Below are 113,333 nucleotides of genomic sequence, written 5' to 3' on the forward strand. Positions count from 1 at the left end.
ATTTTTTCACTGGAGCATAGGAGGTCAGAGTTGATCTTATAGAGGTTTAGACCATAAGAGCATGACATAAGAGTGGAGGTAAGGCCATTCGGCCCATTAAGTCTACTCCGCCATTCAATCATGGCAGATGGGCATTTCAACGCCACTTACCCATGCTCTCCCCGTATCCCTTAAAAAAATCTGATAAGGTGAATGGCAGATGTCTTTCTCCTAGGGTGAGGTGTTTCAAGACTAAGAGGCCTAATTTTAAGGTGAGAGGAGAGAGTTTTAGAAAATAAATAGGGGACAAATATTTTACACAGAGGGTGGTTCACATGTGGAATGAACCTCCTGAGAAAGTGGTGGATATGGGTGCAATTACAGCATTTAAAAGACATTTGGATAAGTACATGAATAGGAAAGGTTTGGAGGGAAAGGGGCCAGGAGCAGGCCTTTGGGACTAGTTTAGTTTGAGATTATGTTCAGCATGGACTGGTTGGACTGAATGATGTATTTCCGTGCTGTATGACTCTATGATTCTAACTCGTCCTGCCACTCGTTAAATGCACAAAAGTTTCAATGGGTTGCTCCTGGCATCAAGATAGGTCCCCATCTGGTGCAATGGTAGTATTCCTACACCTGGACCAGGAGGCCTGGGTTCAAATCCCACCTGCTCCAGAGGTGTGTAATGATATCTCTGAACAGATTGATTAGAAAAATAGATTAAATGAAAGAAAGGTAGGTCCGCCAGATTTGCATAATGCTTCCACAAATCCTGCTTTAGCACATGGCATTTAGAGCTCCTATAATATTCCACCCAATGACTGACTCCACCACGCTCTAAGAAAGAGAGTTCCACAGACCCAAGAACCTCAGAGAAACATGATCTCAATCACCATCTTAAATGGGAGAGCCCTGATTTTTAGTTCCATTCTGTCCTACAAGGGGAAACATCCTTTCAAATCGACTCTGTCAAGTCCACTCAAGACATAGAAACTAGGAGCTGGAGTAGGCCATTTGGCTCTTTGAATGTGCTCTGCCATTCAATATGCAGCTGATCCTCTATCTGAGCACCATACTTCTGCATTCTCTCCATGTGCTTTGATGTCTTTAATATCTAAAACATTTTGAATATACTCAATCACCCCCTGTCCTCCACAGCCTTTTGTGGTATTGTGTAACACAGATTGACAGGCTCTGAGTGAAGAAATGTTTCCTCATATCAGTCCAAAATTGTCTATTCCATGTCCTGAGACTGTGACCCTGGTTCAAGACACCTTAATGAAAAAACATCTTCTCTGCATCTAATTTTTCTCATGCTATTAGAATTCTACACATTTCAATGAGGTCTCCCCTCATTCTTCTAAACTCTAGTGAATACAGGTCCAGTCGAACTGATCCCTCCTGATAACACAGTCCTGCCATTCCCTGGTATCAGCTTGGTGAACCTCTGCTGCATTCCCTCTATGGCAAGTATATCCTTTCTTAAGTAGTGAGACCAAAACTACATGCAATACTCCAGATGCAAGCTCTGTATAACTGAAATAACACATGTCTGTTTCTGAACTCAAATCATCCTGAAGTGAAGGTCAACAAACAGCTTGTCGTCTTAATTACTTGCTGCACCTGCTGATCTAATTTCATTGACTAGTGAGTAAGGACACTCTGATCTCTTTGTACGTCCACACATCCCAATATATCACCATTTAAATAATACTCAGTGTTCTGTTTTTCTCACCAAAGTGTATAATATCACACTTATCCATGTTATACTGCATCTGCCATGTGTGTCTAAATACTCAATTTGTCTCAATTGCCCTGAAGCCTCCTTGCATCCTCCTCACAACCTTAAAATCCTACCTAGTTTACGGTGTCAGCAAACTTGTAAATACTGTATTTGGTTCCCTCAACTAAGTCATTTATATATATTATAAATAGCATGGGCCCAAGCACTAGTCATTGCCTGCTACCTGGCAGAAGACCCATTTATTCCCATTCTCTGTTTCCACTCTGTCAACCAATTTTCAATCCATGCCTGTGTAAAACCCCAATTGTTTGTTTTAATTTTGCCCACTAACTTCTTATATTTGACATTATCAAAAGCTTTCTTGAAATCTAAATATGCCACATCCACTAGTTCTTCCTTATCAATTCTACTTGTTGCATCTTCAGAAAAATTCCAGTAAATTAGTTAAGCAAGATTTCCCTTTCATAAACTTGGCTTTGTCCAATCCTGTTAATGTGTCCAATTGTTCTGTTATCATTTCTCTTACAGTAAACTCTAGATTAGCAACAAACCAGTCAACTATAAATACTGTGGACATGGGGGATTATAACTGAGGGTAGGGATTTCAGGTCATTATTGCCACTGAATTGCAACTTGACAATGTCAAATTAACATGATTGGTCTAGATTTGTCCTAAAGTGAAATTTTCAAAGGAAGCTGTACACAAATCTTTTATGGTTTGAATCCATCTAAGATATTGCTCCCAGAAAGAGATGAGTATGTGGAATATACTGTTATGTAAAGAGGTTTAAGCTCTGTTGAGGCAACTGGAGGGAGATACATGAATGATTTATGCAATAGCAGGATATGGAGAACAGAGGGAAAACTTAATATCAGATGGAGTGAGATATATGTATGGACTATAAATGCTCTACTAACCAGATGGGCTATTTTACCTAATTCTGTGGTGTAACTTGATCAGAAGTTTCTTGAATCCCTACAGTGTAGAAGCAAGCCATTCAATCCATCAAGTCTATTCTGAAGAGTGTCCCACCCAGACCCACCCTCCTACCATATAACCCTGCATTTCCCATCTACCTACCCTGCACATCTTTGGACTGTGGGAGGAAACAGAAGCACCCAGAGGAAACCCACACAGACACGGAGAATGTGTGAACTCCACATAGACAGTCACCCAAGGATAGAATTGAACCCAGGTCCCTAGCACTGTGAGGCAGCAATGCTAACCACTGAACCACCATACCACTCCAGTTGATAGAAAGTGACAACAGATAATCCAGAAGCAATCTCATTTATTCATTCTACATTTGCAAGGTTTTAGAAAGTAATGCTCCAATTTGGATTATCTGTTAAGCAGGATCGATCTAGAAGTCCTGTGGTGTCTGTATCATTTAGCCTGAAAAAGAAGGAAAATTGTTAAGTAATTGTTTTAGTTTTGCCATCACACTTTGCCATAGAATCTTGTAACAAGCTCACTCCATGTTAAACAATAAATCATGAGTTCTTTCCACCAACTGCAATGGTATATCAACAAGTTAAATGGCAAAAAGAAATCCTGCAGTGTGCACCAGATTTCTCTGCCAGTCAGTCACATGAGCCAGGAGACAAGTTTGCCATATCATTCTTTCGGGGTTATATCTCCTCTGCTTAATCATCTTTTAAAAAAATAGCTACAGTAGATGGGAATAAAATAGGAGCTATAATGTAGGGAGAAAGTGCTGCTGGTCTTGATTTTTTCTGTGTTAAGCCCTGCTCTGGGTCCTCTTTCTCATCTAGAAATTGAGTAACGTTAGCATGGACAGGACAGAAAGCTGAGATTATTGTTTTCACTGTTACCTTGGCATATTTGGTGACACATTGCCTCTGACTCTGAAGTCTGTGAGTTTGAGCCTTACTGAAGGATTGCTACAGACCAGGAAGTTCTTCCAGAAACTTTTCAAGAAGTTGCAGGGAAGGTGACAGGAAGGGCAAATAATCAGGCAACTTGGTACTAAGGAAAAACTCCTACCTCCACCTCAGAAGTTATGTCCTGGTGAGGAAAACCTATGGTCAGCGTCCCTGACCTGTGACCAATTGAGACCCTTTAACATTGGAACAGGAGCGGGCTGTTTAGCTGCTTGAGTCTCATTTGGAGGGCAAGCCAGGAGCAGCACCTGGCACACCTAAAAATCTGGAGAAGCTACCAAACAGGACTACTTGCATGCCAAAAAGTATAAGCAGCAACTGATAGACAGAACTAAGCAACCCTACAACTAATGGATCATATCTAAGCTCTGTAGTCCTGTCAAATCCAGTCATGAATGGTGGTGGACACTTCCTACCCTCAATAATGAAAGAGCCAACACAACAATACAAAAGGTAAATCTGAAGCATTCATAACAAACTTCAGACAGAAGTACCGAATGGATAATCCTCTCAGTCTCCTTAGGTAGTCCCCATGATCATGGATGACAGTGTTCAGCTACTTCAATTTATTCCATGTGATCTCAGGAAATGTTTAGAGGCATTGGATACTGCAAAGGCTATGGGCCCAGACAACATTCAGACAATTGTACTGAAGACTTGTGCTGCAGAACTTGCTACTCCCCTTTTCAAGCTGGTCCAGTACAGTTGCAACACTGGCATTAACCCAACAATGTGGAAAATTGTCCAGGTATGCCGTGTACACTAAAAGCAGGACAAATCCAACCTGGCCAATTACCATCCCATCAGTCTACTCTCAATCATCAGTAAAGTGTTGGAAGATGTCATCAACAGTGTGATCAAGTAGCACCTGCTCAGCAACAAGCTGCTCAGTGACACCCAGTTTGGGTTCCACCAGTTTGGATTCCACTCAGCTCCTGACTTCATTACAGCTTTGGATCAAACATGGAAAAAAGAGTTGAATTCAGAGGTGAAAGTGACAGCCCTTGTTAACAAGGTCACATTTGACAAAGTGTGGCATTAAAGAGCCCTAGCAAAACCGGAATCAATGGGCACTGGGGGCAAACTCTGCACTGGTTCGAGTCATACCCTGGCTCATAGGAAGATGATTATGGTTGTTGGAGGTCAGTCACCACAGCTTCAGGACATCTCTGCATGTGTTTCTCAGGAAAATGTGGAAGACCCAACTATCTTCAGCTGCTTTAACAATGAACTCCCTCCCATCACGGATCTTCGCCAATGATTGCACAATGTTCAGCATTATTCACGGCTCCTCAGATACTGAAGCAGTCGATGTTCAAATGCAACAATGCTGGACAATATCCAGGCTTGGGCTGCAAAATGGAAAGTAACATTTGCACCACACAAATGTCAGACAATGACAATCTCTAATAAGAGACAATATAACCACCACCACTTGACATTCTTTGGTGCTATCATTACCGATCCCCCCACTATTAATATCCTGGAGGGGTTACCATTGACCAGAAACTCAAGCAGACTCGCAACATAAACACAGTGGCTACAAGAACAGATCAAAGCTAGGATTATTGCAGTGATAAACTCGTCTCCCGACTCCCCTCCAGTCTCTAAAAGCCAGGAGTGTAATGGAATCCTCCCAACTTGACAGGATGGGTGTAACTCAAAAAGCTTGACAACATCCAGGACAAAGCAGCCCGCTTGATTGGCACCTCATCCACAAACATCCACTCTCTCTACCACCGAGGCCCAGTAGCAGCAGTGTGTATACTATCTTCAAGGTGGACTGCAGAAATTCACTAAAGATCCTTAGACAACCCCCTCTAAATCCATGACCACTTCCATCTAGAAGGACAAAATCAGCTTATACATGGGAACACCATCACCTGCAAGCTGCCCTCTAAGCCACTCACCATCCCAACTTGGAAATATATCACTATTCCTTCAGTGTCACTGGGTCAAAATCCTGGAATTCCCTCCCTAAGGGCATTGTTGATCAACCTACAGCACGTGGACTGCAGCAATTCAAGAAGGCAGCTCATCACCATCTTCTCAAGGGTAATTAGGTACAGGCAATAAATGCTGGCCCAGCCAGCGACCCCACGTCTCATGCGTGAATAAAAAAAAAGATTCATTGAGATCTTGGTTGGACTGTGGCCTAACTCCATATACCTGCCTTTCGCCATATCCTTTCATACCCTTGCTTAACAGAAAAACTATCTCAGATTAGAATAAACAACTGCCATTGTCATCATATAGAATACAGGGAGAACTAGCTATTTGTATACAGAACTAGCTTGAAGGTAGAAGAGTAAGGGTGACGGTGGAGGGTTGCTCTTTAGACTGGAGGCCTATGACCTGTGACGTTCCACAAGGATCAGTGCTGTGTCTACTGCTTTTTGTCATTTATATAAATGATTTGGATGTAAACATGGGAGGTATAGTTAGTAAGTTTGCAGATGACACCAAAATTGGAGATGTAGTGGACAGCAAAGAAGGCTACCTCACAGTACAACGGGATTTTAATCAGATGGGCCAATGGGCTGAGGAGTGGCAGATGGAGTTTTGGAGAGGCAAATCAGGACAGGACTTATACTTAATGGTAAGGTCCTGGAGAGTGTTGCTGAACAAAGAGACCTTGGAGTGCAGGTTCATGGTTCCTTGGAAGTGGAGTCACAGAGAGATAGGATAGTGAAGAAGGCATTTGGTATGCTTTCTTTTATTGGTCAGAGTATTGAGTATAGGAGTTGAGGGGTCATGTTGCGGCTGTACAGGACATTGGTTAGGCTACTTTTGGAATATTGTGTGCAATTCTGTTCTCCCTCCTATCAGAAGGATGTTGTGAAACCTGAAAGGTTTCCAAAAAGATTCACAAAGATGTTGCCAGTTAGGAGGGTTTGAGCTATAAGGAGAGACTGAATAGGCTGGGCCTGTTTTCCTGGAGCGTTGGAGGCTGAAGGGTGATCTTATAAATGTTTATAAAGTCATAAGGGGCATGGATAGGGTAAATAGACAAGGTCTTTTCCTTGAGGAGAAAGTGAGGTCTGCAGATGCTGGAGATCAGAGATGGAAATGTGTTGCTGGCAAAGCACAGCAGGTCAGGCAGCATCTAGGGAACAGGAGAATCGACGTTTCGGGCATTAGCCCTTCTTCAGGAATGAGGAAAGTTGGTCCAGCAGGCTAAGATAAAAGATAGGGAGGAGGGACTTGGGGGAGGGGCGTCGGAAATGTGATAGGTGGAAAGAGGTCAAGGTGAGGGTGATAGGTCAGACTGGGGTGGGGGCAGAGAGCTCGGGAAGAAGATTGCAGGTTAGGAAGGCGGTGCTGAATTTGATGGATTTGACTGAGACAGGCTGGGGGGAGGGGAAATGAGGAAACTGGTGAAATCCGAGTTCATCCCTTGTGGTTGGAGGGTTCCTAGCCGGAAGATGACATCCCTTGTGGTTGGAGGGTTATCATCTATTGCATCCTTTGCACCCGATGTGGCCTCCTCTATATTGGGGAGACGGGCCGCCTACTTGCGGAGCGTTTCAGGGAACACCTCTGGGACACCCGGACCAACCAACCCAACCACCCTGTAGCTCAACATTTCAATTCCCCCTCCCACTCCACCAAGATATGCAGGTCTTTGGACTCCTCCATCGTCAGACCACAGCGAAACGACGGTTGGAGGAAGAACGCCTAATCTTCCGGCTAGGAACCCTCCAACCACAAGGGATGAACACGGATTTCACCAGTTTCCTCATTTCCCCTCCCCCCAGCCTGTCTCAGTCAAATCCATCAAATTCAGCACCGCCTTCCTAACCTGCAATCTTCTTCCCGACTTCTCCGCCCCCACCCCAGTCTGACCTATCACCCTCACCTTGACCTCTTTCCACCTATCACATTTCCGACGCCCCTCCCCCAAGTCTCTCCTCCCTATCTTTTATCTTAGCCTGCTGGACCAACTTTCCTCATTCCTGAAGAAGGGCTAATGCCCGAAACGTCGATTCTCCTGTTCCCTAGATGCTGCCTGACCTGCTGTGCTTTTCCAAGGTCTTTTCCTTGGTTTGGGGAGTCTAGAACTGGAGGGCATAGGTTTAAGGTTTCAAGGGAAAGATTTAAGAGGGACCTTAGGGGCAACATTTTCACGCAAAGGGTGGTGCGTGTATGGAATGAGCTGCCAGAGGAAGTGGTGGAGACTAATACAATTACAATGTTTGAAAGGCTTCAGGATGGGTATATGAATTGAAAGGATTTAGACGAATATGGGCTGAGTGCTGGCAAATGGGACGAGATTAATTTAGGATATCTGGTCAGCATGGATGAGTTGGACCAAAGGGTTTGTTTTTGCGCTGTACATCTCTATGAGTCTAAGTGCTTCCAATCATCTTTCCTTCACCGTCTGGCCCTAATTCTCAGACTATGCCTCCTCGTTCTAGACTCTCTAACAAGTAGAAATAATTTACCTTTATCTATCCCGTCTTTCCTGTTATTATCTTGACGAATTCAGTCGCGTTACCCCTTACACTTCTAAGTGCTGTGATGTGGAGGTGCCAGTGTTGGACTTGGGGTGGACAAAGTCAGAAATCACAAGACACCAGGTTTCACTCCAACAGGTTTATTTGAAGCCGCAAGCTTTTGGAGCACTGCTCCTTCATCCGGTTAAGTCACTCCCTATTGCACTAAAACCTGATATCGGGTGACTTCTGACTTTCTAACTTCAAGGGACTACAGGCCTAATTTGTATCATTTCTTCTCATAATTTAACCCCTGTAGTTTTACGAATATTACCTCGACTACAGGCCTAATTTGTATAATTTTTCCTCATAACTTAACCCCTGCTGTCTTGGTATTACTTGTAAAACTATGTTGTACTTCCTCCAAAACCAATATATCCTTTCTAAGGTGTGATAGAGAGTAGGAACAGCAATAGACTATTTGGCTCTTCAAGCTTGCTCTGCTGTTCTATGAGGTCATGCCTAATCATTGTACTCAATTGCATGTACCCACTTTCACCCCATAATCTTTGAACCCTTTTGCCCTAGGAATTATATCTAACTCTTTCTTGAAAACAAAGTGGTTTGTTAATGATTATTTAAAGTCTTCTCCACAGCTCTGGTCAATTAACTTTGTTCCAGGTGGATGAGAAAACTTAAGAAAGAACACCAAAAATGAGAGCAGGAATAGGCCACCTGGCTCCTTGAGCCTGCTCCACCATTCATTAAGATCGTGGCTGATCTTATCGTCCACTTACCCGCCTGATCACCATAATCCTTAATTACTTTACTGTTCTAAAATCTATCTATTATTGCTTTAAAAATATTCAATAAGGTAGCGTCAACTGCTTTACTGGACAGGGAATTCCACAGATTCACAACCCTTTGGATGAAGAAATTCCTCCTAACTCAATCCTAAATCTGCTACGCTTATGCCCCCTAGTTCTAGTTCCACCCGCCAGTAGAAACAACCTCTTTTTATCTATTCCCTTCATAATTTTATATGTTTCTATAAGATCCCCCTTCATTCTTCTGAATTCCAGTGAGTATAATCCCTGTCTGCTCAACATTTCCATGTAAGCCATCCCTCTTAACTCTGGAATCAATCTATTTAACCTCCTCTGCACTCCCTTCAGTACCAATGCATCCTTTCTCAAGTAAGGAGATCAAAATTGTACACAGTACTCCAGGTGTGACCTCACCAGCACCCTATACAACTGCAGCATAATCTCCCTGTTTTTAACTCTATCCTTCCAGCTATGAAGGACAATATTCCATTTGCCTTTTTAATTACCTGCTACACCTGCAAACCAACTTTTTTTGAGATTCATGCACAAGGATGCCCAGGTCCATCTGCACAGCAACACACTGCATTTTTTCACCATTTAAATAATAGTCCATTTTGCTGTTATTCCTACCAAAATGGGTGACCTCACATTTACGAACATTGTACACCATCTGCCAGAGCTTTGCCCTCTCATCTTAGTGTCATCTGCTAATTTTGACACACTATACTTGGACCCCAACTCCAAATCATCTATGTAAATTGTAAACAATTGTGGTCCCAACACTGATCTCTGAGGCACACCACTAGCCATTGATCACCAACAAAAAAAACAACCATTTATCCCCACTCTTTTCTGTTAGTTAATTAATCCTCTGTCCATGCTAACATATTACTTGTAACGCCATGCACCTTTATCTTATGCAGCTGCCTTTTGTGTGGCACCTTGTCGAATGCCTTCTAGAAATCCAGAAACACCACATCAGCTGGTTCCCCCTTGTCCATTGTAATGTCCTCAAAACTGTCAACCTTACCAAGTAATCCAGGTTAGAGAGTGAGTGAGGCCCTGGTTTGTCCTAATCTTGAGCTGATTGGAGGTACAGGTGGGGGTAGGGGGAAGTTGAGGCTTTGCTGTTACAGGCAATAATGTACCAAGTAGCTTGCTGGCTGACCCCTTAGATTCCTGATACAGACAAAAACAGAAATCACTGGAAAAACTCAGCGGACTGGCAGCATCTGTGGAGAAAAAGCCTAGTTAATGTTTTGGATCCAGTGACCCTTCTTTAGAACTCCAATAGTGAGAACTACCAAAATGTTAACTTTTCTTTCCAGCACTTGCTCTTTTTGTGTCTGATTTTCAGCATCTAGTTTTTTGTTTAGTGCCTAATAGGTATTTGATACGGCCTGGCTTTCTCATTGGTGGTGGGGTGGGTTGTTCAGCATGCTATGATGTTCATCCCCAAATTCTAACCCAAAAACAGAAAATCCCAGCTATGTTGTCAGTTGAGAGAAGATGACAAACATAGGCACAGTTTAGATGATTGCAAAGGATGCCATAGTAAAAATTTAAGAAAAACAATAAACTGCCCTGAAAAACTGTTCTCTTTCAACTAATCACCTCAAAAAACACACACCTTTCCCTTGTTACTAGCTTGTCAGTGCTTTGTTATTGTCTCTGCCCTAATTTAAAGTGTTCTGGAATGACCTGTGGGATGTCATAAGGTGTCATGCAAATGCTCATGATTTTCCTATTACTGGTGAGAATGTGCAGCATGTTGGTGCTATGTAGTCCAGTTGTGAGGCTATTCTATATCAAGCATAGCAATAATGAGTTTAATGAATAAGAAAAGCTCATGGTATCATTTTGAAATAAATAGTAGCCAGCGTCTTTTTTTAAAACTTTGTTCCTGTGAATTAGGCATTGCTGGCAAGATCAATATTTGTTGCCCAACTTTCATTCATAGAATAGAATCCTTATAGTGTGGAAGCAGGCCATTAGGTCCATTGGGTTCACACCGACTCTCCAAAAGGCATCCTGCCAGACCTAGCCCACTACCCTATCCCTGTAACCCTGCATTTCCCTCAGCCTACACATCCCTAGACACTATGGACAATTAAGCATTGGCCAGTCCACCTAATATGCACATATTTGGATTGTGGCAGGACACTGGAGCACCCAGAGGAAATCCACGGAGACACAAGGAGAATGTGCAAACTCCTTGCAGAAAGTCATTTTTCATGAACTGAGTGGCTTGCTCAGCAATTTGAGAGGGCAGTTAAGAGTTAACCCATATTACTGTGGGCCAGGAGGCACATATAGGCCAGTCCAGGTAAAGATGGCAGGCATCCTTCCCTAAAGGTCCTTAGACAACCAGATGAGTTTTCCAATAATAGCTTCATGGTCACCATTTCCAAGACTAATTTTCACTTCTATATTTATGGAATTTAAATTGGTCCAGCTGCTGTGATGGGACTTGAGCTTGTATTTCCAGAGGATGTATCTGACCTTCTTGGTTACTAACATTATCACTATGCTAATACATGATAGAACTGATGGTAATGGTGTACAAGTGCTAGCTTGGATATACTCCTCCAGCTTATCAGTAAAAGTGTATACTAATCTGTTATAAATAGCAAGGTAATGCTGGGCTAAAATTGGGGATCAATATGATTAATGACAGCGCAGGCTGTTTGATGTTTTTAAACATTGAGGTGAGGTAAATCATTTTCACTTTCAACATTTCCAAATCACCTTCCAGTCCCTATGATGTGGTGGGAAGTCAATTTGCTAAAACCCAATCAATCTTCAGAAATCTTGTTTTTGCTTCTATTTCAATGGAAATAACTTGCAGGTTTTTGGGAAACTACTTGATGCTATATTCAAGTATTAATTTATGCTAGGCAGTGGTGAAGCAGGGGCAGAGGAGGCATTCACAGCTGAAATTTTGTCAAGTACAAAAGGGACTCCAAAGACACTAACCAGCCGAAAAGACAAAGTAGACAGCGATATCCATAAGTTGGACCTTCTGGAGTGCACAACACAGGTATCGTCAAGGGACACACCGGAAATTGCCAGATGTCATCACAACGGGGGTCCAAGGGCTGAAATGAATAGGCTGATAATATAAGCAACTAAAAAACATCAGCTATCTTTGAGAATAACAAAATAAACTCAAAATGGGATCATAAGAAACAGCCTACTGATGGTAAGGGGAAAAAGTATAGTTGGTGGGGCTACTGTAATTTTCAGTCTCTTTTAACAAGCAAGCAGATTTAAGCTTAAAACCTCACCAGATTGGCATCCACAGAAGAAATCCAAAGTAGACCTGAAAAAGGCAGACACACACAATTATCACAAAGTCTAAATAGTACGAAGATCTGTAGTAAATAATTTGTTTACTGAGAAAGGAAACATTTTGAAATTATGGGGATTCCTACTTAATTCAAATTAGATCTTTTAATAAATTGGATTGTTCAAATGATTTCAGTTGAAGATTATTGATTGTATTTACTCACGATTACAATAAACAATCAATAAAGACAATTAGCAGTTCTCTTCAACAAATCCTGATTATGACTGTTGACTATTACATTGTTGCATTAATGGAATGGAAGATCTGAATTTGTTTTCTGCTGATGGACATTTAAATTTTATCAATGCTAACCTATCTATTCCCTTCAGATAAATTCACAGTGACAGTGCAGGTCCTTTTAAAATACCACCACTCAGATCAAACCTTTTATTAAAGGTAGAACATTAGTTCAGTTAGAATTCACATTTATAAGAATTCTCTCTTTGATATCCCAGTGTTCTACAAATATCAAACAAAAATCAAAAAATATAATCATAAGTATTACCCACCAGTGAAAATGAGAACCACAATCGTGATAATGAGAGAGATTCCATGTATCTTCATTGTGAAGTTGCTGAATATGAGTTAAACAGTGTAGCTATACATCCTCTTCCAGTTTACAGTATTACCATTGACATCCTGAAAGTCCCTGGATTGGACTAAATAAGTGACTAAATAATGGTTTTCAAAAGTTTTTATTTGATTTCAATAAGTGATTCTAGCAACAGTAGCATGTTAAAACAGCACCTTTAATCTCGGCCTTGGCTCTGTATACAGACCAGAATAAGGAGATGAATATTGGCATCAAAGGTTCTTTATGGAGTGAGTTTCAGGCTTATCATTAATTTTGCAAACCAAACAATATATGTTTTTAAAATTCCATCATTGAGCAGTTATATTTCCGTCAGAGAAACAAGAATGTTTGTTGTAGACTGTATCTCCTTAATCTGTCAGCAGCCTTTCTCATAGTTGGCCATACAATTCATCCCCCAGCGGTTCACCTCTATCGTCTGGCTGGTTGGGACTTCACTTGTCAAGTTCCATTCTTATTTATCATGTTGTAGCCAGAAAATTATCAGAAACAACTTCACTTCATCAGCATTAGCAGCAATACCTCTGGAACACTTCAAAGATCTACCCTCAGTGTCCTTATATTTCATAAGTAAACCATCCAGCCCACTCTGTCATTCTATCTGATCTTCCATCTCTACTACATTCTCTCTCACTAGCTCCACATCTGTCATTCCCAACTACCCAACTATATGTTGATCTCTGACTTGAAAATACTCAGTACAAATAGATTATTGATTTCTGACTTGAATATACTCAACACCAACAGATTATGGATATATAACATCTTTAATGCAATTAAATGTCTCAAGGTTCTTTACAGGACCCAAGTATTTCATATGCCAGTGAAGAAAATATACAGCAGGTGACCAAAACCCTGGTCAAAGAGGTAGGTTTTGTGGACTGTCTTAAAGGGAGAAAGTGGAATTGGTAGATAGATGACAGATGTAAGGAGAATTTTCCAGAATTGAGGACTGAGCCAACTGAAGGCATGGAGTGATTAAAATTCACTTCAAAAGTAGAAGAATGCAGATGAGTGGAAGGGTTGAAAGGATTTGGAAGAGATTACAAATAAAGGAGTGCTGAAGCTGTGGTGTAATTTGCAAACAAAGATGAGAATTTTAAAATCAAGCTATTGCTTTGCCAGCAATCAGTGTAGGTCAGGGAGGACAAGGATCATAGGGGAATGGGATTGATGTTGTGTTAAGACATCATCAGCAGAGTTTTTGATAAACTCAGGTTTATAACTGGTGTTATTTGGGAGATTAGCCTGCTACGAATGCAAACGAGTAGTCAAGAATAGGGATACTGAGAGCAGGTATGAGTGTTTCATGTATGAGAGTTGCTTTCTAAAAAAATGGTGAATTTGTGGAATTCATTACCACAGAGGGATATCAAGGCTGGGTCATTAAGTATATTAAAGACTGAGATAGACAGATTTTTAATCATTGAGGGAAACAATGATTTTAGTGATAAGACAAGAGTTGAGGAATATTAGATCAGTCACAATCTCATTGAATGGCAGAGTGGACTCGTTGGGCTAAATGGCCTACTTCTATTCCTATATCTTACAATTAAGGATTTAAATATGCTACTGTTCTGAGCACTCTGTCTATTCATTAATCTAAATATAATTCCCAAAATATGGATCTGAGATTTTCCCCTTTGTGTGGGAGACAGCTAACAAACAATCCCGACTGTTGAGTTTACACACAGGACTACATGCTAATGATAGTCAATGCACAACGAATATCTTACACTATTAAGCACCTTTACACTGGCTGCTAGCTTGCCACAGACTGCTGACTAGTCAGAGGTCAGGACACGCTAAATGCTATGGACAATCATTTGTGACCCAGCATCAATCAAGTTTTCTTTTCCTTCTTATCATGGTGTGGGGGTGTCAAGGGGAAAGGGGGTTTGGAGGCAAAGGTGTGAGTTTGCTTTCAGAGGCCATCCCTTTGCCCACCATCTATATCTCTGTTTTCCCCCCACATTGGAGTAATTGACACTTGCCCTCCCACCTGGGAGGTCATGTTGCGGCTGTACAGGACATTGGTTAGGCCACTTTTGGAATATTGCATGCAATTCTGGTTTCCTTCCTATTGGAAGGATGTTGTGAAACCTGAGAGGGTTCAGAAAAGATTTACAAGAATGTTGCTAAGATTAGAGGATTTGAGCTATAGGAAGAGGTTGAATAAGCTAGGGCTGTTTTACCTGGAGCTTCACAGGCTGAGGGGTGACCTTATAGAGGTTTCTAAAATCATGAGGGGCATGGCTAGGGTAAATAGACAAAGTCTTTTCCCTGGGGTGAGGGAGTCCAGATCTAGAGGGCGTAAGTTTAGGATGAGAGGGGAAAGATATAAAAGAGACCTAAGGGGCAACTTTTTCACACAGAAGATGGTACGTCTATGGAATGAGCTGCCAGAGGAAGTGGCGGAGGCTGGTACAATTGCTACATTTAAAAGGCATCTGGATGGGTATATGAATAGGAAGGGTTTGGAGGAATATGGGTGGGTGTTGACAGGTGGGACTAGATTGGGTTGGGATATCTGGTCGGCATGGACAAGTTGGACCGAAGAGTCTGTTTCCATGCTGTACATCTCTATGACTCTACCCCCAAACAGAGCAGACATTTCATCCTTGGTTTATCTGTTGGGAAACCAGCTACCTTTCTTGCCCGCTGGGGAGATGGTGAATTGCTGACCTTCTGTAGTCATTAGTAGTCCATTTAACAGCCTTAATTGCTAGTAAGTCAAGAACATCACCCATGGAGCTTTTTTTGAGCTGTTTTTAATAGACTCATGAGATGTGGGCATTGCTAGCTGCACCAGCATTTTTTGCCCATGCCTACTTGACCTTAAGAAGGTGAGCTGCATTCTTCTTCCACTGGAGTCCATGTGGTGTAGGTAAGCCCACAATGTTATAGGCTGTAGTTTCTGGTAAATGGTAACACCTAGAATGTTGCTATTCCTTAGACTCACTTCCAGTCACAGCTGACAATATCAGACTTTGGATACAGAAAGATCCAGTCCCGGCAAAACTGAAACAGCTGGTTGTAATGTGGGAAACCAAAAGACTGTCACAACCAGAATTGAAACTTTTTGGACTCGGAGAGGCTAGATCACAGTAGAGAAAGGCAAATTATTATGGGGACCAAGAGTGATTGTCCCAAGCAAAGGTCACTGCCAGATACTGTCTGCACTCCACCAGGGTGATCCAGGGGTTTCCAAAACAAAGATGTTGGCGAGAAGTTATGTCTGGTGGCCAGGTTTGGTTGCAGACATAGCTGCAGTGTGGGGCAGTGCCCAGAGTGCCAAAAAGGACAAAAATTGCCACCAGCTGCTCCGCACATTTGTGGGAATGGATGGGTAAATCTTGGATTCTGTTACACATCAACTATTTAGGGTCCTTTCATGGGCTCAATGTTCTAAGTCATTGTGGACGCCCACTCAAAATGGCTGGACATGCATAGAGTTCTTTAATCAAACATGGGCATAATGATAGAAAAACTGCACATATATTTTGCAAGACATAGACCACCGGAAGTGTTGATCTTCCGATAATGAACTATCATTTAACAGCAGGGAATTCGAGAATTTCCTAAAGTTGAATGGTGGTTGTCATATAAGGACATCCATATCAGCCATTATTCAATGGTCTGGCCGTAAGTCGTACAAACTTTGAAAACAGGTTTAAAGAAACAGCCTACAGCTTTACTAGATATGAAACTGTCCAGATTCCTATTTGATTACAAGACCACCCCTCATGCAACTATAGGGATAGCTCCAGCAGAGTTGCTAATGGGAAGAAAAGTCTGCACTAGGTTAAATCTGATCTTCTTGGACTTGATGGAGGTGGGTTGACTTGTCACTTTCCAGTCCAAGTTTGGATATTGTCCAGATGTTGCAGCATTTGGATATGGACTGCTTCAGTGTCCTATTGCTCAGCATTTATAGTCATAGAGTCATACAGCACGGAAACAGACACTTTGGTCCAACCAGTACATGCTGAACATAATCCCAAGCTAAACTAGTCCCACCTGCCTATTCCTGGCTCATATCCCTCCAAAGCTTTCCTGTTCATATATCCATCCAAATGTCTTTTAAACCTTGTATTTGTACCTGCATCCACCACTTCCTCAGGAAGTTCATTCCACACGCGAACCACCCTCTGTGTAAACATTTGCCTCTTATGTCTGTTTTAAATCTCTCTCCTTAAAAAAAAAGGGACAGTTCATCTCCTGGCCCAATTATTCCCCTTCTTACATCCTTTGCCACCTTCAGGAATGAGAAAACTCCACCCCCGGTTTTGATACATTTCTCTTACTCTTTTTATGTGACATTGTGCAATCAACTGTGTAACAATCAAACTTAATGAGCTTGTTCCTTATCAATAACTTTAATGTTACCAGGTTATTCTTAAATAATTTCACTCTTGTTATATATCATTGCTAATTCACCAAATAAAACCTCTTAATAAATAAATCTTTGATTCATTGCCATTTTGTACCAGTCAATCTGGACATTTTCTTTTAAATTATTAGATTTCTGGCACTTCTTATCAACTCATTAAAGTTGTCTAAGATATTTGTGTCAATGTGCACTGGCATGTCATTTCATTCAATTTACTGAAGTGGCTATGCCTTTAAAGTCAGTCCTGGTATAAAATTTTAAATTAACAAACCTTACCTTAACAGACAAAAGCTAAATATTCTATATATGGTGAGAAATCAATATGTCAGTGATAATTTAGCAAGCTTCAGAACCCTTTCATTAACCCTTTCTTTACATTGGTTTTGCATTTTTACTTTATTTCCAATTCACCAATGACATCAAGATTTGAACAAAAATGTTTTCCTCATAACAGCTTCACTTCAGTTACTTTCTTTCCCACGATGGTGTGTTGAATGATTTCCACAGTGCTGGATGTTACTGATTAAGCCTGAATGAGATTGAGAATACCTGTCAATCTATGATCATCTTGTGACTCTCTTGCTAAATGAAGAAAAACAGTTCCTTTTAAATTTCTGACAAGCTGAATGTCTGTTGGCTAAGGAATTCAGTGAATGTATAGAGGACCATGTTTTTGTTCCCTGGGTTTTAGTGAAATGATCCAGCATTTAAAATCAAAATATTGTGGATGCTCAAAATCTGAAACTAACACCAAAAGTGCTGCAGAAGCTCAGTAGGTCTGGCACCATTTGTGGAGAGAGAAATCGAGTTAATGTTTTGAATCCAATATGGTCTTTGGTGTTTTAGAGAAAAGTCATATCAGATATTAAATGTTAACTGTCTTTCTCTCTCCGCAGCTGCTGCCAGGCCTGAGTTTCTTCAGTATGTTCTGTATTTGTTTTAGACTAAGTTATTCATTAATCTGTTCTGTGTTGTTTGTGTTTCATTTGGTAAATTTGTAAATAAATTCTGTTTTGTTTAAATCTAAGCGGGTTGACCAAATGCATCACTTCTGGAATATCCGTATCTGCAAAGTTAGTGTCCAGGTTACTTTCTTAAAATGTTGTGAGGGGGTTTGGCCTGGTCCATAGCAGTAGCCAAGCTGTAGATTAAATAGATAGATAGATGGATAGATAGATAGATAGATAACTTACAGTGTGGAAACAGGCCCTTCGGCCCAACAAGTCCACACCGACCCTCCAAAGAGCAACCCACCCAGACCCATTCCCTGACATTGCTCCGAAGAGCAACCCACCCAGACCCATTCCCCGACAATCGAGGCCAATTCCTGGAATGGCAGGATTACCTTACACTGAAAGACTGAAGCGACTGGGCTTGTATACCCTTGAGTTTCGAAGACTGAGAGGGGATCTGATTGAGACGTATAAGATTATGAAAAGATTGGACAGTCTGGCAGTAGGAAACATATTTCCACTGATGGATGAGTGCCGAACCAGAGGACACAACTTAAAAATACGGGGTAGACCATTTAGGACAGAGCTCAGGAGAAACTTCTTCACCCAGAGAGTGGTGGCTGTGTGGAATGCTCTGCCCCAGAGGGCAGTGGAGGCCCACTCTCTGGATTCATTTAAGAAAGAGTTGGATAGAGCTCTCAAAGATAGTGGAATCAAGGGTTATGGAGATAAGGCAGGAACAGGATACTGATTAGGAATGATCAGCCATGATTATATTGAATGGCGGTGCAGGCCCGAAGGGCTGAATGGCCTACTCCTGCACCTATTGTCTATTGTCTACCCCTTCACCTAACACGATGGGCAATTTAGAATGGCCAATTCACCTAACCTGCACATTTTTGGATTGTGGGAGGAAACCGGAGCACCCAAATGTTAAACCAGTGTCAGCAGCCAAGTCTTAATACAGAGTCCTGTACAGTAGCATATTCCTCATGGTTTGGGAAATCACATTTCAACAAATTTCCACAAGCTGAAACAAACTCAGTGAAAGCCAAGGGTGGGGATGATAGAGATTGGGCCTTTTTTTCATTTTTATTCACTCATGCGATATGGGCATCAGGGGTTGGCTAGCATTTTATTGCCTGACCCTGGTTACTCTTGAAAAGGTGCCAGTGAGATGCCTTATTGAACTGCTACTGTCCACAGATGACATTCAATTTGCAACTCACAGCTTGTTGTTTGAGCTTAAATGCACCTAGTTCTAGAGGCAGAGGTGCATAATCAGTGGAGGAGAGGACGCTGGGGGAGAAGGGCCAAAGGATGACCAAGATTTGAGCTGTAGGGGAAAGAGAGTGCCAGGCCTGGGAATATCCTAGCCAAAACATTACAGGCTCAGGCTCTTGGACTTTGGCAAACAGAAAATACGTGATATCTGAAACACGTGGCTCAGCAATGTGTGGATCAACGTACAGCACGTAGACTGCAGCGGCAATAAATGCTGGCCTGCCAGAAACGCCCACATCCCACGAGAGAATTTTTAAAAAATCATTATTAACACTACTGTCACAGGACACACTGTACTTTGTTTCACCAAAACATTACTGCATGTACTCTGAACCCTAAATAATGTCTAACTGATTGGCAACTCTGTACAAACTTTTCCTTCAGCATCAGGGGTTGGCTAGTGTATTTTGTAAATGCATAATGTATTTTGATGTAGTTTTTCTGGGCCATCTTGGAACAAGATAATGTTCTATTATGAGTGCTCCTCATATAATCTCAGGCCAGACTAATAGGTTGCTTTCAAATTATAGTTATTAACAAATTTTGTGTGTCGTCATAGAATATAGAACAATACAACGCAGAACAGGCCCTTCAGCCCTCAATGTTGCGCTGACCTGTGAAGTAATCTAAGCTCATCCTCCTCCACTATTCCATCATTATCAATGTGCTTATCCAAGGATTCTTTAAATCTCAGTGATGTTAAAAAGAATCAAGATCTGTGCTGTACAGGCTTCACCTCCTGGCAAAAGCATGTCATGTGACAGGTCACAGTCACATCACAGGTTACTACATCTCATAGAGTCATAGAGGTGTACAACATGGAAACAGACCCTTCTGTCCAACTCGTCCATGCCAACCAGATATTCTACCTAATTTAATCCCATTTGCCAGCACTTGGCCCATATCCCTGCAAACCTTTCCTACTCATATACCCATCCAAATGCCTTTTAAATGTTGTAATTGTACCAGCCTTCACCCCTCCCCCTCCCTTCCACTCCTCACTGCCACCAACTGGATTTACTCCTCCCATTGACCAACCAGGTCGTACCCTCTACCTGTCTTTACCTATCCCCTCTTCACCACCTGCCCTCCGCCACCCTCTTTATCTGCAGCTCCGCCTACACCCAGCCTCAGTCCTGAAGAAGGGTTACACCTGAAATGTCGATTTCTCCACTTCCTGTCTGGCTTGCTGTCTGGCTTGCTGTGTTCTTCCCAACTTCCTGCCTGTCTACTTTGGATTCCAGCATCTGCAGTTTTTGTTGTCTCCACCACTTCCTCTGGAAACTCATTCCATGTATGCACCACACTGTGCGTGCAAAGGTTGCCCCTTAGATCCCTTTTAAATTTTTCCCTTCTCACCCTAAGCCTACGCTCTCTAATTCTGGACTCCCCCACCCCAGGGAAAAGACCTTGCCTATTTATCCTATCCATGCCCTCTAGATTTTATACACCTCTATTAGGTCACCCCTCAACCTCGACGCTCCGGGGAAACAACCCTAGCCTATTCAGCCTCTCCCTGTAGCTCAAATCCTCCAACTCTGGCAACATCCTTGTAAATCTTTTCTGAACCCTTTCAAGTTCACAAAATCCTTCCAATAGGAGGGAAACCAGAATTGCACACAGTATTCCAAAAGTGGCCTAACCAATGTCCCAACTCCTGTACTCAGTGCTCTGTCCAATAAAGGAAACCATATCAAATACCTTCTTCACTATCCTATCTACCTGCAACTCCACTTTAAAGGAACTCTGAACCTGCACTCCAAAGTCTCTTTGTGCAGCAACACTCCCCAGGACCTTAACATTAAGTGCATAAGTCCTGCTCTGATTTGCCTTTCCAAAATGCAGCACCTCACGTTGAGAGAACATTATCTCTCCCAAAGTATTTTATCAGTTTCCAATATTGTTAACTATAAGTATTTTCTTAACATTATTGAATGAAACATTTGTCTATAAGTGTTCCTATTTAACTGAATGTATTTCCAGCTTCAACATCTCTGCGATTTGGCCATTTAGAGTGGTGTCAGAGGGCAGTGGCTTGAAGGCTAGACAGAACAACAATTTCAGCACCTGAAACATAAAGATTGGAATTATTAATGAATCGCAAAGTTTGTAATAGAAAGGGCAAGTGGTCAGTGGGCTGTCACATTAGGATGAAAATAGGTAGGTACTTATTGATATACCACTTCTGCTTGACTGAACACTGGGTAGTTTTATCTCTTTTATTATGTCTTCTGTTGAAGAGAAGGTCTGACAATGAAAGGCTGTCAGTGTTGAAGTTGCACCAATTCAAATTCACTTTAAAGGATCCATCCAAGAACTGCAAAGAATCAGAATTGCTGCTTACAGTGAAAGATTTGTCAGGACTGTAGAGAATGTATCTGAAGTTACTGATAAAAAGACAACATAAGAGGAATTGCAATGTTAATTGTTTCAGATATAAATCTCAGACACGAGCTAAAGAATTTTCTGAGCTCACATGCATAGCGAAACATCATTTTACTACTTCCTGAACACAGAGTCCCCCTACCAGTTTCCTCTTCCAACGCACCATCCTTTAACACTTCTACCAACTCTAACTAGACCCCACCAAGAACATCTTCCTCTCCCCACCCTCTGCAAGGACCATTCCCTTTGCCCGTCCTTGGTTCGCACCATTCTCTCCCCGCACCGGCACATCAATCCCTCAACTCCATCCAGGGCCCAAACAGTCCTTCCAGGTGAGACAGAGGTTCACCTGCCTCTCTTCCAACCTAATTTACTACATCAGGTGCTCCTGATGTGGTGCGCTCTACATCGGGGAGACCGAACATAAACCTAGGCAACGGTTCGCCAAGCACCACAGCCAGATTCACTGGACCTCCCAGTCACCGTCTATTTTAATTCCCCTTCCTTCTCCCTTTCCGACATGACTATCCTTGGGTTCCTCCATTGCCACAATGAACCCAACCGCAAATTGGAGGAATAACACCTCATCTTCCACCTGGGCAGCCTATAGCCCAGAGGACTCTGAGTTATCCAATATCAAATAACCTCCCTTCTCCCGACTCCCTTCCCAGCCCCTCCCCCTCTCTTCCAGTTACTGGATTCATTCCTCCCATTGACCAACCAGGTTGCACCCTCTGTGTTCACCTATTCCCACTTCACCACCAGGCTCCCCTGAACCCCTTTATCTGCAGCTCCCCCTACACCCACCCCCAGTCCAGAAGGGTTACACCCAAAATGTCAACTTCTCCACCTCCTGATGCTGCCTGGCTTGCTGTGTCCTTCCAGCCACTTGCTTGTCTACCTGCAGCCAGTAACCATCACAGACACAGAAGCAAAAAAAAAAACACGATCTTCTCATCCATCAACCTCCATGTACACACAGGAAGCAACCAGAGAGCAGCGATACCAACCGGGGCAGCATCAACGACATCCACCACTGTCCAAGCAGACATATGCTCATTCCTGAAGTGGTTTCAAGGTCCTCAAGACCCTCTCTGTCCCTGTTTTGGGCGGCACGATGGCACAGTGGTTAGCACTGCTGCCGGAGACCCGGGTTCAATTCCCGCCTCAGGCGACTGACTGTGTGGAGTTTGCACATTCTCCCCGTGTCTGCGTGGGTTTCCTCCGGGTGCTCCGGTTTCCTCCCACAATCCAAAACATGTGCAGGTCAGGTGAATTGGCCATGCTAAATTGCCCGTAGTGTTAGGTATGGGGTAAATGTAGGGGTATGGGTGGGTTGCGCTTCGGCGGGTCGGTGTGGACTTGTTGGGCCGAAGGGCCTGTTTCCACACTGTAATCTAATCTAATCTAATCTAATCTAATCTACTTCAGTATTGCTGAAGAATTAGCCATACGCACAGATTCTCCTGTTCACTATGACCTCAAGGAATTTCATTGGCCTCACACTGTTCCTAATTGAAAGACCATTGTAAAACCAAAAGTACTGGAACTTTCACCATTCTTTTTTATTCATTCATGGGATGTGGGCTTGGCTGGTTGGAGCAGCATTGATATTGTCCATTCCTAGTTGCCGTTCAGGTGATTAACTGCCTTCTTGAATCACTGTCCATTTGATGTACGTACACCCTCAATGCTGCTATAGAGTGAGTTCCAGTATTTTGACAAGAGGACACTGAAAGAACAGTGTTATTTTTCAAAGTCAGGACTGGCTTAGAAGAGACTGCAGGGGCTGTCCCCACATTACTGCTGTCCTTGTCCTTCTAGATGACTGTGGTCATGGGTTTAGAAGGTGCTGTCTAAGATTTCTAGGGTGAATTTTTGTAGTGCATCTTGTAGATGGTACACATAACCACTGCTGAATATCTACGGAAGAGAGAGTGAATGTTTGAAGGTGTGGTGCCTATCAATTAGTCTGCTTTGACCTGGATGGTGTCAGAGTTCTTGAGTGTTGTTGTAGCTATACTCATTCAGGCAAGTGGGGAGTATTCCGTCACACTCCTGACCTCTATGTTATAAAAAGTAGACAGCCTTTTGGGAGTCAGGAAGTGAGTTACCCAGTGTAGGATTCCTAGTCTCTGACCTGTACTGGTAGCCACACTATGTACATGGTTAGTCCAGTTCAGTTTTTGGTCATTGACCTGACCTTGTTGCATTTGAATGTGGACTGCTTCAGTATCCGAGGAGTTGCAAATGTTGCTGAACATTATTGTTATAGTATGGGGTAAACCCTCCTGCTTAACTTAAACCAGCAACACAGAAAAGATTTATCCTCTGCAGTAATCTGTGAAAATTCAAGAGGCCAAGAACTATTTAAAGTACAAGTTAACAACTTTATTTCTTAAAATATAACAGAGAATAATTAATGAGGAGAAAGTGAGGTCTGCAGATGCTGGAGATCAGAGCTGAAAATGTGTTGCTGGAAAAGTGCAGCAGGTCAGGCAGCATCCAGGGAACAGGAGAATCGACGTTTCGGGCATAAGCCCTTCTTCAGAGAATAATTAATGACTATTTACAACTCGTTCCTCTAACCTATCTTTTGTCTTCCCTTCTATAATACTAGTCTGATGAACCCCCCCCCCCCCCCCCCCCCCCCCCCCGATTAAGATTTACCAAAAATTCAAGTTTTCAAAATCAGCCAGCTGTCGGATCTTCTATTTGGATCTTCCTGTGTCTTCTTCTTAGGGATTATGCTTCACCGGTCACAGATCGATAAAGGTACTTTTAAGAGAGCTATTTTGGGGGTTATAATTTAAACTCATTGGCCTAATTTGAATCTGTTTTTGTCTGCAGGCAACCAGCTACCCTAGCTACCCCAGCAACCCCAGTAACTGGACCACATTCTACATTGTATCTTATTCAGAACACTTGACGCTGTCAGGTCATTCTTTTAGCTTTGAACTCTCTTAAAGGTACAGTACACCCACATCTGCATAACATTAATCAGTCACCAATGAACATCTCCACTTCTGAGCTTATCATGGAGGGAAGGTCATTGATGAAACAGCTGAAGATGGTTGACCCTACGTCACAACCCTGAGGACCTCCAGCATAGATGTCCTGGAGCTGAGATGACTGATCTCCACCAACATAACCACCTTCCTTTGTGTCACTTTAGAGTTTTCCCCAGTGTGAGGAAAACTGTAATAGAATATCTGAATCAAAGATTCCAAGTTCATTGATTAGCATCTGTCTAGCATTTGACTTCATTTCTCAATGGTGATTCAGTACTTCATTATCTGGAATACCAAGTTGATTCTTGTGTATGATGTTATTTTTAAAAACTTAGGGATACAACTGGATATTAAGCACTCAAGAATGATTCAGTCATCAGTCCAATTGTGTTGAGTTATACCAGCTTCTCCATTGCATCATCTCCCACCTCTTCTGTTGTTGAAAAGGACTTTAGACAGTCACTAATGGGAGCAACATAAACTCTGCACTCTAAAGCTAATAGTTCATGTGGATAGTCAATGTGTGAGTTGCCAAATCTGATTACCTAGTCCATGAGATATTAATTCTGAAGTGAATTTATGAGGTATCAACCTTGGAGTAATTTTATGTGCTATTAATCCAGGAGAGAGGTTACAAGGTGTTAGTCCTGGAGTGAGTTTGACGTATTGATCAATTTATGTGATAGTTGATGCGTTTATGAAGTATTAAAATTAGAGGGTAAAGTCGCCAGAGTGTTAACAGGTCATAGAGCTAATCTTCCATTTGAGAAAGATGAATGGTGATGGTTTAAGGTGAGGGTCACCATGCCTCAGGGAAGTGGGGAAGTTGATAATGAGATCCCTTCATGATAATCTCAGTCAATGCCAGACTGAACCCACGCTGGTGGCATTGCCATTAGTCATCCAGCCAACTGAGCTAACTTTGAGTTTACAAGGCATTTCTTCTGGAGAAGGTTAATGAGATTGTAGTGGGGCAGTGAGTTTACAAGCTATTCAGGACAGAGTTTATAAGGTATTAATTTAGATATGTCAATGAGGTATTAATGACACATTGAGTTAATTAAGGTGTTAATTTGTAAATGAGTTAGAAAGGTCTTATTCTTGGATGAGTTTGCAAGATATTAATTCTTGAGTGAATTCGTGAGATATTAATTCTTAAGTGACTTAATGAGATATTAATTCTTGAGTGAGTTAGTGAGATATTAATTCTCGAATTAGTGAGGTATTAATTCTTGTGTTCTTGAGATATTACCTTGTGATACCTAAAGCTGCATTTATAAAGATAACACCAAGGTAATGCTTTCAAACATGATTTTATTTCATTCACAATTCTACTATTCATTAAAATATGCTTTTTTTAAAAGTTTGCTGCTGCAATCAAACAAATTCTTAATTTCGTTTTTGAAAAGACAGGTTGAAATGTTATCATTGTTGTGGAATTAACATTCTCCAAAGTGTTTTATTAAGATCTTATTGCCACTCAATCTGAAAAGAAAACAGAAATCATAATTAAGACCCAGACTTGCACCGTAAGACACTGGAGCACAAGTAGGCTGTATGGGCCATTAAACCTGCACCGCCATTCAAAGAGATCATGGCTGATCTAATAATCCTCAACTCCACTTTCCTGCTTTTTCTTCCTTAACCCTTGATTCCCTTACTGATTAAGTATCAGTCTATCTCAGTCTCGAATATACTTAATGACCCAGACTCTGAGGTAAAAAATACTCCACAGGTTCACCACCCTGTGAGAGAAGAAATCCCTCTCAATCACTGTCTTTAGATCAAGATTGGTGATATAGTGGACAGTGAAGAAGGTTATCTAAGTTCAAAGTTTATGAGAAGATTTGTAGCTCGGATGCTCGTTGCTGTGGTTCTGTTCGCCGAGCTGGAAGTTTTTGTTGCAAACGTTTCGTCCCCCGTCTAGGTGACATCCTCAGTGCAGTCCTTGCATGGGATTTTGTACACTACATTAGTTTTGCTCATGCTGGGTATCGGGTCCTTCGTTCTGGTGAGTTGTTGTCTGAGAGTGGCTGTTGGTTTGTGTGCTGTTATAAGTCCTAGTGGTCGCAGTAGTCTGGCTGTCATTTCAGAGATGTTCTTGATGTATGGTCCCATGCAAGGACTGCACAAAACACCATATAGGACAAACAGGAAGGCATCTAACGATCCGCATCCACGAACATCAACTAGCCACGAAACGACACGACCAGCTATCCTTACGGGGTAAACGTAGGAGTATGGGACTGGGTGGTATACGCTTCGGCGGGTCGGTGTGGACTTGTTGGGCCGAAGGGCCTGTTTCCACACTGTAAGTAATCTAATCTAATCTAGTAGCCACACACGCAGACGACAAACAACATGGATTTGACTGGGACAACACTACCATTATAGGGCAAGCGAAACAAAGAACAGCCAGGGAATTCCTAGAAGCATGGCACTCATCCACAAACTCCATCAACAAACACATCGACCTGGACCCAATATACTGGCCACTACAGCGGACAGCTGAAACTGACAACCGGAAGCGGCAGGGACAGGCCACTATAAATGCCGGAGGAAACACCACAGAAGCGCTTCACATGAGGCTTCCAAGCACTGAGGATGTCACCTAGACAGGGGACGAAACGTTTGCAACAAAAACTTCCAGCTCGGCGAACAGAACCACAGCAAGGTTATCTAAGATTACAAAGAGTCTTCATCAGTTGGGTTAATGGGCTGAGGAGTGGCAGATGGATTTTAATTTGGATAAATGCGAAGTATTGTATTTTGGTAAAATAAACAAGGGCAGGATTTATACAATTAATGGTAGGACCCTGGGTAGTTTTGTAGAACATAGAGACTTATGTTCAGGTACATAATTCATTGAAATTTGTGTCATAGGAAGACAGGATAATTAAGAAGGCATTAGCGCGCTTGCCATCATTGCTTAGACCTTTGAGTATAGAAGTTGGGACTGCATGTTGAGGTAGTACAGAATGTTGGCGAGGCCTGTTCTGGAGTTCCAAGTGCAGTTCTGCTGTAGGAAGGATATTATTAAATTACAGAAGGTTCATAAAAGATTTACCAGGGTGTTGCCAGAATTGGAGGATTTGATTTATAAAAATAGAATGGATAGGCTGAGACTTTATTCACTGGAGGGTAGGAGGTTGAGGGGTGACCTTATAGAGATTTATGAAACCATGAGGTGCATAGCTAAGGTGAAATCAAGGGTCTTTTTGCGAAGGGGCATATTTTTAAGGTGAGAGGAAAAGGTTTAAAAAGGACATGAGGGGCACGTTTTTGTACAGACAGTGGTTTCATCAAAGGGAGATCATGCCTGACAAATCTATTGTAATTCTTTGATGAGGTAATGAGCAAGTTAGACAAACAAGAGCTAGTGGACCTGTTCTATTATATTCCTAGCTTCATTACCTAAGGGGCCGATGTTTACTTTGGCCTCTCTTTATAATTTTTAAGGAAGCTCTTATTGTCCATTTCTATATTACTCACTAGTTTACCCTCATTTTATTTCCCCCCATCTTTTCTTGACTTGTAAAAATTTCCCAATGCTATCACTTATCTTTGTCATATTATGTATTTTTTTCAATTTGATACTATCTTTAACTTGCTTGGCTAACCATGGTTGGTTTTATCTCCTTCAAATCTTTCTTCCACTCTGGGATCTATCTTTACTGTGAGCCATGAACTATTTTATTAAATTAAGTGACCACAGCCCCACTGCAACATTGGGTTATTTTCTTATTAGAGAGAGACAACTGATAGTGGTTTAATTTGAGAGTCTCAGGTGAGCGGAGAAGTTGAGAATGAGAATCCTTCATAGTAACCTTAGCTGGTATGGGAATTGAATCCACATTGTTGGCACTGCTTTGCCTTACAAACCAGACATCACACCAGCTGAGCTAACTTACATAAAATATAGAACATTGCAGCGCAGTACAGGACCTTCGGTCCTCGATGTTGCGCTGGCCTGTGGAACCAATCTGAAGCCTATCCACCCTACACTATTCTGTTTTCATCCAAATGTTTAGCCAATGACCATTTAAATGTCCTTAAAGTTGGCGAGTCTACTACTGTTGCAGGCAGTGCATTCCATGCCCCTACTACTCTCTGAGTAAAGAAACTCCCTCTGACATCTGTCCAGTATCTATCAGCCCTCAATTTAAAGCTATGTTCCCTCATGCTAACCATCACCATCTGAGAAAAAAGGCTCTCACTGTCCACCCTATCTAACCTTCTGATTATCTAATATGTCTCAATTAAGTCATCTCCCAACAAAACCAGAGTTTTGTACAGCTGCATAATGACCACGTAGCTCCGAAATTCAATCCCTCTACCAATAAAATCTAACACGCCTTCTTAACAACCCCATCGACCTGGGTGGCAACTTTCAGGAATCTATGTACGTGGACACATGGATCTTTCTGCTCATCTACACTACCAAGAATCTTACTATTAGCCCAGTACTCTGCATTCCAGTTGCTCCTTCCAAAGTGAATCACCTCACACTTTTCTGAGTTAATCTTCATTTGCCACCTCTCAGCCCAGCTCTGCAACTTATCTATGTCCTTCTGTAACCTGCAACAGCCTTTAGCGCTATCCACAACTCCACTGACCTCTGTGTCATCTGCAAATTTACTAACCCATCCTTCTATGCCCTCATCTAGGTCGTTTATGGAAATTACAAACAGCAGTGGTCCCAAAACAGATCCTTGCAGTACACCAAAAGTAAATGAACTCCAGGATGAACATTTCCCATCTACCACCACCCTCAGTTTTCTTTCAGCTAGCCAATTTCTGATCCAAGCCACTAAATCACCCTCAATTCCATGACTCCGTAATTTCTGCAGTAGCCTACCGTGGGGAACCTTATCAAACGACTTACTGAAATCCATGAGCACCACATCAACCATTTTACCCTCATCCACCTGTTTGATCACATTCCCAAAGAATTCAATAAGGTGTGTGAGGAATGATCTACCCTTCACAAAATCATGTTGACTGTCCCTAATCAACTTATTCCTTTCTAGATGCTTATAAGTCCTATCTCTTACAACCTTTTCCAACACTTTACCCACAACCAAAGTAAGGCTCACTGGTCTATAATTACCGGGGTTGTCTCCACTCTTCTTCTTGAACAAGGGTACAACATTTGCTATCCTCTAGTCTTCTGGCACTATTCCTGTAGACAATGATGACATAAAGATCAAAGCCAAAGACTCTGCAATCTCCTCTCTGGATTCCTAGAGAATCCTAGGATAAATCTCTTCTGGCCCAGGGGACTTATCTATTGTTACACTTCCCGGAATTGCCAACACCTCCTCCTTGTGAACCGTAATCCCATCTAGCCTGCATCTCAGTATTCTCTTCGACAACATTGGCTTTTTCCAGTGTGAATACTGATGAAAATACTCATTCAGTACTTCACCATCTCCTTGGACTCCATGCACAACTTCCCACTACTATCCTTGATTGGCCCAAATCTTTCTCTAGTCTTTCTTTTATTCCTGATATACCTATAGAAAGCTTTAGGGTTTTCCTTGATCCCATCTGCCATCAACTTCTCGTGTCCCCTCCTGGCTCTTCTTAGCTCTCTCTTTAGGTCTTGCCTGGCTAATGTGTAACTTTCATGCGCCTGAACTGAGCCTTCACATTTCATCCTAACATCAACTTTCCTCTTCCTCTTGAAAGGAGATTCACTTCTTTAGTAAACCATGGCTCCCTCGCTCAACCACTTCCACCCTTTCTGACAGGTACATACTTATCAAGGACACACTGTAACTGTTCCTTGAATAAGCTCCACATTTCAATTGTGTCCAATCCCTGCAGTTTCCTTCCCCATCCTATGCATCCTAAATCTTGCATAATCGCATCATAATTGCCTTTCCTCCAGCTATAACTCTTGCCTTGCGTTATGTACCTATCCCTTTCCATCACTAAGGTAAACATAACAGAATTGTAGTCACTATCACCAAAGCGCTCACCTACCTCCAAGTCTAACACCTGGCCAGGTTCATTACGCAGTACCAAATCCAGTGCAGCCTCGCCCCTTGTTGGCTTGTCTACATACTGTGTCAGGAAACCATCCTGCACACATTGGACAAAATCTGACCATTTAAAGTACTCAAACTATAGTATTTCCAGTCAATATTTGGAATGTTAAAGTCCCCTATAACAACTACCCTGTCACTCTTGCTCCTATCGATAATCACCTTTGCTATCCTTTCACCTCTGGAACTATTGGGCGGCACGGTGGCACAGTGGTTAGCACTGCTGCCTCACAGCGCCAGAGACCCGGGTTCAATTCCCACCTCAGGCAACTGACTGTGTGGAGTTTGCACGTTCTCCCCGTATCTGCATGGGTTTCCTCTGGGTGCTCCGGTTTCCTCCCACAACACAAAGATGTGCAGGTCAGGTGAATTGGCCATGCTAAATTGCCCGTAGTGTTAGGTAAGGGGTAAATGTAGGGGTATGGGTGGGTTGCGCTTCGGCGGGGCGGTGTGGACTTGTTGGGCCGAAGGGCCTGTTTCCACACTGTAAGTAATCTAATCTAATATTCGGAGGTCTATAGAAAATTCCCAACAAGGTGCCCTCTCCTTTCCTGTTTCTAACCTCAGCCCATACTAACTCAGTAAACGAGTCCTCAAACATCCTTTCTGCCACTGTATTACTGTCCTTGACTAAAAATACCACACCTCCCCCTCTTTTACCATCTTCTCTGTTCATACTGAAACATCTAAATCCTGGAACCTGCAACAACCATTCCTGTCCCTGCTCTATCCATGTCTCTGAAATGGCCACAACTTTGAAGTCCCAGGTACCAACCCATGCTGCAAGTTCACCGACCTTATGACAGATGCTCCTGGCATTGAAGTAGACACACTTCAAACCACCTTCTTGCTTGCCAGTGAACTCTTGCAAACTTGAAAGCTCATTTCTGACCTCACTACCTCAACCTCCTGGACACTGGAACTACATTTTAGGATTCCCTTCCCCTTCTGAATTAGTTTAAACCTTCCCAAAGAGCATTAACAAATCCCCCCCCCCCCAGGATATTAGTACCCCTCTGGTTCAGGTGTAGACCATCCTGTTTGTAGAGGTCCCACCCACCCCAGAATGAGCCCCAATTATTCAGGTATTCAAAACCATCCCTTCTGCACCATGCCTATAGCCACGTGTACAACTCCTCTCTCTCCCTATACCTGTCCTCGCAAGCACGTGGCACAGGCAACAAACCAGAGATAACAACTTTTTTTTCTAGCACTAAGCTTCCATCCTAACTCCCTGAATTTCTGCCTTAAATCCCAAACCCTTTTCCTACCTATGTCATTAGTACCTATGTAGGCCACGACTTGGGACTGCTACCCCTCCCCCTCAAGGTTCCCAAAAACACAGTCCAAGACATCATGGACCCTGGCACCTGGGAGGCAACACACCAACCATGAGTCTCTCTCGTGCCCACAGAAATTCCTATCTGTCTCTCTAACTATGGAGTCCCCAGTGACTAATGCTCTGCTCATCTCCCCCCCTTCCCTTCTGAGCAATATGGACAGACTCTGTGCCAGAGACCTGTACCCCATTGCTTACCGCTAGTAAGTTATCCACCTCAACAGTATCCCAAATGATATACTTGTTATTGAGGGGAACAGCCGCAGGGGTTCCCTGCACTGCCTGCGGGTTCCCTTTCCGTCCCCTCACTGTAACCCATCTGCCTCTTTCTTGTACTTGAGGTGTGACTACCTCCCTGTAACTTTTCTCAATAACCCACTCTGCCTCCCTAATGATCCAAAGTTCATCCAGCCCCAACTCCAATTCCCTAACATGGTTTTTGAGGAGCTGGTGTTGAGTGCACTTCCCGCAGATGAAGTCAGCGGGGACAGTAGTGGTGGCCCTTACCTCCCACATTCTGCAGGAAGAACATTCAACTGCCCTAACCGCCATTACCACTATTCTAAATTCCCAAAGAGATTGTAGAAAAATAAAGAATGAAAAAACTAGTTATTTTACCAATCTGGCGCACAGAACCTTTTTTTTAGTTAGAGGAGGAGGACGGGTGGAAGGCACTACCTAAGTAGTATTTCTGGTAATGTAACCACCCAAATATATTACTTCAGTTACTCAGCAATCCCGTGCCTGTTAATGCTCAGCATGTGCTCTGCCTATTCACGAGGTAAGTGATTCACCTTTCTGGTCGATGCTCCCACTCTTCCTGCTGCTGAAACAAAAATGGAGGGCCCCGACACACGAGGTAAGTTTTTAAATGCCCCCACTTAAATTTCTGTAAATTTTCCTCAATCGTCTTTTCTTCTAAATTCTATTACCAGTCAACCCCAGCTATCATAGAGGATATTCCACTATCATAGAGGATATTCCACTAAACATAGAGGAATTGAGTACAGGAGTAGAGAATTACAAATTCTTGGTGCGATCACATCTGGAATATTGTGCACAGTTTATTCTCCTTATTTAAAGAAGAATGTTCTGGCTATGGAGGGAGTGCAGCAAAGGTTTAACAAACTGATTCCTTGGATAACAGGACTGATATATGAAGACAAACTTGAGTTTAGAACAATTAGGGAGAATCTCACAGAAACTTATAAAATTCTAACAGGGGGTAATCACACAGGGAGTCCAAAATCAGGAGCCACAGTTTAGTGTATGGGATATGCTATTTAGGATGACCATAAGAAGAAAGATCTTCACCTAGAGAGTGATGATACTTTAGAATTCTCTGCCACAGAAAGTGATTGAGGCCAAAATATTGAATGTATTCAAGAAAGAATTAGGTATAGTTCTTAGGGCTAAAAGGATCAAAAAGTGTGGGAAGAAAGTAGGTTATTGTGTTGCAAGATCAGCCGTGATCATATTGAATGATGGAGTAGGCTTGAAGGGCTGAATGGCCTATTCCTGTTCTTCTATGTTTGGTGTTTCTACATGTCTATTGATGTTAGAAGGCCTTCTCTCACCAGTGTATTTTTCTCATTGTTGTTTCTTAACCTCCAACATTATGAAGTCGACATCATCTCATTTCATGCTGTCAAACGTATTGCTCAACATATTAACAAAACTACTTCACCAAGCTTCACTTCTTTCCTGCAATCCTTAGGTTTTTTTTAGTTAGCTAAATACAGTGTGATAATACAACAACTCATTTTTTCTTGTTCATTGAGAAATCCTGGTGTATATATTCTTTTAGCCTGAATTAAACATTTGGATGGTTTAAACAAGTTCTCACATTTATGACAACTCTGGGAATACTCAGACTTGATTTACACACACTATTACAGCGGGTCGTGACAAGAAAAAGCACCATCTTTATAGATTGGGTTCTATTGTCGGTTGTTGAGTAAATTGACTACCTTAAAATAAGGCAAATCATTCCTGTAGATTTTCAGACAGCCAACATTGCTCAAATCAAAAATGGCCGGAGTACACATCCTGTAATTTGGTGGTCACAGACTTTTCATTTAATTCTCTATTGTGAGACTAACAGCAAAGACACTGACCTTATTTCACCACACAGTACACATCGGTTTGGAAACGTATTTCCATCGATATCACAAACTGGAATATATTCTCTAGTACAGATAGGGGCATTAGGATAGTCTTCACAGTGTGGCTGAAAATGGTAAAATTAATACATAGGTATTTTAAATATCTGAATGTGAAATTCAGTTGCATAGTGCAGCTTCTAACATGTTGGTATGATTCTATTTTGATGGCACACACAGTCCATCCAGCTGGTGAGGCCCTAGAGTTTCAATGAAGAACACAAGCTTCATACTATGGCCTCTGCCAAGTTGAAGCTGGTCGTCTCCATTCTCCTGGATACATCAATGCTTAATCCAGCCTCCGAGTATCTTATTTTCATATCTAGATGCTGACCAGTGGACTCACTTTGACTGGTCCTGGGATTTCTGGTATGTCATGACCTCTCCAGAGGCCAATTGTGGACAGAACCATTAACCCTAATAACTCTGTTCACACAATGGCATCAATATATGAATATGCCTCTTGGTTATGTACCTTTTTTTATGAGTCTGCTGAATTGAATGGCACAATCACAACTGGATCCCATTGCATCATCTCCTGTTTCCATTTGCATCTACTCATGATCGATCATTTATAGGACCCATTTGTCCCAAATAAAATTCCAAACTAGCCACTGAACTGACTACTGGCTTGTTAACAAGCTCAATTGTTTAATAATCTGAATCAGGCCCTATACTGGCCTCTGCCTTCTACCTACAAAAGTATTGATGGTCAAAACAATGACAGCAAACCAGCGCAATAGCCAATTACATTGATATTCACACCATCCTGCTCACTCCCACCCTCCCCACCACCATAAGGTGAGCATTCTGCCCCTTCTCCTTTAGTATTTCCTTAAACATATGTGACAACTCAGAGAGCCTGGGCCTAATAATTATTACTTGGTGTACCTTCTGTTTGACTCTCTCTGGACATGGTGTTCTTTCAGTCAGATTTGTCAATTAAATATGAACCAGTGTGTGTTTTGGGTCAGTTTGAGCACAGACGCATCACAGCAGAAAAACCCAGCGCTGACCTTCCCTGTGTGAATCGCTGCTGATGCAAAATTAGATTCCCTCATGGATGTTTCCCTTCAGGACCAATGAGCCAATGACTAGGAATTGGAGACCTACTGCTCTATAATCATCAATGTTGGACTGAGCATAAAAACAACATTAAAACAACAAGGAGAATTTAACATCAACAGAACATGTTAAAATTAGAAACCAAAAGAGAAAATGCTGGAAAGTCTCAGCAGGTCTGGCAGCATCTGTAAGGAGAGAAAAGAGCTGACGTTTCGAGTCTAACTGACCCTTTGTCAAAGCCCATGAGCTTTGATAAAGGGTCAGTTAGACTCGAAATGTCAGCTCTTTTCTCTCCTTACAGATGCTGCCAGACCTGCTGAGATTTTCCAGATTTTTTTCTTTTGGTTTCAGATTCCAGCATCCGCAGTAATTTGCTTTTATCCAATGTTAAAATTAGACTTCCACCTCATTCTTATCGGAAAGGTGAATCTTGGCCAGATCTGAAACAGGAAATGGAGAACTCATTAAAAGGGCACAAACTTACATCGACCACATAGCACATACACATTTACTGAGCAGTTGGAGAGACCATTGATAGTGGCTATTCTACTTAGCAAAGCAACTAAATAAATCATCAAGTAACTAAAGATTTGAAACAAGGTTAGAAAAATGACATTGCTGCCTCAAACTACAATCCTTTAGCATTTTGGCTGTTAGATAAGAGTTCAACATGTCCCAATTCAGTCATCTGAAATAAAATTATAAGTACCACTGCTCAGATCTAGGACTCCTTAAGAATAATATTTTGTGAATTGGTGAAACCATTAAATCTGTCCAATAAAATATTAGTTATTGTTATCAAGTGGTTTTCTGTGCTATTTCACATTAAGTATTACATCTGAATTGTCCTGTGTGCTTAATAGGCATGTCAGAGGAACATTTTTCATTTTAAAACTTGTAAAATTCCTTCTAATCAATCAGAAGGACTGATGATGTGTGTTAGGGGATACCAAGGAGGAAATCTCAATGGATGTGTAGCTGTTTACTCCCACACTCCTGTTCATCAGGAAACTTTTACAAGGACTGGCATGATCTCTCAGTTCGACTTTGCACAGTTCATGGTTGCTAGTCTATGGTTCTAAAGGATGTAGGACAGTATTTAGCAGATATATGTTTCCAAGTAACCACAAAATATGCAAACGTAGCAACATTGCTCACCAACAGTAGCAAGGACCGTAGTCATAGTGACAAGAAACACTCTGCCCATCTTCATTGTGAAGCTGCTAGACAAGAGTCAGATGTTTGAATGTGTGTAGACAGTTTCACCTGCCCAGTGCTCCTGGCATCACATCATCGGTGTTCACAAATCATCATATTCTGAAAATAGACGGTAATAAGATAATAAAGAATTACCTTTGAAATAATTATTTGAAGATTGAGCATTATAATACTTATGTAACACTCATGCAGCCAGTAATAAAGGAGCCCATGAATCTCACCAGTTTAAAAGTCACACTTTGGGAGTAAAGCAGTTGAGTAAGTGACCTAACTTGTGCTTCTAAGGATTTGCTACATGGCATTACCATCATTTCCAAGTTCCCTTCCAGGTCACCCAACAGCTAAACTTCAGAATATATCACTATACCTTCCTTATTACTGGATCACTGCCCTGCCTGACTGCAGTAATCCAAAAAACCTGTCACCACATTTTTAACAGATAATCTAGGATTATTTATGGAGCTGTGCCCCAAAAAGGAATGATTTAAAAAATACAGTATTGGCAGTAACAGTCTGCCTCTATTATTTACACAGCCCATGGAATGGAGGGAACCATATTGCAATAGACACGGACAGGGATGGGATGGGATGCTCTTTGGAGGGTTGGTGTGGACTTGATGGGCCAAATGGCCTGCTTCCACACTGTAATGATTCTATGAATTCCAGTGTGAGAGTAACTTTGTGAGACTTAAAACATTTACTTTTGTAAAGGATTCCCTTTATAGTTATCAATGATTAACACTGAAAATAGACCAAAAGTCACTACCTTAATCTGACCAATATGATAAAGATTGAAGTGACACAGCTGCAGTATGCTCTCTTCTCAGATGATCAGGGCAAAAGAGCCTCAAAACATTCCGTTGTTATAGTAACAGAACAAGAAAAGCTGAGAGATGCTGGGCAATGGAGTCTTGTATCAGAGAATTTGTGGACAGAGGAATAGTGCGATGATGTAACAGAGTGTAAATGGGCGAGAGGTTTGATATTTTAGTCTGGATTGTTCTGCTCTTTATTCTGACTGAGGCAAGACTTCTTAGTAACTGTTAAGTTAAGTTAATTGTTACATGGTTACTTGACGGAAGGTTACAAAGCAGCAAGCGCCACTTTGTATACCATCCAATTTCTTATCAGAATGTGAACACATGCCTACTGAGGGAAACACAGAGAATGCTGGAAAAGCTCAGCAGGTTTGGCAGTATCTGTTGGCTGAGAGACAGAGTTGACAGGGTGGATGCTGAGAGGATGTTATTTCAATGGGAAAAGTTGGAGATTTAGAGGATTAGTTTCTCTCAGAGTTGTGAATTTTTGAAACTCTCATCTACAGTGCGCAGTGAGGGTGAGGTCATTGAGTATTTCCAAAGCAGGGGTTGATTCTTGTGTAAGGTTATCAGAATGGTCTTCATTTCTTCAATTTGGTGCTTCCTCACTGGCACTGCCAGACATATAAATAAGCTCCACCACAAGATGAGGAGAAGAATCTTCTTATTAAACAAGCTTTTATTTAGCATGTGTGAATCCACAGAACATCAAGATCTACATTCTTAGCCCTTCTTTCTTGTTCCAAAAAGTTCTTTGCCTTCATTTAGTTTTTATAATTTTTAGGGAGGAGATTGCTGAGCCTTTAGCTTTGACCTTTATGTCATCATTGTCTACAGGAATAGTGCCAGAAGACTAGAGGATAGCAATTGTTGTACCCTTGTTCAAGAAGAAGAATGGAGACAACCTCAGTAATTATAGACCAGTGAGCCTTACTTTGGTTGTGGGTAAAGTGTTGGAAAAGGTTGTAAGAGATAGGAATTATAAGCATCTAGAAAGGAATAAGTTGATTAGGGACGGTCAACATTTTTTTGTGAAGGGTAGGTCGTGCCTCACAAACCTTATTGAGTTCTTTGAGAAGGTGACCAAACAGGTGGATGAGGGTAAAGCTGTTGATATGATGCTCATGGATTTCCATAAGTCATTTGATAAGGTTTCCCACGGTAGGCTATTGGGGAAAATACGAAGTCATGGAATTGAGGGTGATTTAGCGGTTTGGATCAGAAATTGGCTAGCTGAAAGAAAACTGAGGGTGGTAGTTGTTGGGAAATGTTCATCCTGGAGTTCATTTACCATTGCTGTGCCGCAAGGATATGTTTTGGGGCCACTGCTGTTTGTAATTTTTATAAATGGCCTAGATGAGGACGTAGAAGGATGGGTTAGTAAATTTGCAGATGACACTAAGGTCAGTAGAGTTGAGGATACTGCTGAAAGATGTTATAGGTTACAGAAGGACAGAGCTGGGCTGAGAGGGGGTAAATGGAGTTAAACACGGAAAAGTGTGAGGTGATTCACTTTGGAAGGAGCAACTGGAATGCAGAGTACTGGACTAATGGTAAGATTCTTGCTAGTGTAGATGAGTGGAGGGATCTCAGTATCCATGTGCATCAATCCCTGAAAGTTGCCACCCAGGTTGATAGGGTTATTAAGAAGGCATACAATGTGTTTCCTTTTACTGGTAGAGGGATTGAGTTTTGGAACCATGCGGTCATTCTGCAGCTGTACAAAACTCTGGTGTAGCCGCACTTGGAATATTGCGTACATTTCTGGTCACCGCATTATGGGAAGGATGTGGAAGCTTTAGAAAGTGTTCAGAGGAGATTTACTAGGATGTTGCTTGGATTGGAGGGAAGGTCTTATGAGGAAAGGCTGAGGGACTTGAGGCAGTTTTCAATAGAGAGAGGTGACTTAATTGAGACATAGGGTAGACAATGAGAGCCTTTTTCTTCGGATGGTGATGGCGAGCATGAGGGGGCATAGCTTTAAATTGAGGGGTGATAGATATAGAACAGATGTCAGAGAGTAGTAAGAGCATAGAACGCCCTGCCTGCAATAGTAGAAGACTTGCCAACTTTAAGGGCATTTAAATGGTCATTGGATAGACATATGGATGAAAATGGAATAGTGTAGTCACATGGGTGTCAGGTTGGTTTCACAGGTCGGCACAACATCAAGGGCCGAAGGGTCTGTACTGCGCTGTAATTTTCTATAATCTATTCTAAGCTGAAAAGTATCAGAGGATTCTTGATAAACTGTCTCAAGAGCCGGAAAGACAGGAACAACTTCTGGAAGAGAAAAAACAAGGCCTGCTAGTCCCAGGTTCTCAAGATCACCCCCATGCCTGTAACCTGACCAGAAAACTCCAAAGTGGGATCATAAAATTGATGAAACTCTTTGAAAAGCTGATGAAGTTTCTTAGATAACATCCAATCTTCTTGACATGGAGCTTCAATAGGTGGAGAAAGGAGTGGAAAATTTTCAAGATGTCATTTTGTCATCACTTTGGCTTGAAATGTCTTCACTGTGGCAGGAATATCTAGTAGCTTCTGTAAAAGACCTAGCTCAAAAGCGAAAGGTATTGAGCTATTGTTAGTGGACTATTAATCCAGAGATGCATGTCACATCCTGAGGACCAGGGGTTGAATGCCACCATGGCAGAGGGTGGAATTTGAATTCAATAAAAAGAAAACCTGGGAATTATAAATCTAATGATGATATTATTGTTCAGAGTAACCACCATACAGTCTTCTGGAGACAAGGTTCCACCTTCACATTGAGAATACCCTTCATTGTATGTGTGGCACTAGCACCATGCTAAATGGGACAGACTCAAGACTGGGCATCCACAAGGCACTGTGCTATCAGCAGCAACAATTGTAATTAAATACAATTTGCAACCTCATGGCCTTGCATCCCCCACTCAACTATTACCATCAAGCACAGAAAATCAACCCAGGTTCAATGAAGAGCGAAGGAGGGTATGCCAGAACAGCACTGGACAAACCTCAAACGTAGCCATTAACACAGGAATAGTTGCATCATAAGTAGTAAGTGATAGAGAGAGCTAAATATTTTCATAACCAACGCATCAGATCTAAGCTCTACAGTCCTGCCACATCCAGTTTACATGCACAGTGACTCAGTGGTTAGCCCTGCTGCATCCACCTTGTCAACTCTGTTTCTCACTCTCCAGATATTGCCAAGCCTGCTGAGCTTCTCCAGCATTCTTTGTCTTTGCTTTAGTACTCATGTGTTAGTATTTTAAAAAGAAATTGGATGATATATCAAGTCCCGTTTGCCACCTTGTAGCCTTACCATCAAGTGGCCGCTTAACAACCACCATGGTTTAACAGTTGCTAAGAAGGGACATGGGTTTGATTCCAAACTTGGGTGACTGTCTGTGGAGTTTGCACATTCTCCCCGTGTCTGCATGGGTTTCCTCCGAGTGCTCTGGTTTCTTCCCACAGACCAAACATGTGTAGCTTGGGGTGAATTGGCCAGGCTAAATTGTCCGTAGTGTCCAGGGATGTGCAGGCCAGATGGTTTAGCCAAGAGAAATGTAAGGTTACAGAGATGGGGTAGGGAGGTGGGTCTGGGTGCGATGCTCTTTGGAGGGTCAGTCTACACTTGATGGATTGAACGGCCTGCTTCCACACTGTAGGGATTCTATGATTCAATGAACTTACTGGAAAAGGAGGCTCTACAAAAAAGCCGCAACATTAACATTTTGGATCTCCAGTACTGTGACTGTATCTACACCAAATGGACTGCAGTGGTTCAACAAGGCAGTTCACCATGACCTTGTCAAGGGTAGTTAGGGATAAGCAATAACTGCTGGACCTGTCATCAATGCCCTCATCTCATGAATGAATTTAAAAAAAGCTTTGCCTTAAGGCCAGGCGTGTGATGGACACATTTGACACCGATTCATAGTATCCATTTTCTTCTGTCCCTTAGATCTGGCATCAAATATTGGTGGGCAGATTTTTCAATTGATCAACCTCATAAAATTAACATAAACTCTACTGGGTAGGATTGATTGTTTTATTGCTATCACATTATGAGATACAGTGAAAAGTATTGTTTAGTGTGTTATACAGGCAGATTGTACCATACAAAGTGCATCAGGGTAAGCAGAACAGAGTGCAGAGTACAGTACGGTGCTGGAAAAGCTCAACAGGTCAGGCAGCATTTGAGGAGCAGGAGAATTAACGTTTGAAGGGCTCTTGCCTGAAACGTCGATTCTACTGCTCCTTGGATGTTGCCTGACCTGCTATGCTTTTCCAGCAACACACACTCGACTGCAGAATACAGTATTACAGCCACAGAGAAGGTGCAGAAAGAGAAATCTGAATTAACAGCAGGAAAGAAGCTGTTCTTAAATCTATTCGTGCGTGTATTCAAATTTTTATATGTTCTGCAGTAGTGATCTGTTACATCAGATATCCATTTTATTTAGTGCCCACAGCTTCATGCTTGCTTCTGCAATGCCATGAGAAGTTACATGTATTTGGAAAGGCAAGGACTGATTAGGGATAGGCAACATGGCTTTGTGTGTGGGAAATCATGTCTCACGAACTAGATTGAATTTTTTGAAGAAGTAACAAAGAGGATTGATGAGGGCAGAGTGGTGGACGTGATCTTCATGGACTTCAGTAAGGTGTTCGACAAGGTTCCCCATGGGAGACTGGTTAGCAAGATTAGATCTCATGGAATACAGGGAGAACTAGCCACTTGGATACAGAACTGGCTCGAAGGTAGAAGACAGAGGGTGGTGATGGAGGGTTGTTTTTCAGACTGGAGGCCTGTGACCAATGGAATACCACAAGGATTGGTGGTGGGTTCACTACTTTTCGTCATTTATATAAATGATTTGGATGTAAACATAGGAGGTATAGTTACTGAGTTTGCAGATGACACCAAAATTGGAGGTGTAGTGGACAGTGAAGAAGGTTACCGCAGATTAGAACGGGATCTTGATCAGATGGGCCAATGGGCTGAGGACTGGCGGATGGAGTTTAATTTGCTGCACTTTGGAAAAGCAAACCAGAGCAGGACCTATACACTTAATGCTAAGGTCCTGGGGAGTGTTGCTGAACAAAGAGACTTTGGAGTGCAGGTTCATAGCTCCTTGAAAACAGAGTCATAGGTAGATAGATAGTGAAGAAGGTGTTTGGTATACTCTCCTTTAATACTCAGAATATTGAGTATAGGAGTTGGGAGATCATGTTACGGCCATACTGGACATTGGTTAGGCCACTTTTGAAATATCGCATGCAATTCTTATCTCCTTCCTGTAGGAAGGATGTTGTGAAACTTGAAAGGGTTCAGCAAAGACTTACAAGGATTTTGCCATGATTGGAGGATATGAGCTATAGAGAGAGGTTGAATAGGCTGGGACTGTTTTCCCTGGAGTGTCGGAAGTTGAGGGGTAACCTTACAGAGGTTTATAAAATCATGAAGGTCATGGATAGGGTAAAGAGACGAAGTATTTTCCCTGGGGTGGGGGAGTCCAGAACTAGAGGGCATAGGTTCAAAGTGAGAGGGGAAAGATATAAAAGGGACCTAAGAGGCAACCTTTTCACATAGAGGGTGCTGCGTGTTTGGAATGAGCTGACAGAGGAAGTAGTGGAGGCTAGTACAATTGCAACATTTAAAAGGCATCTGGATGGATATATGAATAGGAAGGGTTTGGAGGGATATGGGCCAGATGCTGGCAAGTGGGACTAGATAGGGTTGGGATATCTGGCGGTCGGCATGAACAAGTTGGACTGAAGGGCCTATTTTTCCATGCTGTGCATCTCTATGACACCATGCCTCTAAGTCCTGAAGAAGGGCTTATGCCCGAAACGTCGATTCTCCTGTTCCCTGGATGCTGCCTGACCTGCTGCGCTTTTCCAGCAACACATTTTCAGCTCTAAGTCTCGTGTATGTTAGTTTCTGCTGGAATCATCTGAGAATCCTTGGGTATATTCACTGTCACCAATCCTACTGTTGTATCAGTCTATGCTATTGCTAGAGTGGTACCACACAAAGTCTTCAGCAGAAGGTAGGCCAAATCTTGATAAATGATGATTCGGTTTATTACATATTATTTAGTAGCTAGTTACATTACATCTCTAATACATGCTTGTCTCAGAAAAGATTTTCATGTTCAACTTAATATTAGAATGTAGAATATCCTTTATTGGCGCACATATTCAATATAAATTACAATGAAAAGTGTGTACCATCACTGTATATAGGCAGCAATCACATTAACTTATAATAACATTTTTAAAAGATCGCTTAAAGATAGTCCAACATTTCCTTCCCAATTGCTGCAGCATCCTGCCAGCAAAGTACCGCTCCGGGCTTCCTAGCCCACTCCATGTTCCAAGTGTCCCACTCTGGGCTTCCCAGTCCATGCCATGTCACCGAGAGTCTCCTGCTCCAGGCTTCCCAGCCCACACCACAGTGCCGCCAAGGGCCCACTCCAGGCGAAAGCAAGAGTCCTGCTTCAAACTTCACAAGTTGGCTGACTGACTCTGTAGCAACAGTGTCTTTGAAGATGTTGCCGCCACCACTCCAAAGCATATCAAAACCGCCTCCTGCTGAAGAACACTCCTGATCAGGTAAGTTTGAGAAAAAAGAAGGGGAAGAAAGAAAAAGAAAAGGACAAGCCCGGGCACAGGAGCCTGTATGTTGCCTGCTTTGCTGCAGTCATCTTGGTGGCAATTAAGTGAGATTACTTGTTTAGAAACACGTTAATACAAAGAACAAACATTGAACAGTTAACTTCTGGTGAACAAATCCACAATTCATTGTACAAAAAGAACTCTGGTTAGCTCCTCTCCAGCAACACTAGTTTGTATCTTGTTACATGGAGCTTATCTTGTGATGTTAGTTAGCCTTTCCAGGCACTAAATGCCTTAAACAACAAGAAGCAGCTGCCAGTCACAGTCAATTACATTCCGAATACACTTACAGTGCTCAGTCAGACAATGGGTTCCACTGTCCTGGTGAACGCCATTCCTTGAACAACTTTCCTCAGGAACTCTTAGTCTTATGATTTTCAGGTGTCTAAATGTTAGAAATTTTCTTGAGTCAACAAACAAGACTGTTCTCTGAGCACAATGTACCAGTTGTAGTTGGTACTGAGCCAACAGGATCTTCCAGAGAATGGTACAGGCTTTGGCTGATGGTGGATAAATAAGACTTGTTAAACAGAAAATTGGGAAGTGAAACAAGCAATCTATCTCAAATGGGATAAGACTAATAGATGTTTAATAGGACAAAATATGACTTGTAGCCAATAAGTTGTCAGCTATACAGTTGGCCAAATGTTCCCCTTCACTGGAGTCAATAGGAAAGAATATCAATGTCCTGGCACTTTCTGTTGATCAGAAACTGAGCTAGACTATCCATATAAATATAGTGACTACAAGAGCGGGTCAGAGAATAGGGATCTTACAGTGAGAAACTCACCTCCTGACTCCCCAAAGTCTGACCACCATCTACAAGGCACAAGCCAGGAGTGTGATGGAATACTGTCCATTTGCCTGAATGAACATAGCTCTAGCAATACTCGAGAAGCTTGACACCATCCAGGACCAAGCAACCCGCCTGACTGGCAGCACATCCACAAACATTCATTCCCTCCATCACTGATGCACAGTAACAACAATCATGTACCATCTACAAGATCCACTGCAGAAATTCACCAAAGCTCCTTAGAAAGCACCCTCCAAACCCATGACCACTGCCATCTAGAAAGACAAAGGCAGCAAATACCTTGGAACACCACCACTTGCAAGTTCCGCAACCCGCCACTTACCATATTGACTTGGAAATATATCACTGTTCCTTCAGTGTCACGGGGTCAAAATCCTGGAACGCCTGTCTTACAGCATTGTGAGTCTACTCACAGCACTGGATTGCAGTGGTTCAAGAAGGCAGCTCAATACCATCTTCTCCAGGGAATCTTGGGATGTGCATTAAATGCCAACCCAGCAGGTAGCATCCACACCATGTGAGTGAATAAAAGAATCACAAAAAGGAGAGTCCTCACTTTCTCCTAGTTGATCTTAACCTTCTGCGAATCCTCTTGCAAGGATGCCTACCTTGAAGAAACCGTCCTCCTCCTTCTACAAGGATCTCTCACTGCACCCCCCCCCCCCCCCCCCCCCAGGTCATCTCCTCTTCCCTGAAGCCGCCAACACCCCCTCTCCAGCCTATCACCCTCACCTCCTTCCACCTATCGTATTCCCAGCTCCCTTCCCCCAAATACCCCACCCCCACCTTTTATCTCAGCCCGCTTGGCACAGCAGCCTCATTCCTGAAGAAGGGCTGATGCCCGAAACGTCGATTCTCCTGCTCCACGGATGCTGCCTGGCCTGCTGCGCTTTTCTAGCACCACACTTTTCAACTCTGGTCTCCAGCATCTGCAGTCCTCACTTTCTCCTAGTGCTTATTTTTCCCCTGCACCCATATTGTGTGTGCAGGTGTGAGACACAGTGAAAGACACAAGGTGTACAAATCTTTATTCTATTTCCACCAGCAGGAAGAAAAGAAACACCCAAGTGGCCAGTGACAAGCAGTGCCCTTCACATCGAAGGGCAATGCTGTGTGATCAAACAGTGAAGGGGAGGGCAGGGATTAAATCAAAATAGAATTGGAGGGGATCTCCTGTTTATATTGGTGAGCCAGGGCTTCCTAATTGGCCCAGTTAACAACCCCAATCAAGGATCTCATAGTCAACAAGATCAAGCTGGTTCCATTCACAATATGGGCTTCCACCATTCTCTGGTGCATTTCACTCAGAAAAGCATTTTCCCCTTAAGCCTGAATATCCCTCAATGAGTGCATCTGATCTTTTGTATAAATGTTATCACTAGAACAGATAGGCTTACTTAATTCAAATCCAGGTGCTGGAGATAAATCAAGTGCTTTAACATTCCTCAAATACTGGAAATGCAGCCAAATACATGCATGGTTCATTTTCAATTTAATGTAGCTGTAAAGAATTACTTGAGAAAAACGTATGGCTTGCAAAGGTTTTCACCATGCTAGTGTCAGCTTCACGTGATTTCTGAGCTGTGACCAGTAGACAGGATGTGTGTCTATATAAATACTCTTATCAACAAACTTTCTCACTCACATCCCCGAAATTTCAGAATGATAAACAATGTGTGCGCAATTATTGCTATCGTGCTGCTTGTATTTACTGGTGAGAGATTTTTTTAAGTCTCTATATTAAGCATTGGAATCTCCGTGAAAGGATTTTATGTCTGACTATATTTATTGCACATTTATAGAGGTTTACAAAATTATGAGGGGCATGGATAGGATAAATAGACAAAGTCTTTTCCCTGGGGTCGGGGAGTCCAGAACTAGAGAGCATAGGTTTAGGGTGAGAGGGGAAAGATATAAAAGAGACCTAAGGGGCAACTTTTTCATGCAGAGGGTGGTATGTGTATGGAATAAGCTGCCAGAGGATGTGGTGGAGGCTGGTACAATTACAACAGTTAAGAGGCATTTGGATGGGTATATGAATAAGAAGGGTTTGGAGGGATATGGGCTGGGTGCTGACAGGTGGGACTAGATTGGGTTGGGATATCTGGTCGGCATGGACGGATTGGACTGAAGGGTCTATTTCCATGCTGTACATCTCTATGACTAAATGCTTTTGTGTAATAAAGAGATTGCTCTTAGTGGAAATATTTTAAAATTAATTGAGAACAATATGCGGTTGAAATTACAATTTGAAGAAAAGTGTACTGTATAATTATTCATTACCTGTGAATCAGTTGAAAAGTTGTAAGGATGTAAAAGGTGCTATATAAATACAAACATTTGTGTATTATTAAACAAGATTTCTGCACCAACCATTTTCTGGTATTGCTGATTGGGTGAGCAATGTGAACGGGACATGAGGGTGGTGATGAAACTTCAGGTCAGGCACAGAGCACTGTTTGAGTAGATGCATGCAGCGCAGTGTAGTATGAGCGTGTACAGATGTCGTAGGAGTCAGTGCACTGTTTGTGTTATCTTTTTTTTAAGTACTGTTTTAATGAGATGGCTGTCTGATTGCGGACTGGATGAAGAAGCATCTGTCTCCCTATCCCCTCGCCTCCCACTCTGGAAAGCTGCAGGACAGGCAGCCAGCATTCTACCTTTGGTAGAATGGGAACATGGCAGAGAGGTTTAGGCCAGGTTTAATTTGTGAATTACTGAGGAAGCACTGCACTGTGAAAGCGGCAATGCTAATGGAGTAACACATTGTCAGAGGGTCAGTGCTGAGGGAGTGCTGCACTGTCAGAGGGTCAGTGCTGAGGGGGTGCCACACTGTCAGAGGATCAGTGCTGAGGGTGTGCTGCACTGTTGGAGGGTCAGCACTGAGGGAGCGCTGTATTGTCGGAGGGTCAGTGCTGAGGGAGTGCCGTATTTACAGTCATGCCATCTTTCAGAAAGGACATTACTGACATAGATGGAGTGCAACAAGCTATTCACCAGACTTGTTCCTGGTTCCTGGGATGGTAGGGCTGTCCTGTGACGAGAGAATGTGGAACCTGACCTGTAATCTTTAGAGTTTTAAATTAGATTACTTAGATTAGATTAGATTACTTACAGTGTGGAAACAGGCCCTTCGGCCCAACAAGTCCACACCGACCCGCCGAAGCGCAACCCACCCATACCCCTACATTTACCCCTTCACCTAACACTATGGGCAATTTAGCATGGCCAATTCACCTGACCTGCACATCTTTGGACTGTGGGAGGAAACCGGAGCACCCGGAGGAAACCCACGCAGACACGGGGAGAATGTGCAAACTCCACACTCCTGAGGCGGGAATTGAACCCGGGTCTCTGGCGCTGTGTGTGGCAACAGTGCTAACCACTGTGCCACCGTGCCGCCCCAGGAAGTGATTTCATTAAATCGCATAAAGGGATGGACAGAATAAGTAGAGATGTTTCCCTGATTGAGGAGTCTAGAACAATGCAACCCAATTTAAAAATAAGGGAGATGTCGCTTAGGTCTGAGATTTGGAAAAATATTTTTGCTCAGAGGGTTTTAAATCTTTGGAATACCACAAGGGCTGTGAAAGATCAATCTTTGAATATGTTTAAGGTAGAGATTGATAGGTTTCTGATGACCAGTGGCATACAGGGTAATATGGATGAGTTTTGTCAAAAAGAAAATGGAAGCATATGTAAGGTTTAGGAAATTGAAATCAGACAAGGTCCTTGTAGAATATAAAGGAAGCAGAAAGAGCTTAAACAAAGAACTCAAAGGGCTAAAAGGGCCATAAATAGTCAAGGATTTTATACTTATTTTAGGAGCTGGAGGAAGTGGGTGGGATTTTTTTTATAGATATTTTTATTAGAAATTTTACATTTTTACAAGTTTACAAAAATAAACAAAACTCTCAAATATAAACATTGATATACAATTAAATCAAATGTACAATAGCCAAAATTTAACAAAAGAAAAAAATACCAAAAAAAAACTCAACTGTCTACTAATCTAACCTACAACTAACCAGAGTGTATATTTAAGTCTCTTACATGCTCGGAATGTGTTAATATCAGATGTAATAAAACCCGCATTCGTGCGGGATTCCTCTCCTAAGGGGCCCCGGACCAGCCAGATTTGTAATCTCAATTAAATAAAAGCCCTTGTTAGGATAGCCGAAATATCTGTATTTATGTAATTCAAGAAGGGCTGCCATATTTTATAAAATAATTCGGTCTTTCGGTGCACCATATTTGTAAGGAAGTCAAGGGGAATACAATCCATAATTAATCTGTGCCAATTTGAAAGTCCAGGGGGACCCTCAGCCACCCAGTTCACCAAAATATTTTTCCTTGCACAGAAAGAGAGAATAGGAAATAGTCTCTTCCCGTACATGTGCAGGGAGGGAAAGTTCGAAAAGCCCAAAAGGAGAGATACAGGGTCCACTTTAATTTCCGTTCCTAAAATTTCTGTCAGGGTACTTGCTACTTTAGTCCAATATCTACGGCACTTATGACAGGTCCATAGGCAATGTACAAGAGTACCCACCTCTATTTTGCATTTGGGACACATTGGAGATGCTCCTGCCTTAAATTTTGCCAATCGAACCGGTGCTATATGGGCCCTGTGAAGTATCTTCAGCTGGATAGCCTGGGTTCTGTTACAGATAGTAATTCTTCTAGCGTATTCCCAAATATCATTCCACGTTTCTATAGAGATTTCTAGTCCCAAATCCTGATCCCATGTTTTAAGCAGATTATCCATATCTCCCGATACTTCATCATGTAGTAAATGATAAATAGTACTGATGGAAGATACCCCCCACTGGTCGTAGGACACTACATTCTCCATCTGATTTATAAAGACTATCTAATAACGTAGTCTTCTTCTGTATATAGTCTCCAATTTGGAAGTATCGAAAGAGGTCACCATTAGGTAATCCGAATTTCTGACGCAGCTGTTCAAAAGACATCAGGACCCCATCCTTAAATAGGTTCCCTAGACATGAGATATCCCTGGATCTCCAGAGTTTAAAAGTGGCATCTGTAAATCCCGGTTGGAATCCCCATGCTCCCACTATCAGTGCATAGGGGGATGTTTTATGTGAATTACCCTCATTTTGCCGCATTATATTCCAAGCCTTAATTGTGTTTAGTATTATAGGGTTTTTACAGTGATCTGTAATGATTTTCCTCTTGTCTGAAAATAAAAGATTAATAAGTGGGTATTTTACTTGAGAGGCCTTGATGTCCAACCATATTGATTGTGGATCAGACAAGACACAATCAGCTATATAACTTAATAGGGAACTTAACTGATATTTCCTAAAATCTGGGAAGTCCAATCCTCCCTTTGTCTGTGGAAGCTGTAGCTTCTTCAGCTTAATGAGGGGCCGTCTATGATTCCAAATAAAGGAACCCAGCCAACCATATAATTTACGTAGAGCCATCCTCGGCAGCATCACCGGAAGCATTCTCATAGGATATAAGAGACGGGGCAGGACATTCATTTTGATTAGTGCTATTCTACCCAAACAGGAAATTGGAAGGTCTCCCCATCGCTGGAGGTCCTGCCTTATCCTTTCCAGTAAATGCACAAAATTAGCCTTATACAACTGACCAAATACTGGAGTAATAAAAATGCCTAAATATAAGAAGCCCTCCAGGGACCAGCGAAAGGGAAAAAGGGATCCGTCCACTAAGTGGGGTGTCATAGCAAGGCCACTATTGGCATAGCCTCCGATTTTGAAAAATTAATTTTATAGCCTGAGAATGCGCTAAATGTATTAATAACTTGGATTAGGCAAGGTACGGACATCAGAGGATTACTGAGGAATAGAAGAACATCATCTGCAGAAAGGGTAATTTTATGTTTACCTGTACCAATCCTCGGGGCCATTATATTAGGATCACCTCGTATAGCTTCTGCTAGTGGTTCAATTATTAGCGCAAATAACAATGGCGAGAGGGGACATCCCTGACGGCAGCCCCTACCCACACTGAAGCTATCCGAACCTAATCCATTGGTAACCACAACTGCTTTGGGATCACTATACAATGTTGAGACCCATTTGGTAAACACTTGTCCAACGGCAAACCTTTCCAATATGTAAAACAAATATGACCATTCAACCCTATCAAATGCCTTTTCCGTGTCTAATGAAACTACTACTCCTGGTATCTTTCCCTGATGACAGGCTTGAATCATATTCAAAACCCTTCTAATATTGGATGATCTATGGCCCTTAATAAACTCCGTCTGATCCTCCTTTATAATATGTGGCAGTACCCTTTCTAGTCTCAGTGCTAACGTTTTAGCAAGGATTTTAAAATCTACATTTAGCAAGGATATTGGTCTGTATGACGTACAATCTTCTGGATCCTTTCCTTTTTTAAGGATAAGAGAGATATTTGCCTCTTTCAGCGAAGGCGGGAGACAGCTCTGACTATATACATAGTTATACATGTCCATAAGTGGACCAGCCAATATTTCCGTAAATTCTTTATAGAATTCAGCTTGAAAACCATCTGGGCCCGGTGTCTTACCGCTCTGAAGTTGCCTAATTGCATCAAGTATTTCTTGGACTGTTAGAGGAGCATTTAGGACCGATACCTGTTCCGGAGTTAGGCCTGGAAAGGTCAAATTTTTTAAAAATGACTGCATCCTCCTAGTCCTATCTTCACAATCCTGCAATTTATATAACTCAGAATAAAATTCTCTAAAGATCGCATTAATCTTTTTATGATCATGAGTCAAAATACCCGTACTTTCCTTGATAGACGTAATAGTCTGAGGGGCCTTTTTTTTCTTTGCAAGAAATGCTAAGTATCTACCCGGTTTGTCGCCATATTCATATAACCTTTGTTTTGCAAATAATATTTCCCTCTTAGCCGTTTGAGTAAGCGTAGTGTTTAGAGCCGTAATCCTTTGCAATTTAATAATAGAAGGTCTATCAGTGTATGCTGTTTCAGCTGCTTTTAAGCGAGCTTCAAGCAGACGCTGTTGTTCTCCCCTCAATTTCTTCTGGGTCGCTGAGTAGGAGATGATCAAACCTTGCGTGTAAGCTTTGATGGTCTCCCACATCATTGATGGGTTGCTAGCTGGACCTGAATTAATTTCTAAAAAAGTTTTAAATTCTTGAGAGAAGTACTTTACAAATTTACTATCTTTCATTAGGAAGGGGTCCATACGCCATTGCCGAGGGGATGTCCCATTGTTCCTCGCCTTAGTTTCCATATATACAGCAGCGTGGTCGGAAATTGCTATACTACCTATTTTACAAGATGATATGGAATTTTAAAAAATCGAGGGGGCAAAAAACATATCAATTCTAGTATAACATTTATGTGGATTGGAGTAGAAAGAAAAATCTCTGCCCTTTGGATGAAGACATCTACATACATCTACTAATCCTAATTCTTTGTTCAGATCCATCAATTGTCTAGATCTGGGAGATACTCCTGCAGTACTCTTGGGAATCCTATCTATTTCCGGATCCATAATACAATTAAAGTCTCCCCCTATAATTGTATGACGGGCACCAAAAGTCATCAATTTTGAAAAGGCTTCCATTATAAATTTAAAGGGGTGTGCCGGGGGGCAGTACAAATTTAAAATCCTCTCCATTTATGAGGGCTTTAATCAAAATATATCATTCAGATTCGTCTTTTATCTGCTTTAGGATTTTGAAAGGGAAATTCTTCTGAACAAGAATAACAACTCCCCTGCTTTTTGAGCTAAAAGAAGAGAAAAAAGGCCTGATCAAATCCACCCTGTCGTAATTTCAAGTGTTCTTTATCCGACAGGTGTGTCTCCTGTAGGAGAGCTATATCAACTCTTTCTTTCTTAAGATTTGATAATATTTTCTTCCTTTTGACTGGCGAATTACTCCCCTTGACATTCCAAGTGCACCACTTAACCAACTGATCAACCATAATCATCTGGGCAAATCCAAGACCCTCGGGATGGGAAACCCTATCCAGAACATCCCGAGCATAGAGCATATAACATTTACAAAAATAAAGGCTCTCTAATACACTCACAACAGTATAATAAAAAACTATTTCTAAATTTAAAAAATATAAAACGTATCTAAGTGGAGATTTTCCCCCTCATTCCCAGGGGGTGTCACTTCCTCTCCAAAAGTCCATCATATCCTCTCCCAACCAATGCCCCACCCTTGACCCAGGCGCTCCTCAATAAAATGCGGAGAATTCAGATATAATACAAAGCTAGAGTTAACAGTGAGCACCCTACCCCCACCCATACCAACACCTGGATATATTTGGTAATGTTAATACCATATATAAACATATAACTGTAAAATTACAACCTCAACAAATAATAATTAAATATACTAATACAAACTAACAAGGGAGAAACAACCCCGCTCCTAAAGACAGAGGTAAAATAAAATAAGGTAACCACCTCCCCCCACCAACATTAACCAAACCCCCCAGCTTACACACACACAGATATACATACATCCCACATATATATATAAAATTATAAAAGAAAACAACCCCAAGGGGGGGGGGGGGAGAAAACCAAATCCCTGTCCCCACCCCCCCATGATAGTATTAAACAGTAAGGTAAGAAAAAAGAAAAAAAAGGGGGGGGGGATATAAACCAAAGCGGGGGAAAGGCAAACCAACATCCATTATCACTTACAGTTTATCTAAGAGAGTGCAAGAATTCCTTAGCCTTTTCTGGCGATCTGAAGTTATACACGGATCCTTCATGGTTAAAGCGTAGCGTCGCTGGGTAGCGTAAGGAGTACTGAATATTTAAGTCCCTTAAACGCTTCTTCGCCTCGTCGAATGCCTTCCTCTTTCGGACCAGAACTGGGGAAAAGTCCTGGAATAACATGATCTTGGATCCTTTATAGATCATAGCTTCGGGGTCTTTTCCAAGATTTCTAGAGGCTTCTAGGAGTATCTGCCTCTCCTTGTAGCTCTGCAGCCGGAACAGGACTGGGTGTGGGTGCTGGTTCGAGCCGGGCCTACGTATTGCGACCCGGTAGGCCCATTCCACCCTTACCTGGCCTGATCCAGCCTCCAGATTTAAAAGCTGTGGCAGCCACTGCTCGAGGAATGCTGTAAGCTGGCCTTCCTCTTCCCGTTCGGGAAGGCCCAGCAAATGAATATTTTATCGACGACCTCGATTGTGCTGTAGTTTCGGAGGTCGGGGCCTTTAGCTCCGCCCCGCCGACTCGGCGCTCGATGTCTTTAATGTCTCGGTCGTGCTTCTGCAGCGCGGCCGAGAGTGAGTCCCATCGACTTCGGGATTCTTCAATGAAAGCGTTGATCTTCGCATCCAGTTTAGAGATCATTTCTACAAGGCTTGTCACCGTAGGTAAGTCCCCCGTGACGGCTGTGGACACCTCAGCTGCAGCTGGAGAGGGTGGGGGAGGGGTTCCTGCTTGCTGAGAGCTGCGGGCTCCCTTCCCTTTAGTCATTTTTACTAAAAATTAGATTGTTTAAATTTAATATTAAACAACTAATTAAATTAAACAGCTATTATAAATGATTTGGTGATTGTGGTGGGGGTGGCTGATCCACTTTACCCAAGTCTTGGGAGGAGCACTGTAGACTCAGACTTGCTGGGTCGCTGCCATCTTGGATCCCCGGGTGGGATCCTTAATGTGTCTCAGAAGGGGTATGTTGACATCCTAGAACATGTTAATATTAAGAAGATGGAGGTGCTGGGTGTCTTGAAAAACATTAAAGTAAATAAGGCCCCAGAGCCTGATCCTCTATCCCAGGATACTGAGGGAGACAAGGGAGGAGATTGCTGAGGACAGAGACATTTGTATCCTCTTTCACTACAGGTGAGGTCCTGGAAGACTGGAGAATAGTCACTGTTGCTCCTTTGTTTAAGGGAAACCGGGATAATACAGGAAATTATAGGCTGGTGAGCCTTACATCAGTGGTCAGGAAGTTATTGGAGAAGGGCCTCAGGATTTACTTGCATTTGGAAAAGAACAGATTTATTAGGGATAGTATGGCTTTGTGTGGGCAGTTCTTGAGAAAATGATGAAGATGATTGATGAGGATAGGGTGGTGGATATTGTCTACATGGACTTTACTAAAGCATTTGACAAGTTCCTTTGTGGTAGGCTGGTCCAGAAGATTAAGTCACACAAGATCCACCGTGGGTTGGTAGGTTCGATTACAAAATCGACTTGGTCATAGAAGATAGAAGTTTGTGGAAGGGTGTTTTTCAGAATGGAGATCTGTGACCAATTGTATTTCTGCAAGGCTTAGTGGCAGGACCTCTGTTCTTTGTAATATGTGTATATAACTTATTTGGATGAAATTATAGGTGATATGATAAGTTGTAGATGACAGGAAAATCGATGGAGTTGTGAATAGTGAGGAAGATTGTCAAAGATCACAGCAGGACATAGACCAGTTGGAAAATTGGGCAGAGAAATGGCAGATGGAGTTTCATCCTGACAAATGTGAAGTGATGCATTTTGGGAGGTCAGATGAAAGAGGAACATATATTGTAAATAGCAAGACCCTGAGGAACATTGATATCCAGGGGATCTTGTGGTTCAAGACTATAGTTCCCTGAAAGTGACAACACACGTGAATAAGGTGGTAAAAAAGGCTTATTGTGTGCTTGCTTTCAGCAGTTGGGGCACTGAGCATAAAAGTTGGCAAGTCATGTTGCAGCTGTACAAAACTTTTAGTTAGACCACATTTGGAGTATTGTATGCAATTCTTTTTGCCACAGTATAGGAAGGATGTGGAGGCTTTAGAGAGGGTGCAAAGGAGGTTTACCACGATTTTGTCCGAATTGGAATGTATTAAGTATAAGAAGAAGTTGGACAAACTTGGATTGATTTCACTAGAGCATTGGACGCTTATGGATGACCAGGTGGATGTATATAGAATTATGAGAAGCATGGATAGGGTGGATCATCAGAGGTGGAAATGTCAAATATGTAGGCTTAAGGTGAGGGAGAAAGTTAAATGTTTGGCAAAGCTTTTACACAAAGGTTGGAAGTGCCTGGAACATAAGGGATGTAGTAAAAGCAGATATGATAGCAACATACAAGAGCCAGTTAGACAGGCTCATGAACAGGCAGAGAACAGAAGGAGACAGATTAGTTTAGAATAGCACCAGGATTAGCACAGACATGGTGAGCTGAAGGGTCTGTTTCTGTGCTGTTCTGTTCTATGTTCTAGTAGGCTTTGGTTTGTTCAATCAGCCATGATCATATTGAATGGCAGGCAGGCTTGGTGGGCTGAATGGCCTACTCTTGCTTTGTCCTTAATAGATTAGTTTATGAGATCCTGTTCCTTGCAAATTGACTGTTATATTTCTTACATTATGAGGGCTGCAGGTCAAAGTAAAAAGTCGTTTAGCTCTATTCGAGGTCTTCAGTACATAACATTACTGTCCAGTGTTTGTAACTCTGTTAACAGACTTGCTGTGCTGAAGTGTTCTCCTACATGTAGAATGATACAACAGCACAAACGTGTAAAACTGCATGTTTGTTTTAGTTAAGATAAAAGTATTCTTATCTAAAAATGTTGAGTTAGCGATAATATTGTAGCCACTAGCTTTATTCAAAAACAATAGGAACTCTTCATTTTTATTACAGAAATTGTAGTTCCCTTTCAAAATAGGAGCTGCAACAATTAGATAATTTACCAGAAAGAAGAGATTAACAGATATTGAAGGGAACATCTAGCTAATTTGTCAATGATTTCACTCATTGAAATGGTTGGTATGTGTTTAGTCAGAAATTCTCTGGCCAGCTCAGTTAGCAGCTGATTATGAGTGGTCTGTGTCTCTGTATCTTTTGTAACAGTCTCCATTTTTCTATTGCAGACCTGGCAACAACTCAACTTTATACTTCTGCTTCTTCTGATGAAGAGGTGAGGTCCTGCATCTAATTTTACCTGGAGTTTTCTGTAATGGTATTAATAATGCTTGTTGCCTGTAGCAGTGTGGGCTTTGACTAGTTTTCTCTCTCCAATTCCTATCATTATTCCATAACTCTGGTGAGATCCTATGCTCTTAGTTAATTTCATTACTTGTCAATAATGAATGAATCTGTTAATCTCATCTCTCGTAGCCTGACTGCCAAGATTTCCCTGATATCCCAGTCTGCCCCATGTTTACAAAGCGAGTCTGTGGAACTGATGGCATGACCTACATAAACCGTTGTAATTTATGCCTTTATAATTGGTGAGTGATTTTAAAACTCTGGGATCAGGTGACACCTTATCACAAGTTTAAATCTCTGTTAATAATGAAAAGGAAATGAGATGTCCAAATGGAAGAACTTGACTTTGGGTAAATTAATTGATTAATTGATTCCCCTGATGATGAGTTCAGAGCTCAAAATGACATTTCAAAATGATGTTTTCTGTACCTTTGCAACTTCCCATAATAGCACCATATACGGAATATACTATCAATATGATGATTCAAGCATGTAGGAGGGGAGATCCGAGCCCGAAACTTCATCACAACGTAGAGTCTGTCTGGCATTTCTGATTTGTGTAGGTGCTGGAATTAGATCTGATCAGTATTAATGTATGCGTGGCATACAAGCTGATCTTGGAAGTAAGAAGTCAAATGTGCAGAGCAGGCATAGTAAGATCAGAGTTGAGAGTGTGTTGCTGGAAAAGCACAGCAGGTCAGCAGCATCCGAGGAGCAGGAAAATTGGCATTTCAGACCGGAGCCCTTCATCAGGAAAGTGGCCTGATTCCTGATGAAGGGCTCTGGCCTGAAACGTCGATTTTCCTGCTCCTCAAATGCTGCCTGACCTGTTGTGCTTTTCCAGCAACACACCCCCAACTCTGATCTCCAGCATCTGCAGACCCTCACTGTCTCATAGTAAGATCGGGTCTGGATTTTCTGTATTTCTTTGGAAAAACAAGATATCCCTTTGGAAAGGCAAGTTAGATATATCCCAGGTCACGTTTCGAGGAGGTAAGGTACCCTTTTAAATGGTTAAAAGTAGACATGAATGAGCACAATTTCATTAAATGTCAAGCTCTTTGGAAATGCCAAAATCAAGAACCACCGTCAAAAGACCTATCATAAGTAACAAGAGGACTTGTTATCAATGACAGGACTACCTGTCAAACATGAAAAATAGATGGGAAGGTGAATAGTGAGGATAACACACAGAGTCTGCAGAGAGATATAGACAGGTTAAAGCTAGTGGGCAAATACTTGGCAGAAGGAATATGATGTGGGAAAGTCTGAGGTTATGCAGGAAGAATAGAAGAGCTGAGTATTATATAAAATGGAGAGACACTGTGGAATGCTACAGCACAAAGGGATTTAGGAGTCCTCCTGTATAAATCACAAACTGCCAGCATTCAGGTTAGCTGGTAACAGGGAAGGCAAATTAACTGTCTATTTATTTCAAAGGGAACAGAATGTAAAAATAGGGAGGTCTTGCTAATATTATACAATGCACTACTTAGACTACACTGTGAATAGTTTTGGTCCCCTTATCTAAAGAAAGATATCAAGGCATTGGAGGCAGTTCAGAAAGGGTTCCCTCTACTGATCCCAAGTATGGAGGGATTGTCTTATGACCAAAGGTTGAATCGGTTGGGCCTGTACTCACTGAATTTTAAAAGCATGAGAGGAGACTTTATTGCAATATATAAGATTCTTAGGGAACTTGACAGGGTAGATGGGGGGATGTTGTTTCCCCTTTTTGCACAGTCTCGGACCAGAGGACATAATCTCCTATCTTGATGCATCACAGAATGGTATGGTAACTGCTGTTCCCAAGACCTCGAGAAACTACAGGGAGTTGTGAACAGAACCCAGTTTATCATGCGAATCATCCTTTGATCCATTGACTCCACCTACATTTCCCGCTGCCTCAAGAAAGTAACCAACATAATCAAAAACTCCGACCACCATCTCCACCCCTCCTGTCCCACGCCCCAGTTATACTGTCTTCCATTCTTCCGTCCGACAGAAGATATAAAAGTTTGAATACACATACAAATAGATTCAAGAACAGCTTATTCCCTACTGTTATCAGACTTTGGAACAGACTTCGCAAATATTAATAGTGATCTCTCTTTCTACACTTTCTGTGCAGCTGCAACACTGTTATCTGTTCTGCTACCCTGATGCACTTTGTATATTACAATCTGCCTGATGCAAAACAACGCTTTTCATTGTATCTCAGTACATGTGACAGCAATGAATCAAACTCATAATCTTGGAGTAAGGGATCATCCATTTAAAACAGATGATGAGGAATTTCTTTTCTCAGAGCCTAGTGAATCTATGAAATTCTTTACTGCAGAGGGCTGGGTCATTCAGTGTATTCAAGGCTGAGACAGATTTTAATCAGGTGGGACATCAAGGGTTATGAGGGAAAAGGCAGAAAAGTGGAGTTGAAGACTATTAAATCAGGTATGTTTTCAGTGAATGATAGAGCAGACTCAGTCAGTTGAATGAACTACCTCTATTCCTATGTCTCATGGTCAAGAGGATCTGTGAAAGAGATCTGTCAAAAGTAACAAGAGGATCAACTTCAAGTGGAGTTGTCAAGCTGTGAAGGCATTTCAAACCTCCTACCTATTATTCATTGAAAAAAATGTCTGGAGTGTTTATTTTAGAAACTATTATGTAAAACTCCATTTTGTCTGTTGACATTACTAGTGCATGCTTGATTTAAAGTCATCCATTATCACAATGGGTGCCTTCCAATTCACAGTTACAAGTGGTTAAAGGTTTCTATGGTATTATTTTGTTTTACATTAGCACATCTCCACTAGTATCCTGACTTCTGCCCATATTGAAAACAAGATGAGTTGGATGTTGTCAAGCTTCTTAATTGTTGTTGGAACTGTATCCATTCAGGCAAATGGGAAGTATTCCATCACACCCCTGACTTGTGCCTTGTATGTGGTGGACAGGCTTTGGGAAGTCAGGAGGTGAGTTACTCACTGCAGGACTCCTGGCCTCTGACCTGCTCTTGCATTTATATGGCTCAGTTTCTAATCAATGATAACTCCCAGGATGTTGATATATATGGGATTCAACAATAGTAATGCTATTGAAAGTTAAGGGATGATGGTGAGATTTCTGTCTTGTTGGAGATGATCATTGCCTGGCATTTGTGTGACACAAATTGTCTCCCCAGGGCCCATTTCACCTCCCTAGCCTGAACCTTAGATAGCTCATGGAAACAAGGCTGCTGCCATCAATCAGACGAGAGAATCATTCTCAAGACTTTTTCTCTTACTGTCAAAGTGATTGTCTAATGCTATGCATTCCCATACCTTTATATCCAAGTTTTATACCACGCTGACAAATTAACAATCTACCTCAATGTATCTCTCCATGCTTAATGGATAGTAACTTCCTTGGGTTTTTGTTTCAGGTTGAATAATGCAGATGTTAAGATCAGGCACAATGGATTTTGTACAAAGACACAACCAAAAGAGGAAGAATACTGACTGAGTTGGCAAAAGTTCTAGTGTTGAGCTGAAGTCTTTTTTTGAAAGTCTTCATTTGATTGGTTGAATGAAGAATAAACTGAAATAAATATGAATTGGGTGTATTGCCAGTTAATTTTCCAGCCTTTTACTGCTGGCCTCATGAGATAACACTGTATTTGTTTGTTTACTGCTTATTAAGCTGCATTTGATGTGTGATTTTCAAATTTAATCAAGATTTAATCAGTCAAAGCTAACTGTGATGTTACACCTGGCATCGGTGGAGAGACAAGGAGATCACATAATTTAAACTTGACATTTCTTCCAGCTCATCTGTTTCTGAAATCCTGACCCGCACGAAGTTCCAACTATTCATTCCTTGTGTCCTCACCGATGTACTTCGACTTTCGGAACCTAGTGCACCCAGTTCAAATCTTTAATTCTTATGTTTAAATCCACCCAAAGACAGTGTCTTTTTGAAGTCATCTATGACATCCTATGCAACTGTGACAAAGATAAATTATCCTTCCTTGTCCTTCTGAACAAAGCTGTCTGCGGGCTCTGACACAGTTGATCACTGTTAACAGATTCTAACCGAGCTGGTCAAACAGAGATTAAGAGACGGTCTTTCTTTGTGCAGAGTTAATTGACTTTACCAATCCCACAGTTCTCTCACCCAATCCCAAATGTTCCCCTTTTATACATCTAGACATTGATTAATAGACATCAAATGTTTATCTTCCAACCTTAATTACTTGTTATTATTAGTCACCTCTTCAAATGCCACTCCAGATATTTTATGATCAGCTATTTCAGAGAAGTTATAACACTTCTGGAGCAGTTGAAACTTAAACCCAAGCCTCCTGGTACAGAGATAAGAATACCACTGCTGCGCCGCATGAGTTCTCAAAAGCCACTCCATCTAAATCAGTGGAATTGCTCTTATCTGGATCCTTTCTAACTGATCAGATTATCTCCTACAGTGGTTTATCTTCCTGTTCCCGCTCCTGGCCTGTTACCACTGATGTTACCTGAGGAACTATCCTCAGTTCTCTGCATTTCTCAGCTATACGTTGTACATGTTGTTTACATTTTTGATGGTATGGAACTAAATGGTCTTGCTAATAAAAGAAACGTTTAATATATTTGCTGTTTTTGAATACATAGCTGCAGTGAAGACAAGAAGCAAAATATTTGTTCATTACAGCCACCATCTCCTTATTATCAACTATTAACTCCCCATTCTCATTCTCAAGAGGACTAAGGCTCACTTTACTTACTCTTTTCCTTGTTAAATACTGTAGAAAATCTTGATATTTATAATGTTTTCACTGTATATGATGCAAATTCATAAATGGACCAAAGACGATCATTTTTGGTCCTGACATTGTGCCATCAGATTACCATGGAAGGGTGAGGTATCTTAAAGGTTTGAGAAGGTGAAGCTAGCTGTTTCACACTGGAACTATACAACAGCAACATTAGTGGTAACTCGTGGTAACCACGAGTAGAGTGCTACTATCAAGCCAAAAAGCCATGGGCTTGCCTTGATTGTGTCTTGTTCACTTTGTTCCCAGCAGAACAGACCTATTGTCTCCCTTTCACACCTTTAGTTACACCATTCTACATCTCTATTTCTCTTTCACCCCAACTAGCAACCATTTTGTCTTTTACACTGGGCCTGTACACCATCTTTTCCCCTCATCTCAAGACTCAAAACATTATTTCTTTTTCTATCCTCAATTGCTGCATTTCCCAGCATTTTCTTGTGTTTGTTTTAGACTTCTAGTATTTGCAGTATTTTGCTTTTATTACGCTGACGTCATTGTTTGCTGGAGTCCATCCCACTTCCTGGTAATAGTCTAAGTCTAAACCAAGCTGTTATCTACCTTAAACACAGAAAGAACTGTGGATGCTGTAAATCAGAAACAAAAACAGAAATTGCTGGAAAAGCTCAGCAGGTCTGGCAGCATCTGTGAAGAGAAATCAGAGTTAACATTTCAGTTCCAGTTCTGAGGAAGCGTCACTGGACCTGAAATGTTAGCTCTTAGTTCTCTCCACAATTTCTGCCAGACCTGCTGAACTTTTCCAGCAATTTCTAATTTCTACCTTGTTGTAATATTGAGCTTGAGATGAATTTCAACCACAAATCCATACCAGCAATAAAACTACCTTTTTTCACCTCTGCAATATCACTGACTGTCTCTGCTTCAACCCGTCCAGCATCAACACTCTCTCTAGTTTGGGATTGACTGATTGGATCGAAAGATCTGTTTCTGTGTTGTATGGCTCGAAGACTCTCATGCCCCATTAGTTCTGAACTTGACCATTCCGACCTAAAGCTGGCTGTTCTCCCAAATTCTACACTCTGTAAGTTTGAGATCTCCCCAAACTTTGCTGTCTATGATCTAACTCACACCATTTCCCTCTACCATCACTGTGTTTGTTACATTGATCAGGGTTGGATTCTAGTCATGTCTTGGTTTTAAAACTCCTATCCTTGTTTCCAGTTCCCACAATGTCTTAACCCCTTTTCCATGCATCTCTGTATTTTTCTCCAGCTCCTTAACCATCTGAGATATCTACGCTCCTGCAACTCTGGCCCTTGGTACAATCTCAATTTTAATTGGTCCACTAATGGAGTGGCTACATCAATATAAGTTGTTGTTGGCTTTGCTCACACACCAAGAATGAATTTAAAAACTGGGCTTGAGGGCATTGTAATGTTGCAGTGAACTGCAATTAATAATGGTGCACTAATTCACTGGAATGTGATCCCATGAGGGTGAGGATGACAGGAAGCAACAAAATCCTCTTCCCTGTTAAAAGGTTGAGATTCTTTCCTCTTCACCCCAACCTACCAGATCCAGAGAATGAAATCCAGAAAACCATGCTGGACTTTCTATAGAAGAATACAGCGCAGTACTTATTTGGTATTTGCCACCAGCTGTTCTGCCACAGTGGCAACTGTAAAAGGGAATGTTGTGCATTGTTTTCACTGTCTGTATTGCTGAGTTTCATAGACTATATATATTTCATTGAGTATAAAATATTATTTTGGTAACTAAAGATAGTTATTGTTTTGTCATTGTTAGCTCATGAGGCAACAGGTTAAAGAACAGCTTCTTCCCTGCCATTGTAAGACTACTGAAAAGACCTCTCTAACCTCAAATAATGTTGATCTTGTTTTGCGCACCTCCTGTGCAGCCATAACCCTGTGTGCCTTGCTCTGTCTAAGCACCCTGTGATCTGCCTGTTCTGCTTGCAAGACAAAACTTTTCACTGTACTTAGGTGCATGTGACTACAGTAAATCAAATCAAATAAATGATCATTCATCTCCTACAGTGTAGATTTGTCTTAGCTAACTTGTTGTAATAATTCAGTCATTACTTCTTTACAGGCTGAATACTGGCTGCATTTAATACCACTCATATGAAGCTATTCAGGCCAACCAGACACACATACTATTTCCTGTATTTACATAGCAATGTTAAATCATTGGCTCACACCACATTCTGACATAACTGATAATCTCATTCGTTCCTCACCCAGGTAGACTCCCTTCATTTCCAACCTTTCAGTGTATGACAGCCTCTTATTTCTGCTGGTCTCTGTGTAGTGGAGCCAGTAACCCAGTAGTTGTGACACTCCTACATTGCAAGTGAAAGATTAAACGTGACTCTGAGAGTATGCTAAGAGACAATAAGTGTAACCAGGCTACAGTTCATTCATAGAGTCATAGAGATGTACAGCACGGAAACAGACTCTTCGGTCCAACCCGTCCATGCCGACCAGGTATCCCAACCCAATCTAGTCCCACCTGCCAGCACCCAGCCCATATCCCTCCAAACGATACGAAAGTCGGAGGAGTTGTTGAAAGTGAGGAAGGATGTGGCAGGTTACAGCAGGATATAGAGAAGCTGCAGAGCTGGGCAGAAAGGTGGCAAATGGAATTCAATGTAGCTAAGTGTGAGGTGATTCACTTTGGGAAGAATAACAAAAAGATGGGGTACTGGGCTAATGGTCGGATACTTGGTAGTGTGGATGAGCAGAGGGATCTTGGTGTCCATGTACACAGATCTCTGAAAGTTGCCACCCAGGTAAATAGTGCGGTGAGGAAGGCATATGGCGTACTGGCTTTTATTGGTAGAGGAATTGAGTTCCGGAGTCCTGAGGTCATGATGCAGTTGTATAAGACTCTGGTGCGGCCGCATCTGGAATATTGTGTGCAGTTTTGGTCGCCATACTATAGGAAGGATGTGGAGGCACTGGAACGGGTGCAGAGGAGGTTTACCAGGATGTTGCCTGGTATGGAAGGAAGATCGTATGAGGAAAGACTGAGACACTTGGGACTGTTTTCATTAGAGAAAAGAAGGTTTAGGGGTGACTTGATTGAGGTGTACAAGATGATTAGAGGGTTAGATAGGGTTGACAGTGTGAACCTTTTCCCGCGTATGGAGTCGGGTATTACAAGGGGGCATAGCTTTAAATTAAGGGGGGGTAGATATAGGACTGAAGTTAGGGATAGGTTCTTCACTCAGCGAGTCGTAAGTTCATGGAATGCCCTGCCAGCAGCAGTGGTGGACTCTCCCTCTTTATGGGCATTTAAGCGGGCATTGGATAGTTATATGGAGGATAGTGGGTTAGTATAGGTTAGGTGGGCTCGGATCGGCGCAACATCGAGGGCCAAAGGGCCTGTACTGCGCTGTATTCTTCTATGTTCTATCTATGTTCTAAACCCTTCCTATTCATATACCCATCCAAATGCCTCTTAAATGTTGCAATTGTACCAGCCTCCACCACTTCCTTTGGCAGCTCATTCCATACACGCACCACCCTCTGCGTGAAAAAGTTGCCCCTTAGGTCTCTTTTATATCTTTCTCCTCTCACCCTAAACCTATGCCCTCTAGTTCTGGACTCGCCCACTCCAGGGAAAAGACTTTGTCTATTTATCCTATTCATGCACCTCATAATTTAGTAAACCTCTAAAAGGTCACCCCTCAGCCTCCGACGCTCCAGGGAAAACAGCCCCAACCTGTTCAGCCTCTCCCTATAGCTTAAATCCTCCAACCCTGGCAACATCCTTGTAAATCTTTTCTGAACCTTTCAAGTTTCACAACGTCTTTCCAATAGGAAGGAGACCAGAATTGCACGCAGTATCACAACAGTGGTCAAACCAATGTCCTGTACAGCCTCAACATGACCTCCCAACTCCTGTACTCAATACTCTGACCAATTAAGGAAAGCATACCAAAAACATTCTTTACTATCTACCTGCGACTCCACTTTCAAGGAGCTATGGACCTGCACTCCAAGGTCTCTTTGTTCAGCAACACTCTCTCGGACCTTACCATTAAATGTATAAATCCTGCTAAGATTTGCTTTCCCAAAATGCAGCACCTCACATTTATCTGAATTAAACTCCATCTGCCACTTCTCAGCCCATTGCTCACCACAAACCTACGTACAAATAAGATCTCTTGCAATACTTACATTAATGAAGTCTCACAATGAATTTGCGTTGCTTGGGAATTCAAAGCTTAATTGCTCCCTGTACCAGTATCGTATGGTGGATGGGGTAATCAGTTAACTAAGCCTCCAGTTAAAACAGCCTGTAGTTCACTCACATATCTGAGCTGCAGATTGATTCAAAAACAGGCCAGCTCCTCCGATAGCTGTGAAGATGCTCACAGCTTTAAGATTTTTACCACTGAGGGTCATTCTGAGGCGCTACAGAATATTTCTGCAGTCATTCTGCTGTGCATGGTTAAACCCACAGAAACAGCAGAGGTTAGTTTGGCTGAATGGATTATTTCTAAGCTCTATATAACATTAAATGAATAACAAACCACACTAGTTGGACCTGACATATTTGTCCTGTTTCCCACAAGAATATCTTTGAGCATTACAAGTGTTTCCAAGTTGAACACATGAATGGCTACCCAAGACATGTGTTGTTTTCAATCATCCTGGAAATTTCACTTGATTCATGGAGGCATTTACAGCACAGAAGGAGGCCATTTGGCCCATTAAGTCCATGCTGGCTCCTCAAAGAGCAATCCAGTCAATCCTAGGTCTCTGCTTTATACCTGTAGCCCAGAAAATTTATGTTCTTCAGGTGCCCATATGATCTGTAATCCCTCTTTCTTCCACCAGCCACATGGCAGTGTGTCCTAGATCATTACCATGCACTGCATAAAAGGCTGTACCTCCTACTTTGATCTCAGCTGACAGTAATACTGAACAAATCAGGGGAGATTGATTGTGTTAGGGGACTGTCTAGTCTGAGGCACAGACAGACGTTTCTGTGACCAGCAGCAAAAAACCAGCATGGTGTGTTGCCTCCCTGGTGCCAGAATCAAGGATGTCTCAGAGAGGGTGCAGAATGTTCTCAAGGGTGAGAGGGACCAGCAGGAGGTCATTGTACACATTGGAACCAATGACATAGGCATAAAGATGAGATTCTGAAGGGAGAATATAAAGAGTTAGGCAGAATTTGAAAAGGAGGTCTTCGAGAGTATTAGTATCTGGATTACTCCCCATGCTACGAGTTAGTGAGAGTAGGAATAGTGGGATAGAGCAGATCAATGCATGGCTGAGGAGCTGGTGTATGGGAGAAGAATTCACACTTTTGGATCATTGGAATCTCTTCTGGGGTAGGCTGGTAGGTATAGGGAATGCTGGATGACTAAAGAAATTGAGGGTTTGGTTAAGAAAAAGGAAGCATATGTCAGGTATAGATAGGATAGATCGAGTGAATCCTTAGAGTATAAAGGAAGTAGGAATATACTTAAAAGGAAAATCAGGAGTGCAAAAAGGGAACATGAGATAGCTTTGGCAAATAGAATTAAGGAGAATCCAAATGGTTTTTACAAATATATTAAGGACAAAAGGGTAACTAGGGAGAGAATAGGGCCCCTCAAAGATCAGCAAGGCGGCGTTTGTGTGGAGCCACAGAAAATGGGGGAGATACTAAATGAATATTTTGCATCAGTATTTACTATGAAAAAGGATATGGAAGATATAGACTATAGGGAAATAGATGGTGACATCTTGCAAAATATCCAGATTACAGAGGAGGAAGTGCTGGATGTCTTGAAACGGTTAAAGGTGGATAAATCCCCAGGACCTGATCAGGTGTACCCGAGAACTCTGTGAGAAGCTAGAGAAGTGATTGCTGGGCCTCTTGCTGAGATATTTGTATCATCGATAGCCACAGGTGAGGTGTTGGAAGACTGGAGGTTGGCAAATGTGGTGCCACTGTTTAAGAAGGGCAGTAAAGACAAGCCAGGGAACTATAGACCGGTGAGCCTGACCTCAGTGGTGGGCAAGTTGTTGGAGGGAATCCTGAGGGACAGGATGTACATGTATTTGGAAAGGCAAGGATTATGGATAGTCAACATGGCTTTGTGCATGAGAAATCATGTCTCACAAACTTGATTGAATTTTTTGATGAAGTAACAAAGAGGATTGATAAGGGCAGAGCAGTAGATGTGATCTATATGGACTTCAGTAAGGCGTTCGACAAGGTTCCCCGTGGGAGACTGATTAGCAAGGTTAGATCTCATGGAATACAAGGAGAACTAGCCATTTGGACACAGAACTGGCTCAAAGGTAGAAGACAGAGGGTGGTGGTGGAAGATTGTTTTTCAGACTGGAGGCCTGTGACCAGTGGAATGCTACATAGATCGGTGCTGGGACCTCTACTTTTTGTCATTTACATAAATGATTTGGATGCGAGCATAAGAGGTACAGTTAGTAAGTTTGCAGCTGACACCAAAATTGGAGGTGTAGTGGACAACGAAGAGGGTTACCTCAGATTACAACAGGATCTGGACCAGATAGGCCAATGGGCTGAGAAGTGGCAGATGGAGTTTAATTCAGATAAATGCAAGGTGCTGCATTTTGGGAAAGCAAATCTTAGCAGGATTTATACACTTAATGGTAGGGTCCTAGGGAGTGTTGCTGAACAAAGAGACCTTGGAGTGCAGTTTCGTAGCTCCTTGAAAGTGGAGTCGCAGGTAGATAGGATAGTAAAGAAGGCATTTGGTATGCTTTCCTTTATTGGTCAGAGTATTGGGTACAGGAGTTGGGAGGTTATGTTGCGGCTGTACAGGACATTGGTTAGGCGACTGTTGGAATATTACATGCAATTCTGGTCTCCTTCCTATCGGAAGGTTGTTGTGAAACTTGAAAGGGTTCAGAAAAGATTTACAAGGATGTTGCCAGGGTTGGAGGACTTGAGCTATAGGGAGAGGCTGAACAGGCTGGAGCTGTTTTCCCTGGAGCATGGAGGTTTACAAAATTATGAGGGACATGGATAGGATTAATAGGCAAAGTCTTTTCCCTGGGGTCGGGGAATCCAAAACTCAAGAGCATAGGTTTAGGGTGAGAGGGGAAAGGTATAAAAGAGACCTCAGAGGCAACGTTTTCATGCAGAGGGTGGTATGTGTATGGCATGAGCTGCCAGAAAAAGTGGTGGAGGCTGGTACAATTGCAACATTTAAGAGGCATTTGGATGGGTATATGAATAGGAAGGGTTTGGAGGGATATGGGCTGGGTGTTGGCAGGTGGGACTAGATTGGGTTGGGATATCTGTTCAGAATGGACAGGCTGGACCAAAGGGTCTGTTTCCATGCTGTACATCTCTATGATATGTACAAGAAGGACGGATTGCACCTGAATTGGAAGGGAACTAATATATTGGCAGGGAGATTTGGTAGAGTTGCTCGGGAGAATTTAAACTAGTAAGATGGGGGAGGGTGGGACCCAGGGAGATAGTGAGGCAAAAGATCAATCTGAGACTGGTATAGTTGAGAAAAGAAACGAGTCAAACAGTCAGGGCAGGCAGGGACAAAGCAGAGAACAATGTAGGACTGATAAAGTTAAAGTGCATTTATTTCAACGCAAGAGGCCCAGCAGAGAAGGCAGATGAACTCAGGACATTGTTTGGAACATGGGACTGGGATATCATAGCAATTACAGAAAATGGCTCAGGGATGGACAGGACTGGCAGCTTAATGTTCCAGGATACAAATGCTACAGGAAGGACAGAAAGGTAGGCAAGAGAGAAGGGGGAGTGGAGTTGTTGATAAGGGATAGCATTACAGCTATACTGAGGGAGGACATTTTGGGAAATACATCCAGGGAAGTTATTTAGGTGGAACTGAGAAATAAGAAAGGGATGATCACCTATTGGGTTTGTATTGTAGACCCCCCTAATAGTCAGCGGGAAATTGAGAAACAAATTTATAAGGAGATGTCAGTTATCTGTAAGAATTATAGGGTGGTTATGGTAAGGGATTTTATCTTTCCAAACATAGACTGGGACTGCCATAGTGTTAAGGGTTTAAATGGAAAGAAATTTGTTAAGCGTGTACACGAAAATTTTCTGATTCAGTATGTGGATGTACCTACCAGAGAAGGTGCAAAACTTGACCTACTCTTGGGAAACAAGGCAGGGCAGGTGACTGAGGTGTCAGTGGGGGAACACTTTGGGGCCAGCGACCATAATTCTATTGGTTTTAAAATAGTGATGGAAAATGATAGACCAGATCTATCATTTTCAAAAGCTGATTGAGGGCAGATGTTCGCAGGTAAAAGGATGGCCGGAAAATGGGAAGCCTTCAGAAATGAGATAACGAGAGCCTAGAAACAGTATATTCCTGTCAGGGTGAAAGGAAAGGCTGGTAGGTATAGGGAATGCTGGATGACTAAAGAAATTGAAGGTTTGGTTAAGAAAAAGAAGAAAGCATATGTCATATATAGACAGGATAGATCGAGTGAATCCTTAGAAGAGTATAAAGGCAGTAAGAGTATACTTAAGAGGGAAATCAGGAGGGCAGAAAGGGGACATGAGATAGCTTTGGCAAATAGAATTAAGGAAAATCCGAAGGGTTTTACAAGTATATTGAGGACAAAAGGGAACTAGGAGAGCAAGGCGGCCTTTGTATGGTGCCGCAGGAGATGGGGGAGATACTGAACGAGTATTTTGCATCAGTGTTTATTGTGGAGAAGGACATGGAAGATATAGAATGTAGGGAAATAGATTGTGATATCTTGAAAATTGTCCATATTACAAAGGAGGAAGTGCTGGATGTCTTGAAACGCATAAAAGTGGATACATCCCCAGGGCCTGATCAGGTGTACCCTAGAATTCTGTGGGAAGCTAGGGAAGTGATTGCTGGGCCTTTTGCTGAGATATTTCTATAATTGATAGTCACAGGTGAGGTGCTGGAAGACTGGAGGTTGGCTAACGTGATGCCACTATTTAAGAAAGGTGGTAAGAACAAGCCAGGGAATTATAGACCGGTGAGCCTGATGTCAGTGGTGGGCAGGTTGTTGGAGGGAGTCCTGAGGGACAGGATGTACATGTATTTGGAAGGGCAAGGACTGATTAGGGATAGTCAACATGCCTTTGTGCATGAGAAACCATGTCTCACAAATTTAATTGAGTTTTTTGAGGAAGTAACAAAGAGGATTGATGAGGGTAGACGGTAGACGTGACCTACATGGACATCAGTAAGGCGTTTGGCAAGGTTCCCCATGGGCGACTGGTTAGCAAGGCTGGAACTAGCCATTTGGATACAGAACTGGGTCAAAGGTAGAAGCTAGAGGGTGGTGGTGGAGGGTTGTTTTTTTCCAATGGAATGCCACAAGGATCGGTGCTGGGTCCACTACTTTGCGTCATTAAAATAAATGATTTGGATGTGAGCATAAGAGGTATAGTTAGTTAGTTTGCAGATGACACCAAAATTGGAGGTGTAGTGGACAGCAAAGAAGGATACCTCAGATTATAACGGGATCTTGACCAGATGGGCCAATGTGCTGAGGAGTGGCAGATGGAGTTTAATTCAGATAAATGTGAGGTGCTGCATTTAGGGAAAGCAAATGACTTATACACTTAATGGTAAGATCCTGGGGCGTGTTGCTGAACAAAGACACTTTGGAGTGCAGGTTCATAGCTCCTTGAAAGTATAGTCACAGGTAGATACGATAGTGAAGAAGGTGTTTGGTTTGCTTTTCTTTATTGGTCAGAGTATTGAGTACAGGAGTTGGGACGTCTTGTTGCTGCTGTACAGGACATTGATTCGGCCACTGTTGGAAGATTGCATGCAATTCTGGTCTCCTTCCTATTGGAAGGATGTTGTAAAACTTGGAAGGGTTCAGAAAAGATTTACAAGGATGTTGCCAGGTTTGGAAGATTTGAGCTATAGGGAGAGGTTGAATAGGCTGGGGCTGTTTTCCCTGGAGTGTCGGAGGCTGAAGGGTAACCTTATAGAGGTTTATAAAATCATGAGGGGAATGGATAGGGTAAATAGACCTATTTCCCTGGGGTGGGAGAGACCAGATCTGGAGGGCTTGGCTTAGGGTGAGAGTGGGAAAGGTATAAAAGAGACCTAAGGGGCAACTTTCCAAGCAGAGGGTGGTGCATATGTGGAACGGTCTGCCAGAGGAAGTGGTGGAGGCTAGTACAGTTGCAGCATTTAAAAGGCACCTGGACAGGTATATGAATTGGAAGAGTTTGGAGGGAGATGGGTAGGATATTGGCAGGTGGGACTAGATTGGGTTGGAATATCTGGTTGGCATAGACGAGTTGGACTAAAGGGTCTGTACATCTCTATGACTCTATAAATCAAATCCCAGGGTGAAAGCTAACCTTAGTAGACTAATTTTGTTTTTGCAAAGTTAAAAATCACACACCAGGTTATAGTCCAACAGGTTTAATTGGAAGCACTAGCTTTTGGAGCGCTGCTCCTTCATCAGGTGGTTATTTTTGCAATTTGCCTTCTTTGGTGGTCAGTCACTGAACATAATCACAATGCAGACAATGTACTTTGAACTGAGGAAGTTAAACATGAACATTGGAATATGAAACCGCCTATGAAGCTCTTAACAAAATTATTCTCTTAGAGAAATTTAAAAACTCACTACCTTCTGTAATAAGAAAGACAGCACTGTGGCTCAGTGGTTAGCACTGCTGCCTCACAACAGCAGGGAACCCGGTTTGATTCCAGCCTTGGACAACTGTCTGTGTGGATTTTGCACATTTTCCCCATGTCTGCATGGGTTTCCTTTGGGTGCTCCTGTTTCCTCCCACAGTGCAAAGATTTTGCAGGTTAGGTGGATTGGCCATGCTAAATTGCCCCTAGAGTCCAGTGATGTGCAGGCTAGGTGGGTTAGACATGGGAAATACAGGGTTACAGTGTTAGGATGAGTCTGGGTGGGATACTGTTCCGAGCGGTGATGTGGAATTGATGGGCTGAATGGCCTTCTTTCATACTGTAGGGATTCTGTAAAGAACTCATGTTGAAGACTGAAGAGTTGCAACTGCTAGATAGGCAGCCATAATGGCTGAGGATTATGAGTTAATCCATAAAACCAAACCTTTCTTCCATTACCCTCATAAATTGAAAATGGATAGAAAATGGGAAAGGAAAGGAAGTAACCAAAGTTAGGAATAGAGAGCTGGGAATGCTGCAGTGCCTCTTCCTCAGATCAGAAGGGAAAGTCCTGAGGGTGAAAATCAAAAGCTGAGGTGATTCCATTATAAGAAGGTGGGACATGTTCATTCAGAATGCTGGCAGTTAATTGGGAAACCCACAGAAATTATTGGAGTTTGTAGGATTCAGTCCAAATACGGAATTCAAATGAAAAATGTCACAGATCAGATTGTAGCCGTAACTACAATTAAAAGAGTAGAGGTAAACACGGCTGTGAATGCAGAAGAAGTTCATACTTAGCATAAATGAAAGATATAAAGGGTTTTTATCTGAAAGGACAATAACACGGTGGCACAGTGGTTAGCACTGCTCCCTCACAGCGCCAGAGACCCGGGTTCAATTCCCGCCTCAGGCAACTGACTGTGTGGAGTTTACACATTCTCCCCGTGTCTGCGTGGGTTTCCTCCGGGTGCTCCGGTTTCCTCCCACAGTCCAAAGATGTGCGGGTCAGGTGAATTGGCCATGCTAAATTGCCCGTAGTGTTAGGTAAGGGGTAAATGTAGGGGTATGGGTGGGTTGCGCTTCGGCGGGGCGGTGTGGACTTGTTGGGCCGAAGTGCCTGTTTCCACACTGTAAGTAATCTAATCTAATCTAAAAAAAAAACATTTTTTTCCACAAACAAGCCCATAACAATGCTCTGAGATAAATGGGATACTCAAACTCTCTTGCTGGGCATAGATGAGAACTCAGTGCAAGCCAAAGTATTAGTAAATGGAATAGGTGGAGATTATCTCCCTGAATCCTTGTTCAAAATTCACCTGGAATGTGACTTGTTAACAGGTCTGATGGTGGTTGGGGTAGTTAGGAAATTACCTATGAATAGAGTTGATATAACTATGAGAAATGATACAGCAGGAGTGAAAGTTATAGGGCCTATTTAATCACAGAAAGTCCAGTTGAGGTTACGGAGGTGGAACAGTTGTAAGAACAAGTTCCACGTGTGCTTCCATTGTGTGTGGGGGCCAGAGCAATTGCAAAACAAGGTCTGCCAATAGAGCTCACATGATATCCCAAGCAGATGTTAGGGGAGCGAAAACTCTATTTATAAACAATGGTGAAAATTCAAGGGAAGTGTTTAGCATGTCTTCATGAATTGATGCTCAGGGAGCAGATCCAGAGTTAAGTCAGTTAGCACAAACAATGCACATTGAAGCTGAGAGTGAAGGATTTCCCAACTTGTTACAGTAGAAATGTAAGAACTGTAGACTTCCTCAGACACCTGTGGATAAAGAACAGACAATTGTTTATCAAGTAGTGGTACCATCCAGAATTTAAGGAGTAGCACATGAAATTCCAAAAGCAGGAGATATAAGAATATGGGAAATGCTGGCATTAATAACCAGGTATTTTACATGTTCAGGACTTCATAAAGATTTGGTCCCTTCTGTAAACCCTGTGGTAGGGAATCACTCAGTATGTAATTAAACCAGCTCCTTTGAAAGCCAAACCAGTTTTGAGGAAGCATTCAGTCAGCTGTGAGTAGTTTGTGTAGGACCATTATCGAAAACAAAAGCAGGTCAATAGTATATCCTCACAGTTATAGACATGAGAACCTGATTTCCAGAAACTCTTCTTTTAAGGACAACTAGAGCTTGAGTAATAGTGAAAAGTTTAAATGTGTTTTTTACTTGTTGTGGACTACGAACTGAGGAAAAAATCTGATCAGGGTTTGAACTTTATGTTGAAAGTTTTCCTGGACATCATCAGCAGTTTGGGTAGAAAACAGCCGAAGCTGACTGTGTATCATCCACAAACACAGGGAACTTTAGAGAGATAGCAACAGATTCTCGAAAACAGGAGTAAATCATATTGTAAACAAGTACCCCCAGGATTGGGACAAAGGGTGAAACTTATTATCTCCAACAAGAGATTCACCAACTGAATCCTCTGGGATTCAGACCATTTGAATTCATTTATGGCCATGATATTAAAAATCCAGTAAACCTGTAATATTGGATCACATGGTCACGTTTTTGGAAAGAGTCACAGGACCAAGTTGGGCAGCACTGTTGGAGGATCAGTGCCGAGGGAGTGCAGCACTGTTGGAGGATCTGTGCCGAGGGAGAGCAGCACTGTTGGAGGATCAGTGCCGAGGGAGAGCAGCACTGTTGGAGGATCAGTGCCGAGGGAGAGCAGCACTGTTGGAGGATCTGTGCCGAGACAGCGCAGCACTGTTGGAGGATCAGTGCCGAGGGAGAGCAGCACTGTGGGAGGATCTGTGCCGAGACAGCGCAGCACTGTTGGAGGATCTGTGCCGAGGGAGCGCAGCACTGTTGGAGGATCTGTGCCGATGGAGCTCAGGACTGTTGGAGGATCAGTGCCGAGGGAACGCAGCACTGTTGGAGGATCAGTGCCGAGGGAGAGCAGCACTGTTGGAGGATCAGTGCCGAGGGAGAGCAGCACTGTTGGAGGATCAGTGCCGAGGGAGCGCAGCACTGTTGGAGGATCTGTGCCGAGACAGCGCAGCACTGTTGGAGGATCTGTGCCGAGGGAGCGCAGCACAGTTGGAGGATCTGTGCCGAGACAGCGCAGCACTGTTGGAGGATCTGTGCCGAGGGAGCGCAGCACTGTTGGAGGATCTGTGCAGATGGAGCTCAGGACTGTTGGAGGATCAGTGCCGAGGGAACGCAGCACTGTTGGAGGATCAGTGCCGAGACAGCGCTGCACTGTTGGAGGATCAGTGCCGAGGGAGTGCAGCACTGTTGGAGGATCAGTGCCGAGGGAACGCAGCACTGTTGGAGGATCAGTGCCGAGGGAACGCAGCACTGTTGGAGGATCAGTGCCGAGGGAGCACAGCACTGTTGGAGGATCTGTGCCAAGGGAGCACAGCACTGTTGGAGGATCAGTGCCGAGGGAGTGCAGCACTGTTGGAGGATCTGTGCCGAGGGAGCGCAGCACTGTTGGAGGATCTGTGCCAAGGGAGCACAGCACTGTTGGAGGATCAGTGCCGAGGGAGTGCAGCACTGTTGGAGGATCTGTGCCGAGGGAGCGCAGCACTGTTGGAGAATCAGTGCCGAGGGAGCGCAGCACTGTTGGAGAATCAGTGCCGAGGGAGCGCAGCACTGTTGGAGGATCTGTGCCGAGACAGCGCAGCACTGTTGGAGGATCTGTGCCGAGGGAGCGCAGCACTGTTGGAGGATCAGTGCCGAGGGAGCGCAGCACTGTTGGAGGATCAGTGCCGAGGGAGTGCAGCACTGTTGGAGGATCTGTGCCGAGACAGCGCAGCACTGTTGGAGGATCTGTGCCGAGGGAGCGCAGCACTGTTGGAGGATCTGTGCCGAGGGAGCGCAGCACTGTTGGAGGATCTGTGCCGAGGGAGCGCAGCACTGTTGGAGGATCAGTGCCGAGGGAGTGCAGCACTGTTGGAGGATCAGTGCCGAGGGAGCGCAGCACTGTTGGAGGATCAGTGCCCAGGGAGCGCAGCACTGTTGGAGGATCAGTGCCGAGGGAGCGCAGCACTGTTGGAGGATCAGTGCCGAGGGAGCGCAGCACTGTTGGAGGATCAGTGCCGAGGGAGCGCAGCACTGTTGGAGGATCAGTGCCGAGGAAGCGCAGCACTGTTGGAGGATCAGTGCCGAGGGAGCGCAGCACTGTTGGAGGATCAGTGCCGAGGGAGCGCAGCACTGTTGGAGGATCAGTGCCGAGGGAGCGCAGCACTGTTGGAGGATCAGTGCCGAGGAAGCGCAGCACTGTTGGAGGATCAGTGCCGAGGGAGCGCAGCACTGTTGGAGGATCAGTGCCGAGACAGCGCAGCACTGTTGGAGGATCAGTGCCGAGACAGCAGCACTGTTGGAGGATCTGTGCCGAGGGAGCGCAGCACTGTTGGAGGATCAGTGCCGAGGGAGTGCAGCACTGTTGGAGGATCAGTGCCGAGGGAGCGCAGCACTGTTGGAGGATCTGTGCTGAGGGAGAGCAGCACTGTTGGAGGATCAGTGCTGAGACAGCGCAGCACTGTTGGAGGATCTGTGCCGAGGGAGCGCAGCACTGTTGGAGGATCAGTGCCGAGGGAGCGCAGCACTGTTGGAGGATCAATGCCGAGGGAGTGCAGCACTGTTGGAGGATCTGTGCTGAGGGAGAGCAGCACTGTTGGAGGATCAGTGCCAAGGGAGCGCAGCACTGTTGGAAGACCTGTGCCGAGGGAGCGCAGCACTGTTGGAGGATCAGTGCCGAGGGAGCACAGCACTGTTGGAGGATCAGTGCCGAGGGAGTGCAGCACTGTTGGAAGACCTGTGCCGAAGGAGCGCAGCACTGTTGGAGGATCAGTGCCGAGACAGCGCAGCACTGTTGGAGGATCAGTGCCGAGGGAGCGCAGCACTGTTGGAAGACCTGTGCCGAAGGAGCGCAGCACTGTTGGAGGATCAGTGCCGAGGGAGCGCAGCACTGTTGGAGGATCAGTGCCGAGACAGCGCAGCACTGTTGGAGGATCTGTGCCGAGGGAGCGCAGCACTGTTGGAGGATCTGTGCCGAAGGAGCGCAGCACTGTTGGAGGATCAGTGCCGAGGGAGAGCAGCACTGTTGGAGGATCTGTGCCGAGGGAACGCAGCACTGTTGGAGGATCAGTGCCGAGACAGCGCTGCACTGTTGGAGGATCAGTGCCGAGGGAGCGCAGCACTGTTGGAGGATCAGTGCCGAGACAGCGCAGCACTGTTGGAGGATCAGTGCCGAGACAGCGCAGCACTGTTGGAGGATCAGTGCCGAGACAGCGCAGCACTGTTGGAGGATCAGTGCCGAGGGAGCGCAGCACTGTTGGAGGATCAGTGCCGAGGGAGCGCAGCACTGTTGGAGGATCATTGCCGAGGGAGCGCAGCACTGTTGGAGGATCAGTGCCGAGACAGCAGCACTGTTGGAGGATCAGTGCCGAGACAGCAGCACTGTTGGAGGATCATTGCCGAGGGAGCGCAGCACTGTTGGAGGATCAGTGCCGAGACAGCAGCACTGTTGGAGGATCAGTGCCGAGACAGCGCAGCACTGTTGGAGGATCAGTGCCGAGGGAGCGCAGCACTGTTGGAAGACCTGTGCCGAAGGAGCGCAGCACTGTTGGAGGATCAGTGCCGAGGGAGCGCAGCACTGTTGGAGGATCAGTGCCGAGACAGCACAGCACTGTTGGAGGATCTGTGCCGAGGGAGCACAGTACTGTTGGAGGATCTGTGCCGAAGGAGCGCAGCACTGTTGGAGGATCAGTGCCGAGGGAGTGCAGCACTGTTGGAGGATCTGTGCCGAGGGAACGCAGCACTGTTGGAGGATCAGTGCCGAGACAGCGCTGCACTGTTGGAGGATCAGTGCCGAGGGAGTGCAGCACTGTTGGAGGATCAGTGCCGAGGGAGCGCAGCACTGTTGGAGGATCAGTGCCGAGACAGCGCAGCACTGTTGGAGGATCAGTGCCGAGGGAGCGCAGCACTGTTGGAGGATCAGTGCCGAGGGAGCGCAGCACTGTTGGAGGATCAGTGCCGAGGGAGCGCAGCACTGTTGGAGGATCAGTGCCGAGACAGCGCAGCACTGTTGGAGGATCAGTGCCGAGACAGCAGCACTGTTGGAGGATCTGTGCCGAGGGAGCGCAGCACTGTTGGAGGATCAGTGCCGAGGGAGTGCAGCACTGTTGGAGGATCAGTGCCGAGGGAGCGCAGCACTGTTGGAGGATCTGTGCTGAGGGAGAGCAGCACTGTTGGAGGATCAGTGCTGAGACAGCGCAGCACTGTTGGAGGATCTGTGCCGAGGGAGCGCAGCACTGTTGGAGGATCAGTGCCGAGGGAGCGCAGCACTGTTGGAGGATCAATGCCGAGGGAGTGCAGCACTGTTGGAGGATCTGTGCTGAGGGAGAGCAGCACTGTTGGAGGATCAGTGCCAAGGGAGCGCAGCACTGTTGGAAGACCTGTGCCGAGGGAGCGCAGCACTGTTGGAGGATCAGTGCCGAGGGAGCACAGCACTGTTGGAGGATCAGTGCCGAGGGAGTGCAGCACTGTTGGAAGACCTGTGCCGAAGGAGCGCAGCACTGTTGGAGGATCAGTGCCGAGACAGCGCAGCACTGTTGGAGGATCAGTGCCGAGGGAGCGCAGCACTGTTGGAAGACCTGTGCCGAAGGAGCGCAGCACTGTTGGAGGATCAGTGCCGAGGGAGCGCAGCACTGTTGGAGGATCAGTGCCGAGACAGCGCAGCACTGTTGGAGGATCTGTGCCGAGGGAGCGCAGCACTGTTGGAGGATCTGTGCCGAAGGAGCGCAGCACTGTTGGAGGATCAGTGCCGAGGGAGAGCAGCACTGTTGGAGGATCTGTGCCGAGGGAACGCAGCACTGTTGGAGGATCAGTGCCGAGACAGCGCTGCACTGTTGGAGGATCAGTGCCGAGGGAGCGCAGCACTGTTGGAGGATCAGTGCCGAGACAGCGCAGCACTGTTGGAGGATCAGTGCCGAGACAGCGCAGCACTGTTGGAGGATCAGTGCCGAGGGAGCGCAGCACTGTTGGAGGATCAGTGCCGAGGGAGCGCAGCACTGTTGGAAGACCTGTGCCGAAGGAGCGCAGCACTGTTGGAGGATCAGTGCCGAGGGAGCGCAGCACTGTTGGAGGATCAGTGCCGAGACAGCACAGCACTGTTGGAGGATCTGTGCCGAGGGAGCGCAGTACTGTTGGAGGATCTGTGCCGAAGGAGCGCAGCACTGTTGGAGGATCAGTGCCGAGGGAGTGCAGCACTGTTGGAGGATCATTGCCGAGGGAGCGCAGCACTGTTGGAGGATCTGTGCTGAGGGAGAGCAGCACTGTTGGAGGATCTGTGCCGAGGGAGCGCAGCACTGTTGGAGGATCTGTGCTGAGGGAGAGCAGCACTGTTGGAGGATCAGTGCCGAGACAGCACAGCACTGTTGGAGGATCAGTGCCGAGGGAGGGCAGCACTGTTGGCGGATCAGTGCCGAGACAGCAGCACTGTTGGAGGATCAGTGCCGAGGGAGCGCAGCACTGTTGGAGGATCAGTGCTGAGACACCGCAGCACTGTTGGAGGATCAGTGCCGAGGGAGGGCAGCACTGTTGGCGGATCAGCTCCGAGACACTGCAGCACTGTTGGAGGATCAGTGCCGAGACAGCAGCACTGTTGGAGGATCAGTGCCGAGACAGCAGCACTGTTGGAGGATCAGTGCCGAGGGAGGGCAGCACTGTTGGAGGATCAGTGCCGAGACAGCAGCACTGTTGGAGGATCAGTGCCGAGGGAGAGCAGCACTGTTGGAGGATCTGTGCTGAGGGAGAGCAGCACTGTTGGAGGATCTGTGCCGAGGGAGCGCAGCACTGTTGGAGGATCTGTGCTGAGGGAGAGCAGCACTGTTGGAGGATCAGTGCCGAGACAGCACAGCACTGTTGGAGGATCAGTGCCGAGGGAGGGCAGCACTGTTGGCGGATCAGTGCCGAGACAGCAGCACTGTTGGAGGATCAGTGCCGAGGGAGCGCAGCACTGTTGGAGGATCAGTGCCGAGGGAGCGCAGCACTGTTGGAGGATCAGTGCTGAGACACCGCAGCACTGTTGGAGGATCAGTGCCGAGGGAGGGCAGCACTGTTGGCGGATCAGCGCCGAGACACTGCAGCACTGTTGGCGTATCAGCTCCGAGACACTGCAGCACTGTTGGCGTATCAGCTCCGAGACACTGCAGCACTGTTGGAGGATCAGTGCCGAGACAGCAGCACTGTTGGAGGATCAGTGCCGAGGGAGCGCAGCACTGTTGGCGGATCAGTGCCGAGGGAGCGCAGCACTGTTGGAGGATCAGTGCCGAGGGAGCGCAGCACTGTTGGAGGATCATTGCCGAGGGAGCGCAGCACTGTTGGCGGATCAGTGCCGAGACAGCAGCACTGTTGGAGGATCAGTGCCGAGGGAGCGCAGCACTGTTGGCGGATCAGTGCCGAGACAGCAGCACTGTTGGAGGGTTGACGCTGAGGAGGCGCCGCACTGTCGGAGGGTCAAACCTGAGGGGAATCTCAGAATCAGGACTGTCAGAAGTGCCAACTTTTGAGATGTGACTTTAAACCAAGATCCCGCCAGATCTCTCAGAGAATATTGTGAATAAATTCCCACCGCCCCAATTAGTAAATGCGCGGGGATTGGGGTGGGCTGTCCCTCTGGACCCAGCATCTAATGTTTCTATTTCTCAGAAACTTTCAAAGCTGTACAGCGTTTGGAATGAAAGGGCGGTGTTTGGCTGTAACTCAAATCTAGGAGCAGGGAGAATACATACCCTCTGCTAGCTCTTATTCAGCCCGTCCCGATGAATAGGTTTGTGACTGACGCCTGAACAGGAAGAGGAGAAACAGTGTAGGAGCATCTCTGTGTCCCAATCACCATGAAGCTGTACAGACTGACACTCCTCCTGACACTCGTGCGGGCTGATATAGGTTTGCTTTCTCTTCTCAGTGATATTGTTTTTCCTGCATTCGCAAACTCAGTCTTCTTCAGTGGCTCCTCTATGAGTTGGTGCAAGGCGCACTCCAAACGCAGGTTTATCCTTTGGTTGTTATTAGAAATTGCTGGAAAATTAATTGGAAGCTGCTGGCTTTTCAGGACACAGGAAATGCAACGGGTCTGTGGAGGCAAGGTCAGGGTTATAATGCTTTCCCTCCTGGTTTTAATTTCATAATTCCAGCCACATTTTATTTTTTGCTTTCTCTCTGTTAGTGTTTTAACTGTTCGGTCCAGTCTCACTGTCTGCTTCGAAGGCTTGGTGTGAGAACGTTCCTGTGGAGTGCTGTGGGCGCTATATCAGTGAAAGTTGTTCTTGTAATGTGGTTGCATCTGGGAGGGAGGGGCATTAGTTGGGGTAGCTGACGCCTGGAGAAAGAGTCAATCCTGCCCAGTTTTGCATTGATTTTACGAGCCATTTGCAATTCCCCCGTCACTGTGTTGAGTGATGTTCCTGACTGAGGTTTCTCTTCATTCCTGCTGCAAGCAGAGATGCGAATCCCACTCCAATCGCTCTGCATCGTTATTACATTTAAAATTACCAGCTAAACACAATGTTCTTTACATCCTTATGCCCAATCCTAATGTATTAAACATGGTTCATCACACACTTCCATCAAGCTTCTTTGAAACCAAAACTAATAGCGAGAGTGAGAGAGAAAGAGAGAACCAGACAGCGATAACAAGACAGTGAGAGAGAGACATTTAGAATTAAAGGTGAGACACAGGGAGAGAGAAAGAGACAGATGGACCGCAAAACAGTAAAATATCAGTAATACTTGGAAATAAATGAATGAACTGGAGGCCTGTTCTGAAGTTTACCGGAGGAGCCAGACTAATAATATTATACTGTGTTTAAAACAGAGAAAGCCAGTAGAGAGAGACATGAAGAGGGAAAAAGAAAACGTGAGATAAAGAAGCAAAGTGTGAGAAAGAAAAAACAGAGAGAAACAGTCAGAGAGAGACCAAAAGAACTATGAATCAGAAACAAAAACCGAAGTTGCTTAAAACAAAAGTTGCTAGAAAAGCTCAGCTGGTCTGGCAGCATCTGTGAAGACAAATCAGAGTTATATGTTCTGTGAAGTGTCTACCAGACCTGCAACGTTAATTTTGATTTCTCTCCACAGATGTCAGACCTGCTGAGCTTTTCCAAAACTGGGTGTAGGTTTGCTCGCTGAGCTGGAAGGTTCATTTTCAGAAGTTTCGTCACCATACTAGGTAACATCTTCAGTCGTATGGTGATGAAATGTCTGAAAATGAACCTTCCAGCTCAGCGAGCAAACTCACATCCAAAACGTCAACCTGAGCTACAAATCTTCTCAAATGATTTCCAACACTTTCAGTTTTTGTTTCTAAAGAGAGAGGTGCATAAACAGATTGAGAGAGGCACTGAGAGTGAGACAGAAATCAACAGTGAGAGAAAGTAAACACTCCCTCAGTGCTGACACACCGACAGTGCAGCACTGCCTCAGCACTGATCCTGCGACAGTGCCTGCTCCCTCAGCACTGACCCTCTGATAGTGCAGCACTGCTTCAGCACTGACCATCCAACAGTGCGGTGCTCCCTCACAGCAACCCTCCCACAGTGTGGACCTCCCTCAGCATTGTCCTGTGACAGTGCAGCGCTCCCTCTTTACTGACCCTATGACAGTGCAGCACTTCCTCAGTACTAACCCGCTGACAGTGCAGTGCTCTCTCAATACTGGCCGTCTGACAGTGCAGCATCCGCTCAAAAGCACTCACCCTTGGATAGTGGGCACTCCCTCAATCGGGCAGCTGTTCTTCAATTACCGAGCTCTTATCATTCAGTTGAGGATTAAGAGATGAGGGAGATTGCTCCACTTTTGTCCTGCCACATACATAACTTTCAAATTGAATGGCTGTAACAACAAACCCCATCTAAACAGTCTGGAATATTTGTCCTTAAATTTCTCCGCAAATGTCAATGGGTTATGATCAGTGTATATGATTGTCTCAGGCCATTCATGCTGAATATGCAGATTGTCTTGGGGTGATTTTCCTGTAAATGTATAATTGCTGACATTGTGTGTGTTTCTGTATTTCAGATGTACCAGTGCCTGCTTCATATATTGTGAGTTTCAAGATTTAGCTTTCTTTATTGGTGATGCAAATTTGTTTGTTTTGACTGTATTATGGACTAGGCTACAACCATTCAAAACATTTCAAGAAAGTAGCCCAGACTCTAGCTTTGCTAGTTGTTTTAAGCAGGTGTAATGCAGATTTTTCAGGGTATGCAGTTGGTCAACCCACATAGTTTTAAACAAAACAATATCCAAAGACGGCTTAATTTTAAAACCCTTTAGTCCTAAACTGTTAATACTCTGTAACACACACATGCATGCATTACATTGACAATAAACATGCAAACACACACAACTGCATTCTGTTTTAGTCTGTTTTACTCCTGCCACTGAACGCCTCCCTTTCTCATTCAAGTTTCGACAATGCATCGTTAATCACATTTTCTCATCCTGCCACATGCAGAATTTTCAAATTGAATGGCTGTAACAACAAACCCCATCTAAACAGTCGGGAATATCTGTCCTTAAATTTCTCCGCAAATGTCAATGGGTTATGATCAGCGTATATGATTTTCTCAGATACATTATTGGTAACATAAACATTGAAATGTTATAATGCCAACACTAAGCTCAAAGTCTCTTTCTCAACCTTTGAATATTTCTGCTGATGAATGTTCAGTTTCCTGGAGAAATACCCAATAGGTCTTTCTATCTTCTTGTCGTCTTCCTGCAACAGCACAGCACCGATACCTGTATCACTTGCATGAGATAGCCACCTTGAGTGGCTTTGCGTAATTAGATATGGCTAATACTGGGACAATGGTTAACACAGCTTTCAAATGCCTTTCGACAGTCCGCTGAAATTTGGCTGAAATTTCTTGCCTTTCATTAACAATTCTGTGAGTGGAGCAGCCACACTGCTAAAATTTGGTACGAATTTTTGATAAAATCCACTCAATCCCAGGAATTGTAGTACTGCTGTTTTTGTCAGTGGTCTGGGAAACTCCCCAAATATCTTTGTTTTTGCATCCTGGGTGGCCATTTGTCCATGTCCAATAATATGTTCCAGGAAGGTGACTTGGGCTTTGGCAAGTTCACTTTTAGCAAGGTTTATCATCAAGCCTGCCTTCTGAAATCATTCAAGTAAGTCTGATAAATGTTGCAAATGTTCCTTCCATGTGTGACTAAAAATCACCAGGTCATCTATATATATATATATATATACAACAGAATTGGGTAATCCGGCAATGACCTTATTGATTAGTCTCTGACATGTGGCCGGCACATTTTTCATACCAAATGGCATGACTTTAAACTGATGCAGTCCATTCGGTGTTACAAAACCCAAAATTGTCTTCAAGCTTTCTGACAAATGTACCTGTGAGTATCCTCTGAGAAAGTCCAACTTAGAAATATAAGTAGATTGTCCAACCTTTTCAACACAGTCTTCCAAACATGGAATCGGATATGTATCAGTCTTTGCAACTGCTTTGACTTTACGATAGTCCACACATACCATCTGGTTTGGCACCATTACTATGGGTGAGCTCTAGTCACTGTAACTCACTTTGATTGTATCGTCTTGGAGCATGCGTTCAATCTCCTTTTGATCCTGTGCCAACTTTGGAGGGTTTTATCTAAAAGACTATTGCTTTATTGGAACAGCATCTCCTATATCTACATCATGCATAATTAGGTTAGTACTTCCAAGCTTATTTCCACATAACTCTTTCAGGTCATTTCAATTTTCCTCTGGAAGGTAACTCAATAATTTATCCCAATTTTTGACAAATTCCTCATTGTCCAATTTAATTTGAAGATTGTCCAATTCAGAATCCTCTGAACTTGGTTCTTCCCACTGTGCTGTAACCAATGACACACTCTCCTCCTGCTTTCCTTCTCTGCCAAAATATCTTTCAAGCATATTCGCATGACACAGTCTGTGATATTTCTTTCTGTCTGGAGTCCTTATCAAATAGTTCACCTCACCTAATTTCCTATCGACTTAATAAGGTCCACTAAACCTTGCTTTTAAAGGTTCACCTATCATTGGAAATAACACTAACACCTAATCTCAGATCGCAAAGTTGCGAGTCTTTGATTTCTCAACTGCTTCCTGTTTCATTGTAAGCTGTGATATTTTTAAATGCTGTCTAGCCAACTCCCCTGCTCTATTTAATTGTTCCTGAAAATTTGACACGTAGTTCAAATATGCGATCTCTGAATTCTGACTTACAAATTTCTCCTTAGTCAATTTTAACGGTCCTCTCACTTCATGCCCAAAAACTAATTCAAATGGACTGAATTTGTTTGATTCATTTGGTACATCTCTGATCACAAGAAGCACAGATGAAATTCCCTTATCCCAGTCAGCTAGATAGTCTTGATTATAAGCCCTCAACGTGGTCTTTAATGTCTTTAATGGTCTTTAACGTCCAATGCCACCTTTCTAGCACTCCCTGTGATCCTGGATGGTTCACAATAGATTTGAATTATTTTATTCCTAAATTGTCCGTAACTTCCTTGAATACTTTTGATGTAAAGTTTGACTTTTGATCTGATTGTATCTCTGTGTGTAGTCCATATATAGTGAAATATTTGGGTAATTCCTCTACGATCCTTTTAGCTGTGATATTGCGTTATGGAACAGCCTCTGGAAATCTAGTGCACACATCCATTATTAATTACAAATACTGATTCCCACTTGTTTTAGGTAGTGGTCTGATGCAATCAATTAAGACTCTTGTAAAAGGTTCCTCAAATGCAGGAATAGGTATTAAAGGTGCGGCTTTTATTACTGCCTGCGGTATTCCAATTACCTGACATGTATGATATGTCTGGCAAAATTCAGCTACAGCTGAAAATGTGTTGCTGGAAAAGCGCAGCAGGTCAGGCAGCATCCAAGGAGCAGGAGAATCAATGTTTCGGGCATGAGCCCTTCTTCAGGAATATCAGGAACATCAGGAAATTCAGCTACATCCTTGTGCAGTTCAGGCCAGTAAAAATGTTTTTGAATTTTAGCTTGAGTTTTTCACACTCCTAAATGACCTCCTAGCAGTAGCTCACATGCCACACACATCTCCTTTCTATAACCCACTGGCAATGCAACTTGATGAAATTCTGCCCATTTGTCATCTGCCTGAATATGTGATGGTCTCCATTTCCTCATTAAAACATCATTTTGAAGATAATAACTTTCAGGGATACATTTGGATTCTTTTTCTGTGTACGCTGTTTGACACAGTTGCTTTAAATTTTAATCTTTCTGTTGTAGCTGTAATTTATCTGAGCTAAAGATGTCTGCTGTGTCAGCTATCTATTCCTGCTTTGTCTCCACCATTCGATCAAACAGGGTCTCTGGTAATTCCACTTCAATTTTCTTATCTGTACTCTTTGATCTCTTCTGTTTCAACTGGCGACTTTGTGACCTCGTTACCACACAGTCAGGAAAAATCCCAGGATGTGTGTCCTGCAATAGTTCAGTTGCCTGAGTTTCCGCTAGCGTTTCGAACGCAGTAGGCAGCACTCCTACCTGTGAACCAACTATATCATTAGTAAGGACAAATTGTATTTTTGGAGCTGAGAGTTTGTCTAGTATTCCTCTGAAAAATTCTCCACTCTTCACTGGAAACTTTAACCTCACTTTACATAATTTACCAGAGCGGCGAGGAGAGAAGGAGAGGTGAAGCGAGGGCTGCCGGGAAGGGGGAGTTTTCCCGCATTAAAAGGAACTTACCTCGGGAGTCAGGCTTTCATTTGCTGAGAGGTGCAAGGGAGGAGCGAAGGACTTCTGGGAAGTCATATATTTGTGTGGTTGTGTTGTCCAAAACACTACTCGGGTAATGTCTCCCACCCATCCTCCTCCTCGAACCAAAAAAAAAGGTTCTGTGCGCCAGTTTGGTAACGAGTTTATTTTTTATTCCTTATTTTTTCAACAGTCTCTTTGGGAATTTAGAATAGCGGGAATGGAGGTTAGGGCAGTTGAATGTTCCTCCTGCAGAATGTGGGAGGTAAGGGTCACCACTAGTGACCCTGCTGACTACATCTGCAGGAAGTGCACCCAACTCCAGCTCCTCGAAAACCACATTAGGGAACTGGAGCCGGAGCTGGATGAACTTCGGATCATTCGGGAGGTAGAGGGAGTTATTGAGAGGAGTTACAGGGAGGTAGGCACTCCTCAGGTACAAGAAAAAGGCAGATGGGTTACAGTCAGGAGATGGAAAGGGAACCGGCAGGCAGTGCAGGGGTCCCCTGTGGCCATTCCCCTCAACAATAAGTATACCGTTTTGGATACTGTTGGGGGGAACGACGTACCGGGGAAAGCAGTGGGGCACAGGACTCTGGTACAGAGTCTGTCCCTGCTGCTCAGAAGGGAAAGGGGAAGAGGACCAGAGCAGCTGTCATTGGGGACTCCATAATTAGGGGGACAGATAGGAGGTTCTTTGGGGACGAGACAGACTCACAGTTGGTATGTTGCCTCCCAGGTGCCAGGGTTCGTGATGTCTCTGATCGTGTTTTTGGGATCCTTAAGGGGGAGAGGAAGCAGCCCCAAGTCGTGGTCCACATAGGCACCAACAACATAGGTAGGAAGAGAGATGGGGATTTAAGGCAGCAATTCAGGGAGCTAGGATGAAATCTTAGAGCTAGGACGAACAGAGTTGTTGTCTCTGGTTTGTTGCCCGTGCCATGTGCTAGTGAGGTAAGGAACAGGGAGAGAGAGGAGTTGAACATGTGGCTACAGGGATGGTGCAGGAGGGTGGGTTTTGGATTCTTCGATAATTGGGGCTTTTTCGATAATTGGGTAGGTGGGACTGCTACAAGCAGGATTGTCTTCATCTGAACCAGAGGAGTACCAAAATCATTGGGGGGGGACATTCGCTAAGGCTATTGGGGTGGGTTTAAACTAATCCAGCAGGGGGATGGGAACCAAAATTGTAGTTCAAGTATAGAAAAGGTTGAGAGTAGGGAGGTCCAAAATCAAGTTTCAGGGATGCAAGATGGCACCAGCAAGCAAGAAGTTGCTTTGAAGTGTGTCTACTTCAACGCCAGGAGCATCCAGAATAAGGTGGGTGAACTTGCAGTGTGGGTTGGTACCTGGGACTTCGATGTTGTGACCATTTCTGAGACATGGATAGAGCAGGGACAGGAATGGTGTTGCAGGTTCCAGGATTTAGATGTTTCAGGAAGAACAGAGAAGATGGTAAAATTGGGGGAGGTGTGGCATTGTTGGTCAAGGACAGTATTACAGTTGCAGAAAGGATGTTTAGGGTCTCGTCAATTGAGGTAGTATGGGCTGAGGTTAGAAACAGGAAAGGAGAGGTCACCCTGTTGGGAGTTTTCTATAGGCCTCCGAATAGTTCCAGAGATGTGGAGGAAAGGATCGCAAAGGTGATTCTCGATAGGAGTGAGAGAGACGGGGTAGTTGTCATGGGGGACTTCAACTTTCCAAATATTGACTGGGAACACTACAGTACAAGTACTATAGATGGGTCAGTTTTTGTCCAGTGTGTGCAGGAGGGCTGCCTGACACAGTATGTAGACTGGCCAACAAGGGGCAAAGCCACATTAGATTTGGTACTGGGTAAAGAGCCCAGCCAGGTGTTAGACTTGGAAGTAGGTGAGCACTTTGGTGATAGCGATCACAATTCTGTTATGTTTACTTTAGTGATAGAAAGGGATAGGTGTATACCACTGGGCAAGAGTTCCAGCTGGGGGAAAGGCAATTATCATGCAATTAGGCAAGATTTAGGAAACATAGGATGGGGAAGGAAACTGCAGGGGTTGGGCACATTAGAAATGTGGAGCTTATTCAAGGAAAAGCTCCTGTGTGTCCTAGATAAGTATGTACCTGTCAGGCAGGGAGGAAGCTGTAGAGTGCGGGAGCCGTGGTTTATGAAGGAAGTAGAATTTTTGGTCAAGAGGAAGAAGAAGGCTTATGTTATGATGAGATGTGAAGGCTCAGTTAGGGCGCTTGAGGGTTACAAGGTAGCCAGGAAAGACCTAAAGAGAGAGCTCAGAAGAGCCAGGAGGAGACATGAGAAGTTGTTGGTGGATAGGATAAGGGTAAACCCTAAGGCTTTCTAAAGGTGTTTAAGGAATAAAAGAATGATGAGAGTAAGATTAGGGCCAATCAAGGATAGTAGTGGGAAGTTGTGTGTGGAGTCAGAGGAGATAGGGGAAGCACTAAATGAATATTTTTCGACAGTATTCACTCTAGAAAACGACAATGTTGTCAAGGAGATTACTGAGATACAGGCTACTAGACTGGGGGTGGGATTGAGATTCACAAGGAAGAGGTATTAGAAATCCTGCAGAGTGTAAAAATAGATAAGTCCCTTGGGTCGGATGGAATTTATCCTAGGATCCTCTGGAAAGCCAGGGAGGAGATTGCCGAGCCTTTGGCATTGATCTTTAAATCGTCATTGTCTACAGGAATAGTGCCAGAAGACTGGAAGATAGCAAATGTGGTTCCCCTGTTCAAGGAGAGGAGTAGAGACAACCCAGGTAATTATAGACCAGTGAGTCTTACTTCAGTTGTTGGCAAAGTGTTGGAAAAGGTTATAAGAGATAGGATTTATGATCATCTAGAAAAGAATAATTTGATTACGGATAGTCAGTATGGTTTTTGAAGGGTAGGTCGTGCCTCACAAACCTTATTGAGTTATTTGAGAAGGTGACCAAAGAGGTAGATGAGAGTAAACCAGTTGATGTGGTGTATACGGATTTCAGCAAGGCGTTCGATAAGGTTCCCCATAGTAGGCTATTGTACAAAATGCGGAAGAATGGGATTGTGGGAGATATAGCAGTTTGGATCAGTAATTGGCTTGCTGAAAGAAGACAGAGGGTGGTGGTTGATAGGAAATGTTCATCCTGAAGTCCAGTTACTAGTGGTGTACCACAAGGGTTGGTGTTGGGTCCACTGCTGTTCATCATTTTTATAAATGACCTGGATGAGGGCGTAGAAGGATGGGTTAGTAAATTTGCAGATGACACTAAGGTTGGTGGAGTTGTGGATAGTGATGAAGGATGTTGTAGGTTACAGAGAGACATAGATAAGCTGTAAAGCTGGGCTGAGAGGTGGCAAATGGAGTTTAATGCAGACAAGTGTGAGGTGATTCACTTCGGTTGGAGTAACTGGAATGCAAAGTACTGGGCCAATGGTAAGATTCTTGGTAGTGTAGATGAGCAGAGAGATCTCGGTGTCCATGTACACAGATCCTTGAAAGTTGCCACCCAGGTTGACAGGGTTGTTAAGAAGGCATACAGTGTTTTAGCTTTTATTATTAGAGGGATTGAGTTCTGGAACCATGAGGTTATGCTGCAGCTGTACAAAACTCTGGTGCGGCCGCACTTGGAGTATTGTGTAGAGTTCTGGTCACCGCATTATAAGAAGGATGTGGAAACTTTGGAAAGGGTGCAGAGGAGATTTACTAGGATGTTGCCTGGTATGGAGGGAAGGTCTTATGAGGAAAGGCTGAGGGACTTGAGGCTGTTTTCGTTAGAGAGAAGAAGGTTGAGAGGTGACTTAATAGAGACATGTAAGATAATCAGAGGGTTAGATAGTGTGGACAGGGAGAGCCTTTTTCCAAGTGTGGTGACGGTGAGCACAAAGGGGCATAGCTTTAAATTGAGGGGTGATAGATATAGGACAGATGTCAGAGGTAGTCTCTTTACTCAGAGAGTAGTAAGGATATGGAATGCTTTGCCTGCAACGGTAGTAGATTCGCCAACTTTAAGTACATTTAAGTCGTCATTGGACAAGCATATGGACGTACATGGAATAGTGTAGGTTAGATGGGCTGCAGATTGGTATGACAGGTCGGCGCAACATTGAGGGCCAAAGGGCCTGTACTGTGCTGTAATGTTCTATGTTCTATAATTGAGCGCTTCTTGTCTCACCATGAATTCCCGTTACTCATACATTTTCTGGCAATAGTCCTTCAGAGATATATATCTCCTCATATTTCAACATCAGAGATTGAGAGTATCCTGTATCTCTTAATATTGTAACCTCTTTACCTGCTGCTCCTGGCTTATGCGAGTAAACTTTACCTTTGCATGTGTATGGTTTAAGAAGATCTGGCACTTCTTCCTTAACCAACCTCTGACCAGCTTGTACATTCTGGTGCAGATTTCTAGCCTCCACTGTGCTTTCTGTTACCATTGTAACAAAACTCACTGACTATTTCCTGTCTTCCTACATCTGGCTTCTTCTAACTCACCAACACTGTGATTTCATGTGGTCCACTTTATTGCAGTGAAAACACCAGAGCTTTTTAACTTCTCTTTCCCCTTTAAGAGTTATCCTTATGATCTTCACCAAGATCTACCTCTCCCTTTCCATGTGAGGATTCCTCTTTTCCCCAGATTCTATCCCTCACGGATTGAAACTGATTTTGGAAGCCAAACTTTGATTTATGGACCAACTCATAATCTTCAGCCATTTCAGCTGCTAATCTTGCCATTTTAACTCTCTGTTCTTCAACATGACTTCTCACTAGTTCAGGCAGTGAATTTTTGAACTCCTCCAAAATAAAAGGCTCTCTAAGAGTATCACAAGTTTGCTGTATTTTTAATGCCCTTACCCATCTATCAAAAGTACTTTGTTTGATTATTTCAAACTTAATGTAAGTTTGACCAGGGTTCCTCCTTAGATTCCTGAAATATTGTCTGTAGGTTCCTGACACAAGCTCATATGCACTTACGATGGCTTTCTTCACCTTCTCATATGCCCCGGGTACCTCCTCTGATAGTGATCCAAATACCTCACTAGCTCTACCTACATGTTTTGTTTGGTTCAGCAAAATCCACATGGTCACTGGCCACTGCCTTTGTTTAGCCACCCTTACAAATGAGATGAAAAAGGCTTCCACATCCTTCTCATCAAATTTAGACAAAGCTTGAACATATTTAAACTTTCTCACCAGGCTTTTGGCTACCGTGAGTTTGTTCATCCTCACTCTCTTCCTCACTGAACTTACCTTCAGCCTTCATCTCCATCCTTTTAAGCTGACTTTCCTGTCTAAGTGCCAATTTCTGAAGTTCAAACTCCCTCTATTTCTTCCTTTACTCACTCTCCTTTTCTCTCTCTTCTCTCTTTCTCCCTCTCCCTCTCTTTCTTTTTCTTTTTGTTCTGCTAAAGTGATTCATTCTTTTTCTCTTTCCTCTGCTTTTAATCACAATTCCTTGGGGGGTTTTTTTGCCTCTAACTCAATCTGCTTTTTTTCAATTGCATTTTAGCCATCTCTAAAGATTCTGATGGTATTTCCAGCAAATTCTCCTTTCCTTATGGAAGGAGGCAGCTCCAGCTCCAGATTGTCTGCTAATTCCAGCAGTTTGCACCTTAATCACCATTTGTAAAACCCGTAAAGTCACTTCTTCCACCCCCTGAAAACTCTTGGTGACTGAAGGAGCCATTGCTATCCCAAGCAATGGTTAAACCAACCGATTTCAACACCAGAACAAAAGACACTAACACCTACCACTCACTGCCTTCGAGTCCAACAACCTGAATCCCAAATCGGAACCGTAGAGCAAATCCCACAAAGATCCCCCAGTCTGTTATGGACCAGGCCAGATCCCCTCAAAACATTTCAAGACAGTAGCCCACACCCTAAATTTGCTAGTTGTTTTAAGCAAGTGTAACGCGGATATTCCGGAAGAGATGCCACTGGTCAATCCACTTAGTTTTAAACAAAACAGAATTTATTTCCAAGATTACCAAGTGAAACACAAACAGAAAAGAACATAATACTGAATAACTTAACCGATCCAAAAACCCAACAGATCATCCCAACTTAATGATGCTGTTCAAAATACTTGGAACAATCCCCAGAAACACCTCTTGGGAGAAAAGGTAACATCAAACACAGGGTGTTACAAGAGAGATGTCACAGAGAGAGGAGGATCAGCGTGGGTTTGCTTCTTTGGATCCAGCAGCTTTACAACTGCTTGACTGCTTTCAGTGACTAGCTAGACCAAATCAAACAGAGAAAAGGGAGAACTGGCCACTCTCCTTTCATTGTACAAATGTTTTTATACATTTGAAACCCCTTTTCCTGAGGCAGTATCTGTCAGCTATAATCAAATTAATCCTAAAACCCATCCAAGCCCAGACTTTTCGGAGTCTGTATCTTTTACAATCTCTCTGAAAAATAAACCAAGGACACCATAACCTTGTTAAAGAAACAGCATCATCATAACTGTTAATAAAATGTATACATTCAATCTCTTATAGCTGAAGTGTTCCCAGTTCCCAACACACGAACATTGCAATGAGGATTCTGAATTTATTTGTGGCACAGATGGACAGGATTATGGAAATGCTTGCATCCTTTGTGAATATAACAGGTAATGAATGTAAAGAAAAGACCAGATGTGATTCCTTTTGTTGTAAAATTTAAGAACTAATTGTTAAACTTGGAATGAATCACAGTTTGACTACACATGGAGTTACTATAAACAGTTCTGGATTTTGAGAATTGTTACAGTGTGACGAGAGGAAAGTGCTGGTAATCAAACTGCACAATTCACCAGTCAGAACATTCATGTAAATGTATTGATTCAATCACCGACTTAGCTAATTGCTCCCCATTGCTACAGGTATTCCTGAATAATGGTGACTTTCATCAGATTTACTTAGTGAACTCGAAATAATCCATTGATTATGAAACAAAACCTATTTTTAAAAACAAGTGTTTAAACTGGTTAGCACTAAGCTATAGTCCAGAATTAGAATGATATCATTGTTTAATTCCAAACTAAGCATACTCACACAATACAAAAGACAACGCAAATCTACAGAGATGATGATTAAAAAGGTCCGGGAAAGAAAATGCCCTTTTTTGCCTATGGTCTGAAAATAAAAGATAGAATTGGATAAATTCTCACAGCCCAGTGTGTTTCTTGTTGATGGAGTCGAATTGGTAACAGTCTGATGGAAGACGTCCCAAATAAGCTTTGGCTTATTCATTATCTTGACTAGTTTGTACAGCTTCTCAGGCTGTACAAACTAGTCAAGATAATGAGAAATAGAAATTTTATTGAGTTCCCAAAAGCTTCAACCAGTAAGACGATGAGACCAGAAGACCATAAGACACCAGAACAGAAATTAGGCCATTCAGCCCCTCAAGTCTGCTCCGGCATTCAATCATGGCTGATACGTTTCTCAATCCCATTCGCCCACTTTCTCCCCTTAACCTTTGATCCCCATGACAATCGAGAACTTATCTATCTCTGACTTAAATATAGCTGAAAATGTGTCGTTTCTCCTCTTAAATATACTTAAATATACTCAATGACCTGGCCTCCACAGCCTTCTGTGGCAATGAATTCCATAGATTCATAATGCTCTGGCTGAAGAAATTTCTCCCATCTCTGTTCTAAAGGGTCTACCCTTTACTTTAAAGCTGTACCCTTGGGTAAGAGTCTTTGCTGCAAATGAAAACACCTTCCCAATGTCCACTCTGTCCAGGTCATTCAGTATTCTGTAAGTTTCAATTAGACCCCCCCCAACCCCACCCCCAGGACAACTAGCCATTTGGATACAGAACTGGCTTGAAGGTAGAAGACGGAGGGTGGTGGTGGAGGGTTGTTTTTCAGACTGGAGGCCTGTGACCAGTGGAGTGCCCCAAGGATCGGGGCGGGGTCCACTACTTTTTGTCATTGAAAAAAATGAATTGGATGTGAATATAGGAGGTATAGTTGGTAAGTTTGCAGATGACACCAAAATTGGAGGTGTAGTGGACAGCGAGAAAGGTTACCTCAGAGTACAATGGGATTTTGATCAGATGGGCAAATGGGCTGAGGAGTGGCAAATGGAATTTGATTTAGAAAAATGTGAGGTGCTGCAGTTTGGAAAAGGAAATCAGAGCAGGGCTTATACAGTTAATGATGAAGTCCTGGGGAGTGTTGCTGAACAAAGAGATGTCGGAGTGCAGGTTCATTGTTCCTTGAAAGTAGAGATGCAAGTAGATAGGATAGTGAAGAAAGCATTCGGTATGCTTTCCTTTATTGGTCAGAGCACTGAGTATAGGAGTTGGGAGGTCATGTTGTGGACATACAGGACATTGGTTAGGCCACTTTTGGAACAGTGTATGCAGTTCTGGTCTCTTTCCTATCGGAAAGAAGTTGTGAAATGTGAAAGGGTTCAGAAAAGATTTACAAGGATGTTGCCAGGGTTGGAAGATTTGAGCTATAGGGAGAGGCTGAATAGGCTGGGACTGTTTTCTCTGGAATGTCGGAGGCTGAGGGGTGACCTTATAGAGGTTTACAAAATTATGAGGGGCATGGAGAGTATAAATAGGCAAGGTCTTTTCCCTAGGGTCGGGGAGTCCAGAACTAGAGGGCATAGATTTAGGGTGAGAGGTGAGACCACAAGCATGGGCCCATCAGTATCAAACCATTCTGAATAAATCCAATGGGAAAATTCAGAAGAAGCATCCTCCCTGCCCAGAGATTCTGTTGGGGGTGGGAGTGGGGGGGGGAGGGGCGGTGCGCGAAATTTGGGACTCGCTCCCACAGGAAGAGGTCAAGGTGCGTCATGTTGACATGTGTAAGGGATAAACACCTGAGGGAGAAAGCTACAGATGGACAGGGTGAGATGGAGATGAAAGTTTGGGTGCAGAGGTGCAAGAAGTTAAAATTCTGAGTTGAAATTTGCGGTAAATATTCAAAAAGTGTAAGAGTGTTTGTGGGCAGCTGGTGGTAGTGACTGATTCCAACCTGAAGCCTTTGCCTGTCGATAAGGCTATGGTGTTCATCCTGTTGCCACTGTGCCAGTCCTGATACAGAATTAAAGACAGTGGGACTGCAGTCCCAGTGGAATCTGAAACAACACTTAGCTGGTTCCGTCAATACCAACTTGTGCCTTGGCATCAGATCACAAGCCCGGCTCTGATGTTTCCTGCTGACGGGCCCAAGGTGTGACTCTGACATTGGAAAATTCCTAGATATCTTCATATGGATGGGAGATGTTCGATGGCTTGATGGTTGTCTTTGTTTCCCCTTCAGGCTGCACAAGAAAGATGTTCGCGTCCAGCACCTCGGATTCTGCACATGTGCTCAAAAGGCAAGGAGGCAACCTGTTAATTAAACCAAGCTTTCACAAAGAGAAATCTCTCTCAGAATGGTTTCTCCTTGAATAAAGAAAGTGGACCATGAACTGTTTGTGGCATTTCCTTTGTCTGATAGGAATGTAACAGCAGGGGTAAGGTATTCGGTCCTTTGAACCCATTTCACGATTCAGTGAGATCATAGAAACAGAGAGACCTAGGGAACTGCAGGTACTTGGTTCCTTGAAAGTGACATCGCAGGTAGTCAGGCTGGTGAAGAAGGCATTTGGCATGTTTGCTTTTGTCAGTCAGAACACTAAGTACAGGAGTTGGGATGTCAAGTTCCACCTGTGCAGGACATTAGTGAGGCCACTTTTAGAGCACGACATACAATTCTGGTCACCCCGCTATAGGAAGGATGTTGTTAAACTTGAGAGGGTGCAAAACAGGTATACAAGGATGTTACTAGGAGGGTTTAGATTATATGGAGAGACTGGATAGACTAGGACGGTTTTCACTGGAGTACAGGAGATTGAAGGGTGACCTTATAGAGGTTTATAAAGTCATGAGGGGTATAGATAAGGTTAATAGTAAATGTCTTTTGTCCAGGGTAGGAGTGTCCAAAACTAGAGGGCATAGGTTTAAGGGGAGAGGGGAAATATTTAAAAGGGACCTAAGGGGCAAACTTTTCACACAGAGGGTGGTGCATGTATGGAACAAGCTGTCAGAGGAAGTTGTCGAAGCTGGTACTATTACAGCATTTAAAAGGCGTCTGGAAGGGTATATGAATAGGAAGGGTTTAGAGGGATATGGGCAAAATGCTGGCAAATGGGACTAGATTAATTTAGGATATCTGGTCAGTGTGGACGATTTAGACCGAAGGGTCTGTTTATATGCTGTATGACTCTATGGCTGATCAGGCCACGCTCTGTGCTCTACTTTCCTACAGTCCAGTTGCTCCATTCCAATCTCAGACTGTGTTGGACAGATTGTGTTAGCAGCAGTTTCCAGGTACATTCCCAATGGAGCAACAATCACCAACCTGCCATCACATCCAATACGTCCCTCAATCAAACCTTCTTCCACCAGCAGGAGCCAATAGGGCTCCCCCTGTAACTGGAGCCCTGGTAGGGCTAACCCTCCACCTCACACTTGTCCACAGTGAAATTCATCTGCCACTTCTCTGCCCAGTCCACCAACTTGTTTTTGCCCTTGCAAATTTCTACAACCACCTCACGGGTTACAACTCTCCCAGATTTTATACAAACTTTGACATTGTCTCCTGCACATCGACATCGAGATCATTGACGTATTTCAGGAAAAGCAAGGGCTGTAAAACTGATCCCTTGGGAACTCCACTACAAACCTTCCCCTGGCCCGAAAAATATCCACTGACCATTACTCTCTCTGTTTTTGTATCCTTCGGATAACTTTGAAGGTATGTTGTTTCTGTCCCCACTTTTTCATACTTTCTTACTGTATTAACCACCTGAAAATCAGTGCATATCAGATCAACAGCGTTACTCTCATCAACCCTCTGTGTTACCTCAACAAAAATCCCCAACTAATTAGTTAAACGCATTTTTCCCATAGAAAATCTGTGCTGGTTCTCCTTGATGTTCATTTGTCCATGTGACTATTCTTGCATTCAGAATTATTGGTTTGAAAATGAAATCTGCCTTCACGACCACATTTCCCTTTCTCCCTGTGTGGTTGGTACTCCCTACAAAGATGTCCTTCAGCAACTCCATCACATCTTTGACCCTTGGCACCAGGGAGGCTACACACCATCCTGGTGTCATGTTTACTACCACAGAAACCCCTGTCTATGGAATTCCCAGTCCATGGAATCCACTGTCTATGGAATCCCTGGTCACTTTTGCCCTTCTGTTCCTTTATCTCTCCCCAGCCCCTGCACAGTGGAGACAATCTTGATGCCATGAGCTTGTTTCTATAGAATCCATAGAATGTCCCAATTCATTCGGCCCAGCAGCTCCACATCAACCCATTGGACAATATCCCACCCAGACCCATCCCCCTACCCTTTCCCTGTACCTCTACATTTTCCATGGCTAATGCACCTAACCTACACATCCCTGGACACAGGCTATTAGATTAGATGGGATTGAGGTTCATAAGGAGGAGGTGTTAGCAATTTTGGAAAGTGTGAAAATAAATACGTTCCCTGGGCCGGATGGGATTTACCCTAGGATTCTCTGGGAAGCCAGGGAGGAGATTGCCAAGCTTTTGGCTTTGATCTTTATGTTGTCACTGTCTACAGGAATAGTGCCAGAAGACTGAAGGATAGCAAATGTTGTTCCCTTGTTCAAGAAGGGAGTAGAGACAACCCTGGTAATTATAGACTTGTGAGCCTAATATGGTTATGGGTAAAGTGTTGGAAAGCATCATAAGAGACAGGATTTATAAGCATCTAGAAAGGAAAAATTTGATTAGGGATACTCAACACAGTTTTGTGAAGGGTAGGTCATGTCTCACAAACCTTATTGAGTTCTTTGAGAAGGTGACCAAACAGGTGGATGAGGATGTGGTGTATATGGATTTCAGTAAGGTGTTTGATAAGGTTCCCCACGGTAAGCTATTGCAGAAAATACGGAGGCATGGGATTGAGGGTGATTCAGCAGTTTGGTCAGAAATTGGCTTGCTGAAAGAAGACAGAGGGTGGTGGCTGATGGGAAATGTTCATCCTGGAGTCTAGTTACTAGTGGTGTACTACAAGGATCTGTTTTGGGGCCACTGCTGTTTGTCATTTTTATAAGTGACCTGGATGTGGGCGTAGGAGGATGGGTTAATAAATTTGCGGATGACACTAAGGTCAGTGGAGTTGTGGATAGTGCTGAAAGATGTTGCAGGTTACACTCACTGTTCCACTCACTCACTGACACACTCACACACTCTCTTACTCACTCCTTACACACACATTCACTCACTCTCACTCACTAACACTGACTCACTCACTGATCTACACACTCACTGATCCACTCACTCAATCAAATTCACACTCACTCACTGACTCACTCACTCACTCACTCTAATTCGCATTCACTCACTCACACTCAAGCACATGCTCGCTCACTATAATTCACACCCACTCACTCATCCACTCACTAAGTCATACACTTCTTCACTTGCTGATTCATTTACTCACTGACTCACTCATACACTCACTCACTCACTCACCCTAATTTGCACTCATTCACACACTCGCTTACTCAGACTCATTCACTCTAATTTGCACTCAGTCATCCACTTTCACACTCACTAAGTCACACTCACTCACTCACTGATCTACTCACACTCACTCACTCATCCACTCCCACACTCACTCACACTCACTCATTCAATCTAATTTGCACACACTCACACTGACTGACTCACTCTAATTCTCATCCAGTCACTCATTCACTCATCCACCCACTGACTCACTCACACACACACTCACTGATCCTCTCACTCACTGACTCACTCGCACAATCACTCATTCACATACTCAATCACTTATCCACTCACTCACTCTATTTCGCACTCACTCAGTCACACACTCTGTCACTCATTCACTCACTCATCCACTCTCACATTCATTCTAGTTCACACTCACACACACTCATTCACTTACTGATCCACTATCACACTCACTCACTCTAATTCGCACGTACTCACTCAAACTCACACACACACTCACTCACTCTCTTACTCAATCGCTCACTCACACATTCACTGACACACTGATCTACTCACCCACTCACTGAGTGATCCACTTACTCACTCCCTCACTCACTCACACTCACTCACTGAATCTAATTTGCACTCACTCACACTGACTGACTCACACACTCATTCTAATTCTCACCCAGTCACTCATTCACTCACTCACTCACTCATCCAACCACTGACTCACACACACACTCACTGATCCACTCACTCACTGACTCACTCGCACAATCACTCATTCACATACTCAATCACTTATCCACACACTCACTCACTATTTCGCACTCACTCACTCAGTCACACACTTACTCTGTCACTCATTCACTCACTGATCTATCCTCACATTCACTCTAATTCACACTCACTCACTCACACTCACTCACTGATCCACTCTCACACTCACTCACTCTAATTCACACTTACTCACTCAAACTCACACACACTCACTCTCACTCAATCACTCACTCACTCACACATTCACTGACTCACTGATCCACTCACTCATTCACTCACACTCTCATTCAATCTAATTCGCACTCACTCACTGACACATTCACACATTCATGCACTCAGTCATACATTCACTCACTCACTCTAATTCGCACTTACTGATCTACTCACTCACTTTCTCACACTCACTCACTCACTCATCTACTCTTACACTCACTCACCTTCTCACTCACTCACACTCATTCACCAATTTGCTCTCACTCACTCACTCACTCAGGCACACACTCATTCACTGATCCACTCACACACACTCACTCACTCCCTCACTCTCTCATCACTCACTCACACTCACTCACACTCACTCACACACTCACTTACACACATGCTTACTCATTCACATACTCATACACTCACACTCACTTACTCTCTCAATTTGTCTCATTCTATCTCCACCTTGGCCCAGCTGTTTATCCATCTCTCCATCCATTGCATTTCACAATAATGCCACATCCCCGAGGGACCCAGTGTGTGGGCAATCATGGGGCAGCTTCGAACCACTTTCAGTGTTAATGGGAGAGGAGTAGGGCAACTCTCTCTGACCCGGAAAGAAAGTGGCCATAGTAACGAGAGAATTTCCTTGCTCTCTCTCATTAGTTGGAACACTGCCTGGTTTCTCTGAAGGATATAAAATTAATTACTTGCAGCGTGGAGGACAGGACATGGCTGCAGGAATGTCATCAGTTGTAAAGGCAAGCTGCTAGACAGCATCTGGAATGCATGAGGATACTAAGGAGCTAAGTCTCTCTCAGTTAGAGAGTAGTTCTTTACCAAGTCATTATTTTACCCTGTGAGATTCCTCGCCCTCACAATCCACTTCGTCAATCGTTTAGACGTGACAGGACTCGTGTAGACTGTATTCTCTGAGGAGACAGCAGGTCACAGTTCAAATGTCTCTTCAGCTCAGCAGCTTCATTCCTGAGATATTCTTCAGCTGTGTGAGTAATCTGTCGCTAGGCATCAAACGTCCAGAATCTGTCCTTATGGTAACTTTATACAAAGTCAATTATTGCTCTTTGTCAAATTGCTTACATAATGAATATTTACAATATCATGAATGAATGGCCTGCTTTGGTACATGGATGTTGTTACTGCAGATCCTACATTTTCATAGAATCTCTACAGTGTGGAAACAGGCCAGCCAGCCCAGTGGGTCCATGGCAACCCTCTAAAGGGCATCCTACCCAAACCCATCCCACAATGCATTTTCTGTGGCCAATCCACCCTAGCCTGCAATCCCTGGACACTATGGGACAATTCCCATGGCCAATCCGCCCTAACCAACATATCCCTGGACACTATGGGACAATTCCCATGGCCAATCCGCCCTAACCAACATATCCCTGGACACTATGGGACAATTTCCCATGGCCAATCCACCCTAACCAACATATCCCTGGACACTATGGGACAATTTCCCACGGCCAACCCACCCTAACCTGCACTTCCCTGGACACTATAGGACAATTTCCAATGGGCAATCCACCCTAACCTGCACATCCCCGGACACTATGGGACAGTTCCCATGGCCAATCCATCTTAACCTGCACACCTTTGGACTGTGGGAGGAAACCCACACAGACAGGGGAAAATGTGCAAACTCCACACAGACAGTTGCCCAAGGCTGGAATCGAACCCGGGTCCATAGCGCTGTGAGGCAACAGTGCTAACCAGTGATTACCTTGTTGTTGACCTGTTGTCTGCTAAAGTTACATTCTTAATAATAAATTGTGAATTTTTGTTTAAGTTATAAACTTGATGTCAAGATCTGTTATTTGTAAATTCTGGTTAAGAACAATTGAGCAATTTTGAGGGTCATGGAATGGTTTTATTTCATAGTGCTGTGAATCTAGAGATAGTCAGGCTGATTTGGTTTAGCTTGCTGTCTAACACTATTGAGAACTTATTCCTCCAAATCAACAGCCCCTGGGGCCTCTGCTGGGGACCCTCTCATCTCCTGACAGTCTCAGGTTCCCCCAGGAAATGCTGGGAAGCAAAAAGGTCGAAGACTGATGAGTAAAGAAGGCTCTGCTCTGAGTCAGAGAGGTGCAGACTAAAACAAGCTCCTGCTAGGTTCAGCTGTCTGATATACTACAAGTGTGGCATCTCTCTGATTGACTGACACAATCTCTCATCATCTACAGACTCAGGACAAATCTCTACAACTGCTCACATCCTGACAACTGCCTCACCTCCCTGATCTTGGACTCACTGGCGATTGATTCTGAATTGTGGAAGGCCTTTGATTTTTATGTGTTTAGGCAGCACATATCTCATTTCAGCTCAGACTGGGGTTGTTTAGTGAAAGCTAGCCATCTGGAAGTGGGGAATATAAGAACTGTATTGTGAAAAGCCTAGCTTTTACCTGCCACTTGCTGTTAAGGTTCAGCAAGCCACACTTTTAAAAAGCTTTGAAGCAACACTTCAGTCACTCGTTCATTGCAATCCAGGCAATTTCCAAGCAAATAGCTGTTGACAATCACACAGGAACAGGATGTCTCGTGATATAAATACTTGCAGTGTCAAACCAGTGAACTCACTTCCAGCAATCTCACAATGAAGATGAATCGATTGTTTCTCATCACTACCTCACTGCTTTTTATAGCGGCTGGTGGGTAAGGTTCATCTCTCTGATGGTCTGATACTTGCAACTGAATGGGAGAGAGTGCTTCCTGATTACTGAAGTGGTCTTTGCAACTGGAAACATGCCAAAGTGACAAACATCTGAGCATTTACCGTGATGCTGTGTAAGAGATGGTGACTGCAGCTATCACTATGAACAAGAAACTCTGCTTTATCCTGGGACCATTAAACAAACCAATTCCCATTGTGAACGTGAGCTATGAGAATTGGGGCGTTTTTAAGGGGTGATTCTGTCTTAGTTGTTAATTGAGACATTATCAGTCCCTGTATTGCAGATTATTTACCTGTGCTTGTGTTAATCTTTGGTGAGAATCCTCACTCCACTTCCAAATGTCTTCCTGCTTGTTAAGCAAATGTTTCAAGTGAACTTTGAGAAACTGTGCCCTATGTTACTAACTTTTTCCAATTTTTTGTTTCAGACCAGCCAGGAGCAGCTATTGAGGTAAGATCTTCAGAAAGGCAGTTTCTGCATGTTGGGGAATGTATGTTTTGTTTTAAATGTTGTTACTAGTTGCTATCGTGTTAATTCTGGAATAATTTCTTGCAGTTAAAATGTGATGATTATCCGAAAATCCCAGACTGTCCATCACGCTACATTCCCCTCTGTGGAACAAATGGCAAGGATTATCTAAACCCCTGCTATTTGTGTCGCCACAACAAGTGGGTAATCTTTATAAAGTTTCTTGTTCAGTAATTCAACACCTCTGCAAAATCTCACATTGCAAATGAGGATGGAAATAAATTGGAATTTATAGATTCTCTGAGTGATCTGTGCGTTTCAAGAACAGTGTCTTAGTACCAGTCCTTTGTATGATTTTCTGAATGTCTGCAGAAAGTGCTGGAGAAACTCAGCAGGACTGGCTGCATCTGTGGAGAGAGAAACAGGGTTAATGTATTGAGTCAATATGACACTTCTCTGGAAAATCAAAAGTCCTGTTGAAGTTGAATCATTAACTCTGCTTCTGTCCCTACAGAGGCTGCCTTACCTGTGGTGCATCTCTAATACTTTCTGTTTACATTTCAGATTTTAAATGCTGAATATCTTGTAGCTCAATAGAGTTGGGAAGGAGGAGGCACGAGGGGTTAATTGTGTTTAAAAAGTGGACATGAGGGCCAGGTATTAGTTATAGCAAAGTGGTTGTGGGTGAATGGCCTTCCTATTACATTTTCATTGTCACTGTTCATTCCGCTTCCAGGAGAACCGGAGAGAATGTTGCAATCTTACATGAAGGATTCTGTACCTGTCACGACATGAAACTCAGTTAAACTTGAGTTCCAGCTCAAATGGAAAGACAATATTACTGAATCTGTGTGTGCGTTGGATTACAGTGCCAGTAAAAAGACCAACCCAATGCATGCCTTGGTGTTTTCCTTGTGAACTCATTCTTGAGACAGTGGAAAGGGAGGATGAGAGGTTCACAGATAGTTCTGCATTTACAGTCACCTGCCACATCCATCATCAGCAGATGATTTGATCAGAGTCAGGTAACCACTGCTACATGGTCTATTACACGGTCTGAGTGTGTTGGTGACACCCCAGTGGGTAGCACTTCCCACAATACACGAATGTCACTGGGTTAGTATTACACCCAGACCATTACTCCAGGGACAAATGGTTCAAATCCCGCAACAGCACATGTTGGAATCAAAATTCTATTACAAACCCAGGATTTGGAAATGACGGTCAGTGATGGTGACCATGACAACCATCACTGATTACTGTCAAACCCATCTAGGTCACAAATGTCCATCAGGGATAGAAACCGCCACCCTCACCCATTCTGGCGTACATGTGACTGCAGACCCACAGTTTTGTGGTTGACTCTTATTTACCCTGAATTGGGGTAATTAGGGCTGGGGAATAAATGCTAACATTGCTAGTGACACCCACATGCTGTAAGACAATGAAGAAAGAAAAACATCCAAGTCCTAAACTTGGCCTGAATTTAATATTAAACAGACACGTCAGTGCAAAGGGAGCAGCACGTTATTGGAGGATCAACGCTAAAGGAATGCCAGACAGTCAGAGGGTCAGTGCTGAGGAAATAGGCACTGTCGGTCAGTGCTTAGGAAACACCGCACTGTCGCAAGGTCAGTGCTGAGGGAGCACCGGACTGTCAGAGAGACAGTGCTGAGGGAACGGACACTGTCGGAGGGTCAGTGCTGAGGGAACGGACACTGTCGGAGGATCAGTGCTGAGGGAGTGGGCATTGTTGGAGGGACAGTGCTGAGAGAGTGCCACACTGTCAAGGGGTCAGCGCTGAGGTAGCGCCACACTGTCAGAGGGTCAGCTTTGTGGGAGTGCCACACTGTTGGAGGGACAGTGCTGAGGGACCGGGCACTGTTGGAGGGACAGTGCTGAGAGAGTGCCACACTGTCAAGGGGTCAGCGCTGAGGTAGCGCCACACTGTCGGAGGGTCAGCTTTGTGGGAGTGCCACACTGTCGGAGGGCCAGTGCTGAGGGACCGGGCACTGTCAGAGGGTCAGCACTGAGGGAGGGCTTTCAGTCAGGCATTTGATAAGGTTCCCCACGGTAGGCTATTGCACAAAATACAGAGGCATGGGATTGAGGGTGATTTAGTTGTTTGGATCAAACATTGGCCAACTGAAAGAAGACAGAGGGTGGTGGTTGATGGGAAATGTTCATCCTAGAGTTCAACTACTAGTGGTATACCACAAGGATCTGTTTTGGGGCCACTGCTGTTTGTCATTTTTATAAATGACCTGGATGAGGGCAAAGAAGGATGGGTTAGTAAATTTGCAGATGACACTAAGGTCGGTAGAGTTGTGTATACTGACAAAGTATGTTGTAGGTTACAGGGGGACATAGAAAAGCTGCAGACCTGGCCTGAGAGGTGGCAAATGGAATTAAACGTGGGAAAATGAGAGGAGATTCACTCTGGAAGGAATAACAGGAATGCAGAGTACTGAGCTAATGGTAAGATTCTTGGTAGTGTAGATAAGCAGAGAGATCTCAGTGTAAAGGTCCATCGAACCAATTTTAAGGGCATTTAAATGGTCAATGGATAAGCATATGGACGAAAATGGAATAGTGTAGGTTAGATGGGCTTCAGATTGGTTTCACAGGTTGGCGCAACATCGAGGTCTGTAGGGCCTGTACTGTGCTACAATGTTCTATGTTCTATGTTCACTATCAGAGAGTCAGTGTTGAGGGAGTGAGCACTGTCAGAGGGTCAGTGCTGTGGGGGTGGGCACTGTCAAGAGGGTCAGTGCTGTGGGAGTGGGCACTGTCGGAGAGTCAGCACTGAGGGAGTGCCACACTGTCACAGGGTCAGTGTTGAATGGGTGACCACTGTTGGAGGGTCAGTGCTAAGGGAGTGGGCACTTTCAGATGGTTGGTGCTGGGGGAGCAGACACTGTCAGAGGGTCAGTGCTGAGGGAGCACCACTACTGGAGGGTCAGTGCTGAGGGAGTGCCACACTGTTGGAGGGTCAATGTTGATGGAGCGCTGCACTGTCGGAGGGACAGTGCTGAGGGAGCACCGCACTGTTGGAGGGTCAGTGCTAGGGAGCACCGCACTGTTAGAGGGTCAATGTTGAGGGCGTGCTGCACTGTCAGAGGGTCAGTGTTGAGGGAGAACCACACTTTTGGAGGGTCAGTGCTGAGGGAGCAATCACGGTCAGAGGATCAGTGTTGAGGGAGTGAGCATTGTTGGAGGGTCAGTGCTGAGGGAGTGCCACACTGTCAGAGGGTCAGTGCTGAGGGAGTGCCACACTGTCGGAGGGTCAGTGCTGTGGGAGTGCTGCATTGTCGGAAGATCAGCGCTGAGGAAACGCTGCACTGTTGGAGGGTCAGCACTGAGGAAGTGCTGCACTGTCGGAGGGTCAGTGCTGAGGGAGTGCCACACTGTTGGAGGGTCAGTGCTAATGGAGGGCTGCACTGTTGGAGGGTCAGTGCTGATGGAGGGCTGCACTGTCGGAGGGTCAGTGCTGAGGGAGTGCCGCACTGTCGGAGGGTCAGTGCTAATGGAGGGCTGCACTGTTGGAGGGTCAGCGCTGAGGGAGGGCTGCATTGTCAGAGGGTCAGAGCTGAGGGAGTGCTGCGCTGTTAGAGAGTCAATGCTGAGGGACGGCTGCACTGTTAGAGGGTCAGTGCTGAGGGATCACTGCACTGTGGGAGGGTCAGCGATGAGGGAGGGCTGCACTGTCAGAGGGTCAGAGCTGAGGGAGGGCTGCACTGTCAGAGGTGCTGCCTTTCTGATGAGACATTAAACTGAGACCCCACCTAACCTCTCGGGGCAGGTGGAGGAGAGGGTGTGGGTGGGGATGTGGGAGGCGGTGTGTATAAAAGATCCAATGGTCACTAATGCTCTCTGGGGTCCTGAGGCCAATATTTATCCCTCAAGTAACATCACTGTAAACAGATGATCTGGATCATTCTCAGATTACTGTGTGTGGGAGCTTGCTGTATGTTTAGCTGCGCCATATCCTCTATTACCATAAACCATAAGAAATAAGAACAGGAGTAGTCTATTCATCCCTTCAAATCGTATCTCTTCCCTGAATACCCTTACTTGAGTGACCACATTTGAAGAAGTTTTAATTGGTTGTAAAGCACTTTAAGACGTACATGGGCCATGAAAGGTGTTACCCAAATGCAGGCTTTCCTCCTACCTCCAAATAAGGGTCACAGCAGACATGATGCATTAACTCTGCTTTCTCTCCTCAGGGTCTCCCTGGACCTGCTGAGTTTCTCCAGCATTCTGTGTATTAATTCTTGGAGGTTTGGTTTTGCTGTGTTGCCAATGATACAAAATGTGGCTGCAATGGCAGAGGGAGGTTTTTTGATCGACTGCATCCTTCTCCTCTGCAAGGGTTAGAGATACTTGACAGACGACACTAACACGTCAACTGTTCACTGACATTTTAGACCGTTCAGTATCATACACTTCTTGTTCCATTTTGTACTGTGCAGCAGGAAGGTTCCAGTGACAGGGAGAAAGCTGGGGAATGTTCGAGGGTCAGGAGTAAAGTCTGGAACAGTGTAACGATCTGAGGTGGATCATCAGCTCTTGGCCTGGCCACCTCAACAGCTTCAGCCTTTTTGGAAGGGGATAATGGCTTAAAGGAGGATCCAGCCTTCCAGGGAATCTAGCCCAGAGCACAGTCAAAGTTGGGAGGTGTGTCTGGGAACTGGGAAACTGTGTGATTAAATAGAATGGACAGCTTTCGGAATTTGCAGGATTTGGGTGGAAAGCTCAAAGAACAGGGACAAGAGGAGTATTGCAGTCGAGACTGAGGGGGATAGGTTGAAATTCTGAGACTGATAAAATCATCTTCTGCTGTTTTTAAATCTTCCTACTTGTAGCTGAGGACAGAATGAGTAAACCTGATGGTAATATACACCGTGAGGAACACAAACAACAACCTGTGACTGGCGACTACTCACTGGGGCTTTGGGAAATTCTGCATGGCCTGGTTTTAGAGGAATGGGTGTCACTGTCAGGAAGAGATCTTATCCCACTCTCAGACGCTCACTGGATAAAGAGCACTGTGCCAGGGAACAGCAGCTCACAAAACAATTCCTGCTGCTGAAGAGTCAGTTTGTCAGTGAGGAACACAGCAAGTGATCTTTAGCTGGTACTGGCCTTGGCTTATGCACACACTAACTCACTATCAGCTTCAGTCACCAACAGGGACACAAACAAAGCCATTGATTAACAACCAAAGTAGAATTGAGTGTGTGTGAGTGCATCTACTGTGGTAGGACAAACTGTCCCTGGTATCGAGAAACAGCAGCACATTTCAATCGATAACAATCTGATGACAACGGCTGATTATATAGTGAAAGTACAAGTGTACTGGAACTATGGAGCTGCAGAGCACTGTCCCTCGCCACTTTCCCTCTCCCTTTATCTTCTGTCCCCTCTGGCAGGTAACTCTTTAACACAATCGGAGCACCGTCTCCTCTCGGTCCAGGGGAACTCAGTCGATCAAAGACATGCCCACCCCTAGCTGCTATCAGTTCTGATGAAGAGTCACCAGACTCGAAATGTTAACTCTGCTTTCTCCTCACAGATGAGGCTTGAGCTGCTGAGTTTCTTCACAATTTCTGTTTTTGCTTCAGATTTCCAGGGTCTGCAGTTCTTTATTTGATTTCAGTCAATCTGACTGATCTGTATGTTTCCTGGTCATGGTCATTTACAGAATTGACAGTCCACAAAGAGGCCATTCAGCCCTCCTGCTGACATTGCTGTAGACCAGGAGCCTCCATTGATTAGATTAGATTAGATTAGATTACTTACAGTGTGGAAACAGGCCCTTCGGCCTAACAAGTCCACACCGACCCGCCGAAGCGCAACCCACCCATACCCTTGCATTTACGCCTTACCTAACACTACGGACAATTTAGCATGGCCAATTCACCTGACCTGCACATCTTTGGACTGTGGGAGGAAACCGGAGCACCCGGAGGAAACCCACGCATACACGGGGAGAACGTGCTTACCCCATCCCCTTCCTCATTGTGTGCTTCCCCCTTGGTAACACATGGATATGATTCATTTGACATTTCCCCAAAGGAGCTTTCAATTCCAGATTTTACTCTTTTTTAAACCGGACTGGTAGGACTTCAAATCATACCTTCCACCTCAAATTAGGACACGACCACAGCATCACAAGATCCTCTTTGATTCCAAGTTTGATTCATTGAGTTTCAATTCCACTAGCCGCTGGTGTAGGATTTGAAACTGTGTCCCCAGAGCTCCTCAGTTATTCTGAACTGTTTGCTCAGGTACATGTGTCCTTGCTAGGAAGGCACCCCAATGGATACAATGCAATGCCTTTCACAACCCAATGATATCGTAAAGCTCCTTACAGCAAAGAACATTTTTTCAAAATGAGTTACATAATCATTATATTTTGATAAAGAAGGGAATTCCGCCCACGCTGGAGAATTACAGAAAGATAGGTAGTCACTATCCACAAAACTCTGTGATTTATACTCACCCTTCGAAGCCGTCGGTCATTTCCAGTGCGAGCAGGAGCGAAGGTAAGACCGTTTGGTTTTAAACGAACCAGGCCAGGTGTTAGAATTAGAGGTAGGTGAGCACTTTGGGGATAGTGACCATAATTCGGTGATTTTTACTCTCGTGATGGAGAGGGATAAGTGTGTATTACAGGGCAAGAGTTATAGCTGGGGTCAGGGAAATTATGATGCGGTGAGGCATGACTTAGGATGTGTGGCCTGGAAAAGTAGACTCCAAGGCAAGAGTGTAAATGATATGTGGAGCTTGTTTAAGGAGCAACTATTGAGTGTCCTTGATAATTATGTACCTGTCAGGCAGGGAGGAAAGGGTCGTGCGAGGGAGCCGTGGTTTAATAAGGAATTGGAATCCCTTGTTAAATGGAAGAGGGCAGCCTATCTCAAGATGAGACGTGAAGGTTCAATTGGGGCGATTGAGAGTTATAGGGTAGCCAGGAAGGACCTGAAGAGAGAGTTAAGAGCAGCAAGGAGGGGACATGAAAGGTCCTTAGTCGGTAGGATTAGGGAAAACCCTAAGGCTTTCTATAGGTATGTTAGGAATAAAAGAATGACTAGGGTAGGAATAGGTCCAGTCAAGGATAGTAGTGGGAAGTTGCGTGTGGAGGCGGAAGAGATTGGGGAGACACTGAATGAATACTTTTCTTCAGTATTTACTCAGGAACAGGGCATTGTCGTCGATGTGAATACTGAGTCACAAATAAGTAGAATGGATGGCTTTGAGGTATGTAGAGAAGAGGTGTTGGAAATCCTGGAAAAGGTGAAAATAGATAAGTCCCCTGGGCCTGATGGCATTTATCCTAGGATTCTCTGGGAAGCAAGGGAGGAGATTGCAGAGCCATTGGCCTTGATTTTTATGTCCTCTTTGTCTACAGGAGTAGTGCCAGAAGACTGGAGGATAGCAAATGTGGTTCCCTTGTTCAAAAAGGGGAGTAGGGATAACCCTAGTAACTATAGGCCGGTGAGTCTCACTTCTGTTGTGGGCAAAGTCTTAGAGAGAATTGTAAGGGATAGGATTTATGCACATCTGGATAGGAATAATGTGATCAAGGATAGTCAGCATGGTTTTGTGAAGGGCAGGTCGTGCCTCACAAACCTTATTGAATTCTTTGAAAAGGTGACGAAGGAGGTTGATGAGGGGAAAGCGGTAGATGTGGTATATATGGATTTTAGTAAGGCGTTTGATAAGGTTCCCCATGGTAGGCTACTGCAGAAAATACGGAGATATGGCATTGAGGGTGAGTTGGAGGTTTGGATTAGGAATTGGCTGGATGGAAGAAGACAGAGGGTAGTAGTTGATGGCAAAGTTTCTTCATGGAGTGCCGTCACTAGCGGTGTTCCGCAAGGATCTGTTTTGGGACCATTGCTGTTTGTCATTTTTATAAATGACCTGGAAGAGGGGTTAGAAGGTTGGGTGAGCAAGTTTGCGGATGATACGAAAGTCGGAGGAGTTGTTGACAGTGAGGAAGGATGTGGCAGGTTACAGCAGGATATAGAGAAGCTGCAGAGCTGGGCAGAAAGGTGGCAAATGGAATTCAATGTAGCTAAATGTGAGGTGATTCACTTTGGGAAGAATAACAAAAAGATGGGGTACTGGGCTAATGGTCGGATACTTGGTAGTGTGGATGAGCAGAGGGATCTTGGTGTCCATGTACACAGATCTCTGAAAGTTGCCACCCAGGTAAATAGTGCGGTGAGGAAGGCATATGGCGTACTGGCTTTTATTGGTAGAGGAATTGAGTTCCGGAGTCCTGAGGTCATGATGCAGTTGTATAAAACTCTGGTGCGGCCGCATCTGGAATATTGTGTGCAGTTTTGGTCGCCATACTATAGGAAGGATGTGGAGGCACTGGAACGGGTGCAGAGGAGGTTTACCAGGATGTTGCCTGGTATGGAAGGAAGATCGTATGAGGATAGACTGAGACACTTGGGGCTATTTTCATTAGAGAAAAGAAGGTTTAGGGGTGACTTGATTGAGGTGCACAAGATGATTAGGGGGTTAGATAGGGTTGACAGTGTGAACCTTTTCCCGCGTATGGAGTCGGGTATTACAAGTGGGCATAGCTTTAAATTAAGGGGGGGTAGATATAGGACTGATGTTAGGGGTAGGTTCTTCACTCAGCGAGTCGTAAGTTCATGGAATGCCCTGCCAGCAGCAGTGGTGGACTCTCCCTCTTTATGGGCATTTAAGCGGGCATTGGATAGGTATATGGAGGATAGTGGGTTAGTATAGGTTAGGTGGGCTTGGATCGGTGCAACATCGAGGGCCAAAGGGCCTGTACTGCGCTGTATTTTTCTATGTTCTATGTTCTAAAACCATCTTTTCCCAATGAATGTGCCTCTGACCTCCCACCCTCCTTCGGGAGGGTTAGGCCATGTTTATTGACAGGTGCATTCCCGTGGGTGAAATGCAGCGACGATCAGAATGGTTTCCCGCAGACCCTCCCATTCTTATCACCTGCTAGAGGCATATTGGATGAATTTACAGGCTGACAATCAACCAGTTTGGCTATGTCATGGGCACAGCTCCCAGGGACAGGGACAGAAGTCATGGCTTTCTGTGCTGCTGCCTTGGGCCCCCTGATGTGCCACCCTATCCTAGGCACTGCCCATGGCCAACAAGTCCCGGTATTGCCCTCAAACCCCAAAGCAAGAACATTATCCACTGCATCACACAACCTGGTTCCACAAGTAATGGGGCAATAATTTGTTTTAATGTTGTTGGTTAAGAGATAAACCAGGTTTAGGGAATGAATATTACCTCACATTCAAGTCTACTGTACTTTTTCAGGGAGGATTGATTAGATTAGATTCCCTACAGTGTGAAAACAGGCTCTTCGGCCCCACCAGTCCACACCGACCCTCCGAAGAGTAACCCACACAGACCCATTTCCCTCTGACTAATGCACCTAACACTATGATGTCTAAGAGTAATTTGAACATAAGATTGAGAATTTTAAACTTGAGGAATTGATAGACT

At 43.8% G+C, this 113,333-nt stretch overlaps 4 protein-coding genes across 5 annotated transcripts; 2 read left to right on the plus strand and 2 right to left on the minus strand.

The window, feature by feature from the left end:
* Nucleotides 1–26,093: 26,093 nt before the first annotated feature.
* On the minus strand, nucleotides 26,094–66,094 carry LOC148136188 (ovomucoid-like). Its single transcript, XM_087983573.1, has 5 exons — nucleotides 65,942–66,094; nucleotides 36,636–36,794; nucleotides 35,883–35,917; nucleotides 34,368–34,480; nucleotides 26,094–26,346 (listed from the first exon to the last, which is right to left on the minus strand). Exons 2-5 carry the CDS (start codon nucleotides 36,688–36,690, stop codon nucleotides 26,301–26,303), a joined length of 249 nt encoding a protein of 82 aa, XP_087839699.1. The 5' UTR covers nucleotides 36,691–36,794; nucleotides 65,942–66,094; the 3' UTR covers nucleotides 26,094–26,300.
* Nucleotides 56,621–61,572, plus strand: LOC122543783 (trypsin inhibitor ClTI-1-like). The gene is made up of 3 exons (XM_043682549.2): nucleotides 56,621–56,897; nucleotides 57,098–57,210; nucleotides 60,393–61,572. The coding sequence occupies exons 1-3, from the start codon at nucleotides 56,796–56,798 to the stop codon at nucleotides 60,466–60,468; spliced, it is 291 nt and encodes a 96-aa protein (XP_043538484.2). The 5' UTR covers nucleotides 56,621–56,795; the 3' UTR covers nucleotides 60,469–61,572.
* Nucleotides 66,095–74,130: 8,036 nt separating the features above from the next.
* On the minus strand, nucleotides 74,131–81,054 carry LOC148136189 (uncharacterized). The gene is made up of 5 exons (XM_087983585.1): nucleotides 80,889–81,054; nucleotides 78,480–78,841; nucleotides 75,124–76,749; nucleotides 74,992–75,089; nucleotides 74,131–74,170 (listed from the first exon to the last, which is right to left on the minus strand). The coding sequence occupies exons 1-5, from the start codon at nucleotides 81,052–81,054 to the stop codon at nucleotides 74,131–74,133; spliced, it is 2,292 nt and encodes a 763-aa protein (XP_087839711.1).
* LOC122544022 (trypsin inhibitor ClTI-1-like) lies at nucleotides 80,939–104,705 on the plus strand. Of its 2 annotated transcripts, XM_087983566.1 has the most exons (7): nucleotides 80,939–81,314; nucleotides 83,445–83,470; nucleotides 93,658–93,770; nucleotides 96,432–96,489; nucleotides 103,771–103,793; nucleotides 103,899–104,011; nucleotides 104,548–104,705. In XM_087983566.1, the coding sequence occupies exons 1-6, from the start codon at nucleotides 81,263–81,265 to the stop codon at nucleotides 103,900–103,902; spliced, it is 276 nt and encodes a 91-aa protein (XP_087839692.1). In that variant the 5' UTR covers nucleotides 80,939–81,262; the 3' UTR covers nucleotides 103,903–104,011; nucleotides 104,548–104,705. The 2 variants fall into 2 exon arrangements, with proteins under 2 accessions (XP_087839692.1, XP_087839693.1); XM_087983567.1 differs by lacking the exons at nucleotides 80,939–81,314; nucleotides 83,445–83,470; nucleotides 93,658–93,770; nucleotides 96,432–96,489 and adding an exon at nucleotides 103,121–103,319.
* The last annotated feature ends 8,628 nt before the right edge of the window (nucleotides 104,706–113,333 follow it).

This window comes from Chiloscyllium plagiosum, unplaced genomic scaffold, assembly GCF_037043375.1.
Source record: "Chiloscyllium plagiosum isolate Xiang-an unplaced genomic scaffold, Cpla_swu_hap1 HiC_scaffold_46, whole genome shotgun sequence".
NCBI classification, from domain to species: Eukaryota; Metazoa; Chordata; class Chondrichthyes; order Orectolobiformes; family Hemiscylliidae; genus Chiloscyllium; species Chiloscyllium plagiosum.

Excerpts from the sequence above, each read along its gene's own strand:
- LOC148136188 (XM_087983573.1), bottom strand. The coding sequence starts at position 36,690 with ATGAAGATGGGCAGAGTGTTTCTTGTCACTATGACTACGGTCCTTGCT. Across the intron at positions 35,918-36,635 it reads TACGGTCCTTGCTACTGTTG|ATCTGGCCAAGATTCACCTT; the intron begins GTGAGCAATGTT and ends TTCCTGTTTCAG. Across the intron at positions 26,347-34,367 it reads GTACTGTGTGGTGAAATAAG|ATTGAGTGGCAATAAGATCT; the intron begins GTCAGTGTCTTT and ends TTTTCTTTTCAG.
- LOC122543783 (XM_043682549.2), top strand. The coding sequence starts at position 56,796 with ATGAGTGGTCTGTGTCTCTGTATCTTTTGTAACAGTCTCCATTTTTCT. Across the intron at positions 56,898-57,097 it reads CTGCTTCTTCTGATGAAGAG|CCTGACTGCCAAGATTTCCC; the intron begins GTGAGGTCCTGC and ends CATCTCTCGTAG. Across the intron at positions 57,211-60,392 it reads AATTTATGCCTTTATAATTG|GTTGAATAATGCAGATGTTA; the intron begins GTGAGTGATTTT and ends TTTTTGTTTCAG.
- LOC148136189 (XM_087983585.1), bottom strand. The coding sequence starts at position 81,054 with ATGCTGGGTCCAGAGGGACAGCCCACCCCAATCCCCGCGCATTTACTA. Across the intron at positions 75,090-75,123 it reads TCGGCACTGATCCTCCAACA|TGCTGCTCTCCCTCGGCACT; the intron begins GTGCTGCGCTGT and ends ATCCTCCAACAG. Across the intron at positions 74,171-74,991 it reads TCGGCACAGATCCTCCAACA|GTGTCTGAGGAAGTCTACAG; the intron begins GTGCTGCACTCC and ends CTTTATCCACAG.
- LOC122544022 (XM_087983566.1), top strand. The coding sequence starts at position 81,263 with ATGAAGCTGTACAGACTGACACTCCTCCTGACACTCGTGCGGGCTGAT. Across the intron at positions 81,315-83,444 it reads ACTCGTGCGGGCTGATATAG|ATGTACCAGTGCCTGCTTCA; the intron begins GTTTGCTTTCTC and ends TCTGTATTTCAG. Across the intron at positions 96,490-103,770 it reads TCTGCACATGTGCTCAAAAG|ACCAGCCAGGAGCAGCTATT; the intron begins GCAAGGAGGCAA and ends TTTTTGTTTCAG.